Source organism: Pseudoliparis swirei, chromosome 21 (assembly GCF_029220125.1).
Source record: "Pseudoliparis swirei isolate HS2019 ecotype Mariana Trench chromosome 21, NWPU_hadal_v1, whole genome shotgun sequence".
Lineage (NCBI taxonomy): Eukaryota > Metazoa > Chordata > Actinopteri > Perciformes > Liparidae > Pseudoliparis > Pseudoliparis swirei.
In genome coordinates, this window is record NC_079408.1 from 18,460,371 (window position 1) to 18,604,549 (window position 144,179).

Here is a 144,179-nt window from a genome sequence, read left to right on the forward strand (position 1 = left end):
ATAAGGAGAGAGGAGAGGAGCTCAGTGTATCCTAAGCGTCCATAAGGAGAGAGGAGAGGTGCTCAGTGTATCCTAAGCATCCATAAGGAGAGAGGAGAGAGGAGCTCAGTGTATCCTAAACGTCCATAAGGAGAGAGGAGAGAGGTGCTCAGTGTATCCTAAACATCCATAAGGAGAGAGGAGAGGAGCTCAGTGTATCCTAAACGTCCATAAGGAGAGAGAGGAGAGAGGAGCTCAGTGTATCCTAACGTCCATAAGGAAAGAGGAGAGGAGAGAGGTGCTCAATGTATCCTAAATGTCCATAACGAGAGAGGAGAGGAGAGAGGTGCTCAGTGTATCCTAAACATCCATAAGGAGAGAGGAGAGAGGAGCTCAGTGTATCCTAGACGTCCATAAGGAGAGAGGAGAGGAGAGAGGTGCTCAGTGTATCCTAAGCGTCCATAAGGAGAGAGGAGAGGAGAGAGGTGCTCAGTGTATCCTAAACGTCCATAAGGAGAGAGAGGAGAGAGAGAGAGCTCAGTGTATCCTAAGCGTCCATAAGGAGAGAGAGAGGTGCTCAGTGTATCCTAAGCGTCCATAAGGAGAGAGGAGAGAGGTGCTCAGTGTATCCTAAGCGTCCATAAGGAGAGAGGAGAGAGGTGCTCAGTGTATCCTAAGCGTCCATAAGGAGAGAGGAGAGGAGAGAGAAGCTCAGTGTATCCTAAACGTCCATAAGGAGAGAGGAGAGGAGAGAGGTGCTCAGTGTAGCCTAAGCGTCCTTAAGGAGAGAGGAGAGAGGAGCTCAGTGTATCCTAAACGTCCTTAAGGAGAGAGGAGAGAGGTGCTCAGTGTATCCTAAGCGTCCTTAAGGAGAGAGGAGAGAGGTGCTCAGTGTATCCTAAACGTCCATAAGGAGAGAGGAGAGAGGAGCTCTGTGTATCCTCAGCGTCCATAAGGAGAGAGGAGAGGAGAGAGGAGCTCAGTGTATCCTAAGCGTCCATAAGGAGAGAGGAGAGGAGAGAGGGCTCAGTGTATCCTAAGCGTCCATAAGGAGAGAGGAGAGAGGAGCTCAGTGTATCCTAAGCGTCCATAAGAAGAGAGGAGAGAGGGCTCAGTGTATCCTAAACATCCATAAGGAAAGAGGAGAGAGGAGCTCAGTGTATCCTAAGCGTCCATAAGGAGAGAGAGGAGAGAGAGAGGGCTCAGTGTATCCTAAGCGTCCATAAGGAGAGAGGAGAGAGAGGAGCTCAGTGTATCCTAAGTGTCCATAAGGAGAGAGAGAGAGGAGCTCAGTGTATCCTAAACGTCCATAAGGAGAGAGGAGAGAGGTGCTCAGTGTATCCTAAACGTCCATAAGGAGAGAGGAGAGAGGTGCTCAGTGTATCCTAAACGTCCATAAGGAGAGAGGAGCTCAGTGTATCCTAAACGTCCATAAGGAGAGAGGAGAGGAGCTCAGTGTATCCTAAGCGTCCTTAAGGAGAGAGGAGCTCAGTGTATCCTAAGCGTCCTTAAGGAGAGAGGAGCTCAGTGTATCCTAAGCGTCCTTAAAGAGAGAGGAGCTCAGTGTATCCTCACATCCTTAAGGAGAGAGGAGCTCAGTGTATCCTAAGCATCCTTAAGGAGAGAGGAGCTAAGGGTATCCTAAGCGTCCTTAAGGAGAGAGGAGCTCAGTGTATCCTAAGCGTCCTTAAAGAGATTCAAGATTCAAGATTCAAGATGTTTTATTTGTCACATACACACACAGGGTGTGCAGTGAAATGAAAGTGGCAATGCTCAGCAGGAATGTGCAAGGGCAACAAGTACACACTATTTACAATAAAAAACAACACAATATTTACAGTAAGTGTGTGTGTGTGTGTGTGTGTGTGTGTGTGCCTAAGAGGGGCAGTTGTGTGGGTCTATGTGGGGGTCCTGGTGAGGTCGGAGTTCACAGTCCTGATGGCCTGAGGAAAGAAACTCCGTCTCAGTCTCTCTGTTCTTGCAGCGTGACTACGGAGGCGCCTGCCTGACCGCAGCAGCTGAAACAGTCTGTTGTTGGGGTGGTGAGGATCCTTCATGATCCTGCCGGCTCTGGTTCTGCACCTCCTGGTGTACAAGTCCTGCAGGGTGGGAGTGTAGTTCAATAGTGCGTTCAGCCGAACGCACTACTCTCTGCAGAGCCTTCCTGTCCTGAGCGGAGCAGTTGCCAAACCAGGCTGTGATGCTTCCTGTCAGGACGCTCTCTACAGCTCCAGAGTAGAAGGACTGAAGGATCCTCTGGGAAACTTTAAATTTCCTCAGCTGCCTGAGACCCCGTAGGCGCTGCCTTGCCTTTCTCACCAGAGTGTCTGTGTTCGTTGACCATGTCAGATCCTCGGTGATGTGGACTCCCAGGTATTTATACCCGCTCACCCTCTCCACAGTAGTCCCGTTAATCCCCAGTGGTGAGTACGTCCTCTGTTGTTGTACCCTCCTAAAGTCCACAATCAGCTCCTTAGTTTTGGTGACATTCATGATGAGGCTGTTGTCCTGGCACCAGAGTGACAGATCAGCAACTTCCTCCAGGTAGGCCTTCTCGTCGTTGTCGGAGATCAGGCCCACCACCACTGTGTCATCCGCAAACTTGATGATGGTGTTGGAGCTGAACCTGGCCACACAGTCATGTGTGTACAGGGAGTACAGTAGGGGCCTGAGGACGCAACCCTGGGCCGATCCTGTGTTCAGGGTGAGGGATTTGGAGTGTGTCTGCCCACCCTGACCACCTGTGGCCTGGCGGTCAGGAAGTCCAGGATCCAAGCACACAGGGGTGTTCAGTCCCAGCTCAATCAGCTTGCCGGCCAGTCTGGAGGGACTATGGTGTTGAAAGCTGAACTATAATCAATGAACAGCAGTCTCACATAGCCCCCCTCTGGCTGTCCAGATGAGAGAGTGTGGTGTGCAGTACCTGGGAGACAGCATCATCCGTGGATCTGTTTGGGCGATAAGCAAACTGCAGCGGGTCCATGGAGGAAGGAGGAAGGCGCAGATGTAGTCCTTTATCAGCCTTTCAAAGCATTTCATGACCACCGAGGTGAGGGCCACGGTCGGTAGTCATTCATACATGCTGGAGAAGCATTCTTGGGCACAGGGACAATAGTGGATCTCTTGAAGCAGGCGGGGACCACGGACTCAGCCAGCGAGAGGTTGAATATTGTGGTGAACACTGGAGCTAGCTGGTTAGCACAGGTCTTCAGTACTCGCCCAGATATGCCATCTGGACCTGCAGCTTTCCTGGTGTTCACCCTCAACAGAGCCCTCCTCACACTGTGCTCGGTCACAGAGAGTGTGTGTTCATCCCCAGCGGTAGAACTCACCTCGGCTACGCTAACGGTGTTGTTGTTAGCCGGCGAGCTAGCGCTGTTGTTGCTAGCCTCAAACCGTGCATAAAATGAGTTCAGGTCGTCCGCTAGGGATGCGTCGGCACTCACCATAGCGCGGGTCTGCTCTGGTAGTCTGTGATAGTCCGTAGCCCCTGCCATAGGCGCCTGGTGTCGCGCTGCTCCATCTGTGATTCCACTCTGTCTCGGTACCTCCTCTTGGCCTTCTTCACCGCCCTCCTCAGTCCATAGACCGCTGCCTTGTACTCGTCCATGTTGCGGATACAAGACCGGAGTTATAGGCAGCAGTACGGGCGTTCACAGCTTCACGGATGGATCCATCAACCCACGGCTTTTGGTTAGGAAAGACCCTAACTTTTACCGTGGGGACGATGGTGTCCGCTAGCGTTGCTATGAGGCTCATTGCTACTTTCCAAACTCGCTGGCGTCACTGGAACTGGATTGGATCATGTCCCAGTCGACGACACGCAGAGCGTCCTGTAGCTCAGCCTCTGATTGGTCAGACCACCGCTTCGTTCCTCGTCACTACCGCTTCCCGCGATCTTTGCCGGTACTCGGAAGTAAGAAAATGGCGGCATGGTCTGATTTTCGAGCGGAGGAGAGAGACAGCCTTGTAGCCTCTCTTGAATGGCGTATAGCAGTGGTCCAACGTTCTTTCCTCTGGTAGCACACGTAATGTGCTGGTGAAAGTTCGGCATGACTTTTTTTAGGTTTGCCCTATTAAAGTCCCCAGCCACCACCACAGCCGCGTCGGGATACTTGTTCTGATGCCGACATAACACATCATGTAGGTCCGATAGTGCTACGTCGGTGTCCGCTTGTGGTGGTATGTAGCGGGCTGGGGTGATGACCGAGCTGAACTCCCGGGAAGGTAGAATGGACGGCATGAGATCGTCAGATGTTCCAGGTTCGGCGAGCAGGAACGAGAAAGAGTCTTAATGTCCTTGGGGTCGCACCACTTGTTGTTAGTCATGAAGCAGACCCTCCACCCTTAGATTTACCAGACTCTTCCGTTCTGTCTGCACGGAAAACAGAGAAGGACTCGGTTGGGCATATGACTCGATCCGCACCAGCGGGTCAGCCATGTTTCCGTCAGACAAAAGATGTTACAGTCCCTCATGTCCCGTTGGAATCTGATCCTTGCCCTAACATCATCCATCTTATTTTCCAGAGACTGGACGTTAGCAAGAAGGATGCTGGGCAGAGGTGGACGGTGGGCTTGAACTCTCAGTCTGTTCCGAATTCGCTCCGTTTCCCTCGATGTTTCGTCGTCTCCCGTAGTAGCGGCTCCACTGTTGTTGTTGTGGTTCGCTCGACGATCTCTGCCGCCACGCTGGATCGATGGAAAAAGTGGACAAAACCCTTGTTTTGCGCAAAGTTTATGTCCAAAAGTGTGCTGCGGTCGTATGTTGTTAGTGCCGATGTGTTTGTGGCAAAGAAAACATTAAAAATAAACACAAAAACTAAAAGAGCGCACAATCTCCGCGGAGACTACTCGACGGCCTGCGACTGGACAGCCATCTCATCAAAGAGAGAGAGGAGCTCAGTGTATCCTAAGCGTCCTTAAGGAGAGAGGAGCTCAGTGTATCCTAAGCGTCCTTGAGAGAGGAGCTCAGTGTATCCTAAGCGTCCATAAAGAGAGGAGCTCAGTGTATCCTAAGCGTCCATAAAGAGAGGAGCTCAGTGTATCCTAAGCGTCCTTAAGGAGAGAGGAGCTCAGTGTATCCTAAGCGTCCTTAAGGAGAGAGGAGCTCAGTGTATCCTAAGCGTCCTTAAAGAGAGAGGAACTCAGTGTATCCTCACGTCCTTAAGGAGAGAGGAGCTCAGTGTATCCTAAGCGTCCTTAAGGAGAGAGGAGCTCAGTGTATCCTAAGCGTCCTTAAGGAGAGAGGAGCTCAGTGTATCCTAAGCGTCCTTAAAGAGAGAGGAGCTCAGTGTATCCTAAGCGTCCTTAAGGAGAGAGGAGCTCAGTGTATCCTAAGCATCCTTAAGGAGAGAGGAGCTCAGTGTAGCCTAAGCGTCCTTAAGGAGAGAGGAGCTCAGTGTAGCCTAAGCGTCCTTAAGGAGAGAGGAGCTCAGTGTATCCTAAGCGTCCTTAAGGAGAGAGGAGCTCAGTGTATCCTAAGCATCCTTAAGGAGAGAGGAGCTCAGTGTATCCTAAGCGTCCTTAAGGAGAGAGGAGCTCAGTGTATCCTAAGCGTCCTTCAAGAGAGAGGAACTCAGTGTATCCTAAGCATCCTTAAGGAGAGAGGAGCTCAGTGTATCCTAAGTGTCCATAAGGAGAGAGGAGAGAGGAGCTCAGTGTATCCTAAGCGTCCTTAAAGAGAGAGGAGCTCAGTGTATCCTAAGCGTCCTTAAGGAGAGAGGAGCTCAGTGTATCCTAAGCGTCCTTAAGGAGAGAGGAGCTCAGTGTATCCTAAGCATCCTTAAGGAGAGAGGAGCTCAGTGTATCCTAAGCGTCCTTAAAGAGAGAGGAGCTCAGTGTATCCTAAGCGTCCTTAAGGAGAGAGGAGCTCAGTGTATCCTAAGTGTCCATAAGGAGAGAGGAGAGAGGAGCTCAGTGTATCCTAAGCGTCCTTAAAGAGAGAGGAGCTCAGTGTATCCTAAGCGTCCTTAAGGAGAGAGGAGCTCAGTGTATCCTAAGTGTCCATAAGGAGAGAGGAGCTCAGTGTATCCTAAGCGTCCTTAAAGAGAGAGGAGCTCAGTGTATCCTAAGCATCCTTAAGGAGAGAGGAGCTCAGTGTATCCTAAGCGTCCTTAAGGAGAGAGGAGCTCAGTGTATCCTAAGCGTCCTTAAGGAGAGGAGCTCAGTGTATCCTAAGCGTCCTTAAGGAGAGAGGAGCTCAGTGTATCCTAAGCATCCTTAAGGAGAGAGGAGCTCAGTGTATCCTAAGCGTCCTTAAGGAGAGAGGAGCTCAGTGTATCCTCGCGTCCCCCTCAGCCTCTCAGCCTATAGCAGCGTCTCCAGGTCTGGACCAGGTGACCCTGATTACCTGCGTCAGGATTAGTTTGTATTTGTTGTTTGTATCGAGCGTTCATCACAAACTTCTCACGGCTACGTTTCCCTCCCGGCAGGAAGCCACTCGGTGGCCAACAAGAGAACTACACTTTGTTCAGAGGGCCGTAATGTGTGAGCGCTCCAAAAGTAACAGCTGCTAATCTGCAGTACAACCATGAAGCCTCCAGAGACGTCCATGATGGATGAGGAGGAACAGGGAGTCCCAAGTCTTCATGAGCTTGTCACTCCTGCAGCCTGAATGATCGGCCATCAGGCCTTTGAAGCTGCATTAACGCTGCTTGGAGGAACATGTGTGTGTGTGTTTAGATAAGAGGGGTAAGAGATAACGTGATTTATATCTCCACTACATTGATCTAGAACCATGCTGTTGTTATTATTGCTATGTCTTGTGTTTTAATCACATGTCAGAAAGCTGCTGAATAGATGGACGCCTTGAAGCCATCGAATGTGTCTTCCACCAGAGGAGGGGCACGCATGATGAAAACAATGTTAAATCCATCAATACACACAATATTAGAGATTAAATCAGGTGCAATCATTATCAAAGAGATGATATATGTATCTTATGATGACAACTCCAAACCTGATGTATGTATTCCTCTGGGCCATGGAGCTCTTGCCATACACTTTTAAATACGATGTATACTATACACGACACACCAATGGGCCATAGTGACCACACCAACCCATCCTCTCAGCGGTCTGTATCTTATCTGACCAGTCTGCACCAAACAAAACTACATTTAGGTTTGGAAAAGATTGGGCTTGTAGTTCCAATAAGTATGTTTGATCAGCAATTTACGTAATAAATATATATAATGTATACTTTTGGCTTCCTTGGTGAACATCCTGTTTGTTTAAATGATAGTGTATTATATCAAACACTTACGAGAGCACCAGATGTGGATTAAACTGCTGCTGGACATCGTCTGCATGCATGATCGTCCTGTTGGAGTCATATTTTAAGAAATTACAGAACCTTTTTCAAAATAAAACAATACTTAAACTTGGAGCCATTTTTAAAGAACCACTGGTTCCTACTGCTGGATCTATAAAAATGGCTATATATATATACGTATATATATATATATACGTATATATATATATACGTATATATATATATATACGTATATATACACACATATATATATATATATTTATATATACGTGTATATATATACGTATATACACGTATATATATATATACATATGTAAACATGCAAATGAGAGAGAGCCCCCCCCCCCTACTCTCTGTACATTTCATCTCATCCCATGCGCCATGCTGCAGCCTCCCAGCTGATGGAGGAGTTGGAGGAGGAGCACTGCATGGAGGAGCAGCGCATGGAGGAGCAGCGCATGGAGGAGCAGCGCATGGAGGAGCAGCGCATGGAGGAGCAGCGCATGGAGGAGCAGCGCATGGAGGAGCACCGGCTGGGTTCACTCTGAGGGGTTTACACAGGAATATTTTCTTTTTTATTAATTTATTTTGAAGTTTTAGCTCGGGCTGCACGATTATGGCCAACATGGCAGCAGCCGTTGTCATAAGTGCAGACGCGCTCTTCTGGCTGTTGTTGCTCATGGGCTCTGAGGCAGTGTGCTGCCCTCACATGATGACTCAGCATGATGCTTGAATCATTCAGTTATGATGTTTCTCACTTTCTTCTAATTAATAGTGTTCTAAAATGTCTGACTACTAAGAGGAGCTGTGGGATTCAAGTGGATGCCATCGCCTCTCAACAGAAGGAGGAGGGGCCTCAGCTCCCTACAGAATGAATGCAGAAGTAGGAGGGGCCTCAGCTCCCCACAGAATGAATGCATGTAGAAGTAGGAGGAGCCTCAGCTCCCTACAGAATGAATGCATGTAGAAGTAGGAGGGGCCTCAGCTCCCCACAGAATGAATGCATGTAGAAGTAGGAGGAGCCTCAGCTCCCTACAGAATGAATGCATGTAGAAGTAGGAGGGGCCTCAGCTCCCTACAGAATGAATGCATGTAGAAGTAGGAGGGGCCTCAGCTCCCAACAGAATGAATTAATGCAGAAGTAGGAGGGGCCTCAGCTCCCTACAGAATGAATGCATGTAGAAGTAGGAGGGGCCTCAGCTCTCTACAGAATGAATGCATGTAGAAGTAGGAGGGGCCTCAGCTCCCTACAGAATGAATGCATGTAGAAGTAGGAGGGGCCTCAGCTCCCAACAGAATGAATTAATGCAGAAGTAGGAGGGGCCTCAGCTCCCTACAGAATGAATGCATGTAGAAGTAGGAGGGGCCTCAGCTCCCTACAGAATGAATGCATGTAGAAGTAGGAGGGGCCTCAGCTCCCTACAGAATGAATGCATGTAGAAGTAGGAGGGGCCTCAGCTCCCCACAGAATGAATGCATGTAGAAGTAGGAGGGGCCTCAGCTCCCTACAGAATGAATGCATGTAGAAGTAGGAGGGGCCTCAGCTCCCTACAAAATGAATGCATGTAGAAGTAGGAGGGGCCTCAGCTCCCACCAGAATGAATGAATGCAGAAGTAGGAGGGGCCTCAGCTCCCTACAGAATGAATGCAGAAGTAGGAGGGGCCTCAGCTCCCTACAGAATGAATGCATGTAGAAGGAGGAGGGGCCTCAGCTCCCTACAGAATGAATGCATGTAGAAGTAGGAGGGGCCTCAGCTCCCTACAGAATGAATGCAGAAGTAGGAGGGGCCTCAGCTCCCTACAGAATGAATGCATGTAGAAGGAGGAGGGGCCTCAGCTCCCAACAGAATGAATGCAGAAGTAGGAGGGGCAGAAGGAGGCTCCCGCTGTGAGTTGGATTGATGACTAACATATAGCGTGATGTGATGAGATGTGAGAGCCGTTTAGTAGACAGAGGAAAAAAAGCTAAATATGGAATATTGTGACTAAACATCCAAATCAGACGTCGATCTCCGGTTCTGCCGAGTGTCTTAAAAGCTGCACTCTCTGACCTTTGATTGAATAGAAGTCTAAGAGGTCCTAAGGGATTGCTTCACGGACGGCTGGCTGCTGCTTCCAGAGCGACGTCTCTTCCAAAGCGCTGAACTCGAGGCTTCAACGCCGCAGTAACCAATGGGTGACCTCCTCTATGTTCTCAAATCCTAATAAGATCAGCAAACATTATTGTCAGAAACAGTGTTACCGAAATGCACAGAAAGCATCTGTACAGATGTTAAGAGTTCCTTGTGTGAGTGAAGCAACAGGACCACATGGCGCTAAGCCCCTCCCCCTGTCCCCGAGGACAACCCTCCAGTACTGTGCTTCTCTGTGGACGGCTCCAGTCTCCAACGGGGATTCCCCTGAAGGCAGACCATGTGTTTGGCTTTCTCTCTTAAATTTCCCTCAGAAGTCCCACAATGCAGCGGGCTGACATCCTAAACCCTTCTACGCACATTGCTCTGATTTGATTGGACGAGGTGCACTTCATCCCTCCGTGCTGCGTCTTAACCAACACGTTTTAGTTTAATCACATTGCCACCAACCGACCTCGTGCCACAGCCGATGGGTCTGCTGATTGGTTTACATATAACATGGATGTCATTGGCTCTCATCATCTCAGCTTCCACTGGAGCTCCTTCGATGTGTCATCGTGCACCAGACGGGAGAATTATCACCTTCCTCACCAACTCACTCCTCGTGTTCACACGGCACCAGTGGGTATACACACACACATATATATTACATGATCTACAAATGAGGATATATTTTCAATTTGGGTAACACTATTATCAAGCAATTTTGAACGTGTAAAAAAGTTTGAAATAAATCTGAATAAATATTCATATCTTTTAAATAAATATGTTCCCCCTCACAGATGTGATGATGTTTGCCTTCAAACGGCACCGTGTGTTTACAGACGTAAATGTCTGTGACATTCTCATTTGTTAATGTGCATCAGGATCACGAATGAATGCTGCGTTCGGTTACTTTAAGAAAACTGGGACATCTGGGCTTTGGGTATGAAATTTGTTTTTTAACACTTTCATCTACCAAAAACACGGTAGCTCAAAAGTGGTCAGTCACAAAAAGCGTCTAATCGAGAACACCTAATGTATGAAACTCTAAAGGAAGAATCCTCGTTTCTCCGTTCCATCCCCAGATACTGAGAGTCTGAGAAGAGAAGTGTTTCTTCTGTTCTGATTCAACCGTCTCAGAGGATCTTTGTCTCCTTCAGTCGTCACTCCATTACACAATGTAGTGTGAATACAGTGTAAATACTTCCTCCTTTGGATGTAAATGTAGGTTTGAATGAGCACCTTTGGGTGCTCCTTCTTCTTCTGGGAAAAGGAAGAGCAGGTAGAGCGTTTGGTCCTGTAGGTGTCACGGTGCTATTGGAGTGGACCCAGAAGCTCGACTCAGACAGGAGTAACAAAGATTACTGTCTTTGGTTGGAAACAGGCTGGGTCAAAACCGGGAGATGAGTCCAAGAGGCAATTGAGTCCAAAAAGGGGCGGGGCAGAGAATCAGAGGTCAGGGCAGGCAGGCAGGGTCAGAACACGCAGGTCAGGAATATACTCTCATAACGCTGGAGAACTTGGCACGAAAACACAAGACAATCTGTCAGAGGACAAGTGAGGGAATCTAAGTAGACAGGGACTAACGAGGGAATGGGCAACAGGTGAGACGGGAATGAGGACCAGGTGAAGGTAATGAGGGACTAACGAGGGAATGGGCAACAGGTGAGACGGGAATGAGGACCAGGTGAAGGTAATGAGGGACTAACGAGGGAATGGGCAACAGGTGAGACGGGCATGAGGACCAGGTGGAGGTAATGTGGGACTAACGAGGTGATCAGAGGCAGGTGAGGGGAGTTGGACTGACGAGATGGGAAGCAGGATCTGGAACGACATGATAGTTAGAGACAGGATGAGAACAACTAATACAAAAAGGAAGGTGAGGAGCTAAACTGTTACAGAAGGACGGGTCTATTTTCAATTTTTAACAAGTTCCATCATCACATTTCTGAGAAATGTTGAGGCATTAATGAACTGAAATGTTGTTAATCAGAATGTTTATACATCTACATTTTAAGTGTGCATTTGTAAAACAGTGTTACATGTGTTGGAACTTGCATTTGTTAGGACCCAACATTATTCACACATTTGTAAATCTTAATATCCAATCAATCGTATAATTAACATTTGTGACCATTCAGAGAAGAACTGATGCCACGTACTGCTTTTAAATATATAATTAAAGAAATAGTTCCCAAAAATGTCAATGTTGCTTAAATGAACTGTGTTATGTCCATATCTATTAACTTTTAGTTTCTTTTAACTTTTAAATCTCAATGGAACTCACCTGAGTAAATAAAGGTTTAAATAAAAAATTTAGAAAAGTCTGCGATGTGAAAAGCTAAGATTACTTTGTTCAATAATTCCATGACAATGTGACCTGGATGAATAGACAGATATTAAAGTTAGAATTGGTTTGGTGAGTCAGGTTGTCTTTACATTTCAAAGGAATATTTAAAGTATGACGTTTATAAAGAGAAGCACCCATTCAATGGATTGATAACCCTGAAAGTGATTGACAGCTCTTTTAAGTAGGGAGCTTAGAGATACTCAAAAATGTCTTTGGTTTTTTGTAATATTTCGAGTAACCGCGTTAACTAATATTGACATTGACGTAACTCGCCACCTCCTCAGTATCAGTGAAATGTCGGCCGCGGCCCTGGAGCCCAGAGTCATGCTTGAAGATGTAAGAGCACAGCAGAATGACGCTGGATGGAGACTAGAGAGCTTGTAGTACCATATTGCCCCACTAGAGAGCTTGTAGTACCATATTACCCCACTAGAGAGCTTGTAGTACCATGTTACCCCACTAGAGAACTTCTAGTGCCATGTTACACCACTAGAGAGCTTGTAGTACCATGTTACCCCACTAGAGAGCTTGTAGTACCATATTACCCCACTAGAGAGCTTGTAGTACCATGTTACCCCACTAGAGAGCTTCTAGTACCATGTTACCCCACTAGAGAGCTTGTAGTACCATGTTACCCCACTAGAGAGCTTGTAGTACCATGTTACCCCACTAGAGAGCTTGTAGTACCATGTTACCCCACTAGAGAGCTTGTAGTACCATGTTGCCCACTAGAGAGCTTGTGGTACCATGTTACCCCACTAGAGAGCTTGTAGTACCATGTTGCCCCACTAGAGAGCTTGTGGTACCATGTTGCCCCACTAGAGAGCTTGTGGTACCATGTTGCCCACTAGAGGCTTGTGGTACCATGTTACCCCACTAGAGGCTTGTGGTACCATGTTGCCCCACTAGAGAGCTTGTGGTACCATGTTGCCCCACTAGAGAGCTTGTAGTACCATGTTGCCCCACTAGAGAGCTTGTAGTACCATGTTGCTCCACTAGAGAGCTTGTAGTACCATGTTGCCCCACTAGAGGCTTGTGGTACCATGTTGCCCCACTAGAGAGCTTGTAGTACCATGTTGCCCACTAGAGGCTTGTGGTACCATGTTGCCCCACTAGAGAGCTTGTGGTACCATGTTGCCCCACTAGAGAGCTTGTGGTACCATGTTACCCCACTAGAGAGCTTGTAGTACCATGTTACCCCACTAGAGGCTTGTGGTACCATGTTGCCCCACTAGAGGCTTGTAGTACCATGTTGCCCACTAGAGAGCTTGTAGTACCATGTTACCCCACTAGAGGCTTGTGGTACCATGTTGCCCACTAGAGAGCTTGTAGTACCATGTTGCCCCACTAGAGGCTTGTAGTACCATGTTGCCCCACTAGAGAGCTTGTAGTACCATGTTGCCCCACTAGAGGCTTGTAGTACCATGTTGCCCACTAGAGAGCTTGTAGTACCATGTTGCCCCACTAGAGAGCTTGTGGTACCATGTTGCCCCACTAGAGAGCTTGTGGTACCATGTTGCCCCACTAGAGGCTTGTGGTACCATGTTGCCCCACTAGAGAGCTTGTAGTACCATGTTACCCCACTAGAGGCTTGTAGTACCATGTTACCCCACTAGAGGCTTGTAGTACCATGTTACCCCACTAGAGAGCTTGTGGTACCATGTTACCCACTAGAGGCTTGTGGTACCATGTTACCCCACTAGAGGCTTGTGGTACCATGTTGCCCCACTAGAGGCTTGTAGTACCATGTTACCCCACTAGAGGCTTGTAGTACCATGTTGCCCACTAGAGGCTTGTGGTACCATGTTGCCCCACTAGAGGCTTGTAGTACCATGTTGCCCCACTAGAGGCTTGTAGTACCATGTTACCCCACTAGAGGCTTGTAGTACCATGTTGCCCCACTAGAGAGCTTGTGGTACCATGTTGCCCCACTAGAGAGCTTGTAGTACCATGTTGCCCCACTAGAGAGCTTGTGGTACCATGTTGCCCACTAGAGAGCTTGTAGTACCATGTTGCCCCACTAGAGAGCTTGTAGTACCATGTTACCCCACTAGAGAGCTTGTGGTACCATGTTGCCCCACTAGAGGCTTGTGGTACCATGTTGCCCCACTAGAGAGCTTGTGGTACCATGTTGCCCCACTAGAGAGCTTGTAGTACCATGTTACCCCACTAGAGAGCTTGTAGTACCATGTTGCCCCACTAGAGGCTTGTGGTACCATGTTGCCCCACTAGAGAGCTTGTAGTACCATGTTACCCCACTAGAGGCTTGTGGTACCATGTTACCCCACTAGAGAGCTTGTAGTACCATGTTGCCCACTAGAGAGCTTGTAGTACCATGTTACCCCACTAGAGAGCTTGTGGTACCATGTTGCCCCACTAGAGAGCTTGTGGTACCATGTTACCCCACTAGAGAGCTTGTGGTACCATGTTGCCCCACTAGAGGCTTGTAGTACCATGTTGCCCCACTAGAGGCTTGTGGTACCATGTTGCCCACTAGAGGCTTGTAGTACCATGTTGCCCACTAGAGAGCTTGTAGTACCATGTTACCCCACTAGAGAGCTTGTGGTACCATGTTACCCCACTAGAGAGCTTGTGGTACCATGTTATCCCACTAGAGGCTTGTAGTACCATGTTGCCCACTAGAGAGCTTGTGGTACCATGTTACCCCACTAGAGAGCTTGTAGTACCATGTTACCCCACTAGAGGCTTGTGGTACCATGTTGCCCACTAGAGGCTTGTGGTACCATGTTACCCCACTAGAGAGCTTGTGGTACCATGTTACCCCACTAGAGGCTTGTGGTACCATGTTACCCCACTAGAGAGCTTGTAGTACCATGTTACCCCACTAGAGAGCTTGTAGTACCATGTTACCCCACTAGAGGCTTGTGGTACCATGTTACCCCACTAGAGAGCTTGTGGTACCATGTTACCCCACTAGAGAGCTTGTAGTACCATGTTACCCCACTAGAGAGCTTGTGGTACCATGTTGCCCACTAGAGGCTTGTAGTACCATGTTGCCCCACTAGAGGCTTGTGGTACCATGTTGCCCACTAGAGGCTTGTGGTACCATGTTACCCCACTAGAGGCTTGTGGTACCATGTTGCCCCACTAGAGAGCTTGTGGTACCATGTTACCCACTAGAGGCTTGTAGTACCATGTTGCCCACTAGAGGCTTGTAGTACCATGTTGCCCACTAGAGAGCTTGTGGTACCATGTTGCCCCACTAGAGAGCTTGTAGTACCATGTTGCCCCACTAGAGGCTTGTAGTACCATGTTGCCCCACTAGAGGCTTGTAGTACCATGTTGCCCCACTAGAGGCTTGTGGTACCATGTTACCCCACTAGAGGCTTGTAGTACCATGTTACCCCACTAGAGGCTTGTAGTACCATGTTGCCCCACTAGAGGCTTGTGGTACCATGTTGCCCACTAGAGGCTTGTAGTACCATGTTGCCCCACTAGAGGCTTGTGGTACCATGTTGCCCACTAGAGGCTTGTGGTACCATGTTGCCCACTAGAGAGCTTGTGGTACCATGTTGCCCACTAGAGAGCTTGTGGTACCATGTTACCCCACTAGAGAGCTTGTGGTACCATGTTGCCCACTAGAGGCTTGTGGTACCATGTTGCCCCACTAGAGCTTGTAGTACCATGTTGCCCACTAGAGGCTTGTGGTACCATGTTGCCCACTAGAGGCTTGTGGTACCATGTTACCCCACTAGAGAGCTTGTAGTACCATGTTGCCCCACTAGAGAGCTTGTAGTACCATGTTACCCCACTAGAGAGCTTGTGGTACCATGTTACCCCACTAGAGAGCTTGTAGTACCATGTTGCCCACTAGAGGCTTGTGGTACCATGTGCCCACTGAGAGCTTGTGGTACCATGTTGCCCACTAGAGGCTTCTGGTACCATGTTATCCCACTAGAGGCTTGTGGTACCACGTTACCCCACTAGAGAGCTTGTAGTACCATGTTACCCCATTAGAGCTTGTAGTACCATGTTACCCCACTAGAGAGCTTGTGGTACCATGTTGCCCCACTAGAGAGCTTGTGGTACCATGTTACCCCACTAGAGAGCTTGTAGTACCATGTTGCCCACTAGAGAGCTTGTGGTACCATGTTACCCCACTAGAGAGCTTGTAGTACCATGTTGCCCCACTAGAGGCTTGTGGTACCATGTTATCCCACTAGAGGCTTGTAGTACCATGTTACCCCACTAGAGCTTGGTACCATGTTGCCCCACTAGAGAGCTTGTAGTACCATATTACCCCACTAGAGAGCTTGTAGTACCATGTTACCCCACTAGAGAGCTTGTAGTACCATGTTATCCCACTAGAGAGCTTGTAGTACCATGTTACCCCACTAGAGAGCTTGTAGTACCATGTTATCCCACTAGAGAGCTTGTAGTACCATGTTACCCCACTAGAGAGCTTGTAGTACCATGTTATCCCACTAGAGCGCTGCCTCACTAAATGCGGGGCTACTTGTGGTCCCTAAAGTCTAAAGTAGGAGGAGCCAGAGCCTTCAGGTATCAAGCTCCTCTTATTTTATGAACCAGCTCCACCTTCAGTCCTGGAGACTCCACCCCCTCATGGAGACTGAAGACTTTCCTCCTGATGGTCTGATAGTGAGACCTGAACCAGGTTCACCTGGTCCAGACCTGGAGATGCTGCTAGAGGCTGAGAGGCTGAGGGGGACGCTAGGATACACTGAGCTCCTCTCTCCTCTCTCCTTATGGACGTTAGGATACACTGAGCTCCTCTCTGCTCTCTCCTTATGGATGCTAGGATACACTGAGCTCCTCTCTCCTCTCTCCTTATGGACGTTTAGGATACACTGAGCTCCTCTCTCCTCTCTCCTTATGGACGTTTAGGATACACTGAGCTCCTCTCTCCTTATGGATGTTTAGGATACACTGAGCACCTCTCTCCTCTCTCCTTATGGACGTTTAGGATACACTGAGCTCCTCTTTCCTCTCCTCTCTCCTTGTGGACGTTTAGGATACACTGAGCACCTCTCTCCTCTCCTCTCTCCTTATGGACGTTTAGGATACACTGAGCACCTCTCTCCTCTCCTCTCTCCTTAAGGACGTTTAGGATACACTGAGCTCCTCTCTCCTCTCTCCTTATGGATGTTTAGGATACACTGAGCACCTCTCTCCTCTCCTCTCTCCTTATGGACGTTTAGGATACACTGAGCTCCTCTCTCCTCTCCTCTCTCCTTATGGACGTTTAGGATACACTGAGCTCCTCTTTCCTCTCCTCTCTCCTTGTGGACGTTTAGGATACACTGAGCTCCTCTCTCCTCTCTCCTTATGGACGTTTAGGATACACTGAGCACCTCTCTCCTCTCCTCTCTCCTTATGGACGCTTAGGATACACTGAGCTCCTCTCTCCTTATGGATGTTTAGGATACACTGAGCTCCTCTCCTCTCTCCTTATGGACGCTTAGGATACACTGAGCTCCTCTCTCCTCTCTCCTTATGGACGTTTAGGATACACTGAGCACCTCTCCTCTCCTCTCTCCTTATGGACGCTTAGGATACACTGAGCTCCTCTCTCCTTATGGATGTTTAGGATACACTGAGCTCCTCTCCTCTCTCCTTATGGACGTTTAGGATACACTGAGCTCCTCTCTCCTCTCCTCTCTCCTTATGGACGCTTAGGATACACTGAGCTCCTCTCTCCTCTCTCCTTATGGACGCTTAGGATATGTGGCAGCTGTGTCTGATTTAGCCTCGGCTGCTGGTGATTGGCAATCAGTCAGCAGCCGAGGCCACCCTTATAAAAGCTCCCACTTGAGAGTGGAGGGGGAGAGGTGAGCAGAGGCACGTGTTTTGCGGTCTGCTCGGTGTCGTGTGTGTGCAAATAAATATGTCCTTGAACGAAACCTCTTGCTGCCTGGTGGATCCTTGGTGCTGGTGGGGGAAACCCACGGGTAGTGGCAGTAGACCTGCTACAGGATACACTGAGCTCCTCTCTCCTCTCTCCTTATGGACACTTAGGATACACTGAGCTCCTCTCTCCTCTCTCCTTATGGACACTAAGGATACACTGAGCTCCTCTCTCCTTATGGACGTTTAGGATACACTGAGCTCCTCTCTCCTTATGGACGCTTAGGATACACTGAGCTCCTCTCTCCTCTCTCCTTATGGACGTTTAGGATACACTGAGCTCCTCTCTCCTCTCTCCTTATGGACGTTTAGGATACACTGAGCTCCTCTCTCTCCTTATGGACGTTTAGGATACACTGAGCTCCTCTCTCCTTATGGACGTTTAGGATACACTGAGCTCCTCTCTCCTCTCCTCTCTCCTTAGGGACGTTTAGGATACACTGAGCTCCTCTCTCCTCTCCTCTCTCCTTATGGACGTTTAGGATACACTGAGCGCCTCTCTCCTCTCCTGTCTCCTTATGGACGTTTAGGATACACTGAGCTCCTCTCTCCTCTCTCCTTATGGACGTTTAGGATACACTGAGCTCCTCTCTCCTTATGGACGTTTAGGATACACTGAGCTCCTCTCTCCTCTCCTCCCTCCTTATGGACGTCTAGGATACACTGAGCCCCTCTCTCCTCTCTCTCCTCTTCCCTGTCTCCTCTTCTCTCTCTCCTTATAGATGAATTGACATCTCTCCATCACACATTACTAACTTCCTCTCTGCGGCTCCACGTCTCAGAGGTCCATTGGGCCGTGTCTGATGCCTCCAGCCATGTGTGGTACTGGGCTGTATAAAATAAACTCAATTGGATGTTGACAGCGCCACATGTAGTCGGTCAACATCAGGCGGTCAGCTGGCTGAGTCTCCATCTGACCGCCTGCTGCTCTGCCTGCAGAGCTTGTGGAAGACGAGTTGCCTCTCAGGTGGAACGGCTGTGCGACCACGCCTCGCTGGGTCGAGAGGGATCACGTGATCACAAGAGGAGCAGCTCTGCTGAGTATGATCCCTCACTAGCGGCTTCATTTAGGGCGGTCAGTCCAATTATTCCCACTTTACATTTCTATTCAATCTCTCAGTTCTCAGATCCATCAGGTGGCCAGCGTGGAGAATGCTTGCTACGCGCTCGAGGTTTTACAAATTCATGAGCAGTATTCTCTGAGAATAGTCATTTTGTCATTTTATGAGCAACAACTCAGAAGATTCAGGCTGAAGGTTGATCCACACGTTTCCTTTGCGTGTTATCTGATGAGCGTAACGCTGACGTGAGTTTGCACTCATAAAAGACCGACCATGTCAGTCATATGGCCGTGAGCAGCTCAAACCCCAAACATGTGCTTTACTAGCCTTGTGCGTTAGCCCCGCCCCTCATAGTCGTCATCTTTCACCACGAGAGATTATAACCACAGGTTATAATATTATAGCGTAATAACGTTATACGGTAATACCAGTATACCATAATACCGTTATTCTGTACACTGTAATACTTTAATATCATAATACTGTAACATTTTAATAATTAAAAACACACTTTCAGGTCCTGAAAGACACATACATGTTTTATATTATGTTCAACACTAATATAGTTATTATTAGTTTAATTCTAGTAGATTTTCTGGACATAGTTCTCTCAGACCATTAGCCCCTCCCCCCTGGCTCCGTATTTTAGTAAAATATTAGTTTAACCTCCAACAACCTTCATAAAGCTGGAACATTAGTGCTTGGACAGAATGAGCGTGTCCCTGTGAGCCGTGTCTCTGACTCTCTGAGCGTGGCCCCGTCCAGAGGAGCAACAGCTGCAGCTATATATATATATATATATATATATATAAGAAACACCACATTGCATAACGCAATACAGTTCAACATGACCACTAACTACATCCAATACACACTGCTGCTGTGTCAGACTATATTAATGATAGGTATCGTGTTATCTAACCTACGTCCTCGTATGCGATCAATAACTCAGGAGGGTCGTCGTTATTTCACCTGCCGATGAGCCCATTGTAGCAGCGTTTTGACAGCAGTGTACATGATGTCACTGATTGAATAAATATCGGCCATAAAAATGGAGAAACAAGCTAAACTCTGTGACTCGTTGAAGAACAGCGGCTCGCTGCACTGACCTTCACCGCGATGCCGCCGGAGTGTAACTGCAGAGGCGCCAACGTCCTCCTCCTCCCTTCCCGATTGCCGTGGCGATGAGCGTGGACCGGGTACCGCTGCTCGTCTCCCCCTTCCCATCAGCAGCCGTCGTCAGTCAGCATCCTCTCTCCTCCTCCGCCGCTCCACGCTCAGCTCCCCGTGTCAGACACCTGTTTGGGGCGCACGCTGCATGTTCTCTCTCTCTCCCGCTCTCTCTCTCTCTATCCTCTCTCTCTCTATCCCTCTCTCCCTCTCTCTCTCCACTGTTTCAAGTCTCATCTCCACCTCTAGCCTGGTTGCATTTCTCTGAGGCAGACGCAACACCCTGAAAAATGCATCTTACAGTGAGAGAGAAGAAGAGGAAGATGAAAGTTTGATGCAGAAAAGAGGTCGGAGGGGAAAGAAAGAGAAATGGGGCATGAATAAGAATTCCGAGTGAGGATTTCCAATGCGCCGGGACACTTGAATTGCTTATTAATAAGGTTGAGAAAATCCCAAAAGCAGTGTAGTGAGCACGAAGACGCATGAATGGATACCAAAGGAAACCAAAAGACAAGAGATGAGAACGTAACTCTAGTTCTGTTACTTTGATACATGCAGGAGGTAAAAAAAAAAAAAGAATTCCACGTGTTGCATGTTTTCAGCATACTTTGCACCGTTAGCGCCGTTAGCGCTGTTAGCAGCCAGCCATCCGCCGCCATGTTGAGAGCCGGCGAACATTTTGCTGACACGCTTCTGCGATTTGGCGAAAGCATGAGGGAGCGTTGAAGTTATTGAGCTGCATGTGAAGGTCATCTCGAGGGTAAGGAGGAAGATCGTGAGACGTTGTGGAAAGATCCAGAAAAAGCTGGTCGTGGACCTTTTTATGTCTTTTTTCCAACACAAATCCATTTTTTATTTAAATGACAACCTCTTCCCAGTTAAGATCCTGGCATGGTGTTCACTTCAGTTTATTTTATATAGCCCATTATCACAAATTACGAATTTGCTTCAGAGAGCTTTAAAATCTGTACACATCCCTGACCTTTGACCTCACATCGGATCAGGAACAACTCCCAGAAATAGAAAACCCTTAATTGTAGAACATCGTGCGTGTTTCTATACGAGCGTTATGCTGATCTGACGTCAGCCTTCTGTCACATCATGCAATCATTCCTCTTTCGACACAAGCCTGTTAACTGCCTGATGGATCGTGGAGGTCTCCATCATGGAATATGCCTACTATGAACTATTCATACACTCTGTCACATTCATTGAATGTATTTAAACTCTAATATGTCCTTCTGGTCACATGACATCTATTGCATCTGTCCATCCTGGAGAGGGATCCTCCTCTGTTGCTCTCCTGAAGGTTTCTTCCCTTTTTTTCCCCCTGAAGGGTTATTTGGGAGTTTTTCCTGGTCCGATGTGAGGTTTTGGGGCAGGGATGTCTATGTGTACAGATTGTAAAGCACTCCCAGACTAATTTGTAATTTGTGAAATTTGGCTATACAAATAAACTGAATTGAATTGAATTGAATAACCTTTTGTGAAAGTCCACGGCCTCGCAGATGGAACGCTAACTGAATCCTCCGGGCAGTGGGAGGTGTGAATGTTATGAATGTGAAGCCAGGGTGCACACGGCTCACCTCTGAGCGCTACAGGCCTCCAGTGACTCGTCTCCTACAGGTGCCATCTGTGTGTGTGTGTGTGTGTGTGTGTGTGGGTGAGGCAGTTCTTTTGACCTTTCCTGAATCCCTGCATCTGGTGGTTGTGCTCAGTGCGTCTCAAAGACTCTCTGAGCAGGAGATGTCACGGCGCTGAAGTTGCAGCAGAGAGAAGAATGTTCATGAGCAGGGATGGTGAGAGAGCATAGACTTCTATACAACCAGAGGAGTCACCCCCTGGTGGTCAGGAGAGAGAATGCAGCTTTAACACATGAAGCATAGACTTCTATACAACCAGAGGAGTCTCCCCCTGGTGGTCAGGAGAGAGAATGCAGCTTTAACACATGAAGTATAGACTTCTATACAACCAGAGGAGTCACCCCCTGGTGGTCAGGAGAGGGAATGCACCTTTAACACATGAAGCATAGACTTCTATACAACAAGAGGAGTCACCCCCTGGTGGTCAGGAGAGAGAATGCAGCTTTAACACATGAAGCATAGACTTCTATACAACCAGAGGAGTCACCCCCTGTGGTCAGGAGGGTGAATGCAGCTTTAACACATGAAGCATAGACTTCTATACAACCAGAGGAGTCACCCCCTGGTGGTCATGGTCAGGAGAGAGAATGCAGCTTTAACACATGAAGCATAGATTTCTATACAACCAGAGGAGTCGCCCCCTGGTGGTCAGGAGAGAGAATGCAGCTTTAACACATGAAGCATAGACTTCTATACAACAAGAGGAGTCGCCCCCTGGTGGTCAGGAGAGAGAATGCAGCTTTAACACATGAATATTAGACTTCTATACAACCAGAGGAGTCACCCCCTGTGGTCAGGAGGGTGAATGCAGCTTTAACACATGAAGCATAGACTTCTATACAACCAGAGGAGTCACCCCCTGGTGGTCAGGAGAGAGAATGCAGCTTTAACACATGAAGCATAGATTTCTATACAACCAGAGGAGTCACCCCTGGTGGTCAGGAGAGAGAATGCAGCTTTAACACATGAAGTATAGACTTCTATACAACCAGAGGAGTCACCCCCTGGTGGTCAGGAGGGTAGATGCAGCTTTAACACATGAAGCATAGACTTCTATACAACCAGAGGAGTCGCCCCCTGGTGGTCAGGAGAGAGAATGCAGCTTTAACACATGAAGCATAGACTTCTATACAACCAGAGGAGTCACCCCCTGTGGTCAGGAGGGTGAATGCAGCTTTAACACATGAAGCATAGACTTCTATACAACCAGAGGAGTCACCCCCTGTGGTCAGGAGGGTGAATGCAGCTTTAACACATGAAGCATAGACTTCTATACAACCAGAGGAGTCACCCCCTGTGGTCAGGAGGGTGAATGCAGCTTTAACACATGAAGCATATATTTCTATACAACCAGAGGAGTCGCCCCCTGGTGGTCAGGGGGGTGAATGCAGCTTTAATACATGAAGCATAGACTTCTCTACAACCAGGAGTCTCCCCTGGTGGTCAGGAGAGAGAATGCAGCTTTAACACATGAAGCATAGACTTCTATACACCAGAGGAGTCGCCCCCTGTGGTCAGGAGGGTGAATGCAGCTTTAACACATGAAGCATAGACTTCTATACAACCAGAGGAGTCGCCCCTGGTGGTCAGGAGAGAGAATGCCGCTTTAACACATGAAGCATAGACTTCTATACAACCAGAGGAGTCGCCCCTGGTGGTCAGGAGAGAGAATGCAGCTTTAACACATGAAGCATAGACTTCTATACAACCAGAGGAGTCGCCCCCTGGTGGAAGGAGAGAGAATGCTGGTTTTAAGACACTTTCACATTTACTTTTTTAGACCTGGAAGTTGCCACCTTTACTTATAGGAATAAGATTAATTAATTAAAATAACGGACTTTAGAGTTGAGTTTCGAGTTAGTTAGCCTAGCTCAGCATAAAAGTTGCATGACTCTTAAAGGTGTAAGTACAAACAGTGAATGAGGACCGCCTGGTGGCTGACGTGTTGCATCATTCGCACCAAATGTGTTGCTCTCAAGATGATGGGATGCAAAATGATTACAGCCACAAGCCGCTGTCGTTTTCCATAGAAAGTGTTGAGAGAAGCGTGTTTACAAATTGCTGTTCTGGCTCTGCATTTACGATGTAATGGTAACAAACATATGGAACGCCCCCCGGCTCATCATGGAACCTCACCTCTGAATAATGCATGTGTCGAGATGCGGCCTCTGTGTGCGAAGTAGACAAGAGACGATCACACACCTGCTAATTATCACAAACCTCTTTTGTTTTCTCATCATCGTTTTTGTTAGCGTTTATTATTTCTGAATGGATTGCAGCAGGATGGGGATCCTGAGCTGCACCAGATCCTCTGACACCAGCTCCTGGCTGTCCCAGATGTTGATGCTGCTCCAGCTGCTGGCACACGCTCTGAGTAACAACTACACGCTTTATTCTCCCAAACACCAGAGGAAGTGCAAACTAAATAAACTGTGAAGAATCAAAAGAAGACAATGAGTGTAACTTAGAGATATGAGTAGACTGGAGGATTGTCATCGTCTGTCAACTCATGTCTCATATTCATGGTCTACAAGCCCTGTAAATAGACATTAAGTCACATATTAAAAGCATTTTGTATATTAGGATACACTGAGCACCTGTATCCTCTTCTTTCTCTCCTTATGGATGAATTTAATCTGGAAGAATCCCACTTAGTTTGGCGAGATAGTCTTAAAACTTATAAGAAGGCCCTCCGTAATGCCAGAGCAGCCTATTACTCATCAGTAATAGAGAAAAATAAGAACAACCCCAGGTTTCTCTTCAGCACTGTAGCCAGGCTGACAGAGAGTCACAGCTCTGTGGAGCCGAGCATTCCTATAGACCTCAGTGGTAATGACTTTATGAACTTCTTCAATGAAAAGATTTTAACTATTAGGGACAAGATTAATAATCTCTTGCCCATAACCAGTGCCAATCTGTCCTCAAGTGGAATGGCCTTGGAAACCGCTGTATGCCCTGGTGTATATTTGGATGGCTTTTCTCCCATCAACCGTGACCAATTATCGTCAACGGTTTCTACTTCTAACACGTCTACCTGTCTCTTGGACCCCATCCCGACGAGGCTGCTTAAAGACGTTTTGCCTTTAATTGGCGGCTCTCTATTAGATATTATCAATGTGTCTCTGCTAACAGGCCACGTACCACACTCCTTCAAAGTGGCTGTTATTAAACCTCTCCTGAAGAAGCCCACTCTGGATCCAGAGGTGTTGGCTAACTACAGACCGATCTCTAACCTCCCCTTCCTCTCCAAGATCCTTGAGAAAGTGGTCGCAAATCAGTTGTGCGACTTTCTACATCATAATAGTTTATTTGAGAAGTTTCAGTCAGGATTTAGAAAACACCACAGCACCGAGTCAGCACTGGTGAAAATTACAAATGACCTCTTAATGGCAGCAGATAAAGGACTCCTCTCTGTCCTGGTCTTGTTAGACCTTAGTGCTGATAGAGGACTCCTCTCTGTCCTGGTCTTGTTAGACCTTAGTCCTGATAGAGGACTCCTCTCTGTCCTGGTCTTGTTAGACCTTAGTGCTGCATTCGACACCATTGACCATGACATCCTGTTACAGAGACTGGAGCAGTCGATTGGCATTTCAGGCACGGCACTAAGTTGGTTTAAATCCTATTTATCAGATCGATCTCAGTTTGTATTTGTAAACGATGACGCCTCAATAACCACCAACGTTAATCACGGAGTTCCACAAGGTTCTGTGCTTGGACCAATTTTATTTACCTTATACATGCTTCCTTTGGGCAATATTATCAGGAAACACTCATTGTTATGCAGATGATACTCAACTATATCTATCGATAAAACCAGAGGAGACCAACCAACTCGGTAAAATTCAAGCATGTCTTAAAGACATAAAAACATGGATGACCTGCAACTTCTTGATGTTAAACTCAGACAAAACCGAAGTAATTTTAATCGGCCCTGAGCACCTCAGAGATCAATTATCTGGTGATGTGGATTCTGTAGACGGCATTGCCCTGGCATCCAACACCACTGTAAAGAATCTTGGCGTTATCTTTGATCGGGACTTGTCCTTTAACTCCCACGTAAAGCAAATCTCAAGGACTGCATTCTTTCATCTACGTAATATTTCAAAAATCAGGCACATCTTATCTCAAAAATATGCAGAAAAATTGGTTCACGCGTTCGTTACTTCGAGACTGGATTACTGCAACTCCTTATGATCAGGCTGCTCTAATAAATCTCTTAGGTCCCTCCAGTTGATCCAGAATGCTGCAGCTCGTATTCTCACTAAAACTAAGAAAAGAGATCACATCACTCCTGCACTAGCTGCTCTGCACTGGCTCCCCGTAAAATCAAGAATCACTTTTATTTATTCTCTTAATTCTTCTCTTAACCTACAAAGCCTTGATTGGTGATGCACCATCATATCTTAAGAAGCTTGTAGTACCATATTGCCCCACTAGAGAGCTACGCTCACTAAATGTGGGGCTAATTGTGGTTCCTAGAGTCTAAAGTAGGAGGAGCCAGAGCCTTCAGGTATCAAGCTCCTGTTTTATGAACCAGCTCCACCTTCAGTCCGGGAGGCAGACACAGTCACCTCATGGAGACTGAAGACTTTCCTCTATTCTCTTGATAGTCTTACAGTTAGGGCTGAATCAGGTTCACCTGGTCCAGCCCCTTGAGATGCTGCTATAGGCTTATAGCTGCCGGGGGACGTTTAGGATGCACTGAGCACCTCTCTCCTCTCTCTCCTCTCCTCGCTCTCCTTATGGATGAATCTACATATCTCCATTGCACATTACGAACTCTGCTTCCTCCCCGGAGTCATTTTGACTTCACGTCTCATGGGGTCCATTGGCCCTGCTGATGCGCCGCCCACTCCTCCTCTCTACCTCTATCTGCCTGATGGATCATGGAGGTCTGGATCGTGGAATATGCCTACTACGAACTATTCATACACTCTGTCATATTCATTGATTGTGTTGTTGTTTAATGATTCCTTCTGGTCACATGACATCTATTGTTCACCTGGTCACATGACATCTACTGTTCATCTGGTCACATCTATTGTTCATCTGGTCACATGACATCTGTTGATCATCTGGTCACATGACGTCTATTGTTCATCTGGTCACAAGACATCTATTGTTCACCTGGTCACATGACATCTATTGTTCATCTGGTCACATGACATATATTGTTCATCTGGTCACATGACATCTATTGTTCATCTGGTCACATGACATCTACTGTTCATCTGGTCACATGACATCTACTGTTCATCTGGTCACATGACATCTATTGTTCATCTGGTCACATGACATCTATTGTTCATCTAGTCACATGACATCTATTGATCATCTGGTCACATGACATCTATTGTTCATCTGGTCACATGACATCTACTGTTCATCTAGTCACATGACATCTATTGTTCATCTAGTCATATGACATCTATTGTTCATCTGGTCACATGACATCTATTGTTCATCTGGTCACATGACATCTATTGTTCATCTAGTCATATGACATCTATTGTTTATCTGGTCACATGACATCTATTGTTCATCTGGTCACATGACATCTATTGTTCATCTGGTCACATGACATCTATTGTTCATCTAGTCATATGACATCTATTGTTTATCTGGTCACATGACATCTATTGTTCATCTGGTCACATGACATCTATTTCACCTGTCCATCCTGGAGGGATCCTCCTCTGTTGCTCTTTCTTTCTTCTTCTTCTTTCTTTCTTTCCTTTTTACCCTGTGAACGGTTGTTTGGGAGTTGTTCCTAGTCCGATGTGAGGTCAAAGGTCAAAGAGCAGGGATGTCTATGTGTACAGATTGTAAAGTCCTCTGAGGGGAATTTGTAATTTGTGAGAATGGGCTTTACAAAATAAAGCGAATTGAATTGAATCATCGTCATCACAATCATCATCATCATCTACTTTACATTTGGCCGATTTTCTCGTCACATAATCTAAAACTCTAAAAGTAATTCTGTGTCTTTTCTCCCTGCGGGCCTTTAAAGCTGTTTTCACATGAAGCCTCTATGATCCAGAGAAGTGTTCATATCACCACCGGCGGAGGGATGGACTGTGTCTGATGTCCTCATATCCACACACAGAGCCGGTCCGCAGAGGGCCAGCGCCACCTACTGGCCCAATGCATGAAGTGTCTCTGCATGTCGTCGACACCACACCGACCCAATGAAAGCACAGATATCATAGTCAATGCTCACCATCTTTCATTTGTGTTCAGCCGTCACTCAACCAGGAGCCACTCATCGTCCTGTCACCAATCAGGCTCGTGTATACAAGTGTAAAACCAAAACAACAAGCAACACATCTAAAGTACCACATCGGTGCATCTGTGCTATACATGTTATAAATATGCAATAAAAACATGAAAGAGGAAAACAAGTAAATTGCATTAAACATGTGCAAGACAGAGATGGGTTACACATGCTGCATGAAGGAACCTTAAAGATCAGCATCAGTTATAGCAGCACCCAGGGACCCCAACACAAGTTGATGAAGGTCATTTCACGATCTCACCATCGTGTTCCTATTCTCTGACGTTGTCCTCCAGACTCTGCTGTGGACCAGACAGACGATCTTCAGCTGTGACCTGGATGAATCGTGGTGGGATGGGACATGTTTCTCTACCTCGAGTGCGGCGCTGTGCAGAGGTAACCGCGTGAGCAGCGCCTCCATTGAGCGTCACTCTCGGACACGGCCAGATGATGTCACCCAAATAAAACCAACTGAATACACGATTACTGCCTAAAGAAAATGAAAATAGTTTTTCCCAGTGCGCTCAGCATAACACTGTGCCATTATATATATATATATACAAATATATTTATATATGTATGTATATTTATATATATATTAAAATGTAATTATTTAATTATATATATATATATATTGCTGACTTTGCTAATCTGCACACTGTGTTAACTGAAGTTTAATAATTGTATACTTGTATAATTGTATCCATACTTGTGATTCATGTCCATACTTGTCTCACACACATCCATGTTGATGCATGTTGACAAGTTACGACAAACGTCAAGTCCGCCTTCATCCCATCACAAAGCAACAGGCGCTTCTCCTCCAGCATTCATCGCTCAATCTGTGAAAAATAATGTGCATTCTGGTCTATATCCCACGAGATGAATGATTCTGTAACCATGAAGCAGACGGAGAGGCCCACGGGGAGAGGGTCCGACCGAGACCGGCCTGCCTCCCCGTTGGTCACGAACGGCCTGAAAGAGCTTTTTGAAGTTTCCCGTTTGATAAACATAAGCCAGATGTTCACGATGTGTGGCGACACCTAACGGAGTGGATTCCTGTGAGGACGGCACTTTATTTTGAAAAGACTGCATGAGCCTAATAAGCAGAACTTTAAACTTTTGTGGGAAGAAGTGAGTGACATGTTTATGTTACACTGCGACTACCTGGTTATGTAATAAAGTCATGCAGACTTGATGTTCTCCATGATACATCACAGCGTATGAATACTTGTAAATGCTGTCACATCGAGCAGCATGGTGGTTTGCTCCGTGCTCAGCTAGGGCGGTTATGTCATGCAATCATTTCTTATTCCCCCGTTGTATTGTATTTGTATTATTTTGTTTGTTTATTTTTCGGGGACAATGCACACCAATCGAGAGTAAAATTGTAAACAACGGTTTATCTATTCATTGCTCTACAATGATGTCATGTTTTTAATGGTGAATACATAGGTGTGGAGTTCCTATCAGCCAAATGTACTGCACATTCAAAGGTAAACTACCTATTAGCAGAATGACCAGTTATTCAGGTATATATATTTTTATTTGTTTATGATTTCAGATGCCTTAGCATTTAATGTTGTACATAGTTAGTCTTTATACACTTAGTAAAGTGTTCATTATTCAAAATGGAAATGCTCACAAGGATTGTCCTGAAGTGTTACTGCCGCTACCCGTGGGTTTCCCCCAAAAGCTCCAAGGATCATCCAGGCACACAGAGGTTTCGTGGACGACATATTTATTGGTATCACACACTTCAGCAGACCGCAACACTGCGCCTCTGCTCACTCTCCTCTACCTCCAGCTCTGCTGCCCTTTCATATGAGCAGCATCGGCTGCTGACTGATTGCCAATCAGTCAGAGCAGCTGACCGATTGTCAACCAGCCAGCAGCTGAGGCCAGATTGGGGACAGCTGCCACAGTTACATTCCACCACAGACTCATTGATGACGTTAAGACAACTGTTTATTGGAGCAGAGGATCAATGCTGAGTGTTTAAATGTCACAGTTTGGATTCGTTGTCTTCAAGGGTTCAAAGTCATCGTATAACGAGCTGGAGGTCAGGTCCCTCGGGGCTCCACTGAATCCCATGAATATCAAATGTTATTCTCCTTCAGGGTTAATTACATCATGTTGAATGGTCACACAGGCAAATGTATAAAATAAACTATATATTTTATGTAACGTACGTTACACTGGTTTAAAAAAAAAAAAACAATACGAAAGCAGAGCCGTGAGAAAAGTCAGTGAGACCCAAGGAGATCTACTCTGTTGCAGTTCTAGTTGGTCCACCATGGGGCGCTGGTGTCCCACCGCAGTGCGAGGCGGCGGCGGCGTGTCCCGGAGCCTCGGCAGGTTACGTGTCCCGGAGCCTCGGTAAGTTACCGTGTCCCGGAGCCTCGGCAGGTTACGTGTCCCGGAGCCTCGGTAAGTTACCGTGTCCCGGAGCCTCGGCAGGTTACGTGTCCCGGAGCCTCGGTAAGTTACCGTGTCCCGGAGCCTCGGCAGGTTACGTGTCCCGGAGCCTCGGCAGGTTATGTGTCCCGGAGCCTCGGCAGGTTACGTGTCCCGGAGCCTCGGCAGGTTATGTATCCCGGAGCCTCGGCAGGTTACGTGTCCCGGAGCCTCGGCAGGTTAGGCGTAAATGAATGAACAAATGAAACCCGTTGACGTGGTCAGCAGCTCCATCGTTTCTTAGGTCTCTCCCAAAGATGAGTGTAATGTTGAAATGTCTCTTTAAATCTCAAAGTTCACTCATCTCCCATTGGGTCAGTCGGTAAATGTTATTTGAGATATTAAAAAGTAGTTCTGTCAGCATGTGTCCATCGTTATAAGAAACACACCTAACAGGGATGATTAGTGACAGACTTATTCCAAAGTTTACAATATGAAGAAGTTGATAACTTTCCACTCATAAGTCCTCAAAGTCTTCTTGAAAAAAATGGAAAATGGGACATCTCCTCCATGACGACTGATCAAAACTCTGCTAGCACCGATCCGCTGCTCACTGAGCATGTGCAACTCTCACCAGAGACGGGGAAAGAAGCCAAATGGCGCTCGTTAGCGCTCGTTAGCTACTAATAGTACGAGCTAATATCGGAGTGATGCTGGGACACGTGCAGCGTTTCTGATTCTGGTATCGGATCAACTCCAACAAGGAGTCCTTGACCTCGAGTCAACATTGTTTCTGCGGTCAAGAATGAACTCGAGCTCCACGAAGCAGCTTTCCTTAATGCCGGTGTGAAATGCCATGAAGGTGAGGGAAGCATCTCGGGATAGCAGCCCGGGCCCCTCCCTACAAGTGTCAACCGAGAGCCCCGTGGTGAAGACCACGCCTCGGACTCCACCATGTCCTGTCGTCGACCTCCGTTTCTGTGAAGCGGCTGGTTACTGCAGCGGCGTGCAGCGGTGGCTCTTGTACGTCCCCAGGTGGCGGAAGCTCCGCCCACACTGCTGGCAGCAGTAGGGCGTGGCGCCGCTGTGGATCCTCTGGTGGGTGTACAGGTTGCCCAGCTCTTTGAAGCGCCGGCCGCACTGCGGGCAGGCGTACGGGCTCTCGCCGGTGTGCACCCGCTGGTGTCTCTTGAGTCCCGACAGCACCGAGAAGCCCTTCCCGCACTGGGGGCAGGGGAAGGGGCTCTGGGCGCCGCTGTGCACCAGCCGGTGGCTCTTTAAGCGGGCCGCGTGGCGGAACCGCTCGCCGCACTCCGGACACATGAAGGGCTTCTCCCCGGTGTGGATGCGCCGGTGCTGCCGCAGGTTGCCCAGATAGTTGAAGTGGCGGCCGCAGTCGGCGCACTCGTACCCGCCCTCGATTTTAATCTCCTTCTTCACCGTGGCGCCTACTTGCCCGAGGCCGGCCCCGACTCCGTCGTCCTCGTTCTGATCCCCGCCGCCGCCCCTCCTGGACCTGTCGTCCGTGGCGGGCGTGGCCGATTGCAGGACCTGGAGGACCTGGGTGCCGGCGGAGTCCGAGTGTATCAGCTTGACGTGCTCCTCCAGGAACAGGGAGTCGGGGCAGAAGGTTCCGCACAGAGAGCAGATGTAGGTGTGGCCGGGGAACTGCTGGCCTGAAACCAGCAAACAGCAGCACGTCAGCGGCTGAACTACTCATCACACCAGTCTCCTCCGCCCACCGGGCGTTACTCTCAGAGGAGGAGGATTCTGGTTTCTTACATCCAGTCAAAATGACACAAAATTCGGCTTTAATAGAAATGTATTTAATAATAATTCAAACATCAGAAACAGGCATAATTAAATTAATACATGGATAAAGCATGGTCCCAAATAATAAATACATTTCCACATTAAATAAAAGCTGGTGAATTTGAAAGTTTATAATATGATAGAAGGTTTTGTCTGAGTGCATCTGGCATCCATGTTTAGTGCTCACATGTGATTATTACTTCAATACAATAGAAATGTGTCTGTAACATCGAGACCCCAAAGTTGGCAATCTGATTAACTTCTTCTTTAATCATAGTAGTTGCTGATTTTATGAATAAGATTCTATGTTATTTTGGCAAAGTGGTTAACTATAGAACTAAAAGGGTTTGAAAATGTCAATTAATAACTATCATTTGAGTTGGTTTCCATAGTTACGGTATGTAGTGACTGTATCCAGCGTCCTCCTGAATGTCTCCTCGACCTTTTAAATCCACGGGACACAATGTCTTCAACAGAGAGCGTCTCTCACATCGAGAACAGTTTATGTTCAGTTCAGCTAAAAGTGGAAAGTGACTTCATTCATAAAAAAAGCTTTTAAAGCAGCTCAAAGATTTGCTTCAATCACTACGCCCCCCCATAAAAGAAGTACTGAGGCTGAACTACTGACGGCCGGTGTGACACCACCGGACCCGGGTTCTTACCAACCTGCCACAGGCCGGTCCGCGCTGCCCTCCAGAGGACTGCCCCCCTCCCCCGGAGAGCTCCGGGGCTCCATGCTGAACTCAGAGGGCTGGATGTGTGGCGGCGGGGCCGGCTCCAGCCCACCGGCCTCCCTCCTCGGCGACACACCTCCCTCATCATCATCTTCGTCCTCCTCGCCTGTCGGAGTGTCCTCACACTGGGGCTCCTTCATAACTAGGGGGGGGGGGGGGGGGGGACCACATCAAAATTGTACCGCATGAATTTACTGGATACTCTTTACTTATTGGCCTTTAATGGAGGCCACATACACTGGCAAAACACACACACACATATAATAGACAAAAAATATGAAATACCAACTCATAAGTATCAATATTCTGATTGAAATAATTTGTGTAAGATCAATTAAGTAAGCGTTAATCGGTTAATCAAGAAATATCATGCATGAACATGACAACCACCGTCATGATGTGACCAATTCATCCCGTTGAAGCACAAATACTATAAGAAATCCATATTGTGTCCCTAGAGACGCTGCTAGAGGCTGAGAGGCTGAGGGGGACGCCAGGATACACTGAGCACCTCTCTCCTTATGGACACTTAGGATACATTGAGCTCCTCTCTCCTCTCTCCTTATGGACGCTAGGATACACTGAGCTCCTCTCTCCTCTCTCCTTATGGACGCTTAGGATACACTGAGCTCCTCTCTCCTCTCTCCTTATGGACACTTAGGATACACTGAGCTCCTCTCTCCTCTCTCCTTATGGACACTTAGGATACACTGAGCTCCTCTCTCCTCTCTCCTTATGGACGTTTAGGATACACTGAGCTCCTCTCCTCTCTCCTTATGGACGCTTAGGATACACTGAGCTCCTCTCTCCTCTCTCCTTATGGACGTTTAGGATACACTGAGCTCCTCTCCTCTCTCCTTATGGACGTTTAGGATACACTGAGCTCCTCTCTCCTCTCTCCTTATGGACGTTTAGGATACACTGAGCTCTCTCCTCTCCTCTCTCCTTATGGACGCTTAGGATACACTGAGCTCCTCTCTCCTCTCTCCTTATGGACGCTTAGGATACACTGAGCTCCTCTCTCCTCTCTCCTTATGGACGCTTAGGATACACTGAGCTCCTCTCTCCTCCTCTCTCCTTATGGACGCTTAGGATACACTGAGCTCCTCTCCTCTCTCCTTATGGACGCTAGGATACACTGAGCTCCTCTCTCCTCTCTCCTTATGGACGTTTAGGATACACTGAGCACCTCTCTCCTCTCTCCTTATGGACACTTAGGATACACTGAGCTCCTCTCCTCTCTCCTTATGGACACTTAGGATACACTGAGCTCCTCTCTCCTCTCTCCTTATGGACGCTTAGGATACACTGAGCTCCTCTCTCCTCTCCTTATGGACATTTAGGATACACTGAGCTCCTCTCTCCTCTCCTTATGGACATTTAGGATACACTGAGCTCCTCTCTCCTCTCCTCTCTCCTTATGGACGTTTAGGATACACTGAGCTCCTCTCTCCTCTCCTCTCCTTATGGACGTTTAGGATACACTGAGCTCCTCTCTCCTCTCTCCTTATGGACATTTAGGATACACTGAGCACCTCTCTCCTCTCCTCTCTCCTTATGGACGTTTAGGATACACTGAGCACCTCTCTCCTCTCCTCTCTCCTTATGGACGTTTAGGATACACTGAGCACCTCTCCTCTCCTCTCTCCTTATGGACGTTTAGGATACACTGAGCACCTCTCTCCTCTCTCCTTATGGACATTTAGGATACACTGAGCTCCTCTCTCCTCTCCTCTCTCCTTATGGATGTTTAGGATACACTGAGCTCTCCTCTCCTCTCTCCTTATGGACGTTTAGGATACACTGAGCTCCTCTCTCCTTTCTCCTTATGGACGTTTAGGATACACTGAGCTCCTCTCTCCTCTCCTTATGGATGTTTAGGATACACTGAGCGCTCCTCTCCTCTCTCCTTATGGACGTTTAGGGTACACTGAAGACCTCTCTCCTCTCCTCTCTCCTTATGGACGTTTAGGATACACTGAGCTCCTCTCTCCTCTCTCCTTATGGACGTTTAGGATACACTGAGCTCCTCTCTCCTCTCTCCTTATGGACGCTTAGGATACACTGAGCTCCTCTCTCCTTATGGACACTTAGGATACACTGAGCTCCTCTCCTCTCTCCTTATGGACACTTAGGATACACTGAGCTCCTCTCTCCTCTCTCCTTATGGACGCTTAGGATACACTGAGCTCCTCTCTCCTCTCCTTATGGACATTTAGGATACACTGAGCTCCTCTCTCCTCTCCTTATGGACATTTAGGATACACTGAGCTCCTCTCTCCTCTCTCCTTATGGACGTTTAGGATACACTGAGCTCCTCTCTCCTCTCTCCTTATGGACGTTTAGGATACACTGAGCTCCTCTCTCCTCTCCTTATGGACATTTAGGATACACTGAGCACCTCTCTCCTCTCCTCTCTCCTTATGGACGTTTAGGATACACTGAGCACCTCTCTCCTCTCCTCTCTCCTTATGGACGTTTAGGATACACTGAGCACCTCTCTCCTCTCTCCTTATGGACGTTTAGGATACACTGAGCACCTCTCTCCTCTCTCCTTATGGACATTTAGGATACACTGAGCTCCTCTCTCCTCTCTCCTTATGGATGTTTAGGATACACTGAGCTCTCCTCTCCTCTCTCCTTATGGACGTTTAGGATACACTGAGCTCCTCTCTCCTTTCTCCTTATGGACGTTTAGGATACACTGAGCTCCTCTCTCCTCTCCTTATGGATGTTTAGGATACACTGAGCTCCTCTCCTCTCTCCTTATGGACGTTTAGGATACACTGAGCTCCACTCTCCTCTCTCCTTATGGACGTTTAGGATACACTGAGCTCCTCTCTCCTCTCTCCTTATGGACGTTTAGGATACACTGAGCACCTCTCTCCTCTCTCCTTATGGACGTTTAGGATACACTGAGCACCTCTCCTCTCCTCTCTCCTTATGAACGTTTAGGATACACTGAGCACCTCTCTCCTCTCCTCTCTCCTTATGGACGTTTAGGATACACTGAGCACCTCTCTCCTCTCTCTTTATGGACGTTTAGGATACACTGAGCGCCTCTCTCCTCTCCTCATGGATGAATTCTCTCCATCACACATTAATAACTCTGCTTCCTCTCTGGAGTCCTTGTGCCTTCACGTCTCATAGGGTCCATTGGACCTGCTGGGTCTGAAGCCTCCTGCCATGTCCTGATCCGATGTGAGGTCAAAGGTCAGGGATGTATGTGTACAGATTGCAAAGCCCTCTGGGGCACATTTGTGATATTGGGCTGTACAAAATAAACTGAATTCAAATACATTTTGCCACATTGATTAAAGGAATTACAATTTTGCATAAACTCTACAGTGAGTCTTTGATTTTTCTTTTTGGAAACTTAGTTTTGAGACTTTTTTGAGACCATATTCCACCAATTCATGAATGAGCCCTTTTACAAGATAATAAGCACATACTTCCTGAGCGATTTTCAAAATAGTCCACAAAGTCAATCAATAAAAACAGTAACTATGACTCTGGTCATAAACTATGTCCATAACTGTCCTCGTAACAGGTGCTTACCCTTCAGATCCGGAGAGTACTCCATCGGGGCGATCCACTCGTAGTCGTACATCCTCTTGCTGCCGGAGGGCAGCATGCTGAACAGGTCGTCCGTGGCCGCGTCAGAGTCCCCGGGCCCGGAGCCGGCCATGCCGCCGTCCGGCCACAAGTGGAGGGAGTGCGGGTCCGGGCGAGCCTCCCTGTCGCCGCTGGCTTGGCTGCTCTGGTCTCCGTCCATGTCGGCGCCCCCCCTCGAGTTCTTGTCCTTCATCAGGTAGTCGCAGATGGCGTCGATGTTCTCCTTCTTCACGCCGGGCATGAGCGCCTTGGCTCGCCTCGGGTCGACGCCACTGTGCTTGGAGCCGAAGTCGTGCTTCTTGTAGGCGGCGTCCTCCGCAGACTGCTCCGCGGTGGTGGTCGCGCCGCCGGGGAAAGGGTCCCTGCCGTCCCGCTGCACCGAGTCCAGTCGGTCCTTTAAGTCCCCGATCTCCTCGCTCTTGTCCCGCAGCTCCATCTTCAGCACTCGGATCCTGATGCTGACCATTTTGCGGATCTCCGACAGCGCTGTCTCCAGCACCGCCGCGATGTTCCTGCCGAGGTGCTCCGTGATGTCGCTGACCGAGCACAGCAGCTCCTCGTCGTGCTCCAGCTCCAGGAAGTCGCCGTCGGCTCGGCTGGCCGACCCGTTGGGCTCCATGAAGGCGCCGTGGAGCTCGGGAGACAGGCCGGTTTCGACGAAACTGTGGTTCCGTCTGCGGCTCATGGGTCGGCTCGGCTCGGCTCGGGCTCTTTTACCCGAAGAGTTCGGCTAGCTAAAAGCTACTCTACGAGCTAATGTTTGGGTGATGCTGAAAGTCGGTTAGTGTGTCAGAGTAACACCGACAGTGGGAGGAACCCGACTTCAAAACAAAAGCGTTTTTATGTCAAACAACTTGGCTGGACGGACTATTGTGAATTACAGCTTTATTCTGAAGGCAGTTAGAGGAAGTAGCGTTGTTGATGCTCATGTACTTGATTTATACACAACAGAGTTGCAGTAATGGCTGGATTCGGCAGAGTTTGACCGGTTCTCATCAGTAGCGCCCTCTAAAGCATACATTTATATTTATATATACACTACCGTTCAAAAGTTTGGGGTCACCCAGACAATTTCGTGTCTTCCATGAAAACTCACTTTTATTCATCAAATTAATTGAACATTTCATAGAACATATAGTCAAGACATTGACAAGGTTAGAAATAATGATTAATATTTGAAGTATTAATTTTGTTCTTCAAACTTCAAGCTCAAAGGAAGGCCAGTTATAGTTTATATCACCAGCATAACTGTTTTCAGCTGTGCTAACATAATTGCACAAGGGTTTTCTAATCAGATATTAGTCTTCTAAGGCGATTAGCAAACACAATGTACCATTAGAGTACTGGAGTGATCGTTGATGGAAATGGGCCTCTATACACCTCTGGAGATATTTAATTAGAAACCAGACGTTTCCACCTAGAATAGTCATTACCACATTAACAATGTATAGTGTGTATTTTTGATTAATATTATCTTAAGTGAAAAAACAGTGCTTTTATTTGAAAAATAAAGACATTTCTAAGTGACCCCAAACTTTTGAACGGTAGTGTATATATATATGAATATATATATATTTATTTATGTATATATAGATGTATATATATATGTATATATAGAGATGTATCTAAGTATATATATATGTATTTATATGTGTATATATTTATGTATTTAAATATATTTTATTTTAATATATTTATTTATTGTTCTCATTGGTAGCGCCCTCTAAAGCATACATTTTTATATATATGAATATATATATATTAGGGCTGTGAAACGATTAAAAATTGTAATCGGGTTAATCACAGGTTTTTGTGGATTAATCATGATTAATCACATATTACCGATATTCTCGGTATATTCGCGTGAGAACATAGAGATTTATGACAAAAGACGGATATATACATTTATACATTCTTCTACACAATGGTGCTGCAACTCAGCAGTTATTTAGCAGTTTTCTTCCATATGGAACATTAATACATCTTCATCCTAAACAGAATGTTTAACCCTCCTGTTACCTTTCGGGTCAATTTGACCCCATTCAATGTTTAATGTCGGTGTTCTTTGGGGTCAATTTGACCCCAGGCTGTTTTTCACTGTGTCAAACATAAAAGAAATATCAACTTTTTTATTTATTTAAAGGGCTATTTAGGTAGTCAACAAACAAACATAAAGTACCTCACACTTAAACTTGGGAAGCAATATTAATTCTAATAATTTTCTGGAGGTTTTAATTGCTGGGGTCAAATTGACCCCGAGGGTAAAATATGTTAGTAAATGTAAAGGTAACAGGAGGGTTAAACAGAACATGTTTCTCTTGTTTGTCAACCATGAACTCCACCATGATACAATCTAAAGGCCTCTAGTCTTCCTCTAGCAGCTGCTGAGGCAAACTGACTGTGTGGGTTTTCTTCATGAACTGGGCCGTGATGAAAGGGACGGCGGGGACACCGCTGCAAAGCTGAAACCTCACCGGCCCGGACAGGTGGACAGATTGACAAGTGACTTTTTTTTGCTCGGTCGATGCGCGCGCACGGAGCTCTGTGGCGCGCGAGACGGAGATCGATAAGTGTTAACACAACGCGAAGAGACAGAAATGACATGCTGCTGTGGAGATACGATCAACAACAGACGTTTAGTTTAATAAAAGAACAAAGACGTGCGATAGAGAACATGTCAGGGGGCGGGCCAATCTTTTTAATGTCATGCGATCTACCAACACTGCACTGGCAGGTCGCGATCGACGTGTTGAGACCCTGATCTACAGGAAGTAAAAGTCGTAACAAGGTTTCCGTAGGTGAACCTGCGGAAGGATCATTACCGATGAACAGACCGTCTGCATGAGAGCGGACAGAGTTCAGATTGAAGTGGTGTATTGGAAGCTCATTTTGCAAGTGACTTTTTTTTCGTCCCGACGACCAACAACAGACGGATTGGAAGCTCATTCTGCGCATGCGTTAAATGCGTTTTAAAAAAAAACTAGTTAAACCTGAAATTGACTTAACTGAGTTAACGCGTTATTTTTCACAGCACTAATATATATATATATAAATGTATTTATAAATTGTATATTTTTATAGATATGTATGTTTATATAATATATATTTATATATATTTAGATTTATTTAAGTATGTATATTTATATTTGTATATGTTTATGCATTTATATATTTATATATATTTAATTTTATTTATTTATATATTTATTTTTCTTATCCTTAGCGCCCTCTAAAGCATAGATTTATATATATAAATATTAATTTATATATAGATATATGTTTATATAGATTTATATATATATGTTTATATATTTAGATTCATTTAATCATAAATATCTATGTATTTATTTATTTAGATTTATTCATATTTATATATTTTTCTTATCGGTAGAGCCCTCTAAAGCAGGCATATATATATGTGTGTGATTATATATCTTTATTTGTACTTATTTATATATAGATATATGTTTGTATATATATATATTTATATATTTCGATTTATTTAAGTATATATTGTTATATATTTATATTTAATTTTACTTATTTATTTATTTTTCTTATCGGTAGCGCCCTCTAAAGCATACATTTATATATGAATATATATATAATTATTTATATATAGATATATGTTTATATATGCATATTTATGTATATATATATAAGTACATATATTCATATATTTTTGTATTTATATTTTTATTTATATATTTTTCTTATCGGTAGCGCCCTCTAAAGCATACATATATATATATCTGAATATATTTATTTATATTAATTTATTTATATATAGATATATGTTCATAGATATATTTATATATATATAGATTCATTTTAATATGTATATATTTAAATGTATTTAGATATATATATTAAAATGTATTTATATATTTTTATTTATATATATATATCCCCCCTCCCCTCAGGCTAAGAGTCTGGGTGTCGTCCTCGACAGCACACTATTATTCCACACTCACATCAATAACACCATCCGGTCTGCCTACTTCCACCTCCGAAATATCAACTGCCTCCGCCCTTCACTCACACCCAACAGCGCCGCAATCCTGTTCCACTGTCTTGTCACCTCCTCTTGGATTATTGCAATTCCCTCCTCTTTGGTCTCCCCCACAAACTCTCAGGTCTGCCTCCTCCATCAACCTGACTGTCCCCCCAGCTCGTCTGTCCACCATGGGGTCAAGAGCCTTTAGCCGCTCTGCCCCTCGCCTCTGGAACTCCCTCAGCCCTGACATCAGAAACATTGACTCAATCTTGGTATTCAAAACCCACCTTTTGAGGTGGGCCTATGCTGACTTGTTCCCCGTCTTGGTTGCTCTGCTGCAGACTGTTCAATTCAATTCAATTCAGTTTATTTGTATAGCCCAATTTCACAAATTACAAATTTGTCTCGGAGTGCTTTACAATCTGTACACATAGACATCCCTGCCCCAAAACCTCACATCGGACCAGGAAAAACTCCCAAATAACCCTTCAGGGGGAAAAAAAGGGAAGAAACCTTCAGGAGAGCAACAGAGGAGGATCCCTCTCCAGGATGGACAGAACAATAGATGTCATGTGTACAGAAGGACAGATTTAGAGTTAAATACATTCAATGAATATGACAGAGTGTATGAATAGTTCATAGTAGGCTGTGACAGGTTCGTGGCCGTCACCGGTAGGTTTTCCCCCCCCTAAGCCCCAAGGAATGCGCAACCAGAGGGAACGTTGGTAACGTGGTTTATTTGAGCGCTCTGACCGCCGACTGTGTCTCTGCTCATGGCTCCCCTCTTCCTCCTGTCCAGCTCCTTTATGGGGACAGCCTCGCAGATACACCAACCCAGATTGTCATCAGCTGGTCTGATGACAATCAGACACCGTTCCCTGAACCACACCCCCGCTCCACCCACTCTGCAGCCGAGCTTAAACACCCCCCGCTGCCACATACCTCCACCGCCCGACTTAGGCCGGGCCAACATCCGGCCTAACCTACTCCCCCTCCCCCCCATGAGAGCGGGAGAGGAAGTCGGCCACGACCATCTGCGTCCCCGGCCTATGGATCACCTTGAAATTGAAAGGCTGTAAAGCCAGATACCACCGAGTGATTCGGGCGTTGGTATCTTTCATGCGGTGGAGCCATTGGAGCGGGCGTGGTCCGACCAGAGGGTGAATGAGCGTCCCAGGAGGTAGTAGCGCAGGGAGTCGACCGCCCACCGGATGGCGAGGCACTCCTTCTCCACCGTGCTGTACCTGCCCTCCCTCTCCGACAGCTTGCGGCTGATGTACAGCACGGTCAAACCCCTCTACCTGCTGGGACAAAACGGCCCCCAGCCCTCTGTTCGACGCATCAGTCTGCAGAGTAAAAGGGAGAGAGAAGTTAGGTGTGTGGAGGAGTGGTTCCCCACAGAGAGCTTGCTTTACCTCCTCAAACGCCAACTGGCACCGCTCCGTCCACTGGACCGGATCTGAGGCCCCTTTCCGGGTCAGGTCAGTCATGGGGCTGGTCAGCTCCGCAAAGTTCGGGATGAACTGCCTGTAATAGCCCGCCAGCCCCAAAAACTGCCTCACCTCTTTTTTCGTCTTGGGCCGCGGGCAGGCTGCGATGGCGGCGGTCTTGTCCACCTGAGGCCGCACCTGCCCGGCGCCCAAGTGGTACCCCAGATACCGTACCTCCCTCCGTCCAACTGCACACTTCCCCGGGTTGGCCGTAAGCCCCGCCTGCCTCAGGGACTCCAGCACCGCCCACCCGCTGCACATGCTCCGCCTAGGTGGTGCTGTATGATCACATCATCCAGGTAGGCGGCAGCATATGCAGCGTGCGGACGCAGCACCCGGTCCATGAGGCGTTGAAAGGTGGCTGGGGCCCCGAACAACCCAAAAGGAAGCGTGGTGAATTGGTATAACCCAAACGGAGTGGAGAAGGCCGTTTTTTCCTTAGACTCTGGCGACAGAGGAATCTGCCAGTAGCCCTTGGTTAAATCCAGTGTCGTAAAGAAACACGCAGTGCCCAGTCGGTCCAGGAGCTTGTCGACCCGGGCATTGGGTAAGCATCGAACCGTGACACATCGTTCACCCTGCGATAGTCCACGCAGAACCGAATAGACCCATCCTTCTTGACCACAAGAACAATGGGACTACACCAGGCACTGTGGGACTCTTCTATTACCCCCATCTCCAGCATTGCAGCCAATTCCCGCTGAACCACCTTTCTCTTGTGTTCAGGTAACCTGTAGGGTCGTAAACGCACCGTCACGCCCGGAGGAGTCTCAATCTGGTGCTCTATGAGGTTTGTGCGTCCTGGAAGGAGAGAGAACACATCAGCAAACTGCTTTTGCAACCGGGCAATGTCTGTTTTCTGGGTCCCGGAGAGACGGTCTTCACAAAGGAGCGAGGCCGGATTGGTGGATTTTGGGACCTCAGGCCCCAGCTCCTCTCTCTCAGATACCGAGGACACCAGAGAAACAGACTCCGCCTCCCTCCATGCTTTTAGGAGGTTGAGGTGGTAAGTCTGTGTAGCTCCGCCCCTATCAGAACGCACCACCTCATAGTCGACATCCCCCACTCGCCGTGTGACCACAAAGGGCCCTTGCCACTTGGCGAGGAGTTTAGAGCTGGAAGAAGGAAGCAATACAAGTACCTTCTCTCCCGGTGTGAATTGTCTCAGCCTGGCACCTCTGTTGTACAGCCGCTGCTGACGCTCCTGGGCCTGGAGCAAATTCTCACGTGACAGCTGACCCAGTGTGTGGAGCTTTGCTCGCAGGTCCAGGACGTGTTGGATCTCGTTTTTACTGGTGCTCGGCCCCTCCCAGTTTTCTTTAATGAGGTCGAGCACCCCCCGTGGAGTCCTGCCGAACAAAAGTTCAAAGGGCGAAAATCCCGTGGAGGCCTGGGGAACCTCCCGTACTGCAAACAACAGAGCGTCAAGCCATTTATCCCAATTACGTTCATCGTCATTAATAAATTTACGGATCATGGACTTCAAAGTCTTATTCAGACGCTCCACCAGACCGTCGGTCTGTGGGTGGTACACACTGGTCCGAATAGACTTGATGCCCAGTAACCCGTAAAGTTCTCTCAGTGTTCTTGACATGAACTGGGTGCCCTGGTCAGTCAGAATCTCTTTGGGCTTCCGACTCGGAGATGACCTGAAACAGCGCCTGCGCGACACTCTTTGCAGAAATGTTGCGCAAGGCACCGCCTCGGTATCGTGTTGCGTAATCCACGAAGACTAACACAAAGCGATATCCGCGTGCACTCCGGTGAAATGGCCCGATGAGGTCCATAGCGATTCGCTCAAATGGAACCTCCATTAATGGCAGAGGGCGCAAAGGTGCCCTCGGAATGGCCGGGGGGGTTTACCAATTGACACTCCGGGCAGGACGCACACCAACGGCGCACATCCGCCCGGATGCCCGGCCAATAGAATCGGGTCATTATCCGGTCCAGAGTTTTATCATACCCCATGTGACCAGCCATCGGGTTATAGTGAGCCGCCTGGAAAACCATTTCCCGGCGGCTCTTCGGCACCAGCAACTGGGTGCTTTCCTGCCCTGTGTGAGTGTCACGGCTCACTCTGTACAGCCTGTCCCTGATCAATGTGAAGTGCGGATATGTCTGCGCTGCGTCAGGGCGCACCAGCTGACCATCAATTCGTATCACTTGGTCAAAGGCTGAGCGTGAGTATCGTCCGAGACTGCTCGAGTGGAAAATCTTCCATGGAGTGAAACTCGGGAGCCGGAGGAGTCGCCATAGGAGGCTCCACCGGTTCCCCCTCCCCGTCTGCAGTGTCGGACAACCTCGCGTCACCGCTGAGCACGGCGCACACACCGCATGACCCTGTCTGCCGTGAACGCACCCCCGCAGCCTTCCCCATTAACTTATCAAAGCCCGGCCAATCGGTTCCCAAGATTAAGGGGTGCGTAAGGCGGGAGCTAACCGCGACCTTCACGTTATGCTTTTTACCCCCATGTCTAATTTCCACTGACACTATGGGATACTCGTGAATGTCCCCATGCACACACCTTATCTTCACCCACAATGCCTCCACCAATGCCCCTGGTCGAACCAGGCTCTGGTGGATCATAGACTGTGTACAGCCGGAATCCACCATTGCCTGATGTATACCCCCCTGGATTCTTACCGGTACACGGTATGTCGCTCCCGGACCTGGGGAGGGCGTTGGAGAGCCGGCAACCCGGATCACCTGGCCCACCTCCATCAGCGGACACTCCCGCCGGATGTGTCCGGGCTGCCTGCACCTCCAACACTCCTGCCCTGGCGTTTGAGGGACTACCTGTGGGTTGGGAAGGGTGCCGTTGTTTACTGGGGCCGGTATGGGTCGCGTCAGGGTCTGCATCGGCTTGGCCGGAGCCAGTGCGCCGTCGCTGTCTGCCTGGCCGCGGGTGCACCGCCAGGTGGTCCTCCGCCAGCGTGGGCGGCCTCCAGTGATGTTGGGCGGTGGCAGCAGACCCACGTCGACGTTTCCGCGGCAACCCTCCAACAAACTGCTCCAGGATCGCCCGTTCTGCCACCGCCTGCGCCTCTTGTGCTCCCGGGCTGCAGCCACCTCGTCATGCGTCCCTCAGCCGTTGCGCGTATGCGAATGGCGGTCATCGGGCCCCATCGTCTCGCGGAACCGCCGCCGGTGATCCTCGAGTCAGCCCCAGCCGATCTATCACCGCCTTCCGCACGTCCGTGTAACTGTGGCGTGATGCTGGGGGAAGGCCCAGGGCCGCAGTCTGCGCCTCCCCGGTGAGCAGGGGCAGGAGGCGCACCGCCCACTCCCGCTGGCCAGCCGCATGCCTCCGCCACCGTCTCGAACGTCTCCAAAATGACTGTGCGTCCTCCGCCGTCATTTTCTTAAGCTCCACCCCCGCCCAGGGGGAAGGGATAGGTGTAGCCGCCGCGGTCTGGGCGGCGAGCAGTTCCAGGGCCCGAGTCTGCTCCTCTGCCTGGACCAGGAGCCTCTCCAGTATCTGCCGGTCTGCCTCCGCCCGGTCCTTCATCGTTGCTGCCATCTGACACAGCATCTGCCCCAGCAACATCACGTGCTGGGTTGGCAGATCTGGGTCTTGTTCGACGCTCTCCATTTGAGGCGAGAAAAAAAATCTATTTTTCCAAAAAAAAAAATTTTTTTAAAGGGGTCCCACGTTTGGCTCCAGTGTGACAGGTTCGTGGCCGTCACCGGTAGGTTTTCCCCCCCCTAAGCCCCAAGGAATGCGCAACCAGAGGGAACGTTGGTAACGTGGTTTATTTGAGCGCTCTGACCGCCGACTGTGTCTCTGCTCATGGCTCCCCTCTTCCTCCTGTCCAGCTCCTTTATGGGGACAGCCTCGCAGATACACCAACCCAGATTGTCATCAGCTGGTCTGATGACAATCAGACACCGTTCCCTGAACCACACCCCCGCTCCACCCACTCTGCAGCCGAGCTTAAACACCCCCCGCTGCCACATAGGCATATTCCACGATGGAGACCTCCACGATCCATCAGGCAGATGGCGGTGGGGAGGAGGAGTGGGCGGAGTCTCAACAGTGGGCGGAGTCTCAACAGGACAGTGGCGTAGTCAGGAGCAGGAATTCCACGACCCAGACCTCGATGATCCATCAGGCAGATATGATCTATGTCGTCTCATAGGGTCCGATGACCCCATGAGACGTGAAGTCTATAGGACTCCCGCGAGAAAGCAGAGATAGTAACGTGTGATTGAGAGATGAACATTCATCCTTAAGGAGAGAAAAAGAGGAGATAGGTACTCAGTGCATCCTAAAACGTCCTCCGGCAGCTATAAGCCTATAGCAGCATATCAAGGGGCTGGACCAGGGCAAACCTGATTCAGCCCTAACTATAAGCTCTGTCAAAGAGGAAGGTCTTAAGTCTACTCTTAAACGAGGTGACTGTGTCTGCCTCCCGGACTGAAATTGGAAGCTGGTTCCATAAAAGAGGAGCTTGATAACTAAAGGCTCTGGCTCCCATTCTACTTTTTAAGACTCTAGGAACTACAAGTAGTCCCGCATTTAGTGAGCGTAGCTCTCTAGTGGGGCAATATGGTACTACAAGTTCTGCTTTCTAACTGTTCTGCTTTTTTAATTGTGTCCATCAATTGAACTGTTTTTAATGTGTTGTACGGCGACCTTGAGTGCCTTGAAAGGCGCCTTATAAAATAAATGTCTTGTTATTATTATTATTATATGTATTTATTTATATAGGTATATGTTTAAATGCTGCTTTCAGTTTCAAAACCCTTCTATGAACCCTGAACTCTCTGGTCGGCACCAAACCGACCCGCTCACCTGTAAACATGCTCAACTGTTGCCAGGGAACCAAACGCTCTCCCGGATCACAGCCGCAGTACTTCTGCAGACTCTTATTAGAAAAGTATTTGTGATAAGTCAAAAAACAAATGTGATCCCAGTGGATCTATAGCAGCTGTATCTTCCTACAGGGGGGCTGGCGGAGAGCGAAAACAGAGCTAAAGAGAAGACACGCTTCACTCGATTCCTCAGGTGGAGACACACCTGACTCCAGAGGAACGCCTCCATGCCCTGTGTGTCTGCGGGAGGCCGCTGGCTCCACGGCTGGACCAACCTGTTGATGCAGCTTCAAGTCAATGATCCATTTGTCAGCTCATTGCAGTAAAGGGGATGTACTCACACTCACGTACATAAAGACTTTACACCGCTGTGGGGAGTAAAAGGCTGTTTATGTTTTTTATGATCATTTAAATGCTGAGCCGTGGTGTATCTTGTGATTGTCTGCCAGCTGCTCTTATAAACGACAGAGGAACTGACCGGAGGAAAGGAAATGCTGAGTCTGTTCCTGGGATGTTTGAGGGGAACACACACACACACACTCTCTCTGGATTAAATGCTCACCCCAACCCACCCACACACACAACAACCAAACAGAGAGGCAACCTTTTAGGATGAAGAAGTAGAACATGCCAGGTTATATTTCGGACATTACTCCAGCTGGTCCTCAGCCCTGTGTCCCCTCAGAGATATTTAGAGTTTGAGCTGTATTTGTTCAGTGAGTGATTATTAACTTGAAAGCTGCACACTTGAATTTGTTGGAGGCATTGTAGGAGCATTTCAGACTTTACAGTAATTTCCCTTCTTGTAAAAATTGTGTTATTGTAATGCCTATGCAGGTGTACAATCTGCATCATGAATATGAATTAAAGAAGAAATCCCACAAACGGATTGAATATTAAAGTGTTCTTGCTCTTTGTGCCTCAGCCATGTGATGCAGGACATTCCCACCACGTGTTGCACTTAAGTTCATAGCCAGCTTCATTTACTGAGTTTAGAAATACTTAAAAAATACATAAAAATATAAAAAGGTCAGTAAAAATAAACACACATTAGGTGAATTTTAAAAAAAGGCAAAAATATCCACTGCCCCAAGAAATGATGTGTGAATTAATAATATATTGCAATTGAATTCAAGAACATTATTCCAGAGAATATATGAAATCAATCTCCTTGAGAAACCTCGGATTTAAACGTGTATTTATTAAGTGACTTTTATTTTTGAAAGGACCCGTTAGGTCACCCTCCGTGTCTCGACACTTGAGCGGAGCTCCGTGGGCCGCCCCGCCCCCCTCGCCCCAGCCCCGCCCCGCCCCGCGCAGTAAGCATGTGACCTGAGCTGCGGACTGGTCGCGGGGCGCGCGGGACACCTCACCGGAGACTGAACATGTCGGGCGGCTCGGACCGAGGCGGCGGGTACCGGAGGAAGGTCTCCACGGAGCGGCCGGCGGCGGAGAAGCCAAGAGGTAATATATATATATATATATATATATATATATATATATATATATATATATATATATATATATATATATATATATATACTTCAATAGGACAGCATTGTCTCAATAGACCACGTTATAAAAGTCGTTATGAAGTATATTAATATAAAATATTGTAATGTTAAATATATATTAAAACAAATGATCTGTGATGCCTTGTTTATGTTGTTGTAAAAAGTGATGTAGATTGATAAATGATCAATATATGGGATATATATGGAAAACTAATGGACCAAATTATTATTTTTATTCTTATTCTTATTATATATTATACATAAATTAAAACATAATAATATCTTAAAGATGCCCTCCAGACATGTTTTAAGACAAATACATACTAGACTTTATACACATATAATGAGGCTAAATTACCCTGTTATATAAATCTCAAAAAGTCATTAAAAAATCCAGAGTTCATGAATATTTTAATATCTGTTTGGGTTTTGTGTCGAGGCTTCACGGTACCACAGCGGCTCACGGGACCCAACCATAGATATCTAGAGAATATCTAAATGACATCATCATTGATGGTGACCCCATGTGGACATGTCCGCTGTGAGGTCGTCATAGTTACCAGCAGAGCGCTCTCCTGTGTTGACAGTGCGCGGCTTCACCAGAGCGTCTTCACGTCAGAGGGGAACCGTGTCCACCAGCGAGGAGCCGCTCCCCTCGGGTAACTCTGGTCCAGAGGACGTCCGTATTAATGTCTGTTATTCCACTTCGCCGGACGGAGGAAATGATGTGAGGAGGCAGACTGGGAACCGCTCTGTCATCATAACCAGGCTGCTCTATGTCATCATAACTGCTCTATGTCATCATAACCGGGATGCTCTATGTCATCATAACTGCTCTATGTCATCATAACCGGGGCGCTCTATGTCATAATAACTGCTCTATGTCATCATAATCGGGCTGCTCTATGTCATCATAACTGCTCTATGTCATCATAATCGGGCTGCTCTATGTCATCATAACTGCTCTATTTCATCATAACCGGGCTGCTCTATGTCATCATAACTGCTCTTTGTCATCATAACCAGGCCGCTCTATGTCATAACTGCTCTATGTCATCATAACTGCTCTATGTCATCATAACCAGGCCGCTCTATGTCATCATAACTGCTCTATGTCATCATAACCAGGTCGCTCTATGTCATCATAACTGCTCTATGTCATCATAACCAGGCCGCTCTATGTCATCATAACTGCTCTATGTCATCATAATGGCTCTATGTCATCATAACCAGGTCGCTCTATGTCATCATAACTGCTCTATGTCATCATAACCAGGCCGCTCTATGACATCATAACTGCTCTTTGTCATCATAACTGCTCTTTGCTCCCTGGTATAACCCTCAGACCCGCAAACTGAAGCAAACGTCACGAAAGCTTGAACGCATATGGCGTTCAACTAATCTCGAAGAATCCCGCTTAGTTTGGCGAGATAGTCTTAAAACATATAAGAAGGCCCTCCGTAATGCCAGAGCAGCCTATTACTCATCAGTAATAGAAAAAAATAAGAACAACCCCAGGTTTCTCTTCAGCATTGTAGCCAGGCTGACAGAGAGTCACAGCTCTGTGGAGCCGAGCATTCCTATAAACCTCAGTGGTAATGACTTTATGAACTTCTTTAATGAAAAGATTTTAACTATTAGGGACAAGATTAATATTCTCTTGCCCATAACCAGTGCCAATCTGTCCTCAAGTGGAATGGCCTTGGAAACCGCTGTATGCCCTGGTGTATATTTTGAGGGCTTTTCTCCCATCAACCGTGACCAATTATTTTCAACGGTTTCTACTTCGAACACGTCTACCTGTCTCTTGGACCCCATCCCGACGAGGCTGCTTAAAGACGTTTTGCCTTTAATTGGCGGCTCTCTATTAGATATTATCAATGTGTCTCTGCTAACAGGCCACGTACCACACTCCTTCAAAGTGGCTGTTATTAAACCTCTCCTGAAGAAGCCCACTCTGGATCCAGAGGTGTTGGCTAACTACAGACCGATCTCTAACCTCCCCTTCCTCTCCAAGATCCTTGAGAAAGTGGTCGCAAATCAGTTGTGCGACTTTCTACATCATAATAGTTTATTTGAGAAGTTTCAGTCAGGATTTAGAAAACACCGCAGCACCGAGTCAGCACTGGTGAAAATTACAAATGACCTCTTAATGGCAGCAGATAAAGGACTCCTCTCTGTCCTGGTCTTGTTAGACCTTAGTCCTGATAGAGGACTCCTCTCTGTACTGGTCTTGTTAGACCTTAGTGCTGATAGAGGACTCCTCTCTGTCCTGGTCTTGTTAGACCTTAGTGCTGATAGAGGACTCCTCTCTGTACTGGTCTTGTTAGACCTTAGTGCTGATAGAGGACTCCTCTCTGTCCTGGTCTTGTTAGACCTTAGTGCTGATAGAGGACTCCTCTCTGTACTGGTCTTGTTAGACCTTAGTGCTGATAGAGGACTCCTCTCTGTCCTGGTCTTGTTAGACCTTAGTCCTGATAGAGGACTCCTCTCTGTCCTGGTCTTGTTAGACCTTAGTGCTGATAGAGGACTCCTCTCTGTCCTGGTCTTGTTAGACCTTAGACCTGATAGAGGACTCATCTCTGTCCTGGTCTTGTTAGACCTTAGTGCTGCATTCGACACCATTGACCATGACATCCTGTTACAGAGACTGGAGCAGTCGATTGGCATTTCAGGCACCGCACTAATTTGGTTTAAATCCTATTTATCAGATCGATCTCAGTTTGTATTTGTAAACGATGACGCCTCGATAACCACCAACGTTAATCACGGAGTTCCACAAGGTTCTGTGCTTGGACCAATTTTATTTACTTTATACATGCTTCCTTTGGGCAATATTATCAGGAAACATTCCATAAACTTTCATTGTTATGCAGATGATACTTAACTATATCTATCGATAAAACCAGAGGAGAGCAACCAACTCGGTAAAATTCAAGCATGTCTTAAAGACATAAAAACATGGATGACCTGCAACTTCTTGATGTTAAACTCAGACAAAACCGAAGTAATTTTAATCGGCCCTGAGCACCTCAGAGATCAATTATCTGGTGATGTGGATTCTGTAGACGGCATTGCCCTGGCATCCAACACCACTGTAAAGAATCTTGGCGTTATCTTTGATCGGGACTTGTCCTTTAACTCCCACGTAAAGCAAATCTCAAGGACTGCATTCTTTCATCTACGTAATATTTCAAAAATCAGGCACATCTTGTCTCAAAAAGATGCAGAAAAATTGGTTCACGCGTTCGTTACTTCAAGACTGGATTACTGCAACTCCTTATTATCAGGCTGCTCTAATAAATCTCTTAGGTCCCTCCAGTTGATCCAGAATGCTGCAGCTCGTGTTCTCACTAAAACTAAGAAAAGAGATCACATCACTCCTGCACTAGCTGCTCTGCACTGGCTCCCAGTAAAATCAAGAATCACTTTTAAAATTCTTCTCTTAACGTACAAAGCCTTGATTGGTGATGCTCCATCATATCTTAAGGAGCTTGTAGTACCATATTGCCCCACTAGAGAGCTACGCTCACTAAATGCGGGACTACTTGTAGTTCCTAGAGTCTTAAAAAGTAGAATGGGAGCCAGAGCCTTTAGTTATCAAGCTCCTCTTTTATGGAACCAGCTTCCACCTTCAGTCCGGGAGGCAGACACAGTCACCTCGTTTAAGAGTAGACTGAAGACCTTCCTCTTTGACAGAGCTTATAGTTAGAATAGAATATATACACTTTTATTAATCCCCAAGGGGAAATTAGTTCTCTGCATTTAACCCATCCTTAGTTATTAAGGAGCAGTGGGCTGCGGTGAAGCGCCCGGGAAGCAACTGGGGGTTCAGTGCCTTGCTCAAGGACACTTCGACTTGCAACTAATGGGGAGAGCGGGGATCGAACCCACAACCCTGCGGTTGCAGGACGGCCCTCTTACCCCACTGAGCTAAAGCCGCCCCCAGGTTCACCTGGTCCAGCCCCTTGATATGCTGCTATAGGCTTATAGCTGCCGGGGGACGTTTAGGATGCACTGAGTACCTATCTCCTCTTTTTTCTCTCCTTAAGGATGAATTTTCATCTCTCAATCACACGTTACTAACTCTGCTTTCTCCCCGGAGTCCTTGTGACTTCACGTCTCATGGGGTCATCGGGCCCTATGAGACGGCATAGATCCTATCTGCCTGATGGATCATCGAGGTCTGGGTCGTGGAATTCCTGCTCATGACTACGCCACTGTCCTGTTGAGACTCCGCCCACTGTTGAGACTCCGCCCACTCCTCCTCCCCACCGCCATCTGCCTGATGGATCGTGGAGGTCTCCATCGTGGAATATGCCTACTATGAACTATTCATACACTCTGTCACATTCATTGAATGTATTTAAACTCTAAATCTGTCCTTCTGGTCACATGACATCTATTGTTCTGTCCATCCTGGAGAGGGATCCTCCTCTGTTGCTCTCCTGAAGGTTTCTTCCCTTTTTTCCCCCTGAAGGGTTGTTTGGGAGTTTTTCCTGGTCCGATGTGAGGTTTTGGGGCAGGGATGTCTATGTGTACAGATTGTAAAGCACTCCGAGACAAATTTGTAATTTGTGAAATTGGGCTATACAAATAAACTGAATTGAATTGAATTGAATAACTGCTCTTTGTCATCATAACCAGGCCGCTCTATGTCATCATAACCAGGCTGCTCTATGTCATCATAACTGCTCTTTGTCATCATAACCGGGCTGCTCTATGTCATCATAACTGCTCTTTGTCATCATAACCAGGCCGCTCTATGTCATCATAACTGCTCTATGTCATCATAACTGCTCTATGTCATCATAACCAGGCGACTCTATGTCATCATAACTGCTCTATGTCATCATAACCAGGCCGTTCTATGTCATCATAACTGCTCTATGTCATCATAACTGCTCTTTGTCATCATAACCGGGCTTCTCTATGTCATCATAACTGCTCTTTGTCATCATAACTGCTCTTTGTCATCATAACCAGGCCGCTCTATGTCATCATAACCGGGCTTCTCTATGTCATCATAACTGCTCTTTGTCATCATAACCGGGCTGCTCTATGTCATCATAACTGCTCTATGTCATCATAACTGCTCTTTGTAATCATAACTGCTCTATGTCATCATAGCTGCTCTGTCATCATAACCAGGCCGCTCTATGTCATCATAACCAGGCTGCTCTATGTCATCATAACTGCTCTTTGTCATCATAACCGGGCTGCTCTATGTCATCATAACTGCTCTTTGTCATCATAACCAGGCCGCTCTATGTCATCATAACTGCTCTATGTCATCATAACTGCTCTATGTCATCATAACCAGGCGACTCTATGTCATCATAACCAGGCCGCTCTATGTCATCATAACTGCTCTATGTCATCATAACTGCTCTTTGTCATCATAACCGGGCTTCTCTATGTCATCATAACTGCTCTTTGTCATCATAACCGGGCTGCTCTATGTCATCATAACTGCTCTATGTCATCATAACTGCTCTTTGTCATCATAACTGCTCTTTGTCATCATAACCAGGCCGCTCTATGTCATCATAACCGGGCTTCTCTATGTCATCATAACTGCTCTATGTCATCATAGCTGCTCTGTCATCATAACCAGGCCGCTCTATGTCATCATAACTGCTCTATGTCATCATAACTGCTCTATGTCATCATAACCTTGCTGCTCTATGTCATCATAACTGCTCTATGTCATCATAACCTTGCCGCTCTATGTCATCATAACCTTGCTGCTCTATGTCATCATAACATTGCCGCTCTATGTGCTGGTTTGGTCTCTGTTTGCTGTGTCAGGGTTCAGAAAGCGTAGCTCGTGTTTCTGATGTCGTGGCTGAATATTTAGCTGATTTTGACCTTGGGAATGACCTTTGACCCTCTGACCCTCTACACGGGATCATGCTTTGGGGCGGGACCTTCCTGTTATTTGGAGGAAAAGAAATCCCTCGTCAAACATTTCTTTTCGTTGCACCGTCCACCTCGAGGAGTCATCACATGACCCTCAGGGGGAAGTCACGAGGCGACGTAAACCTCTGGAGTCACTGATTAATCGGTGAGATGTCTCCGACCCCCAGGTGGAGGTGTCACACACAAACCTCCGTCTCACGATGTGGGGCAACTCAACTCCTCTGGAAGCAATGTCCTCCTTCCTGTCTTTCTGAAGGTCCACTGGATCTGGGGGATGCAGGACCACGAGATCCAGTCAGAGCTCGACAGACACGAGGACATCTCCTCATGATGGTGTTCATGTTTCCACCAGAGCAGCAGGAACCGCTCCTCTGTGATGTCACTGGGTCACATGAGGGCGTCATGTGACCCAGTGACATCACAGAGGAGCGTGTCCTGAGGTCGGGGTGCGTTTCATTCGGTCGCCCACCTCTGACCTTTAGTCCCGTGTCAGCTGCCAGAGGCTGAACACACGGGGCTTCCACCGCCCACCGGTCACATCCTGGTGCTGTTGACCTTTTATGAAGGAATATAGGCTCCGCCCACTGCTGGACCCAGCTGGTCAGCGTCTCCTCACTCTGTCTCCTCACTCAGTCTCCTCACTCAGTCTCCTTACTCTGGTCTCCTTACTCTGGTCTCCTCACTCTGTCTCCTCACTCTGTCTCCTCACTCTGTCTCCTCACTCTGGTCTCCTCACTCTGGTCTCCTCACTCTGGTCTCCTCACTCTGTCTCCTCACTCTGTCTCCTCACTCTGGTCTCCTCACTCTGGTCTCCTCACTCTGTCTCCTCACTCTGTCTCCTCACTCTGTCTCCTCACTCTGTCTCCTTACTCTTTCTCCTCACTCTGTCTCCTCACTCTGTCTCCTCACTCTGTCTCCTCACTCTGTCTCCTCACTCTGTCTCCTCACTCTGTCTCCTCACTCTGTCTCCTCACTCTGTCTCCTCACTCTTCTCCTCACTCTGTCTCCTCACTCTGGTCTCCTCCTCCTTGCTGACGGTGCTCCTCCTCCGTGTCTCCAGCTCTGCCGTTGCTGCTGCATGTGGTCAGAGGTCCGGAGCGACTTCCTGCACACGAGGAGCTGCAGGAAGTCCTGAGGGGGAAACTACGCCTCCTGCAAGCCGACAGCAGCGAGGTCAACGCTCTGTTCACGGTACACACACACACACACACACACATTGTAAGCAGTACTAAAGTCCACTTCCTCCATGAATTCTGAATGATTCCAGTTGTAAAAGTTTTCTGTCTGCATGGTTTGCTGTTCATAGTTCTAGTGTGAAGAAAATAGTTATGCTAAGTTAAAAAAATACATATAAATATATATTTATATAGATATATCTAAATCTATATTTCTTCTTTATTTTGTTTTCTGAACATTGAGATGCTTTTTTTCTTAATGCAAATGATTTAATCGAAGTTAACAACAACTACTAACCTGTAACTTATAAAAGGATATATATGTGTCTATATATAAATATATATATATATATATATATATAAGGATATATCTATAAAAGGATATATATATATAGTTATGTTAAGGTTAAAAAGATACTTATATATATACTACATATAGTAGTTGTTGCCAACTTGATTCATTCAGTCAAAAGTATCTCAATATATAAATATATAAATATATATATATATATATATATTAGTGCTGTGAAAAATAACGCGTTAACTCAGTTAATTCAATTACAGGTTTAACTAGTTTTTTTTTTTAACGCATTTAACGCATGCGCAGAATGAGCTTCCAATCCGTCTGTTGTTGGTCGTCGGGGCGAAAAAAAGTCACTTGCAGAATGAGCTTCCAATCCACCACTTCAATCTGAACTCTGTCCGCTCTCATGCAGACGGTCTGTTCATCGGTAATGATCCTTCCGCAGGTTCACCTCCGGAAACCTTGTGACGACTTTTACTTCCTGTAGATCAGGGTCTCAACACGTCGATCGCGACCTGCCAGTCGATCGCGGCGTAGTGTCGGTAGATCGCATGACATTAAAAAGATTGGCCCGCCCCTGACATGTTCTCTAGAGCACGTCTTTGTTCTTTATTAAACTAAACGTCTGTTGTTGATCGTATCTCCACAGCAGCATGTCATTTCTGTCTCTTCGCGTTGCGTTAACACTTATCGATCTCCGTCTGGCGCGCCACAGAGCTCCGTGCGCGCGCATCGGGACCGAGCAAAAAAAGTCACTTGTCAATCTGTCCACCTGTCCGGGCCGGTGAGGTTTCAGCTTTGCAGCGGTGTCCCCGCCGTCCCTTTCATCACGGCCCAGTTCATGAAGAAAACCCACACAGTCAGTTTGCCTCAGCAGCTGCTAGAGGAAGACTAGAGGCCTTTAGATTGTATCATGGTGGAGTTAATGGTTGACAAACAAGAGAAACATGTTCTGTTTAACCCTCCTGTTACCTTTACATTTACTAACATATTTTACCCTCGGGGTCAATTTGACCCCAGCAATTAAAACCTCCAGAAAATTATTAGAATTAATATTGCTTCCCAAGTTTAAGTGTGAGGTACTTTATGTTTGTTTGTTGACTACCTAAATAGCCCTTTAAATAAATAAAAAAGTTGATATTTCTTATATGTTTGACACTGAAAAACAGCCTGGGGTCAAATTGACCCCAAAGAACACCGACATTAAACATTGAATGGGGTCAAATTGACCCGAAAGGTAACAGGAGCGTTAAACATTCTGTTTAGGATGAAGATGTATTAATGTTCCATATGGAAGAAAACTGCTAAATAACTACTGAGTTGCAGCACCATTGTATAGAAGAATGTATAAATGTATATATCCGTCTTTTGTCATAAATCTCTATGTTCTCACGAAATATACCGAGAATATCGGTAATATGTGATTAATCATGATTAATCCACAAAAACCTGTGATTAACCCGATTAAAATTATTTAAGCGTTTCACAGCCCTAATATATATATGTTTATGAATATATATATATATATATATATATATATATATATATATATATATATTTATCCTTTGTTTTCTTTCATCATGGAAAAATACACAACGTATTATTTTATGGAAGGATAAATATTGTAAAGCTTCATTTCCTTCAACTCTTTCCTTTCCTCTCCAGGAGCTGTCTACTCATCTCATCTCCATCAACAGTGAAGAGAAGCTCATTTTTGTTACATTCAAAACATTTGAGGAAATATGGAAGTTCACCACATATTACACAATCGGTAGGTTTTGAATGCCGTCGTGGTTTGTCGTCACAGTGGGTCTTCAATATGTACAATGAGGCAACACAAGCAGGAGGAGCCACTCACATGTCCCCCTGCAGGGCTCCTGGGTCACTGCATGGAGACGCTGCTGTGGGACCAGAAGTCGTGGCTCAGCTCTCTGGAGGAGGACGTGGCCATCGAGGTTTCCCTTCAGGAGGACACGCTCCAGCTCATCTACAAGGGCATCCTCATGCAGGAAGGTATGGAGGAGCTGATGATGTTCATCATGAATTATGGATGGGATACAGGTGTGCTCACGCCTTGACACGGACCTGAGGACGACCATCTGGGGCTGCCCCATCATATCAGTCAGGACACATGTAATAAGGGCAGTTTGTCTTTTTTTTGTGCATCATTTATTTAAATTTTCTCTCTCCTTATTAGCATTAGGACAGAAAGCAGTAGTTGAAGGTACTTTAGTACATGTAAATGTACCTCTGCCCATGATTATCTCAAAATAATCTAGTAAATAACTGAAAAATAATAAATAATAGCTCTTTAGAATTTGTGATCCATTCTTTTCAGGTCAGCTGAACATGACTCCTCTGGTCCCTCGTAGACAGGCCATGCTCCCCAGCGTGGTTCGTGGGACCTGCTTTGACCTTAGAAAGAGTAAATGTTTCATTGATGACCCCCTATTCATTTACTATATATTTGCTACTTATATCTGTCTTTTCTTTATTTACATTTTTTTTATTTAATAAAATGTTGTTGTCATTTACTATTTATTATTGTCGCTTTCTTTTTTGTTCAGTGAAACAAAACAAACAAAACGTTTTTAAGTACAAATAAAAAAAGCAACAAAATAAAGTCAAAAGTCAAAAGATTATAATACTAATTCATAAACATTTCCCACACTGTCTTGTGTGTCCCCAGGTTCACTGTTTGCCAGTTGTAGCACCAACCAGATGTTTGACAGCTCCACCTCTGGAGGTGACCTGTACCTGGAGCAGGGAGATGTAGCCCAGTTCGAGCCTCCCTTCCTGGGCTCAGGGTGGACCGTCCTCTGCCTGGCCGACGGAGCCCGAGGCACTGCACCCAAACCGGGTCTGGAGCCGGTGGTCCCCTTTCACCAGTAAGACCCCCCACTCCACAGGACTGGTCTCTGAGACCCCGACAGTAGAAGGCATGAGGCGCTCACATCATCCATCCGTCCACAGGTGGTTTCTCAAATCCTGTGCAGAGAGCATTTTAGTCGGTGATGGGAAACCCTCGAGTGACTTCCCTCTGCAGTTCGGTGAGAGCAGGATTATAAATTATACTATTGAGCATAGTTTCACCCACAAAGAAAGTCTTTGTCTGAATTATTACTTTACATACGTTCCCTTATTCCATCTATTCCCATCTATTGTCCTCCTGTGTGCAGCCAGAGGAAGCTGTGTGGCCACGCTGGAGTACGACGCCGAGGGCCCAGATGAGCTGAGCGTGGCCCCCGGCGATCGCATCATCATCGTGGGACTTCTGGTGTCTTGCTTTGATTGGTTCACAGGGAGGAAGGAGGCCACAGGAGACGTGGGTCTGGTCAAGACAAGCCTGGTGAAACCGTACACTGACATTTATGAGTGAGTGTGCGGCCAATGCAATAGTTTGACAGTATGTGCAGACACTGGGTCTTATTCTACTCGCGTCACCCTTCCAGCTCAGCGGAGGTCTTTCTGGATGGAGAGGATGGGTCGTTCTTCAGTCTGCAGGAGGACAACGTCATAGAGGAAACAAATGCCTTATTGAAGAAGAAGTCCCACAATGATATTGGTCATAACTACAAACTTGGTGAGCCAGAAAGGACTCATAGGTCATAGGTCACTGTAGCACGACTCCCGCCACTACCCGTGAGTTTCCCCCCCCAGCACCAAGGATCAGCCCGGAACCACGAGGTTTGGTTGAAAGACATGATTTATTTGTCAGCCAACAACGCACAAGCAGACCGCACAACCTGCGCCTCTGCTCACTCTCCTGTCCCTCCAGCTCTGCTGCCCTTTTATACAAGCAGCATCGGCTGCTGACTAATTGCCAATCAGTCAGAGCAGCTGACTGATTGGCAACCAGCCAGCAGCCGAGGCCAGATTGGGGACAGCTGCCACAGTCACATTGATGTCTACAGATGTGTGTCATGTGTCCAATAAATCCAACAGCTTATCCAAACTAAATGACTAAATATGTTTTTCTTCTTTTTACATATTCTATCTAGCATGTTCACCATTTTAGTTTAGCACGTTTTATTTATCAATTGCTGATGTTTTTGGGCGTTTTCTCATTCACTTTCTTGCACAATTTCAGATATGATCAGTTACCAAGATGCTGAGGAGGAAGCATCAGGTAAGTATTGACACCCGCGGTACATGACTCCCTTAGCTGTGTTTTATACTCATATGTCATATTTGTGACTCTTTTACAGTCGGCTGTTCAAGCGAAGTTAAACCTCAGCAGACTGACCTGAAGACAAACATTAAGAAGTTTCTCGATCAAGGACGAGACTCATTGCCAGCGTCCGTGGTGACCGTGAACGGGCCTCCAGTGGACTCGGCCACAGAAATCAAAGTCCCGAGTCCTCCCTGTTTCACCGTCCGCCCCGTTGTCGAAGGAGACAACAACACGGACATCTTTGTTCCCCTTCTCTCATTCTTGGATGGACGAGACTACAAAGTGGAGTTTACCGCCCTTTATGGACGGAGTTCTGACCTCCTGGCCTCCTCGACCTTCACCGGTCACTCGGACGAGGCTGAGCTGATCGCCTTCCTGGGCGTTGCCCGGGAAACGGCCAGGAAGAAGCGGCTCCTTTGGTCGCACACTCGCTTGTGCTTCCTGCTGGGTAAGCTCTGTGCCGGGAGGTCAAAGTTCAGCCAGGCCCGGGTGTACTTTGAGGAAGCCCTCGGCGTGCCACGGGAAGGCTTCGCCGACCTCCGGCTGTTGGCCAGCATCTACTCCAACCTGGTCACCATATACCTTTTGCAGAAGAATACAGAAAGCTTCTTTGCTGTGACGGAGCGCCTTGCTGCCTTGCTCTTTGGCATCGGCGACTGTCTGGAATGCTTGGAGGACAACATCGCTCTTAAATACATCCTCAAGAAAGCGGTTCTGTCTCACAACTGGATGGCAGAGGCCCGGGCTTGTTATCTCTTGGCGAAGCACCACTGGGCTCGTGCTCAAGGGGTGCGAGTGGTTCCTTATCTTGAGAGGCTGCTTGTTCTCTGCGCCGAAGCCCAAAGGACATGGGGCAACTCTCCCAGTCACGAATACCTCGCCCTGGGAAGGCTCTACAGCGAACACCGACTGCCCCGCCTCAGCGTCAGTTCAGCCAGGAGAGCTTCTCAGCAGCCCTCTGCCACGCTGACGGACTGCCTGAGCGCCATGCTTCTACTTTTGGACAATGTCAACAGGCCGAATGGGATCGCAGAACAGGAAGCCGGCATCCCACCTCAGGGGGCTCCGTATTTACACCGAGCCCTCTCTTCTAACGCCGTCCAAGGAGGAGGAGGCGATCGGCACCACGTTCTGAGCCACCAGCTTACAGTTTGTCTGAGCCAACTCTTTTGCAAGCACAGAATGGTTGGACACGCCATCGGCCACATGCATACTCTCATCGCCAGGACTCCGCCCTCGGAGAGACCCCCCATCTCAGGCCCAGAGAGGAACGGTACCCTCATCTGGCTCGCCTGGCTGCACATTGACAACAAGCAGCCGGAGGTTGCTTTGGATATCCTGGACGTCGTCCTCGCTTCCATGCCAGAACACTGCACTACCCCGCAGGAAGGTGGGTGGCTTTCTGGGGCTGAATGGTTTTATGTGCGTGTGTGTGTGTGCCAGTTTTATTTACAATAGGTGTCATGTGACCAGATGAACAATAGATGTCATGTGACCAGATGAACAATAGATGTCATGTGACTAGATGAACAATAGATGTCATGTGACCAGATGAACAATAGATGTCATGTGACTAGATGAACAATAGATGTCATGTGACCAGATGAACCATAGATGTCATGTGACCAGATGATCAATAGATGTCATGTGACTAGATGAACAATAGATGTCATGTGACCAGGTGAACAATAGATGTCATGTGACCAGGTGAACAATAGATGTCATGTGACGAGATGAACAATAGATGTCATGTGACCAGATGAACAATAGATGTCATGTGACCAGATGAACAATAGATGTCATGTGACCAGATGAACAATAGATGTCATGTGACCAGATGAACAATAGATGTCATGTGACCAGATGAACAATAGATGTGTGATGGAGAGCTGTAAATCAACAATGTAGAGTGTGTTTATGATTAATTTAATGTTATCTTCTTTGAAAAAAACAGTGCATTGAAAAATAAGGACATTTTTAAGTGACCCCAAACTTTTGAACGGTAGTGTATATAATAATATTTCCAGGAACTAACGTCAGATACTCGACACGTGCAATTGGTTTTTGGACTTCTGTTACAGTTGCCATTTTATAGTTATTCATTGAGAACGTTACTGTATTTGACATACTAAAATACATGTTTTCTTACGGATGGATGGATGGAAGTTAAACATTAAGGTTGTGAGCTAAGTGCTAGTTATAAATGTTAATTCAATAACTTCCTGATTCAAGGTTCAACGTACTATGATGTATACCTCTGGGATTATTTTCATAGGCTGCAGTAGGAATTCTAACAGAAGAAATTGGTCAACTTTTTTAAAGATGTAAACATATGATTTATTGAAATACAACAGTTTGCGTCAGTCGGGAGACAAAAAGTGATTTAAAAGAGAGCTATTTCATAACAGTTGAAGTCAATATGTTTGATATAACACAAAGGGGTGGCCCTCAACATGCGCGGCGTGGCGCTGCGATGCATGGGTGACCTCCGGAGGGCGGCAGAGAGCTACCAGGCTGCGGGGGACATCTGCCAAGAGTATGAGGACCTGCCGAACTGGGCCGTGGCTCAGGCTAACCTGGGTGAGGAAGTCTGTGCAAGGGAGACACCTTGTGTTCATGCACGGGTCCATGTCAAGTCGTTGGTCTATTTACTCAGAATGAAAACCTCAAAAACACGCGAGGTGTTTATTTTACTACTTTGTCTATTTGCGTCTGTACATGACTCATGAATTCACCAAAAGTTACAAATAGATGATGCCTCATTTGCATATTTAAAGTTAACATTCCAGAAAAATGTAAATTCAAAAAATATCGTCTTAATCAACGGGGTGGTTGGGTTCTTTTGTTACCCGATCCACCTGTTTCTCAGGTCAGACTCCGGCTTTGTGCATGGATCATTCAGAGATGGATTTATTATTCCGCTCACACACGACTCTCTGTGATGACACTGCTTCTTCCTCGTGAAGGGCTGTTATGTCTGAAGGGCGGAGCTAAAGGACTGGCGCAGAGACACCTGACCGAGGCGGTGCAGCTCTTCTCTGAGCTGGACGAAGGTCACGAGGCGAACTTCATCGCGGTGCTGCTGGAGCTGGGTCAGCACTACGTCAAGCAGCACCAGCTGGACTTTGGGAAAGGCTGTTACGAATGGGCTCTGCTGCTGGCCATCAACACCAACCTGTTAGACGGTAAGTATGTAAGTCACACACTGGGGGTCACGCCGCTATTAGAGTGGACCCAAAAGCACGACTCAGACAGGAGTAACAAAGATGACTGTCTTTGGTTGGAAACAGGCTGGGTCAAAACCGGGAGATCAGTCGAAGAAGCAAACAAGTCCAAAAAGGGGCGGGGCAGAGAATCAGAGGTCAGGGCAGGCAGGCAGGGTCAGAACAGGCAGGTCAGGAATATACTCTCATAACGCTGGAGAACTTGGCACGAAAACACAAGACAATCTGGCAGAGGACAAGTGGAAGTGAGGGAGCTAAATAGTGAGGGACTAATGAGGGGAGGGGCTGCAGGTGAGAAGGGCGTGAGGACCAGGTGAAGGGAATGAGGGACTAATGAGGGGAGGGGCTGCAGGTGAGAGGACCAGGTGAAGGGAATGAGGGACTAACGAGGGAGGGGCTGCAGGTGAGAAGGGCGTGAGGACCAGGTGAAGGGAATGAGGGACTAACGAGGGAGGGGCTGCAGGTGAGAAGGGCGTGAGGACCAGGTGAAGGGAATGAGGGACTAACGAGGGGAGGGGCTGCAGGTGAGAAGGGCGTGAGGACCAAGTGAAGGTAATGAGGGACTAATGAGGGGAGGGGCTGCAGGTGAGAAGGGCGTGAGGACCAGGTGAAGGGAATGAGGGACTAATGAGGGGAGGGGCTGCAGGTGAGAAGGGCGTGAGGACCAGGTGAAGGGAATGAGGGACTAACGAGGGGAGGGGCTGGAGGTGAGAGGGCATGAGGACCAGGTGAAGGGAATGAGGGACTAATGAGGGGAGGGGCTGCAGGTGAGAAGGGCGTGAGGACCAGGTGAAGGGAATGAGGGACTAACGAGGGGAGGGGCTGCAGGTGAGAAGGGCGTGAGGACCAGGTGAAGGGAATGAGGGACTAACGAGGGGAGGGGCTGCAGGTGAGAAGGGCGTGAGGACCAGGTGAAGTGAATGAGGGACTAACGAGGGGAGGGGCTGCAGGTGAGAAGGGCGTCAGGACCAGGTGAAGGGAATGAGGGACTAATGAGGGGAGGGGCTGCAGGTCAGAAGGGCGTGAGGACCAGGTGAAGGGAATGAGGGACTAACGAGGGGAGGGGCTGCAGGTGAGAAGGGCGTGAGGACCAGGTGAAGGGAATGAGGGACTAACGAGGGGAGGGGCTGCAGGTGAGAAGGGCGTGAGGACCAGGTGAAGGGAACGAGGGACTAATGAGGGGAGGGGCTGCAGGTGAGAAGGGCGTGAGGACCAGGTGAAGGGAATGAGGGACTAACAAGGGGAGGGGCTGCAGGTGAGAAGGGCGTGAGGACCAGGTGAAGGGAATGAGGGACTAACAAGGGGAGGGGCTGCAGGTGAGAAGGGCGTGAGGACCAGGTGAAGGGAATGAGGGACTAACGAGGGGAGGGGCTGCAGGTGAGAAGGGCGTGAGGACCAGGTGAAGGGAATGAGGGACTAATGAGGGGAGGGGCTGCAGGTCAGAAGGGCGTGAGGACCAGGTGAAGGGAATGAGGGACTAACGAGGGGAGGGGCTGCAGGTGAGAAGGGCGTGAGGACCAGGTGAAGGGAATGAGGGACTAACGAGGGAGGGGCTGCAGGTGAGAAGGGCATGAGGACCAGGTGAAGGGAATGAGGGACTAACGAGGGATGGGCTGCAGGTGAGAAGTGCGTGAGGGCCAGGTGAAGGGAACGAGGGACTAATGAGGGGAGGGGCTGCAGGTGAGAAGGGCGTGAGGACCAGGTGAAGGGAATGAGGGACTAACAAGGGGAGGGGCTGCAGGTGAGAAGGGCGTGAGGACCAGGTGAAGGGAATGAGGGACTAACAAGGGGAGGGGCTGCAGGTGAGAAGGGCGTGAGGACCAGGTGAAGGGAATCAGGGACTAACGAGGGGAGGGGCTGCAGGCGAGAAGGGCGTGAGGACCAGGTGAAGGGAATGAGGGACTAACGAGGGGAGGGGCTGCAGGTGAGAAGGGCGTGAGGACCAGGTGAAGGGAATGAGGGACTAACGGGAGGGGCTGCAGGTGAGAAGGGCGTGAGGACCAGGTGAAGGGAATGAGGGACTAACGAGGGGAGGGGCTGCAGGTGAGAAGGGCGTGAGGACCAGGTGAAGGGAATGAGGGACTAACAAGGGGAGGGGCTGCAGGTGAGAAGGGCGTGAGGACCAGGTGAAGGGAATGAGGGACTAACGGGAGGGGCTGCAGGTGAGAAGGGCGTGAGGACCAGGTGAAGGGAATGAGGGACTAACGGGAGGGGCTGCAGGTGAGAAGGGCGTGAGGACCAGGTGAAGGGAATGAGGGACTAATGAGGGGAGGGGCTGCAGGTGAGAAGGGCGTGAGGACCAGGTGAAGGGAATGAGGGACTAATGAGGGGAGGGGCTGCAGGTGAGAAGGGCGTGAGGACCAGGTGAAGGGAATGAGGGACTAATGAGAGGAGGGGCTGCAGGTGAGAAGGGCGTGAGGACCAGGTGAAGGGAATGAGGGACTAACGAGGGAGGGGCTGCAGGTGAGAAGGGCGTGAGGACCAGGTGAAGGGAATGAGGGACTAACCAGGGAGGGGCTGCAGGTGAGAAGGGCGTGAGGACCAGGTGAAGGGAATGAGGGACTAACGAGGGAGGGGCTGCAGGTGAGAAGGGCGTGAGGACCAGGTGAAGGGAATGAGGGACTAACGAGGGAGGGGCTGCAGGTGAGAAGGGCGTGTGGACCAGGTGAAGGGAATGAGGGACTAATGAGGGAGGGGCTGCAGGTGAGAAGGGCGTGAGGACCAGGTGAAGGGAATGAGGGACTAATGAGGGAGGGGCTGCAGGTGAGAAGGGCGTGAGGACCAGGTGAAGGGAATGAGGGACTAATGAGGGAGGGGCTGCAGGTGAGAAGGCGTGAGGACCAGGTGAAGGGAATGAGGGACTAACGAGGAGGGGCTGCAGGTGAGAAGGGCGTGAGGACCAGGTGAAGGGAATGAGGGACTAACGAGGGAGGGGCTGCAGGTGAGAAGGGTGAGGACCAGGTGAAGGGAATGAGGGACTAACGAGGGAGGGGCTGCAGGTGAGAAGGGCGTGAGGACCAGGTGAAGGGAAGGGACTAATGAGGGAGGGGCTGCAGGTGAGAAGGGCGTGAGGACCAGGTGAAGGGAATGAGGGACTAACGAGGGAGGGGCTGCAGGTGAGAAGGGCGTGAGGACCAGGTGAAGGGAATGAGGGACTAACGGGAGGGGCTGCAGGTGAGAAGGGCGTGAGGACCAGGTGAAGGGAATGAGGGACTAATGAGGGAGGGGCTGCAGGTGAGAAGGGCGTGAGGACCAGGTGAAGGGAATGAGGGACTAACGAGGGAGGGGCTGCAGGTGAGAAGGGCGTGAGGACCAGGTGAAGGAATGAGGGACTAACGAGGGAGGGGCTGCAGGTGAGAAGGGCGTGAGGACCAGGTGAAGGGAATGAGGGACTAACGAGGGAGGGGCTGCAGGTGAGAAGGGCGTGAGGACCAGGTGAAGGGAATGAGGGACTAATGAGGGAGGGGCTGCAGGTGAGAAGGGCGTGAGGACCAGGTGAAGGGAATGAGGGACTAACGAGGGAGGGGCTGCAGGTGAGAAGGGCGTGAGGACCAGGTGAAGGGAATGAGGGACTAATGAGGGAGGGGCGGCAGGTGAGAAGGGCGTGAGGACCAGGTGAAGGGAATGAGGGACTAATGAGGGAGGGGCTGCAGGTGAGAAGGGCGTGAGGACCAGGTGAAGGGAATGAGGGACTAACGAGGGAGGGGCTGCAGGTGAGAAGGGCGTGAGGACCAGGTGAAGGGAATGAGGGACTAACGAGGGAGGGCTGCAGGTGAGAAGGGCGTGAGGACCAGGTGAAGGGAATGAGGGACTAATGAGGGAGGGGCTGCAGGTGAGAAGGGCGTGAGGACCAGGTGAAGCGAATGTGGGACTAATGAGGGAGGGGCTGCAGGTGAGAAGGGCGTGAGGACCAGGTGAAGGGAATGAGGGACTAACGAGGGAGGGGCTGCAGGTGAGAAGGGCGTGAGGACCAAGTGAAGGGAATGAGGGACTAATGAGGGAGGGGCTGCAGGTGAGAAGGGCGTGAGGACCAGGTGAAGGGAATGAGGGACTAACGGGAGGGGCTGCAGGTGAGAAGGGCGTGAGGACCAGGTGAAGGGAATGAGGGACTAACGAGGGAGGGCTGCAGGTGAGAAGGGCGTGAGGACCAGGTGAAGGGAATGAGGGACTAACGAGGGAGGGGCTGCAGGTGAGAAGGGCGTGAGGACCAGGTGAAGGGAATGAGGGACTAATGAGGGAGGGGCTGCAGGTGAGAAGGGTGAGGACCAGGTGAAGGGAATGAGGGACTAACGAGGGAGGGGCTGCAGGTGAGAAGGGCGTGAGGACCAGGTGAAGGGAATGAGGGACTAACGGGAGGGGCTGCAGGTGAGAAGGGCGTGAGGACCAGGTGAAGGGAATGATGGACTAACGAGGGGAGGGGCTGCAGGTGAGAAGGGCGTGAGGACCAGGTGAAGGGAATGAGGGACTAACGGGAGGGGCTGCAGGTGAGAAGGGCGTGAGGACCAGGTGAAGGGAATGAGGGACTAATGAGAGGAGGGGCTGCAGGTGAGAAGGGCGTGAGGACCAGGTGAAGGGAATGAGGGACTAATGAGGGAGGCTGCAGGTGAGAAGGGCGTGAGGACCAGGTGAAGGAATGAGGGACTAACGAGGGAGGGCTGCAGGTGAGAAGGGCGTGAGGACCAGGTGAAGGGAATGAGGGACTAACGAGGGAGGGGCTGCAGGTGAGAAGGGCGTGAGGACCAGGTGAAGGAATGAGGGACTAACGAGGGAGGGGCTGCAGGTGAGAAGGGCGTGAGGACCAGGTGAAGGAATGAGGGACTAACGAGGGAGGGGCTGCAGGTGAGAAGGGCGTGAGGACCAGGTGAAGGGAATGAGGGACTAACGAGGGAGGGGAGGGGCTGCAGGTGAGAAGGGCGTGAGGACCAGGTGAAGGGAATGAGGGACTAACGGGAGGGGCTGCAGGTGAGAAGGGCGTGAGGACCAGGTGAAGGGAATGAGGGACTAACGGGAGGGGCTGCAGGTGAGAAGGGCGTGAGGACCAGGTGAAGGGAATGAGGGACTAACGGGAGGGGCTGCAGGTGAGAAGGGCGTGAGGACCAGGTGAAGGGAATGAGGGACTAACGGGAGGGGCTGCAGGTGAGAAGGGCGTGAGGACCAGGTGAAGGGAATGAGGGACTAACGGGAGGGGCTGCAGGTGAGAAGGGCGTGAGGACCAGGTGAAGGGAATGAGGGACTAACGGGAGGGGCTGCAGGTGAGAAGGGCGTGAGGACCAGGTGAAGGGAATGATGGACTAACGAGGGAGGGGCTGCAGGTGAGAAGGGCGTGAGGACCAGGTGAAGGGAATGAGGGACTAACGAGGGAGGGGCTGCAGGTGAGAAGGGCGTGAGGACCAGGTGAAGGGAATGAGGGACTAATGAGGGAGGGGCTGCAGGTGAGAAGGGCGTGAGGACCAGGTGAAGGAATGAGGGACTAACGAGGGAGGGCTGCAGGTGAGAAGGGCGTGAGGACCAGGTGAAGGGAATGAGGGACTAATGAGGGAGGGGCTGCAGGTGAGAAGGCGTGAGGACCAGGTGAAGGAATGAGGGACTAACGAGGGAGGGCTGCAGGTGAGAAGGGCGTGAGGACCAGGTGAAGGGAATGAGGGACTAATGAGGGAGGGCTGCAGGTGAGAAGGGCGTGAGGACCAGGTGAAGGGAATGAGGGACTAACGAGGGAGGGGCTGCAGGTGAGAAGGGCGTGAGGACCAGGTGAAGGGAATGAGGGACTAACGAGGGAGGGCTGCAGGTGAGAAGGGCGTGAGGACCAGGTGAAGGGAATGAGGGACTAACGAGGGAGGGGCTGCAGGTGAGAAGGGCGTGAGGACCAGGTGAAGGGAATGAGGGACTAACGAGGGAGGGGCTGCAGGTGAGAAGGGCGTGAGGACCAGGTGAAGGGAATGAGGGACTAATGAGGGAGGGGCTCCAGGTGAGAAGGGCGTGAGGACCAGGTGAAGGGAATGAGGGACTAACGAGGGAGGGGCTGCAGGTGAGAAGGGCGTGAGGACCAGGTGAAGGAATGAGGGACTAACGAGGGAGGGCTGCAGGTGAGAAGGGCGTGAGGACCAGGTGAAGGAATGAGGGACTAATGAGGGAGGGCTGCAGGTGAGAAGGGCGTGAGGACCAGGTGAAGGGAATGAGGGACTAACGAGGGAGGGGCTGCAGGTGAGAAGGGCGTGAGGACCAGGTGAAGGGAATGAGGGACTAATGAGGGAGGGGCTGCAGGTGAGAAGGGCGTGAGGACCAGGTGAAGGGAATGAGGGACTAACGAGGGGAGGGGCTGCAGGTGAGAAGGGCGTGAGGACCAGGTGAAGGGAATGAGGGACTAATGAGGGGAGGGGCTGCAGGTCAGAAGGGCGTGAGGACCAGGTGAAGGGAATGAGGGACTAACGAGGGGAGGGGCTGCAGGTGAGAAGGGCGTGAGGACCAGGTGAAGGGAATGAGGGACTAATGAGGGGAGGGGCTGCAGGTGAGAAGGGCGTGAGGACCAGGTGAAGGGAATGAGGGACTAACGAGGGGAGGGGCTGCAGGTGAGAAGGGCGTGAGGACCAGGTGAAGGGAATGAGGGACTAATGAGTGGAGGGGCTGCAGGTGAGAAGGGCGTGAGGACCAGGTGAAGGGAATGAGGGACTAATGAGGGAGGGGCTGCAGGTGAGAAGGGCGTGAGGACCGGGTGAAGGGAATGAGGGACTAACGAGGGGAGGGGCTGCAGGTGAGAAGGGCGTGAGGACCAGGTGAAGGGAACGAGGGACTAACGAGGGGAGGGGCTGCAGGTGAGAAGGGCGTGAGGACCAGGTGAAGGGAATGAGGGACTAATGAGGGGAGGGGCTGCAGGTGAGAAGGGCGTGAGGACCAGGTGAAGGGAACAAGGGACTAATGAGGGGAGGGGCTGCAGGTGAGAATGGCGTGAGGACCAGGTGAAGGGAATGAGGGACTAACAAGGGGAGGGGCTGCAGGTGAGAAGGGCGTGAGGACCAGGTGAAGGGAACGAGGGACTAACGAGGGGAGGGGCTGCAGGTGAGAAGGGCGTGAGGACCAGGTGAAGGGAACGAGGGACTAACGAGGGGAGGGGCTGCAGGTGAGAAGGGCGTGAGGACCAGGTGAAGGGAACGAGGGACTAATGAGGGGAGGGGCTGCAGGTGAGAAGGGCGTGAGGACCAGGTGAAGGGAATGAGGGACTAATGAGGGAGGGCTGCAGGTGAGAAGGGCGTGAGGACCAGGTGAAGGGAACGAGGGACTAATGAGGGGAGGGGCTGCAGGTGAGAAGGGCGTGAGGACCAGGTGAAGGGAATGAGGGACTAACAAGGGGAGGGGCTGCAGGCGAGAAGGGCGTGAGGACCAGGTGAAGGGAATGAGGGACTAACGAGGGGAGGGGCTGCAGGCGAGAAGGGCGTGAGGACCAGGTGAAGGGAATGAGGGACTAACGAGGGGAGGGGCTGCAGGTGAGAAGGGCGTGAGGACCAGGTGAAGGGAATGAGGGACTAACGAGGGGAGGGGCTGCAGGTGAGAAGGGCGTGAGGACCAGGTGAAGGGAACGAGGGACTAACGAGGTGATCAGAGGCAGGTGAGGGGAGTTGGACTGACGAGATGGTGTGACAGGATGAAAACAACTATGACAAAAAGGAAGGCGTGGAGCTAAACTGTTACACTGGGGGTCTTTGTTATTACTTGAGCTCCCATCAATGAACTGGACTTCACTTTATTGCCAGGCCAGCTCACTGCAACCAGACACCTGTGCCAGCTGTATGGGTGTGAGAGTCCAGACCAGGCCCAGTGTATCATCTACAGCCAGCACCGGGTGCAGCTGCTGACACACGCCGGAGACAGAGGCCGGGAGGGAGCGGCGCTGGAAGCCATCAGCCAGCTCTACCTCTCTCTGGGCACAGAAAGGTGACACAAAGAGAAAGAAGTGCTGCGGCTCCTACAGGACTAAGCCAAGTCTCTGACTGTCTACAGGGCGTACAGGGCGGCTCTGCTACACCAAGACCAGTCTGGGCATTTTCATCGACCTGGGCTGCAGGGAGAAGGAGGCATACGGCTGGCTGCAAGCGGGAAAGATCTACCAGCTCGTGGACCAGATTGAACTCGTGGACCTTTACGTTCAGGTCTGAGAGCAGCTCTGTGGACATCGTGTCCACACTCGACTGACCAAGCAGTTTCATGTCGGAGCTCAGAAAAGTCAAGCTGTGTTTATGTCCTTGTCAGGTCGCTCAGGACGTCGCTCTGAGTACCGGAGACACCGGGTTCCTCCTGAAGCTTCTGGAAGCTGCAGGGGACATTTTCTTCAACAGCAGCCAGGAGCGGGAGAAGGCCATCACCTTCTACAGGGTATCGACTGGATAGATCCTATTTAAACATGTTACTCTACCGCTACCTCACCACTAAGCATCACTTCTACTGCCGTCATCATCAATAGGGCATCTTTTATATGAATCCCAGTGAGTTCTGATGTAGCTTTACACTATTTATCCATACGTTACAGTCGGGAGGGACTCATCCGGTTGCAAAAAAGACAACATTCTGCTTTCATGTCACTTCTGGTTGCCAAATATCCAGATAGCGAAGGCCGAAACCCAAGTTGGCCACGGATAACTCGAGACTACGACCACTTCTTCTCTCCAGTCTATGGCCTTTGTGTGCTATAACAGTATTACTATTAATCTTAGGTTTGAAAATAAGAAGCCTAATAGTGTGTATCTCTGTGCAGGACCGTGCTCTGCCCATCGCAGTGAAGAGCAGCAGCGTGCGTTCCAGGCTGAGGTTGTGCAACAAGTTGACTCAACTGATGCTCAATCTGAAGCTGTATGAGGAAGCTGTGGAGTTTGCTCAGACTGCACTGGACATCAGTATCACACTGGGTACGGGACACCTTCAACACACAGTTTAGAATGTTCTCTGTTCGTTCAGAAGATTTATGGTTGTATTTACTCTTAATTTAACACGAGACATGGTCCAATTACTGTTTTCCATCAGTACTACATTGCTTATATGTAGAAAGTCCTATTTTGTGTGCTTCACAAGCCATCATTTAGTAGATTTTAATGGATATGGAGTATAGTTCATGCTAAATAAAGTCCACAAAATATACACAATTGTAAGGTTTTCAGATATAAACAACATACTGATGATTTAGCTAATTTCCAACAATGTAATGTCAAGTTTATCCTGATGGGGGGACAAAAAGAAAATCTAAAGGGTTACGTCCTTTTGGAGCCTAACTCAACAGATTGACTGGCAATCCATACATTCTTGTGCAAGAGGAAAGTTCCTGGCTGATTCATCCTCTGGGGACCATGCTTTGCTAATTTCATGCCCATCAGATAACATTTAGTTTCTTGTCCATCCATCCATCCATTTTCATCCGCTTATTCCGGGGTCGGGTCCCGGGGTCAGCTGACCCAGCAGGCTGACCCAGACTTCCTCTCACCCGCAACACTCTCCAGCTCATTGTGGGGGATCCCGAGGCGTTCCCAGGCCAGCCGGGAGATGTAATCCCTCCAGGTGTCCTGGGTCTTCCCGGGGTCTCCTCCCATTGGACGAGCCTGGAAAACCTCTAAAGGGAGGCGTCCAGGAGGAATCCATCAGAGGCCCGAACCACCTCAGCTGACTCCTTTCAATCCGAAGGAGTAGCAGCTCGGCTACAAGCTCCCTCCTGATGTCCGAGCTCCTAACTCCATCTCTAAGGCTGAGCCCTACGGAGGAAACTCATTTTGGCCGCTTGTATTCGCGACCTCGTTCTTTCGGTCACGACCTAAAGTTCGTGACCATCGGTGAGGGACGTAGACCGACCAGTAACTTGAGAGCTTTGCCTTTCGGCTCAGCTCCTCTTCACCAGACGGTCTCACTGCTGCAGCCGCATCGATCTGCCTGTCCATCTCCCTCCATCTTCCCCTCACTCAGGAACAAGACCCCGAGATACTTGAACTCCTTCGCTTGGGGCAGGCACTCTGTCCCCGCCTTTTTTTCTTGTGAAGTAAAAATGTTGCTTTTGGTGCGTTGTTTGGCCATTTCAACAATTAGTGGGCCTGTGAACCATAAATATCAGTATGAAATGCCATGGTAATCCGGCCAGTAGTTGTTGCTCTGAACCAGCGGCAGACATGCGAATTGATGACTGAAGAGTTTGAAGTTCTGTGTTCTAATATCATGACTGTGTCTACCTTTGTGTGTGGTTGTTAACACAGGTGAGTGTCTGAATGAGCGAGTGGCTTACCATCGTCTGGCCTCTCTGTACCACTGTCTGGACCAGTATGAACTGGCTGAACACTATTACCTGAAGACCCTGGCCCTCTGTCCAAGCCCTCTGCTGTTTGATGAGGAAACTCTGTACTATGTCCGGGTGTACCAGACGCTGGGGGACATCATGTTCTATGACCTGAAGGTAAGCGATTAAATGAGTAATATGTCAATACATACAACTTCAGAAATGGGACACACAGACTCTGAGGTTCAAAGGTCATGCCCTCAATGTTGTGTGAACAAATAATCTTAGAATATCAGTTGAAAATAGTTGCTCTTGAGCTTCTTAACATTTTATTTTGAATCTTTGCAAATCTGTGACATCTGTCCTTGTTGTTACTTGAGTCCGAGCTCTATTGAATGTTGTAGTTTGTTTCCACCTGAGGAACCATGGTCTTTATCTAGTTCCTCAGCCATGGTTCCTGGTCCCCAAAATGTACGTGTTGTGGAGTTCAGTGCTGCACTCCAAGCTCACAGCTTCCTTCACACAGTGAGAATGAATGCATCAGGGGACTTCTAGTCCGTAGTTCCTGAGATGAGCAGCTGTAATTCTGTAGTAACAGGGACTATTGTCATGTTAGCTTAAAAGCTAGTTTTCAAGACACCCTCTGCTCACCTGGGGTTGTCCAGTTATAACTGCAGAAAACAGGTGGTTGTATGTTTTTGCTGAATTTCCTTTATTTGGAATCTTACATTAAAGTTCCTGATTGTGTGCTGCATGGCCAACAGCCACCAAAATGCCCTCAAATGTGCCACCACATTCTGTTTGTACAGCACAAAGCAGCTGCATCATAACTCTCTAAGATTGTAAAGCACTCTGAGACAAATTTGTAATTTGCGAAAATGGGCTACACAAATAAACTGAATTGAATTGAATGAAAGCTCATGTCCAGTACTGTATGTGTTGGCTATTATCGCCTTTGGACTTGAAACACTATATTACCATGACTACAGCACTATTAGCATAAGACACACTTAGTTACCAGCTAGCTTGCTTGGTGAGCTAGGAACATCCGTAATGCATGTTCGTCTTTTGGCCAGCAAACAACAGGCCTGTTTGTAACGTACCAGCCAACGTCTTAAAGTATGAGCCAGGCTAATAAGCCAGGTATGGGGAGCACAGGCACTTACCTGCTAAGTCGTGATTACATATACAGGGCTCTCAAGTCTCACGCATTGAGCGTGAGACTCACGCATTGAGCGTGAGACTCACGCATTTCGGTCTCAACTCACGCACTCCCGCCACACATCGTATTTCTCACGCTGAAAAAAACTCTCGGCTATTAAATGCTTGAATGCAGGGGTGCTCAATACGCCGATCGACAGGTCGATCGCGAATGCTGCAGAGCGCCGACGCCAGTCTGCGCGCATCGGGACGGAGCAAAAAAATAGTCACTAGCACCCCGTCAACAACTCTTCTCGGCTCGATTGGGTGCACAGCATAGGTGAGCATCGGGTGCTGATGGAAATCTCACGCTTGCCTGTCTTCAAAACTTGAGAGCCCTGCATATACATTTAAATAATACTAGCATTTCACTCACCCCAAAACTACAGCACAGACTTCTTTGGATTACAGTTGTCATTAGCAAGAGAGACCACATGTAATATCGTACCAAGCTGTATTCTCTATAAACTACAATGACCAATAATGTGACAGCATGACACATTTTGACGGTGAAGTTCATGTTGCTGTTTTCTCGACAGGACCCATCCGACGCTGCAGGCTACTACCACCTGGCTCTGGCTGCTGCCATGGATCTGGGCAACAAGAGGTCCCAGCTGCAGCTGTGCACCCGCCTCGCCACCATCTATCACAACTTCCTCGTGGACCGCGAGCTCTCGCTCTTCTTTTACCAGAAGGCTCGGACCTTAGCTGCAGAGCTGAACGCGAGGAGGATAAATATGGCACCGGATCCGCAGTACGGCAGCACCCCGCAGTACAAGACCACCGGGCAATAGACACTTTGGGAAGTCGAGGAAAACAATGAATCGATCAGATGGCTGGATGGATGTTCATGTTTCATGAGAATTATTATGCCTGACGACTACAGAACAGATCCAACTGTTCCCAGAAACCCCATTTTTAGGACTTTATTTGGAAGAGATAATCATGGGAAACTGTCTTTGTACTTTACTCAGGCCTCTGATAATTTACAGGGAAAAGATACATATACGAAACCAGAAAACAGTGAAAGCTTCCACAAATATTGTTATTGTTTGATAGATGTGTCATTTATGATTTCTTGTTTTTCAGTTTATTTTTTTTAATTATTTTAAACCAGAAAAAAGACATGCTGATTATGGTCGCTCATAAACACAAGTACATCCTCTGCATATAATGAAATTGTATGTGTTGGGGTACTTGGTTACTAATCCTAGAGGCTCTATGACCAAAGTAACAGACAGGGAACCCTGGTCTGTACTTCTGTTGGAAACACGATATGACAACCATTAGGCAACAGAAATGTGGATAAGAAATCAATGGAATTCTTGCGTTGTTAGTCCTCCCACACCATACAGTCAAACTCTTCATGACTTCTGGTAATGTCCCTTTTGTAGTGTTGAGTTCAATGACTAGTGTACAAAAGAAGTCTTCAGGCAGTTTTTTGAAGCCGTAAAAACATTGAATATGCAACCTGTGACAATCAGATTAATTCATCAGGGTTTTAAAATGCAAATGAGACGGACAAATCATGTATGATCGGTATGATGTAAGAAAAAGAGTGACTGATTGATATGGCCTATGTGTCAGAAAGTGTATAAGAGCTGATGAACACTGTTTTTCTCCAAAGGGCCGTCACACGTTGTAAGGTTATTCCGAGCTGCAGTGATAAAATAAGTCTATAAGTCTTTCTACATTGCTGCCTTTAAAAAACAAGAAGGTTTGACTCCTGCTGTGTCTGTTAGTTTGTTTCTGTCTCAGCATCTGCTGTGAACCACCTGAACAAACACGTCTGCTCCAGGTTGGAGACACGTTTTTAAAAAGGAGCACATGAGCAGATGTGGTTCTACCCTCTGGAAGCAGGATGGAAATATCCTTATAGGTTCATGTGACTAATGACAGACGGTTACTTAATGACCATAACTGCAATCTACACTCAATTAGTCTGGAAGAATGTTGCTCAAAGGCCACGATCCGGTCAAGGAGTCTTGCTCATGGCCACGAGGCGATGAGGGTCACGCCTCACAATGAAGTACCAAGTAGACCGGCGTGCGTTGGGCTGCTGGAGATGGTACGCTTCTCACCACAAAGATTCTAAATATTTAACAAGTTCTATCACAGCAAAGGAAACCACAGTCTGCACCCTAAGTCTTCCACCGCCGGAGGAAGCAAGCAACCGAAGATCGTCCAAAGGTTCGTGCCTCAAGAGCACCTTCCATAAGTCACAGCACACAGGCCACTGCCAGAGCTGTCCAGAGCTCACTGCCAGACCTTTTAATGGTGGCGACACGCACACATGTTTCCCAATGGGACGATTTGAGATTGCTCACAACCAATTGTTTGGACTTCCTCCAGATTCATACAAAAGTAGAAGGAGCACCTTTTCACACAGAAAACAAAATCCTAGATACACTTGATCCAAATCCAAGGATGTTGCTCTAGATGGGTTTTCAATTACAGAAGGGAAAACCAGCCAAGTTATTGCAGCTGTAATTATGAATGATTTTGAATCCCGATTGGGTATGCATTTGGATTTTAAGACTTAGGAAAGTTATCCGGTCACCACACTTTTTTCCTTTTGTTTCAGAAAGAGTAGAAGTGCTACCAGGAGACTTGAGTGTATTTGATTGGCCCTTGAAATTTGTTTTCCTTTGAAATTGTTCTGATGGCTTTAAAAAAAACTGGTACGATCACTGGATCAAACATGACGACGGCAGAAGTTTGGGTTTAAGCCTGGAGCGCTTACTTAATGAGTCATAATGTGTCAAATAGTGGGATGAACACGACCAAGTGCTCCATGACCTCCATACACTTGAGTGTGTCTGCTGAACAAGGAGCCTTGTGTTCCCTCAGGTGACAGACTGCTTCAAATAAACACGGCCACGGCTGGGGGAGCAACACATGTCTGGCCAAACAAACACGGACGCTCGTCTTTCTGGAGATACGAGCCTCCCACCCTGGGACCCCTCGGCCTGTCAGAGGGAAGCCAGAATTAAAAACAGCCTCACATCTGTAGAGAGCGTGTCGGTGGGAGGGGTCGGACACTCGCCCGCTGGCCGTGTGAGAAGCCTGAAGTCACAGAGAGAAACGACATTTTTGCTTGGTGAGGTCATTTTGGACCAAGGGAGATGTCTCTTTATTATAGCCTGAGTCTTGTTTTGGTAGTTTTGACCGTCGCTCTTGGCTGCTATGATAACATCGGCTTCATTTACCTTCATTTAGGCAATAACTGTGAGGCAGAGTGCACTTGGCACTTCTAACAACATTGTTTTAACATATCCAAACCATCTTAAGGGAGACTTTGGAACTTTGGAAAATAGAAATATTAGCAATAAAACAATCCCTGGCCTAATTTGATACAGCCCTTCTCTGCCCGGTCCATTTCCACAACACGTCATTCCATCAGTACAACAGTCATGTCATCCGCTCTCTGAGAACTCTTTCTCCTTTGAAAGACAGAGGTTGAAAAGTTGAGAAACAATCTCTTCTGTGGAGAGTTCGACGAGAAGATCGACAAATAAATAGCAACGCCAACAAAATACACTTAGCGGTGGCAAAAACACAGGTTGGCTTACTTACATATTAATAAGTGATGATAAGCTAGGCTAGCTTTTGACCCCTGACTTCAGTCGTTATGCTAAGCTAGGCTAATGAGAGCTCAGCACCTTCCTACTTCCAAAGATGGCCGCTTGGTGAGCGGCTCTATGCATTAAACTATGACGCTGTGTGTGATCATGGTCATGAGTATAAGAGGGAGTCATATTTATGATCCTGGCAACAGCAGACCGAGTTTTCCATCCGTGCGGCCAGGATTGTGCCATCAGGTGGGCTAGTAAATGGAAACAGAGCGAACTGGTTTTCCCCCTGAAGGGTTGTTTGGGAGTTGTTCCTGGTCCGATGTGAGGTTTTGGGGCAGGGATGTCTATGTGTACAGATTGTAAAGCACTCCGAGACAAATTTGTAATTTGTGAAAATGGGCTCTACAAATAAACTGAATTGAATTGAATGTAAGAGTGATGAGGTCTGCAAGGGGATGAGGTGGTTGGATGGAACAAAAAACACACGACTTTCACCCAGGAGACCGCTGGCTGTGTCTTGTATGACGCTTCACACATTTTAAGCCTGAAAACATAACGTTACGTAACATGACGTTACGTAACGCTACGTAACGTCACGTTGCAGACAGTTCTGTAACATCACGTTACATTACATTACATAATGTTACGTTATGTAACGTCGCGTTGCATAAAGTTCTGTTTCATTACATCACATTACGGCTACGTTACGTAACTAACCCTAACCTGTAACTAACCCTCTAACTAAGCTGTTTCTTGTGAACATGGAAGTTTATTTTGAAAAGTTATTTTGTATGTAACAAGCGTAAATCGACATGTGGAAAACTGATGCTAGAGGCGTATGTAGAGCGTCATCATCTAACTCTCAACAAGAAAGAAAATGTATTTCCCAAATGTCAAGATATTCCTCCAAACAAAAATGCATTCATTGACGATTTATCTGCCAATAACTGTTGTGGTTTTCAGCGTGATGCTAGCATTGATGTAAGCCAACAGCTTCAGCATGGAGGTCTCAAGGTAAACGTTTCCTAAATGAACCATTTCATTGAATTCTGTTGTTAAATAACATTTATTTATTTTGTCAATGTTTCTCTATCTAGTAGAGTCACCTTTTTAAAATGTGTGCTGGCTTATTTGAATATAGGCTTTGATATGAGAATCTGTGTGGAACACATTGGACCTTGACCAGAACACGTGTTTCCTGGATGTTGAGAACTGGATACTGGACTCAAAGATGGCGTCCGTTGCAATCCCATACGTCCTCTCTCCTGGTTGTTGTGTTTCTCACCGAGGTTCCTTCATAATGCACACATTGCAATATGAAGGTCTCGGGCACATTGCTCGTTGGGCCCCCGGGGGCTTCTCGGTCTCAGGACAGTGGTGAGCCGCAGAGTGGCAGCAGCACTGACCGCCACGCCCCCTCAAACTACACATGAAATGAATAAAGGGAAACACACTTCGGTCATGACTGTCACGAAGGGTACGGAAGATCTGGCACCGGACAAGGAGCAGACGCTCACGGGGACAGGAAGTGCAGGGAAACAAAGGACACCCGAGACAGGACTTCAAAATAAAACAGGAAGCACACGGGATGAAACAACGAGAAGAGTTTGTCTGGGAGAACCAGGTGAGAGAGACACATGTACGTCTAGCCTCCGCTGAACTGTAAAGCACCAGCACCTTAAAAAGTAGTCGGTTTGGTTTAGTGTGTGTGTGTGTGTGTGCGCCTGCACGGTCTGGTGGTCTTAAATTGCCCTTACAAGGGGACAGCATGAAGCTCGTCCTGCACCACAGAATGACTTCATGTTTTGGAAAGAAAGGAAGAAAAAAAAGAAAAGCGTGGAACACATGAAGCTGACTTCTGTCTCCAGGACTCAAGACTCCGTGTCGCCGCCTCGTTGGGTGAGAGCCGGCCTGTAAAGCCTGCTGCCTGTGGAGCTCATTACATTCCAACATGTAGGGAACGTTTAAAGTTACGAGGAGCTTTCACATTGTGGTGATTTGGACTGCTTTGAGCATCAGAGCCTTTAGAACACCTCTCAGCATGGCTCAGTCCTGGTCCTGGTCCTGGTCCTGGCCCTGGTCCTGGCCCTGGTTCTGGTCCTGGCCCTGGTTCTGGTACTGGTCCTGGCCCTGGTCCTGGTCCTGGCCCTGGTCCTGGCCCTGGTCCTGGTCCTGGCCCTGGCCCTGGTCCTGGTCCTGGTTCCCTTCCCGCCAGCAGCGTGGGGTCGGCTCTCAGCGGGGACCGGAGGAGTTTGGTGAACCTGAAGGATTTCATCTCATTTGGCTCAGAAATCCGAGCCGATGATCAGCCGATGACTTTATATGAATAACAACCTTCTCTCTGCTCATGACGTCACACACAGGCGTCAGTCGTACACGCAGTCACATATTTACTGTGACTTTTAATACAACACAATCAATGCAATACAGATGTGTATTATGTCAAATAATAATGACAACGTTGCTGTTGCCACTTCAACGTGATTCATAGAAAGGAGTTGATGCGTTGAGGGAACTCCGTATTTCTAGGTCTTGAACAGCCTCCATCAGCTTCACCGCCTCGTTCTGAGGTCACGCGCGGTAACAGGGGCGTTGCCCACATCTGCTTCGCCACGCCCCCAGTGGAGATCTCCTCCCACATCTCCTCCCTGTCTCCAGCTCTCACACTGCCAACTGCGTGGATGTGCATGGGACAGAGGGAACACCCCAGTCTCACTCCACTGGATGCTCTCCACCCGCAGCTGGATCACCGCGGGACGCGTAATTACGCACGGCTGCAAAAATAACAATAACAAGCTCACCGTCCACGTTTCAATACCAGGGTCACTTGAATCTGACGCATCTGATGCAAACCTTGGGGGACATTTGTCTTTCTGTGGGCCGTGTGTGTGGATCTGCGAGCTCTCCAGGAAGTGATGAACCAGCTATGATCTGCGCGTGAACCTGGTTTCGGCTTCCGTCGTTTTTACCCGCTGACCATCTCCCGTTAAGTATGTACTTCCTCCTGGTCGCAGCCGTGTTCCTGTGCCTCGAGGCGGCCGCCGGCGCAGAGTGCCCGACGCGGTGCGACGTGAGCACCTGCCCGAGCCCCGGCTGCCCCAGCGGCTACGTGCCGGACCGCTGCAACTGCTGCCTGGTGTGCGCCCCGGCGGAGGGCGAGCCGTGCGGCCGCAAGGACGACCTGCGGTGCGGCGACGCGCTGGAGTGCAAACACCCGGCGGGCAAGCGGCTCTCCAAGGGCATCTGTCGGTGCCGGTTCCGCCAGGCCGTGTGCGGCAGCGACGGGAAGACGTACGGCAACGTGTGCCAGCTGAAGGCGAGCAGCAGGAAGGGAACCACGCAGGTCCAGAAGGGCCCGTGCGAGAACGGCACAGGTACGACTGACGCATGGCTTCAGTTGGTGATCCGGACTCTATCTGTCTGTCTGTGTCTCTCTATCTGTCTCTCTGTCTGTCTGTCTATCTGTCTCTCAATCTCTCTCTCTCTCTCTCTCTCTCTCTCTCTCTCTCTCTCTCTCTCTCTCTCTCTCTCTCTCTGTCTGTGTCTCTCTGTCTATCTGTCTGTCTCTCTGTGTCTGTCTGTCTCTGTCTGTCTGTCTGTCTGTCTATCTGTCTGTCTCTCTCCGTCTGTCTCTCTGTCTGTCTCTCTGTCTCTCTCTCTGTCTGTCTGTCTGTCTCTCTCCGTCTGTCTCTCTGTCTGTCTCTCTCTCTCTCTCTGTCTCTCTGTCTGTCTGTCTCTCTCTGTCTGTCTCTCTATCTGTCTATCTCTCTGCACTCAAAAAAACGATTCAAGCCCTTCTTCGAGGTGACACATTTAAATATTGTTTGATACATTTAAATAAATCAATTACAAAAATAGATATTTATATTTAAAGGGTGTAACACAAAATGTATGAATACTTTCATTCATTAGATTTATTTAGGTTAGATGGTGTGCATATCAACTCAAAATAAATGTGTTTCATTGAGGACTACCCTTTGCGCATGCGCCTTCTGAAAATGAGTTGTTTGCATGAGGTGAAGACACTTTCATGGCTATACGGTGGTGTAGTGGCTAGCACTGTCGCCTCAAAGCCAGAGGGCCGTGGGTTCATTTCCCAGTCGGGGCGTTCCTTCTGTGTGGAGTTTGCATATTTTTTTAGTTCGTTAGTTAGTTTATATTTTGAGTTGGACAAACACAAATTAATTTAATTTAATGAATATCGTTATTTTATTTTAGATGTATTTGATACAAATGAGTTGGACTAACTTAATTACATTGTATTGCACTGATGTGCTAAATTTGAGTTGGAGTTGTATATAATTATTGGATGGAAAACCTGCCAACAATTTAATTGAGTTCATCCAATGAGTCATTTCTTGGAGTGTGTCTGTCTGTCTCTCTGTCTGTCTGTCTGTCTGTCTGTCTCTCTGACTTTCTGTCTGTCTGTCTGTGTCTGTCTGTGTCTCTCTCTCTGTCTATCTCTCTCTCTGTCTTTCTGTCTGTCTGTCTGTCTCTCTGTCTGTCTGTCTCTCTCTCTGCACTCAAAGAAATGACTCATTGGATGAACTCAATTAAATTGTTGGCAGGTTTAATGAAATGTAATTAAGTTAGTCCAACTCATTTGTATCAAACACATCTAAAATAAAATGTCTGTCTGTCTCTCTGTCTGTCTGTCTGTCTGTCTGTCTGTCTCTCTGTCTGTCTGTCTGTCTCTCTGTCTGTCTGTCTGTCTCTCTGTCTGTCTATCTGTCTCTCTATCTGTCTCTGTCTGTCTCTCTGTCTCTGTCTGTCTGTCTGTCTGTCTCTCTGTCTCTCTCTCTGTCTGTCTGTCTCTCTCTCTCTGTCAGTCTCTCTCTTTTTTTTACCTGGGTTACAGTTTTTCTCTATTGCTTTGGCTCAATTCTTGAAACAGAAATGACATTCTCAAAGATCTTAGTGCATTTGGTAAAATAGCATATATAGTTCAGCACAACTACATAGATCCCCTTCAAAAGGTCATATCTCACCCAAAACAGTTAACTCAAGCTTCAAACCCAAATCATTTTCTCATAAAAAATAGTCAGTGCCCCCAAAATGAAAACTGCCTTATCGATTGCTGTGGCTCATCTCTCTCTCGAAAAAAAGGACATTCTCAAAGCTTTAAATACATTTGCCAAAATAACGTAGATGGTTTAGCAAAACACTATGGCACACCTGCAAAAGGTCATATCTCTCCCAAAACAGACAACTCATCAGTCAAAACTCATTCATTTTCTCATAGAAATCGTCAGTGCCCCCAAAATGAAAAGTCCCTTCGTCATTGTTTAAACACTGCAGGTCAAAATGTTGAGATGTTTTGTCAGTATGGCAGTGGACCATAGAAATATCCCTCATGTGCACAATTCAATCTTGGCTTAGTCCTTTGACACTGAATGGTTACTGTAGGAGATGTTTTCTTTCCAGAATACTATGTGTATCAAACAGAAAAAAGATTCATTCTTAGAGAAGAGCCAACAAGGTTTCACATCACATACTGTATTGCACTTATACTGCCATGGAAATTGTTACAGTAATTGCAAAATAGAAACAGAAAATGTGTACAGCAAAAAATAGTGTCAAACAAAAAGCACATCAAAAATAAAATTAAGTATAGCCTACAGTACTGTAACAAAACATACAGTAGGAAAGAAAAGCAAAGCTGGAGCTCAAAGCTGGAGTTCATCCTCCCTCTCCTGCTCGTCCTCGCGCTCACGTCTGTCTGGCCACAGATTTTCATCAACATCGCATCTGATGTTCTCCCTTGCGATGCAACGCGGGAAGAATCGCCGTGCATGCCGCAACCATCCCCTGCACTGGTCTGCTGTGACATCGGCACAAGCAGCATCCATTGCCTGGAGAAGGGACCTCTGGTTTAGAGCCCGATGCTCATACACCCTCCACCGCCATGCAGAAAAAAACTCCTCAATAGGATTGAGGAATGGGGAGTAAGGTGAGAGGAGCACCATCAGCATCCTTGGATGGGCAGTGAACCATGCCCTGATGAGCGGGCCACGGTGAAAGCTCACATTGTCCCACACAATCACATATGTAGGCAAGTGAGGCCCTACCAAACCCCCCTCATGTAGAGGGATAAGATCAGCATGCAGGTGGTCCAAGAACACCAGGAGCTTCTGGGTGTTGTATGGGCCAATACTTGGAATATGGGAGACTACACCATTTTCTGAAATGGCAGCACACATAGTGATGTTGCCCCCACGCTGTCCTGGGACATCCACCGTTGCCCGGTGGCCGACGACATTCCGGCCACGCCGTCTTCCTTTGGCCAGGTTGAACCCAGCTTCATCGACAAAAATGAGGGTGTGAGGGTTCTCATTCGCCTCCAGCTCCATTATTCTCTACAATACAGTCAACACAATATTACTGTAAATTGGTTATGCAGTAGAATCGGACAACAAATTACATGGAAATGTTCTGTGTTCTCTGCTAGTTCAATAAACTGGGCTCTATACTCCACTGCTAACAGGTCATAATGATATACAACGCATAACACTGTACAATATACTCGGCGTAGTGCACACCACTGCTTTACCTGTACATACTGACAGCGCAGCTCCTTAGTTCTCTCAGAGTTCCTTTCAAATGGAACTCTGCATAGTTGCTTCATGCTCATCAGATTTTTACTCAGGACCCTGTCAATTTGTCGAGATGCTGACAGCGTTTATGTTCTGGAAGATGCCAGCATTGTCCTCTAGGATTGTGGTCCGGATTGCTCGCAGTGTGATGGAATTGTTGGCCACGACAATATTGCAAATTTCCTGTTCCTGTTGTTTGTTGAAAATTGCTCTTCTGCCACCCGTCCCAGGTTGTCTTCCAATCCTAGACATTAGAATGCACAAATGGACACTATTACCAATTTTATTTTGTTGTTTTACTTTTACTTTAGTTCAATACATTTGAATACTACAGTTAGTAACTCTACCACCAATAATTCCATAGTTGACTGAGCACATACCTGTTTTCCCTGCGGAATGTTTGGATGATCGAGGACACTGTAGAGCGTGGCACATTAGGCTGAACTCGACGACCTGCCTCTGCCATTGTGAGGCCATGGTTGACCACATGGTCCACAAGTGTAGCCCGAATTGCATCTGCCACTGCCTGTTGTCTTTGTCCTCCTCGGCCTCTTCCCCCTACTCCACCACCACGCACCCTTGCTCCTCTTCCTCTTCTTCTTCTTCCTCCTCTTCCTCGAACAGGCAGTTGCACTTGTTCGTTTACCTGGCCAGGTGCTTCCATGTTCATACAGTAAACTGTACTGAACTTTGTCAAGCCCTAGATATTTGATGGAAGCATTTATACTCCTGGAGAGCACCTGTCAGCTAACTAAAATTACTGTGTGATTGGTGATCGGATGTGAGAAACTCCCCCTTAATTAGTAAAGTTCTAGTTGCACCTGAAAATGAAGCCGATGATCCAAGAGATCCATATTACAGAATATACCATGATGTTTTTCATGGTATTATGTGCCTGAACGATGTTGACAGTGGAGTGAACTATTGTGCAGGTGATGATGTACACAAGGAAATTATGCCAAGATGTTTTGCAGAGAACAACCACTTGACTGAGAAGCAACAGTCAGTTTAGACCAGCCAGATGTATTCAATTGGTAATTGGGCTAACTGAAGGCAATTGTACCTAACCATTTGCACAGATGTGCTAAATCATTTGAAATGTGTGCAAGCTGTAGGCAATTGTACTTGTCATTTGCAAGGAGTTTCTAAAACAATTGCAATTTGATTGAAAGAATGAGAAATTCAAATCTGTTGTGAACAAGTGCCCAGTGGTTTGGAGGTTTGCACGAGTTGTTTTGAGAATGTCATTTCTGTTTCAAGAATTGAGCCAAAGCAATGGAGAAAAACTGTAATATTTGAATCACATTTCAAATGACTGAGATGTCACCTGAGTTTGAAATCACATTCCTGATGCTGCAGGTGGTTGGGGGGGGGGGGGGGGGGATTTCTGGAACCTTTTAAGGAAAACACATGATGGTCCGATGCTGATGAATGAAACAGATTGTTGCCGACTGTTCATCCCCACAAGCCGCTGTTCAGTAGGTTACAATCCTCTGAAACACACACACACACACACACACACACACACACACACACACACACACACCAATGGGAGATAACAACTGAGGAAACAGGAAGTCCCTGCAGCCCAGACTCTATTTACATTTCCCTTTGATCACAAACCCTTTATTTTCTCTATGTTTTAAAGCATTTGTGGTTGGCACACACACAGACACACACACACACACACACACACAGTCACTGGAGCGTTGCTTTCGGGCGTGGTCAACATATATACGGGTGACTGAGCTGCAAGTCCCAACCCCCACACTGCTCGTGGTCAATCATTCGGCTTCTTATTTATTATTTCTTCCCTGAGAAAGTTTCTTCCTCTAAATCAGAATCGGCTCCAATATGAAGAGTGTTATTGAACATTAATAATGCAACCAAAGGAACGTGTTGCTCCGCTGGGCTCAGGCCGTCCTCATGGAGCTCTGGAGCTTCATCCGTTAATCCGGGTTTCACCTTTACGCCGATTGAATTAAATTTCACGTCCGTGTAATAAGAAATATGATAAAGTAAAGAGCGGTGATGTGAACCTACTGCATTCTGGATTCTGTCATTGGAGGTTCTGGTTTCAGTCTGAAATCCAAACCACGGCTTCCTCAAAGGCCGACTCGGCTCCGGGGCGGCGGGAGGCGGCTGGTGTCTGCGGAGCTTATTTATGACCCTGGCCACGGCAGACGGGTTTTCCATACGTGCGGCCAGGAGGGAGCCATCAGGTGGGTTTGTAAATGGAAACCGAGGGAACTGGTTTTGTGAAGTCCGGACCTAGATGTTCTCATGGACCCAGTGAAGAAGTATGGAGGCCCTGAAGTGTCAACACCGAGTGGATTTAGCCACGAACACGTTATTCATGTGGGTCCGACTCCGGTCCCTGAGCAGCTCCTCAAGAACCACGTACGATCCAACAATTCACCTGAAGATGTCGCCCGGCATCGTCCCAGTACAGCGCCGGCGCCCCCGCTGTGTCCCAGGGAGACATCGGCAGTGTGGTTCTGCTCGTTCGGGTCGACACCACTGACCTTCCTAGCGTCAGTGTTGGAGCGGTCAGCGGTTCAGGATGAGTGTCTTTTCAAAATGAGCTTCAGAGTTCACGGGAACTGCTCCTCACATGGACCCGGGGTCTTTAGAGAACCAGAGCGCTGCTCACCCAGCATGAGGGGGACCCGCTTTGGTCTGGGTTTGATCCCGAGGTCAAACCGGTTGACCGATGTCCTGCAGGTGGTTCGCCGTGTGCCTTTCACTCCGAAGCCTTCAGTTCCCCGGAGGAACCCAAACATCTGACAGTTGAGTGCTGACACAACTAAGATATTATTCTGTTCTAATCTTTCTACTGTAATTATCAAAAGAGTTGAATAATCTCTTCTCTCGAGACGGCGATGTGCCATCTGCAGACCCTTTAGGGCCATGACTTTGAGAAAGTTACCCGTGATCAGAAATGTCCTTTTCAAAGGTTTTATTTGATTTGACTTTTCCTATATTAAGGTTCTGACTGTTTATTAAAATACATAATTCTTCTTGCCAGTATAGGTCCTTCAAAGGCTGCCAGTCCTCGTGACAAGTTCAACTTCATAGCCGACGTGGTGGAGAAGATCGCCCCGGCTGTGGTCCACATCGAGCTCTTCCTCAGGTACCGGCTGATGAAACACACGTTATGTAACTTTGCCTTTGGTTCATCGGATGCTTATCCTAAGGCAGATGTCATGACTGCTCGTCCAATCGGAGCCGACTCTTCTCTCTGTGATGCTTCACACAGGCATCCTCTCTTCGGCCGGAACATCCCTCTGTCCAGTGGCTCTGGGTTTGTGATGTCGGATAACGGACTGATTGTTACCAACGCCCACGTGGTGTCCAGCACCACGCCGGTGTCCGGCCAGCAGCACCTCAAGGTAGTGACACGCTCCCTCTGAACGAGTCGTTACCAAGGCAACGCAAGTCGTATTGAAATGGGTTCACCAATCGTATCGTTGGGTGAAAAGGAGACTGAGGATGAATACAACAGGAAGCACAGAGCTGGAGGCAGGATGCGGTTGACCAATAGCAGGTGGACAGATACAAAGTAAAAAGATACACCTGTCAGTACTCCGGCTCTCCGACAAGCAGGTTGTGTCTCGTCTGTAAGTCACACCTCCACATGTCTGCCATGTCCAGCGCCTCCACACACCTCCATGTGGATCCTCTCTTCTCACTCTGAGAGAGATAACAGTTCTGAGATGTATTGTGTGGGTTTACAGGATTACAGCCTCAATACTTGTCAATGTTTGGCACTCGAATGTATAAATATATCAAAGTTAATTATTGCCACCAAATAGTCAAATTCAAGATATTGAGAATAGCCTTCAGACGTGATGTGTGGTTGAACCACAGCGGGCTCAACACCAGTGAACAGGAAGTCCTCTGTGTGTCCTCTGAGACACACAGAGGACTTCCTGTCCGTGAATCTAGTCCTGCTCCAAGACGTTGAGACGTTCAGCTGCTGCGTTCTCCGTTGCAGGTCCAGATGCACAACGGGGACGTGTATGAAGCCAGCATCAAAGACATCGACAAGAAGTCAGACATCGCTACCATCAAAGTCAATTCCCAGGTGAGTGCTCTGCTTTATGGGAAGTTCTCCACAAGCAACGCATAGGAGCAGAATGTCATTGTGTCACCTGACAACGAAGAACAGACGTCCTGGTGGAGGGAAAGAGGACAAACGTCCCACAGCAGAGATGAAGAATGTCCAACACGGGAGCTTTAGTATAGATGCATATATATAAAGATGCATTTATATAAAGATGGATATATATATATATATATAGTATAGATGCATATATATAAAGATGCATATATATATAAAGATTCATTTATATAAAGATGCATATATATATATAGTATAGATGCATTTATATAAAGATGCATATATATATATATATAGTAAAGATGCATATATATATATAGTATAGATGCATATATATAAAGATGCATTTATATAAAGATGCATATATATATATATATAGTATAGATGCATATATATAAAGATGCATTTATATAAAGATGGATATATATAGTATAGATGCATATATATAAAGATGCATTTATATAAAGATGCATATATATATTCGGGCTGTCAATCGATTAAAAAAAATTTACCTAATTAATCTCACATTTTGAAATTCATTAATCGCGATTAAAAGTTTTTTCTTTTTCTTTTTAAAGACAACTTCACACAGAGCTGTGTTTTCAAAGAGGCTCCTCGGTTCCTCTGTGTATCAGAGGGGGAGACAGGAGGAAGGAGGAGCAGGAGGAAACCCGACTGATTCATCCACGAGTTAAACTGATTTCTGCTCCTTATTTTCGCGGAGAAATAATTGTTTTAAAAACGGAAATAGTGTTAAACCGTACTGCCGCGGTTTGACACTCAGAGGAGTGTAAAAACTTCAACGAACACCGGAAGTAAACAAAGTTGCGTTAATTGCGTTAAAATATTTTAGTGCGTTAACGCGGCCAAATTAATCGCATAGATTAACGCGTTAACGCTGACAGCCCTAATATAAAGATACATTTATATAAAGATGCATATATATATATAAAGATATATATATATATATAAAGACGCATTTATATAAAGATGCATATATATATATAAAGATGCATATAAAGATATATATATATAAAGATGCATATATAGTATAGATGAATATATATATAAAGATGCATATATAGTATAGATGAATATATATATAACTAGAATGGGCACTCGGTAGAGCGCATACCTTCGCATATCACAAGATTGGGCATTGAATTATGAACATTTTGGCATTAGTTGCATGCCAATTGGACAAAAATGTATCGTGCTATGGTAAAAAAAGAGTTTGACCTTTCCATGACCTTGACCTTTGACCCGATTGATCCCAAAATCTAATCAAATGGTCCCCGGATAATAACCAATCATCCCACCAAATTTCATGCGATTCGGTTCAATACTTTTTGAGTTCTGCGAAAGATTTTGACCTGTTGATGACCTTTGACCCGATCAATCCCAAAATCTAATCAACTGGTCCCCGGATAATAAACAATCATCCCACCAAATTTCATGTGTTTCGGTTCAATACTTTTTGAGTTCTGCGAAAGATTTTGACCTGTTCATGACCTTTGACCCGATCGATCCCAAAATCTAATCAACTGGTCCCCGGATAATAAACAATCATCCCACCAAATTTCATGTGATTCGGTTCAATACTTTTTGAGTTTTGCGAATAACACGCATACAAATAAATAAATAAATACACGGCGATCAAAACATAACCTTCCGGCATTTTCAATGCGAAGGTAAAGATCAATATATCCATATGTCCAGAAGACAAACCTAACCTCTGGTAATGACTCTGTGAGCAGAATGATCAACATTCCCAATAATTCAATTCAATTCAATTCAGTTTATTTGTATAGCCCAATTTCACAAATTACAAATTTGTCTCGGAGTGCTTTACAATCTGTACACATAGACATCCCTGCCCCAAAACCTCACATCGGACCAGGAAAAACTCCCAAATAACCCTTCAGGGGAAAAAGGGAAGAAACCTGGAGGAGAGCAACAGAGGAGGATCCCTCTCCTAGGATGGACAGATGCAATAGATGTAATGTGTACAGAAGGACAGATTTAGAGTTAAAATACATTCAATGAATATGACAGAGTGTATGAATAGTTCATAGTAGGCATATTCCACGATGGAGACCTCCACGATCCATCAGGCAGATGGCGGTGGGGAGGAGGGGTGGGCGGAGTCTCAACAGGACAGTGGCGTAGTCATGAGCAGGGATTCCACGACCCAGGCGGTCCATCAGGCAGATAGGATCTATGCCGTCTCATAGGGTCCGATGACCCCATGAGACGTAAAGTCAAAGGACTTCCGGGAGAAAGCAGAGTTAGTAACGTGTGATTGAGAGATGAAAATTCATCCTTAAGGAGAGAAAAAGAGGAGATAGGTACTGAGTGCATCCTAAACGTTCCCCGGCAGCTATAAGCCTATAGCAGCATATCAAGGGGCTGGACCAGGGCAAACCTGATTCAGCCCTAACTATAAGCTCTGTCAAAGAGGAAGGTCTTAAGTCTACTCTTAAACGAGGTGACTGTGTCTGCCTCCCGGACTGAAATTGGAAGCTGGTTCCATAAAGAGGAGCTTGATAACTAAAGGCTCTGGCTCCCATTCTACTTTTAAGACTCTAGGAACTACAAGTAGTCCGCATTTAGTGAGCGTAGCTCTCTAGTGGGGCAATATGGTGCGACAAGCTCCTTAAGATATGATGGAGCATCACCAATCAAGGCTTTGTAGGTTAAGAGAAGAATTTTAAAAGTGATTCTTGATTTTACTGGGAGCCAGTGCAGAGCAGCTAGTGCAGGAGTGATGTGATCTCTTTTCTTAGTTTTAGTGAGAACACGAGCTGCAGCATTCTGGATCAACTGGAGGGACCTAAGAGATTTATTAGAGCAGCCTGCTAATAAGGAGTTGCAGTAATCCAGTCTCGAAGTAACGAACGCGTGAACCAATTTTTCTGCATCTTTTTGAGACAAGATGTGCCTGATTTTTGAAATATTATGTAGATGAAAGAATGCAGTCCTTGAGATTTGCTTTACGTGGGAGTTAAAGGACAAGTCCCGATCAAAGATAACGCCAAGATTCTTTACAGTGGTGTTGGATGCCAGGGCAATGCCGTCTACAGAATCCACATCACCAGATAATTGATCTCTGAGGTGCTCAGGGCCGATTAAAATTACTTCGGTTTTGTCTGAGTTTAACATCAAGAAGTTGCAGGTCATCCATGTTTTTATGTCTTTAAGACATGCTTGAATTTTACAGAGTTGGTTGCTCTCCTCTGGTTTTATCGATAAATATAGTTGAGTATCATCTGCATAACAATGAAAGTTTATGGAGTGTTTCCTGATAATATTGCCCAAAGGAAGCATGTATAAGGTAAATAAAATTGGTCCAAGCACAGAACCTGTCTGTTGTGGCCTGGGGGAGGACGACATACCAGAACACGCACACACGAACTTTCAATAATACTGATTGCATTCACTACCCCCCTCCCCCCATCCCACGCCTTCGCCTGCTTTTTACCCCCAGTGGGACCGGACGGGGCTGTGGCTGGCGCTGCTGTGTTGGCGCCGGACCGGCTGGCTGCTTGTCGGTGCTGGTTACCTTCTGCCCCCAATGGATGGGCTTAGATCACCCAGTTGTTGGATTACCTCCCCCCTTCCTACTCGTTGCAAGTCATGTCTAAAATGTATGTGCTTATGTGCTAAGGTGTTTTTTTCCTGCTCCCACACTGTACCCCTCTCGGGGCATAGTCGGGGCGTTGGTGTTTTTTCTCGCCTTCTTCCCTCATGTTATGCTGTAATCTTTCATCCACCCTTTCTTGTAATTTCGATGCTTTTGTACCTGTACTCTGGCAAACGACAAATAAATATATCAATCAATCAATCAATCAATCAATCAATCAATCAATCAATCAACTCCGTGATTAACGTTGGTGGTTATCGAGGCGTCATCGTTTACAAATACAAACTGAGATCGATCTGATAAATAGGATTTAAACCAAATTAGTGCCGTGCCTGAAATGCCAATCGACTGCTCCAGTCTCTGTAACAGGATGTCATGGTCAATGGTGTCGAATGCAGCACTAAGGTCTAACAAGACCAGGACAGAGAGGAGTCCTTTATCTGCTGCCATTAAGAGGTCATTTGTAATTTTCACCAGTGCCGTCTCGGTGCTGTGGTGTTTTCTAAATCCTGATTGAAATTTCTCAAATAAACTATTATGATGTAGAAAGTCGCACAACTGATTTGCGACCACTTTCTCAAGGATCTTGGAGAGGAAGGGAGGTTAGAGATCGGTCTGTAGTTAGCCAATACCTCTGGATCCAGAGTGGGCTTCTTCAGGAGAGGTTTAATAACAGCCACTTTGAAGGAGTGTGGTACGTGGCCTGTTAGCAGAGACACATTGATAATATCTAATAGACGGCCGCCAATTAAAGGCTAAACGTCTTTAAGCAGCCTCGTCGGGATGGGGTCCAAGAGACAGGTAGACGTGTTGAGTAGAAACCGTTGAAAATAATTGGTCACGGTTGATGGGAGAAAATCCTCAAATATACACCAGGGCATACAGCGGTTTCCAAGGCCATTCCACTTGAGGACAGATTGGCACTGGTTATGGGCAAGAGATTATTAATCTTGTCCCTAATAGTTAAAATCTTTTCATTAAAGAAGTTCATAAAGTCATTACCACTGAGGTTTATAGGAATGCTCGGCTCCACAGAGCTGTGACTCTCTGTCAGCCTGGCTACAGTGCTGAAGAGAAACCTGGGGTTGTCTTTATTTTTTTCTATTATTGATGAGTAATAGGCTGCTCTGGCATTACGGAGGGCCTTCTTATATGTTTTAAGACTATCTCGCCAAACTAAGCGGGATTCTTCGAGATTAATTGAGCCATATGCGTTCAAGCTTCGTGACGTTGCTTCAGTTTGCGGGTCTGAGGGTTATACCAGGGAGCAAACCTCCTCTTCCTCACTGTCATCTTCTTCAGAGGGGCTATGGAGTCCAGTGTCATTCTCAGAGAGCCTATGGCACTGTCAACAAGATGATCAATCTGGGACGGACTAAAGTTAGACCAGGAGTCCTCTGTTATATTGAGGCGTGGTATCGAATCAAATACAGAAGGAATCGCTTCTTTAAATTTAGCTACAGCACTATCAGTTAGACATCTAGTGTAGAAACTTTTGACTAACGGAGTACACTCCGGTAGTATAAATTCAAAAGTTATGAGGTTGTGGTCTGACAGAAGAGGATTCTGTGGGAAGGCGTTCAAATGCTCAATGTCAACGCCATAAGTAAGAACAAGATCAAGCGTGTGGCCAAAGCTGTGAGTGGGTTTCTGTACTCTCTGACAGAAGCCAATCGAGTCCAACAAGGAGATGAATGCAGCACTAAGGCAATCATTATCAACATCCACATGGATATTAAAATCTCCAACAATAATAACTTTATCGGTTTTAAGAACCAAACTTGATATAAATTCTGAGAATTCAGATATAAACTCTGAATATGGACCTGGTGGCGGTACAGAATCACAAATCGAATTGGCTGTAGTGTTTTCCAGGTTGGATGTGAAAGACTAAGAACAAGGCTTTCAAATGAGGTGTAGTGTAATTTTGGTTGAGGATTAATTAATAGGCTCGATTCAAAGATGGCTGCTACTCCACCTCCTCGACCGGTGCCTCGAGGAATGTGAGTATTAATATGACTTGGAGGAGTCGATTCATTCAGGCAGACATATTCTTCATGGCTCAGCCAGGTTTCAGTTAGGCAACATAAATCAATGTGATTATCTGATATTAAATCATTCAGTAACACAGCTTTAGATGACAGAGATCGAATATTTAGGAGACCACATTTAATAGACCTATTTTGTTGCACTGCTGAAATAATGGTGTTAACTTGTATAAGGTTATTGTGTACGACTCCTCTTCTGCTTACTTTTGATTTATTTAATTGAAGTGGCCGTGGGACAGACACAGTCTCTACTCTAAAGTCAAGGGTGGGTAACTGCTCGATGGCGCGGCAGTGTCCAGTCGCCGTCGCGGCAGCTCCGCGGAGATTGTGCGCTCTTTTAGTTTTTGTGTTTATTTTTAATATTTTCTTTGCCACAAACACATCGGCACTAACAACATACGACCGCAGCACACTTTTGGACATAAACTTTTGCGCAAAACAAGGGTTTTTGTCCACTTTTTCCATCGATCCAGCGTGGCCGGCAGAGATCGTGCGGCGAACCACAACAACAGCAGTGGAGCCGCTACTACGGGAGGCAGCGAAAACATCGAGGAAGCGGGCGGAATTCGGAACAGACTGAGAGTTCAAGCCCACCGTCCACCTCTGCCCAGCATCCTTCTTGCTAACGTCCAGTCTCTGGAAAATAAGATGGATGATTTTAGGGCAAGGATCAGATTCCAACGGGACATGCGGGATTGTAACATCTTTTGTCTGCGGAAACTTGGCTGACCCGCTGGTGCGGATCGAGTCATATGTCCAACCGAGTCCTTCTCTGTTTTCCGTGCAGACAGAACGGAAGAGTCTGGTAAATCTAAGGGTGGAGGGTCTGCTTCATGACGAACAACATGTGGTGCGACCCCAAGAACATTAAGACTCTTTCTCGTTCCTGCTCGCGAACCTGGAACATCTGACGATCTCATGCCGTCCATTCTACCTTCCCGGGAGTTCAGCTCGGTCATCACCACAGCCGTCTACATTCCACCACAAGCGGACACCGGCGTAGCACTATCGGACCTACACGATGTGTTATGTCGGCATCAGAACAAGTATCCCGGCGGCTGTGGTGGTGGCTGGGACTTTAACAAGGCAAACCTAAAAAAGTCATGCGAACTTTCACCAGCACATTACGTGTGCTACCAGAGGAAAGAACGTTGGACCACTGCTATACGCCATTCAAGAGAGGCTATAAGGCTGTCTCTCTCCCTCCGTTAGGAAATCAGACCATGCCGCCATTTTTCTGCTTCCGGAGTATAAACAAAGGATCGCGGGAAGCGGTAGTGACGAGGAACGTAATGCGGTGGTCTGACCAATCAGAGGCTGAGCTACAGGGCGCTCTGAGTATTGTCGACTGGGACATGATCCAATCCAGTTCCAGTGGCGTCAGCGAGTTCGGAGTAGCAATGAGCCTCATAGCAACGCTTAACGGACACCATCGTCCCCACGGTAAAGTTAGGGTCTTTCCTAAGCAAAAGCCGTGGGTTGCTAGATCCATCCGTGAAGCTGTGAGCGCCCGTACTGCTGCCTACAACTCCGGTCTTGTATCCGGCAACATGGCAGTACAAGGCAGCGGTCTATGGACTGAGGAGGCGGTGAAGGACACCAAGAGGAGGTACCGAGACAGAGTGGAATCACAGATGGAGCAGCGCGACACCAGGCGCCTATGGCAGGCGCTACGGACTATCACAGACTACCAGAGCAGACCCGCGCTATGGTGAGTGCAGCGCATCCCTAGCGGACGACCTGAACTCATTTTATGCACGGTTTGAGGCTAGCAACAACAGCGCTAGCTCGGCTAACAACAACACCGTTAAGCGTAGCCGGTGAGTTCTACGCTGGGGATGAACACACACTCTCTGTGACCGAGCACAGTGTGAGGAGGGCTCTGTTGAGGTGAACACCAGGAAAGCTGCAGGTCAGATGGCATATCTGGGCGAGTACTGAAGACCTGTGCTAACCAGCTAGCTCCAGTGTTCACCACAATATTCAACCTCTCCTGGCTGAGTCCGTGGTCCCGCCTGCTTCAAGAGATCCACTATTGTCCCTGTGCCCAAGAATGCTTCTCCAGCATGTATGAATGACTACCGACCGGTGGCCCTCACCTCGGTGGTCATGAAATGCTTTGAGAGGCTGATAAAGGACTACATCTGCGCCTTCCTCCCTTCCTCCATGGACCCGCTGCAGTTTGCTTATCGCCCAAACAGATCCACGGATGATGCTGTCTCCCAGGTACTGCACACCACACTCTCTCATCTGGACAGCCAGAGGGGGCTATGTGAGACTACTGTTCATTGATTATAGTTCAGCTTTCAACACCATAGTCCCTCAGACTGGCGGCAAGCTGATTGAGCTGGGACTGAACACCCCCTGTGTGCTTGGATCCTGGACTTCCTGACCGCCAGGCCACAGGTGGTCAGGGTGGGCAGACACACCTCCAAATCCCTCACCCTGAACACAGGATCCCCCCAGGGTTGCGTCCTCAGCCCCCTACTGTACTCCCTGTACACACATGACTGTGTGGCCAGGTTCAGCTCAACACCATCATCAAGTTTGCGGATGACACAGTGGTGGTGGGCCTGATCTCCGACAACGCGAGAAGGCCTACCTGGAGGAAGTTGCTGATCTGTCACTCTGGTGCCAGGACAACAGCCTCATCATGAATGTCACCAAAACTAAGGAGCTGATTGTGGACTTTAGGAAGGTACAACAACAGAGGGCGTACTCTCCACTGGGGATTAGCAGGACTACTGTGGAGAGGGTAGGCGGGTATAAATACCTGGGAGTCCACATCACCGAGGATCTGACATGGTCAACAAACACAGACACTCTGGTGAGAAAGGCAAGGCAGCGCCTCTACCACCTCAGGCAGCTGAGGAAATTTAAAGTTTCCCAGAGGATCCTTCAGTCCTTCTACTCTGGAGCTGTGAGGCGTCCTGACAGGAAGCATCACAGCCTGGTTTGGCAACTGCTCCGCTCAGGACAGGAAGGCTCTGCAGAGAGTAGTGCGTTCGGCTGAGCGCACTATTGGAACTACACTCCCACCCTGCAGGACTTGTACACCAGGAGGTGCAGAACCAGAGCCGGCAGGATCATGAAGGATCCTCACCACCCCAACAACAGACTGTTTCAGCTGCTGCGGTCAGGCAGGCGCCTCCGTAGTCACGCTGCAAGAACAGAGAGACTGAGACGGAGTTTCTTTCCTCAGGCCATCAGGATTGTGAACTCCGACCTCACCAGGACCCCCACATAGACCCACACAACTGCCCCTCTTAGGCACACACACACACACACACACACTTACTGTAAATATTGTGTTGTTTTTTATTTGTAAATAGTGTGTACTTGTTGCCCTTGCACATTCCTGCTGAGCATTGCCACTTTCATTTCACTGCACACCCTGTGTGTGTATGTGACAAATAAAACATCTTGAATCTTGAATCTTGAATCTCTTGAATGGAAGAGCAGAGAAGGGTGTTAAACTACAACTCTGCTCCCGGTTCCTGATCTGAACCCTGGGTTGTCATAGATTAAGTCTGGTGATCAACTTGGTCATATTCGCAGAAATGAGACGCGCTCCGTCCAACGTGGGAATATGTCTCTCCTCATCAGATCAGGCTTTCCCAGAAAGTCTTCCAGTTGTCTCGTAGCCCACATTATTCGCTGGGCACCACCTCGACAGCCAGCGGTTGAAGGCGACATTCGGCTATACATTCGTCTGTCTGCAAATTTGGGAGAGGCCAGAGAAAATTACGGTGTCCGACAACGTCTTGGCATAAGCACACCGATTCCACATTAATTTTAGTGAGTTCCGGGCTCTCGGCGTCATTACCACCGGCGTGTATTACAATCTGACTGTATCTCCGCTTATCCTTAGCCAGCAGCTTCAAACAAGACTCCGTCGCCCGCTCTGGCCCCGGGAGGCTGCGACTCTGGTCCGTGGCTTCGCTATTTTCACGTTCCTGACTATAGAGCTCCCGATAACCAGGGTGTGTTCCTCAGCGGGTGTGTCGCTGAGCAGGGAAAACTGGTTCGAAACGTGAAGTGGTTGGTGCACAGCGGGCTTCTGTGTAGATCAAGGGCTTAGTTTGTTTCCACACAAAGGAAGCTGGATGTATTTCTGTAGTCTATTGATCTGAACTGTAAACAGGAAGGGGCCCACAACGGTTCTTTGTGGAACACCTTGTGTTACTGGTAATAACATTGTTTTGCAGAAATGTAATTCTGAAAACATCTACAAGCAATTCATTCAAACGGAAGTGGGAGTGTCTGAGATGGATGGTCTCAAAAGCTGTTGGTGAGTCGTGGAGCAGCTCGTATGCAGAGGCTCACCGCTGGATCTGTGCAGACGGTTATTTACCAGGATTACTTCGCCAAGCAGGGAGTTGAGATATCGGCTGATAATGACTGAGATCTCCAAGATTTATCCTTCTGACTGTTTTACAGCCAAACAGTACACCCCACTATGTTCCATACAACATGTACTGGAGAAAGAGGATTCTTTGTCATATTTGATTAGCACTGCCTGGACTGACAGTTGTAAACCGAGTTCACACGCTTTGGATCAAAAGGAGCAATACGAGCATCAAAAGAGGATGTTTTGTTCACTAAATATCATGAAGCATGTATGTAATGATACTATTACTAATCACTTTCTGATCATAATCAGACGCTGTGTTTTAAATGATTGCTGCAGCAGGCTAAACGTGTGTGTAGAGTGTGTGTAGAGTGTGTATACAGTGTGTGTACAGTGTGTATACAGTGTGTGTGTACAGTGTGTAGAGTGTGTGTACAGTGTGTGTACAGTGTGTGTACAGTGTGTGTACAGTGTCCAGGTTCCTGGTGCTGTTAGGACTGTTAATGACCCAGAACCCAAAGCCCCCCTGAAGGGACACCAAATGCTTCCATCTGGAGCTCCTCCACGTCCCCCAGTTGTCATTATTTGGCTGCTGGTACGATCAACAGTTGATAACCATGCATGCACATATTCCATTTGATTTGATTTTACAATCATATTTTTGAAGATTGTATCCTGCGTATAGTTTTGCTGTAAAAAATAATTATAGAATGTTTTGGGTTGAATATAGAAAAAGTAAATCCCCATTCCATCCCCATTGAGTTTTCTTTATGGAGACCTAATCTTTCCAAAGAGCATGGCGGTAATAATAATGTAGGAACACGCATCATTAATAATAATGTAGGAACAGACGTCATTAATAATAATGTAGGAACACACGTCATTAATAATAATGTAGGAACACACGTCATTAATAATAATGTAGGAACAGACGTCATTAATAATAATGTAGGAACAGACGTCATTAATAATAATGTAGGAACATTAATAATAATGTAGGAACACAGGCCATTAATAATAATATAGGAACACATCATTAATAATAATGTAGGAACGCATCATTAATAATAATGTAGGAACACCGTCATTAATAATAATGTAGGAACACGTCATTAATAATAATGTAGGAACAGCATCATTAATAATAATGTAGGAACAGCATCATTAATAATAATGTAGGAACACATCATTAATAATAATGTAGGAACATCATTAATAATAATGTAGGAACACGCATCATTAATAATAATGTAGGAACAGACGTCATTAATAATAATGTAGGAACACACGTCATTAATAATAATGTAGGAACACGCATCATTAATAATAATGTAGGAACGCGCATCATTAATAATAATGTAGGAACGCGCATCATTAATAATAATGTAGGAACACGCGTCATTAATAATAATGTAGGAACAGACGTCATTAACAATAATGTAGGAACACGCGTCATTAATAATAATGTAGGAACAGACGTCATTAATAATAATGTAGGAACACGCGTCATTAATAATAATGTAGGAACACGCATCATTAATAATAATGTAGGAACAGACGTCATTAATAATAATGTAGGAACACGCATCATTAATAATAATGTAGGAACACGCATCATTAATAATAATGTAGGACCACGCATTAATAATAATTTAGGAACACGTCATTAATAATAATGTAGGAACAGACGTCATTAATAATAATGTAGGAACACGCATCATTAATAATAATGTAGGAACACGCATCATTAATAATAATGTAGGAACAGACGTCATTAATAATAATGTAGGAACACGCATCATTAATAATAATGTAGGAACACGCATCATTAATAATAATGTAGGAACAGACGTCATTAATAGTAATGTAGGAACAGACGTCATTAATAATAATGTAGGAACACGCGTCATTAATAATAATGTAGGAACACGCATCATTAATAATAATGTAGGAACAGACATCATTAATAATAATGTAGGAACACACGTCATTAATAATAATGTAGGAACACACGTCATTAATAATAATGTAGGAACAGACGTCATTAATAATAATGTAGGAACAGACGTCATTAATAATAATGTAGGAACACGCGTCATTAATAATAATGTAGGAACACGCGTCATTAATAATAATGTAGGAACAGACGTCATTAATAATAATGTAGGAACACACATCATTAATAATAATGTAGGAACACGCATCATTAATAATAATGTAGGACCACGCATCATTAATAATAATTTAGGAACACGCATCATTAATAATAATGTAGGAACAGACGTCATTAATAATAATGTAGGAACACACGTCATTAATAATAATGTAGGAACACGCGTCATTAATAATAATGTAGGAACACGCATCATTAATAATAATGTAGGAACACACATCATTAATAATAATGTAGGAACGCGCATCATTAATAATAATGTAGGAACACGCGTCATTAATAATAATGTAGGAACAGACGTCATTAATAATAATGTAGGAACACGCATCATTAATAATAATGTAGGAACACGCATCATTAATAATAATGTAGGAACAGACATCATTAATAATAATGTAGGAACAGACATCATTAATAATAATGTAGGAACACACGTCATTAATAATAATGTAGGAACACACATCATTAATAATAATGTAGGAACACACGTCATTAATAATAATGTAGGAACAGACGTCATTAATAATAATGTAGGAACACGCGTCATTAATAATAATGTAGGAACAGATGTCATTAATAATAATGTAGGAACACACATCATTAATAATAATGTAGGAACACACGTCATTAATAATAATGTAGGAACACACATTAATAATAATGTAGGAACACACGTCATTAATAATAATGTAGGAACAGACGTCATTAATAATAATGTAGGAACAGACTTCATTAATAATAATGTAGGAACACACGTCATTAATAATAATGTAGGAACACACGTCATTAATAATAATGTAGGAACACACATCATTAATAATAATGTAGGAACACACATCATTAATAATAATGTAGGAACAGACGTCATTAATAATAATGTAGGAACACACGTCATTAATAATAATGTAGGAACACACGTCATTAATAATAATGTAGGAACAGACGTCATTAATAATAATGTAGGAACAGACGTTCCTCCACTGCTGGATTATGTACAACACAATAAAGCTAAAGATGACCGTTAGTTCATATACCATCACAGGTATTTTTGGTCAAATTAGCAAAATCCTTTTTGAGTTATGGCCATCAGCGTGTTTTGTGAGGTCAGAGTGACCTTGACCTTTAACCACCAAATTCACCAAAATCAACCCAAGTGGACGTTTGGGACAGGTTTTTAGAAATTCCTTCATATCATGTGCAGTCACAGTTACTTTGACCACGACGTTGTGGCATGAAAAGGATTGATGCAGCTTTAAACTAGAACGGGCACTCGGTAGAGCGCATACCTTCGCATATCACAAGATTGGGCATTGAATTATGAACATTTTGGCATTAGTTGCATGCCAATTGGACAAATGTATCGTGCTATGGTAAAAAAAAAAGATTTTGACCGTTCCATGACCTTGACCCGATTGATCCCAAAATCGAATCAAATGGTCCCCGGATAATAAACAATCATCCCACCAAATTCCATGTGATTCAAGAAGATTTGACCTGACCTTGACCTTTGACCCGATCGATCCCAAAATCTAATCAACTGGTCCCCGGATAATAAACAATCATCCCACCAAATTTCATGCGATTCGGTTCAATACTTTTTGAGTTCTGCGAAGGATTTTGACCTGTTCATGACCTTTGACCTTGACCTTTGACGCGATCGATCCCAAAATCTAATCAACTGGTCCCCGGATAATAAACAATCATCCCACCAAATTTCATGCGATTCGGTTCAATACTTTTTGAGTTTTGCGAATAACACGCATACAAATAAATAAATAAATACACGGCGATCAAAACATAACCTTCCGGCATTTTCAATGCGAAGGTAATAACAACAAACTGAAAAGTGTCCACGTTGCACAGCGGCGTCTCTTTTCCTAATCGTTGAGCGAAAGTTCAGATGAAATCTTTCCATGAGAATCACATTTTAAACTAGAACGGGCACTCGGTAGAGCGCATACCTTCGCATATCACAAGATTGGGCATTGAATTATGAACATTTTGGCATTAGTTGCATGCCAATTGGACAAAAATGTATCGTGCTATGGTAAAAAAAAGATGTTGACCTTTCCATGACCTTGACCTTGACCTTTCACCCGATTGATCCCAAAATCTAATCAAATGGTCCCCGGATAATAACCAATCATCCCACCAAATTGCATGCGATTCGGTTCAATACTTTTTGAGTTGCAGTAATCCAGTCTCGAAGTAACGAACGCGTGAACCAATTTTTCTGCATCTTTTTGAGACAAGATGTGCCTGATTTTTGAAATATTACGTAGATGAAAGAATGCAGTCCTTGAGATTTGCTTTACGTGGGAGTTAAAGGACAAGTCCCGATCAAAGATAACGCCAAGATTCTTTACAGTGGTGTTGACTGTGTATGTCTCACAGCCCTCATCATCATCATCATCAGGGGGTGAATCATGGTTTTCCATCGTTAATTTTATGTGTCTTCCTGGTTACCTTGTTGGTTATGTGAGGTTTTATACTTTATACCCTCTTGTGTGACATATTCGCTCACTGGGTTCTTGGAAATGTTAAATTAGCCGTTAAAGCTTTAGTGTCGTCAACGTTGCACTTTTAGTTTCTTCACACGTTGGGTCTTATTAAAGAGTGAATGTGGAGGCGTGTCCAGGCCATTTTTTGGATATGGAAGATTTATGAGCCTCTTGCACACCTGTGACATGCGTTTGATTCAGAGGAATGCAAAAGATGTCTCAACCCGCATCATATTAATGTAGTAATAATAATAATAATAGTAATGATCTTTGCCTCTCAAACAACCTGGCTAGTTTTAAAGTTTAAATCCCAAATTAAAGGGAAATTCGGTTTATCGGACCTCAGTACAGAAACAGCCTGAATCTGAAATCCGATCTTCTCTCAGTGTTGGACGACTTTTAGGATTTATGGTAATACAGAAAGATGTTGGCTAACTGAACTGAGGACAAACATTACAGAACCGTCCTGAGTCAGTGTAACATAGTTTATGAACTGATCCCCGTTAGCTGACGCCTTAAGTGGCCGCTAATCTTCTCTAGGTCCACAGAAAGAACAAAACATGACGTGAAACGAACAGTAAGAAAATAGGACAAACAGAATAATACAAAATAAATAAAGTGCAGTGGAGGACTCGGATGTATGCTGCGCAGTACATCGTTCATACAAAGAAAGATCAGATGGCTACAAAAGGGATGGAACATGTCAAGTAGCTAACGTCAAGTGGTTGATGCCCCGAGGTGTAAACATTATTACCCGTATGAGATACACTACCGTTCAAAAGTTTGGGGTCATCCAGACAATTTCGTGTCTTCCATGAAAACTCACTTTTATTTATCAAATGAATTGAAAATTGAATATAAAATATAGTCAAGACATTGACAAGGTTAGAAATAATGATTAATATTTGAAGTATTAATTTTGTTCTTCAAGCTCAAAGGAAGGCCAGTGGTATAGCTTATATCACCAGCATAACTGTTTTCAGCTGTGCTAACATAATTGCACAAGGGTTTTCTAATCAGACATTAGTCTTCTAAGGCGATTAGCAAACACAATGTACCATTAGAACACTGGAGTGATCGTTGATGGAAATGGGCCTCTATACACCTCTGGAGATATTTCATTAGAAACCAGACATTTCCACCTAGAATAGTCATTTACCACATTAACAATGTAGAGAGGGTATTTCTGATTAATGTTATCTTTATTGAAAAAACAGTGCTTTTCTTTGAAAAATAAAGACATTTGTCAGTGACCCCAAACTTTTGAACAGTAGTGTATATGATGAGGGAGTAAATTACAAGCATTAATTGTCCAAAAATAACTGTACGCTTGAAGAGTTTGTTCTTGGGGTTGGAGGTGTTAACCTAGACCCTGGAGAGTCCTGGATTCAAAGATGGCGGCTACACTGTTGTTAGGCCTGTATGGCCATGAAGAGAGCAACAGAAACACCCACCGTGTGATGATGCTTTGAGTTCCCAGACCGTGTATGAGTGGCATGCTGTATGACTCGTAGGGTTAGAATAGGCTAACCCTCGCCCTTCTATGGCTTGTCCAAAGCTAACAGAACATCGTGATCAAAGATACAGACCGGCGATACATTTAGGTTAAGATAGGAGGTCTAAGCTCGGGTAGGAGACAGATGAGGAATGCAACACATTTAAAATAAATAATGTACGCAACTTAACTTACATCACGTCAGTCAGTTTACGTACGTAACGCTTTGTAACACACTCGGTTACTGAAACCCAAACCAGGTTTGTTCTTTGGGTGCCTTTAACCTTTCACGTGAACCACAAGTTAAAAACTGCAACCGTTATACTTAAGCAGAACATGATGAGGCCGTGGCTTGAATTAGAGATTTGGAACGAAGGTCAGTTGGGACTTGTTTTAACTTCTTACCTCCATCTGCCTGATGGATCGTGGAGGTCTGGATCGTGGTCCATGACTACGACCAACTATTCATACACTCTTATTCATTGAATGTGTTGTTACTGTGTAATGATTCATTCTGGTCACATGACATCTATTGTTCATCTGGTCACATGACATCTATTGTTCATCTGGTCACATGACATCTATTGTTCATCTGGTCACATGACATCTATTGTTCATCTGGTCACATGACATCTATTGTTCATCTGGTCACATGACATCTATTGTTCATCTGGTCACATGACATCTATTGTTCACCTGGTCACATGACATCTATTGTTCATCTGGTCACATGACATCTATTGTTCATCTGGTCACATGACATCTGTTGTTCACCTGGTCACATGACATCTATTGTTCATCTGGTCACATGACATCTAGTGTTCATCTAGTCACATGACATCTATTGTTCATCTGGTCACATGACATCTATTGTTCATCTGGTCACATGACATCTATTGTTCATCTGGTCACATGACATCTATTGTTCATCTGGTCACATGACATCTATTGTTCATCTGGTCACATGACATCTATTGTTCATCTGGTCACATGACATCTATTGTTCATCTGGTCACATGACATCTATTGTTCATCTGGTCACATGACATCTATTGTTCATCTGGTCACATGACATCTATTGTTCATCTAGTCACATGACATCTATTGTTCATCTAGTCACATGACATCTATTGTTCATCTGGTCACATGACATCTATTGTTCATCTGGTCACATGACATCTATTGTTCATCTGGTCACATGACATCTATTGTTCATCTGGTCACATGACATCTATTGTTCATCTGGTCACATGACATCTATTGTTCATCTGGTCACATGACATCTATTGTTCATCTGGTCACATGACATCTATTGTTCATCTGGTCACATGACATCTATTGTTCATCTGGTCACATGACATCTATTGTTCATCTGGTCACATGACATCTATTGTTCATCTGGTCACATGACATCTATTGTTCACCTGGTCACATGACATCTATTGTTCATCTAGTCACATGACATCTATTGTTCACCTGGTCACATGACATCTATTGATCATCTGGTCACATGACATCTATTGTTCATCTAGTCACATGACATCTATTGTTCATCTGGTCACATGACATCTATTGTTCACCTGGTCACATGACATCTATTGTTCATCTGGTCACATGACATCTATTGTTCATCTGGTCACATGACATCTATTGTTCATCTGGTCACATGACATCTATTGTTCATCTGGTCACATGACATCTATTGTTCATCTGGTCACATGACATCTATTGTTCATCTGGTCACATGACATCTATTGTTCATCTGGTCACATGACATCTATTGTTCATCTGGTCACATGACATCTATTGTTCATCTGGTCACATGACATCTATTGTTCATCTGGTCACATGACATCTATTGTTCATCTGGTCACATGACATCTATTGTTCATCTGGTCACATGACATCTATTGTTCATCTGGTCACATGACATCTATTGTTCATCTGGTCACATGACATCTATTGTTCATCTGGTCACATGACATCTATTGTTCATCTGGTCACATGACATCTATTGTTCACCTGGTCACATGACATCTATTGTTCATCTGGTCACATGACATCTATTGTTCATCTGGTCACATGACATCTATTGTTCATCTGGTCACATGACATCTATTGTTCATCTGGTCACATGACATCTATTGTTCATCTGGTCACATGACATCTATTGTTCACCTGGTCACATGACATCTATTGTTCATCTGGTCACATGACATCTAGTGTTCACCTGGTCACATGACATCTAGTGTTCACCTGGTCACATGACATCTATTGTTCATCTGGTCACATGACATCTATTGTTCATCTGGTCACATGACATCTATTGTTCATCTGGTCACATGACATCTATTGTTCATCTGGTCACATGACATCTATTGTTCATCTGGTCACATGACATCTATTGTTCATCTGGTCACATGACATCTAGTGTTCATCTGGTCACATGACATCTATTGTTCATCTGGTCACATGACATCTATTGTTCATCTGGTCACATGACATCTATTGTTCATCTGGTCACATGACATCTATTGTTCACCTGGTCACATGACATCTATTGTTCATCTGGTCACATGACATCTATTGTTCATCTGGTCACATGACATCTATTGTTCATCTGGTCACATGACATCTATTGTTCATCTGGTCACATGACATCTATTGTTCATCTGGTCACATGACATCTATTGTTCATCTGGTCACATGACATCTATTGTTCATCTGGTCACATGACATCTATTGTTCATCTGGTCACATGACATCTATTGTTCATCTGGTCACATGACATCTATTGTTCATCTGGTCACATGACATCTATTGTTCATCTGGTCACATGACATCTATTGTTCATCTGGTCACATGACATCTAGTGTTCATCTGGTCACATGACATCTATTGTTCATCTGGTCACATGACATCTATTGTTCATCTGGTCACATGACATCTATTGTTCATCTGGTCACATGACATCTATTGTTCATCTGGTCACATGACATCTATTGTTCATCTGGTCACATGACATCTATTGTTCATCTGGTCACATGACATCTAGTGTTCACCTGGTCACATGACATCTATTGTTCACCTGGTCACATGACATCTATTGTTCATCTGGTCACATGACATCTATTGTTCATCTGGTCACATGACATCTATTGTTCATCTGGTCACATGACATCTATTGTTCATCTGGTCACATGACATCTATTGTTCATCTGGTCACATGACATCTATTGTTCATCTGGTCACATGACATCTATTGTTCATCTGGTCACATGACATCTAGTGTTCATCTGGTCACATGACATCTAGTGTTCATCTGGTCACATGACATCTATTGTTCATCTGGTCACATGACATCTATTGTTCATCTGGTCACATGACATCTATTGTTCATCTGGTCACATGACATCTAGTGTTCATCTGGTCACATGACATCTATTGTTCATCTGGTCACATGACATCTAGTGTTCATCTGGTCACATGACATCTAGTGTTCACCTGGTCACATGACATCTATTGTTCATCTGGTCACATGACATCTATTGTTCATCTGGTCACATGACATCTATTGTTCATCTGGTCACATGACATCTATTGTTCACCTGGTCACATGACATCTATTGTTCATCTGGTCACATGACATCTAGTGTTCATCTGGTCACATGACATCTATTGTTCATCTGGTCACATGACATCTATTGTTCATCTGGTCACATGACATCTATTGTTCATCTGGTCACATGACATCTATTGTTCATCTGGTCACATGACATCTATTGTTCATCTGGTCACATGACATCTATTGTTCATCTGGTCACATGACATCTATTGTTCATCTGGTCACATGACATCTATTGTTCATCTGGTCACATGACATCTATTGTTCATCTGGTCACATGACATCTATTGTTCATCTGGTCACATGACATCTATTGTTCATCTGGTCACATGACATCTATTGTTCATCTGGTCACATGACATCTATTGTTCATCTGGTCACATGACATCTATTGTTCATCTGGTCACATGACATCTATTGTTCATCTGGTCACATGACATCTATTGTTCATCTGGTCACATGACATCTATTGTTCATCTGGTCACATGACATCTATTGTTCATCTGGTCACATGACATCTATTGTTCATCTGGTCACATGACATCTATTGTTCATCTGGTCACATGACATCTATTGTTCATCTGGTCACATGACATCTATTGTTCATCTGGTCACATGACATCTAGTGTTCATCTGGTCACATGACATCTATTGTTCATCTGGTCACATGACATCTATTGTTCATCTGGTCACATGACATCTATTGTTCATCTGGTCACATGACATCTATTGTTCACCTGGTCACATGACATCTATTGTTCATCTGGTCACATGACATCTATTGTTCACCTGGTCACATGACATCTATTGTTCATCTGGTCACATGACATCTATTGTTCATCTGGTCACATGACATCTATTGTTCATCTGGTCACATGACATCTATTGTTCATCTGGTCACATGACATCTAGTGTTCATCTGGTCACATGACATCTATTGTTCATCTGGTCACATGACATCTATTGTTCATCTGGTCACATGACATCTATTGTTCATCTGGTCACATGACATCTATTGTTCATCTGGTCACATGACATCTATTGTTCATCTGGTCACATGACATCTATTGTTCATCTGGTCACATGACATCTATTGTTCATCTGGTCACATGACATCTATTGTTCATCTGGTCACATGACATCTATTGTTCATCTGGTCACATGACATCTATTGTTCATCTGGTCACATGACATCTATTGTTCATCTGGTCACATGACATCTATTGTTCATCTGGTCACATGACATCTAGTGTTCATCTGGTCACATGACATCTATTGTTCATCTGGTCACATGACATCTATTGTTCATCTGGTCACATGACATCTATTGTTCATCTGGTCACATGACATCTATTGTTCATCTGGTCACATGACATCTATTGTTCATCTGGTCACATGACATCTATTGTTCATCTGGTCACATGACATCTATTGTTCATCTGGTCACATGACATCTATTGTTCATCTGGTCACATGACATCTATTGTTCATCTGGTCACATGACATCTATTGTTCATCTGGTCACATGACATCTATTGTTCATCTGGTCACATGACATCTATTGTTCATCTGGTCACATGACATCTATTGTTCATCTGGTCACATGACATCTATTGTTCATCTGGTCACATGACATCTATTGTTCATCTGGTCACATGACATCTATTGTTCATCTGGTCACATGACATCTATTGTTCATCTGGTCACATGACATCTATTGTTCATCTGGTCACATGACATCTATTGTTCATCTGGTCACATGACATCTATTGTTCATCTGGTCACATGACATCTAGTGTTCATCTGGTCACATGACATCTATTGTTCATCTGGTCACATGACATCTATTGTTCATCTGGTCACATGACATCTATTGTTCATCTGGTCACATGACATCTATTGTTCATCTGGTCACATGACATCTATTGTTCATCTGGTCACATGACATCTATTGTTCATCTGGTCACATGACATCTATTGTTCACCTGGTCACATGACATCTATTGTTCATCTGGTCACATGACATCTATTGTTCACCTGGTCACATGACATCTATTGTTCATCTGGTCACATGACATCTAGTGTTCATCTGGTCACATGACATCTATTGTTCATCTGGTCACATGACATCTATTGTTCACCTGGTCACATGACATCTATTGTTCATCTGGTCACATGACATCTATTGTTCATCTGGTCACATGACATCTATTGTTCATCTGGTCACATGACATCTATTGTTCATCTGGTCACATGACATCTATTGTTCATCTGGTCACATGACATCTATTGTTCATCTGGTCACATGACATCTATTGTTCATCTGGTCACATGACATCTATTGTTCATCTGGTCACATGACATCTATTGTTCATCTGGTCACATGACATCTATTGTTCACCTGGTCACATGACATCTATTGTTCATCTGGTCACATGACATCTATTGTTCATCTGGTCACATGACATCTATTGTTCATCTGGTCACATGACATCTATTGTTCATCTGGTCACATGACATCTATTGTTCATCTGGTCACATGACATCTATTGTTCATCTGGTCACATGACATCTATTGTTCATCTGGTCACATGACATCTATTGTTCATCTGGTCACATGACATCTATTGTTCATCTGGTCACATGACATCTAGTGTTCATCTGGTCACATGACATCTATTGTTCACCTGGTCACATGACATCTATTGTTCACCTGGTCACATGACATCTATTGTTCATCTGGTCACATGACATCTATTGTTCATCTGGTCACATGACATCTATTGTTCATCTAATCACATGTCATCTATTGTTCATCTGGTCACATGACATCTATTGTTCATCTGGTCACATGACATCTATTGTTCATCTGGTCACATGACATCTATTGTTCACCTGGTCACATGACATCTATTGTTCATCTGGTCACATGACATCTATTGTTCATCTGGTCACATGACATCTATTGTTCATCTGGTCACATGACATCTATTGTTCATCTGGTCACATGACATCTATTGTTCATCTGGTCACATGACATCTATTGTTCATCTGGTCACATGACATCTATTGTTCATCTGGTCACATGACATCTAGTGTCCATCTGGTCACATGACATCTATTGTTCATCTGGTCACATGACATCTATTGTTCATCTGGTCACATGACATCTATTGTTCATCTGGTCACATGACATCTAGTGTTCATCTGGTCACATGACATCTATTGTTCATCTGGTCACATGACATCTATTGTTCATCTGGTCACATGACATCTATTGTTCATCTGGTCACATGACATCTATTGTTCATCTGGTCACATGACATCTATTGTTCATCTGGTCACATGACATCTATTGTTCATCTGGTCACATGACATCTATTGTTCATCTGGTCACATGACATCTATTGTTCATCTGGTCACATGACATCTATTGTTCATCTGGTCACATGGCATCTATTGTTCATCTGGTCACATGACATCTATTGATCATCTGGTCACATGACATCTATTGATCATCTGGTCACATGACATCTATTGTTCATCTGGTCACATGACATCTATTGTTCATCTGGTCACATGACATCTATTGTTCATCTGGTCACATGACATCTATTGTTCATCTGGTCACATGACATCTATTGTTCATCTGGTCACATGACATCTATTGATCATCTGGTCACATGACATCTATTGTTCATCTGGTCACATGACATCTATTGTTCATCTGGTCACATGACATCTATTGTTCATCTGGTCACATGACATCTATTGATCCTCCTCTGTTCTCTCATGAAGGTTTCTTCCCTTTTTTCCCCTGAAAGGTTTTTTTTCTTTCTTTGGAGTTGTTCCTGATCCGATGTGAGGTCAAAGGTCAAAGGTCAGGGATGTCTCTGTGTACAGATTGTAAAGCCTCTGAGGGGAGGTTGTGATGTGTGATAATGGGCTTTACAAAATAAACTGAAGTGAATGAATATCCTACATCCTGTCACAGCATGATCGTCCCCTTTGCTCCTCTTCCCAGATGAAACTGCCGATCTTGTTCCTGGGCCACAGTGCAGACCTGAGGCCCGGGGAGTTCGTGGTTGCCATCGGCAGCCCCTTCGCCCTCCAGAACACCGTCACCACAGGCATCGTCAGCACCGCCCAGAGAGACGGCAAGGAGCTGGGCCTCCGGGACTCCGACATGGACTACGTCCAGACGGATGCCATCATCAACGTGAGAATACGGAGAGACGGGGAACGTGCTTTAGGGTCAGAATGATTGTAAGTCGTGAGATGGTTTGTACACTAATGTGTGTGTGTGTGTGTGTGTGTGTTTTCCTCCACAGTACGGGAATTCCGGAGGACCTCTTGTCAACTTGGTACGCTTTGGGTTTCCTACCTCAAAGTTGTTCGGCTTTAAAATAAGACTTGATGTGGCCGGTTGTTAAACTTTCAACATAAATTGCACAATCACTGCATTTGCTGTGATTAGTGGTTGAAACAGCAGCTAGACGTTGACTCTGTCCGACTGTGTCTCTTTGAGGACGGGGAGGTGATCGGCATCAACACCCTGAAGGTCGCAGCAGGAATATCTTTTGCCATTCCCTCCGACAGGATCACGCGCTTCCTCAACGATTCCCTGGACAAGCACAGCAAAGGTCTGCAGTGACATCAGCGGGACAGAACCTCGAGTGTCGAGTGTGAATATACAGAAACTAACCGGAGTCTCTTTCAGATGTGAGGTCCATAAAGAAGCGTTTCATTGGCATCAGGATGCTGACCATCACACCAACGTAAGTCTGAACTACTAATCTACTCAACATGTCGGACAATGAGTCTTTGCTGGTCAGATTAAAAGTTATTGTTAGTGACACATTCCACTGTCTCTCTCTGAAGCCGTCTGTTTTTAGGAGTCATCTCACATGGCCTGTAAAATGGATTTTTAGTATTTTAGATTATTCAATTCAACTCAGTTTATTATGTAAAAAATCGTATTCATTGGTTTATGTTTTAGACAGGACAACTATGGGTAGTTTTAAGGTGACATTTGGGTTACTCCTATGATGACATCTTTTATGTTGTGAATTTGAAAATGTCAAATTTTGTCAAATTCAGATTTTGTGACATTTTGTGTTATAGGTCTTATATTTTATGACAGTCTATCTTCATAAGGACACTCAAGATAATGAGGCTCTCTTACGCAAAGGTTAAATATAAATACAGTGTGTATACGTATGTACACACCTTGTGATTCCTGCATTGAAACAGTTAAATATTGTTTAGATCAGTGGTTCTCAACCCGAGCTCCCCCTGACCACTGCAAAGCATTGTGGGTTAAAAAAAAGATGAAAAACACAGCATTGTGCCATCCGTGTCAGATTTAATATAGAATATATACAATTCAGTTGATGAACTTACACCTACATGTGATTGAATATTTATTAAATAACTGTTTTCTAATGGATGCTCATTTTAAATATTAATCTATAAATCTTACGTAACCCTCATTTGAGGACCACTGGTTTCGATGATGTATTTATGTCCTGGTTCCAGGTTAATTGAAGAACTCAAACAACAGAACCCAGACTTCCCCGATGTTACCAGTGGGATTTATGTTCATGAAGTTGTTCCTCACTCACCTGCACAGAAGTAGGTGTTTATTATTCACTCCTCAAACAACAGCAGTACACAGTTTGTACTACAATGAATACTTTACCTCTAACACGCTCTCTCTTGGTTCCTCTCTTTGTCTCCAGAGGCGGCATCAAAGATGGCGACATCATTGTGAAACTGAATGGGAAACCGCTCATGGCCACGGCCGACCTGCAGGGGGCGCTGCTGAAGGAGACGGCCCTGCTGCTGGAGGTCAGGAGGGGCAACGACGACCTGCTCTTTAACATCGAACCCGACGTCATCATGCAGTAGAGACCGGACGCTCGGACCGACATGTTTGTGACAGAACGCGGTGGAAGTTCTGCCCCAGAGCAGAGGAACTTCTGGTGCTATGGCAACGAGCTGTTAACTTCAGGATGTACAACGGTGCCTTCCATCTGCTCAGACCCGGCCACGCTTTGGAACAGGTGCACACATGTACACCCTAGACTCACATGAACCCATATAATGTATGTTATGTTTTACTTTGATTTCAGTCTTGTTTTTAACCTGGAGACACATTTGCTGTACAAGTACCTCAGGAAGCTGATGTTGATATGAGGCACTAATGGCTGTTTGGCAGCATTTTCATGATTCTCATCACAGAAAGATACAAATAAATCTTGATGAATGTACAGTTGAATTGAAAATGTCCCATAAAAAGATGTTTTTAAATAATGGTGACTTTGCTCTATAGCATTTTTTCTGTCTTGGGGAACCGGGTCATTACATCACATGTCATTTAGCTGACGCTTTTATCCAAAGCGACTTACAATCCTGTTACATTCATACACCGTAGACACAGCTACACGGAGCAACTCAGGGTTAAGTGTCTTGCTCAAGGACACATCGACTAGGGCGGGGATTCAACCTCCAACCCCCTGATTGAAAGACAAGCCTACTACCCACTGAACCATAGTCGCCCGATAAGCCTCCATAAATAAACATCAGTCCACAAAACTCTAATGACTCCTGTAGTATACATCAGAGGGTAAAGAGCTGGTCCACTGCACCACAACAGGCCAATCCAAACCCAAGGGAGGTAGCTTTCTTCTCAATGTGCCAGACCAGAGGAACAGCTTGATTTACTAACATTAAATTGTTGGATGAACATCTGTCTAGCACCCCAAGGACTTAAGGTCATCCTCCACACCATGAATCACTAATGTCTCTTTATTTACTGAATCAACTTACAAGACCGTAGTCAAGACTGACAAGATGTGAACTCAGGTCTCGTCTGTCTCGACTAAGGTCTCGACTGTCTCGACTGAGGTCTCGTCTGTCTCGACTAAGGTCTCGACTAAGGTCTCGTCTGTCTCGACTAAGGTCTCGTCTGTCTCGACTGAGGTCTCGACTAAGGTCTCGTCTGTCTCGACTAAGGTCTCGACTGAGGTCTCGTCTGTCTCGACTGAGGTCTCGCCTGTCTCGACTGAGGTCTCGCCAGTCTCGACTGAGGTCTCGTCTGTCTCGACTAAGGTCTCGACTAAGGTCTCGTCTGTCTCGACTGAGGTCTCGTCTGTCTCGACTAAGGTCTCGTCTGTCTCGACTGAGGTCTCGACTAAGGTCTCGCCAGTCTCGACTAAGGTCTCGTCTGTCTCGACTAAGGTCTCGACTAAGGTCTCGTCTGTCTCGACTAAGGTCTCGACTGAGGTCTCGTCTGTCTCGACTGAGGTCTCGCCTGTCTCGACTAAGGTCTCGCCAGTCTCGACTGAGGTCTCGTCTGTCTCGACTGAGGTCTCGACTAAGGTCTCGTCTGTCTCGACTAAGGTCTCGTCTGTCTCGACTGAGGTCTCGACTAAGGTCTCGCCAGTCTCGACTAAGGTCTCGTCTGTCTCGACTGAGGTCTCGTCTGTCTCGACTGAGGTCTCGTCTGTCTCGACTGAGGTCTCGCCAGTCTCGACTGAGGTCTCGTCTGTCTCGACTGAGGTCTCGTCTGTCTCGACTGAGGTCTCGCCAGTCTCGACTGAGGTCTCGTCTGTCTCGACTGAGGTCTCGTCTGTCTCGACTGAGGTCTCGTCTGTCTCGACTGTCTCGACTGAGGTCTCGTCTGTCTCGACTGTCTCGACTGAGGTCTCGTCTGTCTCGACTGAGGTCTCGTCTGTCTCGACTGAGGTCTCGCTAGTCTCGACTGAGGTCCCGCCTGTCTCGACTGAGGTCTCGTCAGTCTCGACTGAGGTCTCGTCTGTCTCGACTGAGGTCTCGTCTGTCTCGACTGAGGTCTCGTCTGTCGACTGAGGTCTCGTCTGTCTCGACTGAGGTCTCGCCTGTCTCGACTGAGGTCTCGCCTGTCTCGACTGAGGTCTCGCCTGTCTCGACTGAGGTCTCGCCTGTCTCGACTGAGGTCTCGCCTGTCTCGACTGAGGTCTCGCCTGTCTCGACTGAGGTCTCGTCTGTCTGTCTCGACTGAGGTCTCGCCTGTCTCGACTAAAGTCTCGACTGAGGTCTCGTCTGTCTCGACTGTCTCGACTGAGGTCTCGTCTGTCTCGACTGAGGTCTCGTCTGTCTCGACTAAGGTCTCGTCTGTCTCGACTGAGGTCTCGCCTGTCTCGACTAAGGTCTCGACTGAGGTCTCGTCTGTCTCGACTGAGGTCTCGCCTGTCTCGACTGAGGTCTCGTCTGTCTCGACTGAGGTCTCGACTAAGGTCTCGCCAGTCTCGACTAAGGTCTCGCCTGTCTCGACTAAGGTCCCGACTAAGGTCTGTCTCGACTAAAGTCTCGACTGAGGTCTCGTCTGTCTCGACTGAGGTCTCGCCTGTCTCGACTAAGGTCTCGACTGAGGTCTCGTCTGTCTCGACTGAGGTCTCGTCTGTCTCGACTAAGGTCTCGCCAGTCTTGACTAAGGTCTCGACTGAGGTCTCGCCAGTCTCGACTGAGGTCTCGTCTGTCTCGACTGAGGTCTCGTCTGTCTCGACTGAGGTCTCGTCTGTCTCGACTGAGGTCTCGCCAGTCTCGACTGAGGTCTCGTCTGTCTCGACTGAGGTCTCGTCTGTCTCGACTGAGGTCTCGTCTGTCTCGACTGTCTCGACTGAGGTCTCGTCTGTCTCGACTGAGGTCTCGTCTGTCTCGACTGAGGTCTCGTCTGTCTCGACTGAGGTCTCGTCTGTCTCGACTGAGGTCTCGTCTGTCTCGACTGAGGTCTCGTCTGTCTCGACTGAGGTCTCGTCTGTCTCGACTGAGGTCTCGCCAGTCTCGACTGAGGTCTCGCCAGTCTCGACTGAGGTCTCGTCTGTCTCGACTGAGGTCTCGCCTGTCTCGACTGAGGTCTCGTCTGTCTCGACTACGGTCTCGCCATGTCTCGACTGAGGTCTCGTCTGTCTCGACTGAGGTCTCGTCTGTCTCGACTGAGGTCTCGTCTGTCTCGACTGAGGTCTCGTCTGTCTCGACTACGGTCTCGTCTGTCTCGACTGAGGTCTCGTCTGTCTCGACTGAGGTCTCGTCTGTCTCGACTGAGGTCTCGTCTGTCTCGACTGAGGTCTCGTCTGTCTCGACTGAGGTCTCGCCAGTCTCGACTGAGGTCTCGTCTGTCTCGACTGAGGTCTCGTCTGTCTCGACTGAGGTCTCGCCAGTCTCGACTGAGGTCTCGCCAGTCTCGACTGAGGTCTCGTCTGTCTCGACTGAGGTCTCGCCAGTCTCGACTGAGGTCTCGTCTGTCTCGACTGAGGTCTCGTCTGTCTCGACTGAGGTCTCGTCTGTCTCGACTGAGGTCTCGTCTGTCTCGACTGAGGTCTCGCCAGTCTCGACTGAGGTCTCGTCTGTCTCGTCTGTCTCGACTGAGGTCTCGTCTGTCTCGACTGAGGTCTCGTCTGTCTCGACTGAGGTCTCGCCTGTCTCGACTAAGGTCTCGACTGAGGTCTCGCCTGTCTCGACTGAGGTCTCGCCAGTCTCGACTGAGGTCTCGTCTGTCTCGACTAAGGTCTCGCCTGTCTCGACTGAGGTCTCGCCTGTCTCGACTGAGGTCTCGCCTGTCTCGACTGAGGTCTCGTCTGTCCCGACTGAGGTCTCGCCAGTCTCGACTGAGGTCTCGCCAGTCTCGACTGAGGTCTCGTCTGTCTCGACTGAGGTCTCGTCTGTCTCGACTGAGGTCTCGCCAGTCTCGACTGAGGTCTCGTCTGTCTCGACTGAGGTCTCGTCTGTCTCGACTGAGGTCTCGCCAGTCTCGACTGAGGTCTCGTCTGTCTCGACTGAGGTCTCGCCAGTCTCGACTGAGGTCTCGTCTGTCTCGACTGAGGTCTCGTCTGTCTCGACTGAGGTCTCGTCTGTCTCGACTGAGGTCTCGTCTGTCTCGACTGAGGTCTCGCCAGTCTCGACTGAGGTCTCGTCTGTCTCGACTGAGGTCTCGCCAGTCTCGACTGAGGTCTCGCCAGTCTCGACTGAGGTCTCGTCTGTCTCGACTGAGGTCTCGTCTGTCTCGACTGAGGTCTCGTCTGTCTCGACTGAGGTCTCGTCTGTCTCGACTGAGGTCTCGTCTGTCCCGACTGAGGTCTCGCCAGTCTCGACTGAGGTCTCGCCAGTTTCGACTGAGGTCTCGTCTGTCTCGACTGAGGTCTCGTCTGTCTCGACTGAGGTCTCGTCTGTCTCGACTGAGGTCTCGCCAGTCTCGACTGAGGTCTCGTCTGTCTCGACTGAGGTCTCGCCAGTCTCGACTGAGGTCTCGTCTGTCTCGACTGAGGTCTCGCCAGTCTCGACTGAGGTCTCGCCAGTCTCGACTGAGGTCTCGTCTGTCTCGACTGAGGTCTCGCCAGTCTCGACTGAGGTCTCGCCAGTTTCGACTGAGGTCTCGCCAGTCTCGACTGAGGTCTCGTCTGTCTCGACTGAGGTCTCGTCTGTCTCGACTGAGGTCTCGTCTGTCTCGACTGAGGTCTCGTCTGTCTCGACTGAGGTCTCGTCTGTCTCGACTGAGGTCTCGTCTGTCTCGACTGAGGTCTCGCCTGTCTCGACTGAGGTCTCCGTCTCGATACGGTCTCGTCTGTCTCGACTGAGGTCTCGTCTGTCTCGACTGAGGTCTCGTCTGTCTCGACTAAAGTCTCGTCTGTCTCGACTGAGGTCTCGCCAGTCTCGACTGAGGTCTCGTCTGTCTCGACTAAAGTCTCGTCTGTCTCGACTAAGGTCTCGCCAGTCTCGACTAAGGTCTCGCCTGTCTCGACTGAGGTCTCGCCTGTCTCGACTGAGGTCTCGCCTGTCTCGACTGAGGTCTCGCCTGTCTCGACTGAGGTCTCGCCTGTCTCGACTGAGGTCTCGCCTGTCTCGACTGAGGTCTCGCCTGTCTCGACTGAGGTCTCGCCTGTCTCGACTGAGGTCTCGCCTGTCTCGACTGAGGTCTCGCCAGTCTCGACTGAGGTCTCGTCTGTCTCGACTAAGGTCTCGCCTGTCTCGACTGAGGTCTCGCCTGTCTCGACTGAGGTCTCGTCTGTCTCGACTGAGGTCTCGCCTGTCTCGACTGAGGTCTCGCCTGTCTCGACTGAGGTCTCGCCTGTCTCGACTGAGGTCTCGCCTGTCTCGACTGAGGTCTCGTCTGTCTCGACTGTGGTCTCGCCTGTCTCGACTGAGGTCTCGCCTGTCTCGACTGAGGTCTCGCCTGTCTCGACTGAGGTCTCGCCTGTCTCGACTGAGGTCTCTGTCTCGACTGGTCTCGTCTGTCTCGACTGAGGTCTCGTCTGTCTCGACTAAAGTCTCGTCTGTCTCGACTAAGGTCTCGCCAGTCTCGACTGAGGTCTCGTCTGTCTCGACTAAAGTCTCGTCTGTCTCGACTGAGGTCTCGCCTGTCTCGACTGAGGTCTCGCCTGTCTCGACTGAGGTCTCGACGGTCTCGTCTGTCTCGACTGAGGTCTCGTCTGTCTCGACTGAGGTCTCGCCTGTCTCGACTGAGGTCTCGCCAGTCTCGACTGAGGTCTCGTCTGTCTCGACTACGGTCATCGTCTGTCTCGACTGAGGTCTCGACTGTCTCGACTGAGGTCTGGTCTGTCTCGACTGAGGTCTCGCCTGTCTCGACTGAGGTCTCGCCTGTCTCGACTGAGGTCTCGCCTGTCTCGACTGAGGTCTCGTCTGTCTCGACTGAGGTCTCGCCTGTCTCGACTGAGGTCTCGCCTGTCTCGACTGAGGTCTCGCCTGTCTCGACTGAGGTCTCGCCTGTCTCGACTGAGGTCTGCCTGTCTCGACTGTCTCGACTGAGGTCTCGCCTGTCTCGACTGGAGGTCTCGCCTGTCTCGACTGAGGTCTCGTCTGTCTCGACTGTGGTCTCGTCTGTCTCGACTGAGGTCTCGTCTGTCTCGACTGAGTTCTCGTCTGTCTCGACTGAGGTCTCGTCTGTCTCGACTACGGTCTCGTCTGTCTCGACTGAGGTCTCGCCAGTCTCGACTGAGGTCTCGCCTGTCTCGACTGAGGTCTCGCCTGTCTCGACTGAGGTCTCGCCTGTCTCGACTGAGGTCTCGCCTGTCTCGACTGAGGTCTCGCCTGTCTCGACTGAGGTCCGCCTGTCTCGACTGTCTGTCTCGACTGAGGTCTCGTCTGTCTCGACTGAGGTCTCGTCTGTCTCGACTGAGTTCTCGTCTGTCTCGACTGAGGTCTCGTCTGTCTCGACTACGGTCTCGTCTGTCTCGACTGAGGTCTCGCCAGTCTCGACTAAGGTCTCGTCTGTCTCGACTGGTCTGAGCAAGGTTTGGGGAAATGGGATTTTATTCCAGGATGAATCCGTTGAGACCCATTTTCATCTGGAGAGGAGCTAGAGGTCAACCTTCAGGCATGTTGGGTCTGATGTAATGCATGGGGTGGGTCGCGGCCTGGCCACATGTTGGGATGCTATATGAAACACTTGATACTTTTGTATGTATCAGGGATATGAAAGCTGATTTGTCCACTGACTCTCGAACGCAACACATAAGATACTTTACCTGAGGTGGAGGCGCTCTGAGTGCACATGGAGCACGATGTGGGGGGTTTCCTCATCAGCTCTTTAGCGGCCATACTAGACACAGACATGACATTTTACTTTTATCTAATTGTTATAATACACTATTTATCTATAATAAACATCAGGTAAACAAGAGGTTGAATTACTTATGGACCAATTGTAAAATATTAATATAAATTTGAATGAATTTGCCCAATATTATTTTTTCCGGCACCACAATGAACTCAACGTGTATGTTTGAGATATTAAACATTGTGATCCATGGTTGGTGTGATTTAGTTCCTTCCATAAACAAATGTGAACCACATTTCAGTTTAAATGATGTTGGAAAGAAAAACAGAAAGTGTGATTAGCTTTGTATACGTAGTCTCACTACTGCTGCTGCTTCAGAACTGTTTGTGCTTTGAGTAAATAGACTCAAACCAAAAGTTTACACGAAAGTTGCCAACAAGGCATCAATTCTCAAAAGTTAATTTTTTCCACCAAATAAAGTGTTCACTCTGTGTTATTACATCTGTAATCTGCAGAATTCAAATGTCCTGATCATTTTCCCTACACCGACTGTGTGAAGCTCTCCTCGTGGCCAGCCAGAAACATTCCTGAGTGGAAACACGTCTCCCGTGATGGAATGGAAAGAAACTGGAAGGAAACACTTTTTGGGGTTCAGTGATAAAGTCACTGGAGACATACGGAGATCATTTTAGGACGTAATGAATCTTTCCCTCACTGATCTTGACAGCTCAACGTAATCCTGGACCAGCTAGTGTAAAGACAACAGGAGGTGGACATCCAATCCTCGTCTTTTCTTTTTTGTATATTCACTTTGATTCCTGTCTCACTTTTGGTTGTATTATTTAAAATGGGAAAAAGTTACAGTATTTAAAAAAAATCCAAATTACAAATGAATTATGCATTTTCCGATAACGATACCTGAACCCTAAACTACTGAAAGTCATTTCAAAAAGGGTGATTACTGAATGTAGATCGCTAAAGAGGTTTCTAAAACCCCAGAGAAAAAACAAGGGCACATCCTCAGTGTCTTTAAAGATAGTTAAGCCTCTGGTCTTACTCAAACATGACATCATTCAACCATGCTACGGCCGTACTGCAAGAACAGCATGGACGTCACACAAAGCAGCAACGAGCTGAGGCCATGAAGGCCACCAACACTACAAAAAAACAAAAGTCACTGGACTCAAAGACTACAGACCCGTCGCCCTGACCTCTGTGGTTATGAAGGCATTTGAGCGTCTGGTGCTGGTTCACCTCAAAGCCATCACTGACCCTCTCCTGGACCCCCTGCAGTTTGCCTCCAGAGCCAACAGGTGTGTAGGTGACACAGTCAACATGGCCCTACACTTCATCCTCCAGCACCTGGACTCCTCAGGAACCGACGCCAGGATCCTGTTTGTTGACTTCAGCTCTGCCTTCAACACCATCATTCCGGCTCTGCTGCAGGACAAGCTCTCCCAGCTGAGCGTGCCCGACTCCACCTGCAGGTGGATCACCGACTTTCTGTCTGACAGGAGGCAACGTCTCTGACTCCAGGACTAGAAGCACCGGTTCCCCTCAGGGCTGCGTTCTTTCCCCTCTACTCTTCTCTCTGTAGACCAACAGCTGCACCTCCAGTCACCAGTCCCTCAAGCTCCTGAAGTTCACGGACGACACCACCCTCATTGGGCTCATCTCTGGGGGGACGAGTCCGCCTACAGGTGGGAGACGGATCATCTGGTGACCTGCTGTGGGCAGAACAACCTGGAGCTAAATGCTCTGAAGACAGTGGAGATGGTTGTAGACTTCAGAAGGAACCCAGCCCCACCCCCCCCCCCCCCCCCCATCACCCGGAGGGACTCCCCAGTCGACACTGCAGAGTCCTTCCGCTTCCTGGGCACCATCACCTCCATCACCTCCATCATCTCCCAGGACCTCAAGTGGGAGCTGAACATCAGCTCCCTCACCAAAAGAGCTCAACAGAGGATGTTCTTTCTGCGGCAGCTGAAGAAGTTCAACCTGCCAAAGACAATGATGGTGCACTTCTCCACCTGCATCATGGAGTCCATCCTCTCCTCCTGCATCCCCACCTGGTACGCTGCTGCTGCCACTGCCAGTGACAAAGGCCGACTGCAGCGTGTCATCCGCTCTGCCCACAAGGTGATTGGCTGCAATCTGCCATCTCTACAGGACCTGTTGGCCTCTAGGACCCTGAGGCGGGCGGGTCACATTGTGGCCGATCCCTCCCACCCGGATCACATTGTGGCCGACCCCTCCCACCCGGGTCACATTGTGGCCGACCCCTCCCACCCGGGTCACAGTGTGGCCGACTCCTCCCACCCGGGTCACAGTGTGGCCGACCCCTCCCACCCGGGTCACATCCTCTTTGAGGTCCTTCCCTCCGGCAGGAGGCTGCGGTCCATCAGGACCAAAACCTCACGCCACAAAACCAGCTTCTTCCCGGCTGCCGTTGGCCTCATGAACAAGGCCCGGACCCCCACCTGACGGGGTCACCTCCCCTCCCCCACACCTCAAGCCTGTGTTATGCACACACTACTTTGCACACTGAACATTGCACATGCACTTTTGCACTCCTGCCCTGCTTTTTGTATTGTAGTACTTATTGTGTTTGTATGTTTTATGTTCATTTTATGTTCACTGAATGCACCTATACACCAGAACAAATTCCAGGTAGGTGTAAACCTACTTGGCAATAAATAAAATTCTGATTCTGAATTCTGATTCTGATTATGGGTTGTGCTTGTATCGCTCTTTTCTCGTCTTCCGACCCCTTCAACACGACATGCCATTCATCCATGTTCACACTGTCGGCAGGAGCTGCCATGCCCTGCTCCACCTGCCATCAGGACTATCCAACATCCAGACTTAAACACTGATGGCACAGCACTTGGGAGCAGTCTTGGGGTTAAGTTCTCCAACTCGCTCTCCCTCCGAGTTACAGTTGCCCCCAACAAACAAATAAGTCACAATGACCTTAACTTTGGCAGAGGTCACATAACTCTAGGGTTCAAAGGAGCCTGTGGTCACAGGAATGCTGTTCCTGTTTAAAATATTGACAGAATCATCACACGTAGCTGAGGAGTGGCGAGCATGAACTGTGACCTCCAGTGCATCTCAGACCTTGGCATGTAGAAGAGGGTGACGGCCTCTCGTTGGTTAGGAGCTGCCCCAAGAGAAGGAGTTCAACTTGCAGTGTTTCCTTCTTTCACCAGAGTGTTGTGGTGAAGAAGGATCCGAGTCGAGAACAAGTTGATCGACCATCTCCCTCAAACATCAGCTATGGGAGAGGGACCAAAGCAAGAAGTTCATGAGTACAAGTGACTGAAATAGGTTTGCTTCATGTCTCTGATAGGAACCAGTTCAGGTGGTGCTTGATCAGGATGCCTCAGAGGTGTGGAGGTATTCCATGCTTCCAACGTCCAGATGGCATGGGAACATCTTTGGATACCTCAGAAATAGCTGGAGGACTTGGTGGGGACCAATAGAATGGGGAACTACGAGGGGCTCACTCTGAAAGGATCTGATCTGCTGCTCCTCTGTTCCTCTGCATTTTAGAGACGGTACACCAGCACGCCTCATTGACTCCTCCCTGTGGACACATTCTGGGTATATGCAACTAGGATACCAGAACATGCTGAACAGATTATCTCCCAGCTGGCTCCCCCCCTCATGACACCAGCGAAGGAGCTGGAGGAATTGGCTAGAGGAGTGGAACATTTGGGCTACCTCACAAGTCTAAAAGGATATTTCTGCTGTCTCCCTAGCAGTGGAGAGCATCCGTGTTTCCATGAGCAAACGTCCTCTAATTAGAGACCACATTATTCATCTGGGTCTAAAAACACCGTTTCAAACATTGGCGATGACCTCAACACGGGGAAAGCAGACGCGGTTGCGCTGTCGCGCTCTGTGGTGGGTTCAAACGGCATCATGTGGGGACGCCATGGCTATAAATGTCACACGCCAGAGAAATGAATGAGCCCATGAGACCATGATCACAGGCTTTCACATCGGCGGCCAGTTGCTCTTGGCTCAGATTCTCGGAGCCCAGAGATAGTTTTTAAAGCAACTGGCTACCAACACGTAAGTAAAGTTTACCGGTAATCAGAGCCGCAGAACCACCCGGTCCTCGTCAGACTCCGTCACACCTAAATGTAGAAGAGGAGTCGATGCCTTGGACTTTGTCCTACAATCTTTCACGTTGGGTAATCCCCCAGGTTCTGGTCATCTCACGCCTCGACTACTGCAACTCCCTCCTGGCTGGTCGACCCGCTAAGGCCATCCGACCTCTGCAGCTCATCCAGAATGCAGCAGCTGGTCTTCAGCCTCCCGAAATTCATCCACACCACTCCGCTCCTCCACCCACACCACTCCACTCCTCCACCCACACCACTCCTCCACCACTCCTCCACCCACACCACTCCACTCCTCCACCCACACCACTCCACTCCACCCACACTACTCCACCCACACTACTCCACCCACACCACTCCACTACTCCACCCACACCACTCCACTCCTTCACCACTCCTCCACCCACACCACTCCGCTCCTCCACCCACACCACTCCACTCCTCCACCCACACCACTCCACTCCTCCGCCCACACTCCTCCACCCACACCACTCCACCCACACCACTCCTCCACCCACACCACTCCACTCCTTCACCACTCCTCCACCCACACCACTCCGCTCCTCCACCACCCACACCACTCCACTCCTCCACCCACACTACTCCGCTCCTCCACCACTCCTCCACCCACACCACTCCGCTCCTCCACCACTCCTCCACCCACACCACTCCACTCCTCCACCATTCCTCCACCACTCCTCCACCCACACCACTCCACTCCTCCACCCACACCACTCCTCCACCACTCCTCCACCCACACCACTCCACTCCTCCACCCACACCACTCCACTCCTCCACCCACACCACTCCACCCACACCACTCCTCCACCCACACCACTCCGCTCCTCCACCACTCCTCCACCCACACCACTCCGCTCCTCCACCACTCCTCCAACCACACCACTCCGCTCCTCCACCACTCCTCCACCCACACCACTCCGCTCCTCCACCACTCCTCCACCCACACCACTCCACTCCTCCACCCACACCACTCCTCCGCTCTCCATGGTTACCGGTGGCTGCTCGCATCCGCTTCAAAACACTGGTCCTGGCGTACCGTGCTCTAGACGGATCGGGCCCCGTCTACATCCGGGATATGGTCACACCGTACACCCCGACACGTTCGCTCCGCTCGGCAACAGCCAATCGTCTTGTGCCTCCTGCACCTCGAGCTAACCGCTCTACATCCAGACTGTCTGCTGTCCTGCTCCTCAGTGGTGGAACCAGCTCCCCACTGACATCAGGACAGCAGGAAGTCTCTACAGCTTCACCGGAGACTGAAAACACACCTTTTCCGACTATATCTGGACGAGTAGTTTGTCCCCAATGTGCTGAAAGAAAATAAAAATAAAGCAGAACCTTGTTTGCGGAGGTAAAGTGCTCCAGACCGGACAAGCTGCACGCTTGATGTTATTTGCCCTAAAGGTTTTAAGTGCAGACCACTTGTGTTCCATAATATACTCAAGAAGGTACCTTTATCAATATTTTCCCCTCTTCCCTTCGTCTTCATCTATTCTCCTTCCTCACCATTTCCATGCAAGATCTTAATTTTTTCCAGCGGTCACAAGCTAACGTGTTTGGGTTTGTGGGGCAGACCTCTGATCCGATAAATGAGGGTTCTGGGTCTCTAAATACGGTCTCGACAAATGAGTCCAGATCAGTGAGTTAGCGTTAGTGATTTCTGGGGAGCCATTTTAATTCCCTCATATTTTTTTCCCTTTTTGGTTTCATGGCGTGTCGCGATTTAACCAATCCACGACTACGTGTGCAGGAGAGACCAGCCGTACTGCAGGAGGATTTCAGTTGAACTTCAATCAGGTTTATTCAACAGAGTATCACACAAGCTGAATACGTGTACACGGGTCTGTAGGAAGGGCCTCCGCTCGCCCCATTCCTGACAGACTGAAATTCCAAGAGATAAGTTATGTGTTGCACACTTGGACATATGACATCCAGGCGTGTCTGGTTTTTGAACGGTTTATATCAACTCACTGAAAGCACAGAAACAGAACACACTCAGCAACATCACTGCAGACTGCAGGCTGTGGATCTATCTGGCTAACTACCTTATACATATACATACAAACAACACATTGGCTTACACTATCACTCTAACTACTCCATTCACCCTGGCGACATTCTGCACATTCACACAACTCTCATTCTCACAGGTTACAGGTGGTTACTACTGTTTCTCACTCGCTCGCATTGACTCTGACGCACTATATCCCCTTCGACACATCATCACATCACATTCACGCAACTCCAACATACATTCACATATTATATATTACATATTCGGATGACTGACGATGATGATCCATGTCGCTCCCTTTATATAGTTCATCACGTTTACTGACCTGAAAGCACAGAAACAGAACACACTCAGCACCATCACTGCAGACTGCAGGCTGTGGATCTATCTGGCTAACTACTAGCGGAGGGTTTTCCCTCGCTTTCATCCAGAAGGACCCATGAGCTGACCTGAGTGCCTGTACCATTGTTAACCCTTCACACACATGCATACACACACCAGGAGAATAATGACACAATTAACAATCAATAAAAATAACAAATACAATAAAATAAATATCAATGTCCAGTGTTACTGAGGGCCCCACATATGCATATAAAGTCTTTAAGAGCATTTGTGATTGGTGCACATAATAAGTAGGAGGCGGCCCGTAGTTTAGACTTAGGAGCCTCATTGGAGCACAGGGTGTAGTCCAGCCCTCTAGGCCCCACCCAGGTGTTCCTTCTCCAGCCATCAGTAGTGTGTGCTTGTTGTTTCTCATTTCAGTGAATATGGGGTTAATTGATTCTGCTTGAAGAGTTCATGTGCGGGACAAAGACATGATTCACTTGTTGCTTTCTGAAGATTCTTCTACCGGGCTCGGGAGTCTTTTAAGATAGTCTTATCTCTTTCGGGATGGGACGAGCTAGATAGAAGGTCGCTCCTAAGACATTTACAAAGGGCCAGTGTAGGTGTGTGTGTGGGTGGCAGAGAGACTATGGCTGTGTCTACTACCGCGCACTTAACGAAGTACACTGCAATGCAGTGCACTGCAATTCAGTGCACTGCATTGCAGTGTACTGCGTCGCTGATGAAGTGCTGTCTCAAATGGAACACTTAACCGTTAACCACTTGGCGGAAGTGACGGACGCAAATCTGTTCACGGCACCCGCGAAATTAAGCCGGGAGTGACGTATGCAAATCTGCTTGCGATCCCGTAACCCTTAAAGTGACAAAATGAAGCACTTCTTGCCCTCTTGTTGTCCCTTGTTTACCCCTTTCTCCACCCCATGTGGAAACTGCGATACCTCCACAATCGCGGCAGGAGCCTCCGCCTTCTGGCTGAAGTCGAGATGGTAAATGTACATTTAATTGTGATTTTGCCTTACCTTCACAGCATAGCTTCATGTAGTAGTTGCAATTAAATTCTCCTCGCTAGGTATGCTAAATTATCTTTGTCAGAAGTAGCATTCTTCTTTGCAATCCACATACACACCATATGGAAATAAAACATGACAAATCTGTACATGTTTGTCCCTAGATTCCAATTAGTTTTAAGAATTATCCACTGAAATGATAGTCATCATCTGCTTGAATTCACACAGTAATAGGCCTACTTTGACTGACTGTACTTTTATACACATCTCTGTTGTAGTGAAGTTCACCCTGATACAGGAATCAATTAGCAATTGAACACACAGGCATATTAATTATTGTTACAAACATGCATCAATTCTAATATAAATCAGAAAACGCAATAAAAGACAACAAAACCTCAATGACAACATTTTATTGATAAAATGACTTACATATTAATATAATCTTCCCTTCCCCTCCCCTCCCCACACTCTACAGCAGCCACCCAGTCCCAGGCGGCGCTGCCGTATCCATGTTGCAATGCCACTGCTGGCGTTGTATTGTGATGGCCACAGTGACATGAGGGTGGACTTCAGGCTCACCAGAGTCATTCAACGCCCTCATGGCTGTGCTGGGCACTGACTGACCACGGTTGGGGCCCCGAGATCTCCCGTCTAGTATTTATTTTTTGGCTTGCCAGCGCCACCTCCTATCGGGTGGTGGCCAGGGCCTTCGACAGGCCCCGGCTCAGTGCATGATGCCAGGGTCCTGAATAACAGCCCCATCTTCTATGAGCAGTCATCCTCCACCAGGATACTGTATCCTTGGGGATGGTGGCTCCCCCTGCCTGTCCCAACCCATCTGCCTCATGACCCCTTCAGGCAGCCTGTCCACCTCCAAGCTACAACTGCTGCCTGTCAAAGGCCAGGTGTGTTGTGGAGAGGTCCTTCGGGATACTGAAGACGCGATGGCGGTCCATCTTCTTAAAGGCCCTGGAGGTGGATGTGAGGTGCCAGAGGTCATTGGAGCCAGATGTCGGGAGGGCAGCAGAGGACCAGCACCAGCACCTCCAGGAAACGTCTCTGGGGCAGGAAACAGAAATAGGATAGCCATTCAGTGCTCTGTCCCAGACCACGATTACATTTAAATTAATACATACACGACATTAAAAAAACACACACAACGATGATTGAAAGCTACAATTATTTCAAGAAGGACAAGCTTAGATAGCTATCATAACGGTATTAATTATCGGGCGGCGTGTGCAAACGCTCGCGGTGTCATGTTAACCCGTTATTAAACTGAGCATATCCATTGTTAATCCATTATTAAAATTGCTATTTCGATTGTTTAACAGAACAGCCGTTGTTTAACACTGACAGCTATCTGTCGTCGGACTTGCCGCTGGAGCCGACCTGCCCCGGCTCGTCAAGCAGAAAGTGTCCGATAAAAGTGCACCTTCGTCGGACTGGCCGGGTGGTGGATTACCCAGCTAGCTTATCATAACTGCCATGCAGATCCAATGGCATCTAATGCTACCTAGGTATGCTCACTAATGTGAGAATGGCATGTTAGTAGTACATTGTAATACCAGTACAATGTGTAACTACCGCTGATACTTACATTTACGGTCTGTAGCTTCGCGGTCTACCGCTTGTGCTGTCCGCCATTGTTTTTGAAATAAAATGAAAAGCTGGCGAAAGGGCTCCTCCTCTTCCGCTACGTCTCCAAGATGGCGGCCGCTTAGTGCGAGTAGTGTCCATCGTTTTACACTACATTTTTGGCCCGTTTGCAGTGCACCATCCGGGTACTTTCAGTGCACTGCATTTTGCTGGTATTGTCAGTGTGGCGCACTTCGAGCACTTCGAGCACTGAAAGTCAGTGCTCGAAGTGCTCGAAGTGCGCGGTAGTAGACACAGCCTATGTGTGTGTGAGGGGTCAGAGAGGGCCAGTGTGTGTGTGTGTGTGAGGGGTCAGAGGGTCACATTTCAGTGTTCCACTATGATTCTAAAGTGTTTATATACGACCTATTTTCTATTAATCTATTTCTAGTCGTAAGAACAAAAAATAAATAGTCTTGAAAAAGAATCTGTGTAGAACAGATCAATGTTTTTATACATGGTGGAAACGGTAATCATCTTCTCAACATGACACGTTCTGCAGTGTTCGTTGCTTTTTTAAATGTTATTATTTAAATAGTCATTCAGGTTTCACTGGAACAAAAAAAACATCAGACGTGTTATTAACTATATTTATTTGGCATAGTGTTAAATATAAACATTAATAATGCATCTACCCAATTTACAGAATAATTATTACATATTTCATTACATGTGGAAACACATTTTTAAATGATATTTTTCCAAGGAATGGCATTATTGACGAGGTAAGGACAAATGTGGCAACGTATGTATTCCCCTGTATAATCCCACAATCAGAGTTTAATAAAGCAGATGAAAGTCTTTCTGTGGAACACAAATCAATTCGACGAAGTGTGGCATCAACTGAAAACCTAAAAGTTGTCCATTGGGTTATCAGTTATCATTTGACTAAATGTGTCAAATGATTTGCAGTCTTCTTGGTTAGTCATCGTTGGGAAGACGAGGGTTGGTTTACATTATGAAGAACTGGATTATTTTCTCTTTAAAACTGATATTAAAAGTTTCAAATATATCCTTTAATTACTAAAATTTGTATACAACATGATTTAAAGTCAAATCCTGAATTCATCTAGTGAAAAATGAACCCCAACCAAGAATAATCATCACGAAGTATATAAATTACATTTTTAACGTGCAGTTATTTAAGGCCACACACGCACATTCACCCCCCAGACTCCCCGGGACACGTAATCCAGGGTTGTGGTCCAAGTGGACTCTAGAGTTTGGGCCGCAGGGATCCGACCACCGGCTTGTCTGAGCTGAACTCTTTCCACCAGGACGGCCGCTCCAGAACCTTGTCGCCCTGCATGACCGTCGCCCACAGGTTCTTGTAGAGCTACGAGCGAGACACAAAGGAGAGGAGCGTTCATTTACACGACCTTCAGAAGTTAGGAGTCACGTAGACATGTCCTTATTGTTCAAAGCACTGTTTCTTCAATGAAGATACATTAAATGAATCATAAACTCTCTACATGTTAATGTGTAGATGACTATTCTCTGGTGTTAATGAAGTCTCTACAGAGGTGTGTAGAGGCCCATCTCCAGTGTTCTAGTGGTACATTGTATTCTCGCCTTAGAAGACTAACGGAGGGGGAGAAAACCCTTTAAACCCTTTTGATGTGAGCACAGCTGAAAACAGTTATGCTGGTGAAGCTATAAAACTGGCCTTCCTTTGAGCAACAAGAAGAACAACATTAATATTTACAATATATACAATCATTATTTATAACCTAGTCCATATCTTGACTAGATTTGATATTCATTTGATAAATAAACATTTGATGACATGGAAAACACCAGATTGTCTGGGTGACCTCAAAACTTTCAACGGTGGTGTATCTCTCATGAAGATTAAAACATCCCCAAAAAAGAAACAAAGACTGGGACTGGGACCATGTTCCTAATCCACCTTTCTCCCAGGACTGGAGAACACAAAGACAAGGGGATTGTGGGTGTTCTGATACGATCGAGTTCCCTCCCTGTAGAATCATAACTTCCTGTCTGATGATCAAAGCCCACAAGAGAAGGCCGAGCCGTCGAGGATTCTGTAAACAAGCTACCGGCTCGTTGTCAACGTCACTTCTCTTCCCGCAGTCAGAGCATCAAGCCAAACAGCTGCATGAATTACGGCCCGGAGCCTCTCCATGTTATTTGTACTCGACCGCAGCTGAACAGGAAGTTTGTTTGTATGGTTATATTTCAATTCATCCGGAGATCCAGAGCGGGGTTGTTGTTCGAGGCTTAGAGGAAGACACAGGTTACACAAACAGAGGACAAACTTCTCCTGAGCCGCAGCGGGGATAGAGTTACAACATCGAACTCCTGAATGACTCCACTTCTATGGGATTAGATAAACAAGTCATCATTCCAACTCTATCTATTTGAGATTTCTGTGAAAACATTTCGTACAATCAACTTTTGGTATTTCTCACCAAAAACTACATTTGACCACAATTAAATTGATCATGATAAAGGTCTGTTTTATTTAATTGATCATGATAAAGGTTTAATTTACTCAAATCATGATAAAAGGTTTAATTTATTTAATTTATAATGTTAAAAGGTTTAATTTATTTATCATGATAAAGGTTTAATTTATTTATCAGGTTTAATTTACTTAATTTATAATGATAAAGGTTTAATTTATTTAATTCATCATAACGGTTTAATTTATTTTATTTCTAATGTTAAAAGGTTTAATTTATAATGATAATGGTTTAATTTATTAAATGATAAAGGTTTAATTAATTTAATTTATAATGTTAAAAGGTTTAATTTATTTATCATGATAAAGGTTTAATTTATTTAATTTATCAGGTTTAATTTCTTTAATTCATCATGATAAAAGGTTTAATTTACAATGATAAAGGTTTAATTTATAATGATAAAGGTTTAATTTATTTAATTTATAATGATAAAGGTTTAATTTATTTATAATGTTAAAAGGTTTAATTTATTTTATTTATTATGTTAAAAGGTTTAATTCATCATGATAAAGGTTTAATTTATTTAATACATCATGATAAAAGGTTTAATTTACTTAATTTCTCTTGATAATGGTTTAATTTATTAAATGATAAAGGTTTAATTTACTTGCACCCCAATTCTGGTTCTGACTGAATGGAGCTTGAACGCATCATGGGGTAACTTGCTGCTAACAGCCAATGTCGTCCTTACACATAATTAGAGCCCCCCCCCCCCCCCCTCAATGGAAACTTCCTCATTTCAAAAGTGAAACTTAAATCTTATGTAGTCGTAGTTCTGCTCATTAGCCCCGCCCCTTCCTCTTGTTATTGCTTCATGTCTTTATCCATGAAGACCCTCAGAGGCCAAGAAGACAGACAGGAAGTCAGAGGAATTAAGCTATAAACTCTCAAACTGGAATCCAAGTCCTCTGTTCAAATAACCGTGACCCCGAGGTGGAGCAGCAGAGACAGGAGGGAAAGCAACAGGAAGTGCAGCCGAGGTCCCGTCAACAACCGTCAGACGAGCAAACGCTGTGTTGTCCTGGAAGAGACGAGAGCCTGAACCTCACTTAGTGTCCCAGAGGGGTCCACGGGGGGGGGGGACTTATTATGGGAACTTCTCTACTTATTGTATTTATTATTATTTGTGCGTGTGTGTGTGTTCACCTGTCCATCTGCGTTGCCGATGGGCGAGTTGAGAATGAAATCCGGAGGTGCAAAAACATCCACCAACGCTACGGCGTCGTCCTTCAACTGTCACACACACACACTCAGAGTTAGGAGGGAGGAGCAGAACCTACCACGACAGGTAGGAAGTAGAGAAGGACACACACACTGCAGTGGTTGTGTACCTGGGAGCAGAGAGCGAGAATGGCCATCTGGACCAACTCGTTGGGCTTCCTCCCACTCAGGTACCCACCTGTAGGGAGGAGACACCATGAGGACACGTGTAGAGGACACGTGTGTAGAGGACACGTGTGTAGAGGACATGTGCAGAGGACATGTGCGGAGGACATGTGTGGAGGACATGTGCAGAGGACATGTGCAGAGGACATGTGCGCAGAGGACATGTGCGTAGAGGACATGTGTAGAGGACATGTGCGCAGAGGACATATGCGTAGAGGACATGTGTAGAGGACATGTATAGAGGACATGTGTAGAGGACATGTGTAGAGGACATGTGTAGAGGACATGTGTAGAGGACATGTGTGTAGAGGACATGTGTAGAGGACATGTGTAGAGGACATGTGTAGAGGACATGTGTGTAGAGGACATGTGTAGAGGACATGTGTAGAGGACATGTATAGAGGACATGTGTAGAGGACATGTGTAGAGGACATGTATAGAGGACATGTGTAGAGGACATGTATAGAGGACATGTATAGAGGACATGTGTAGAGGACATGTATAGAGGACATGTATAGAGGACATGTGTGTAGAGGACATGTGTGTAGAGGACATGTGTAGAGGACATGTGTAGAGGACATGTGTGTAGAGGACATGTGTAGAGGACATGTATAGAGGACATGTGTAGAGGACATGTGTAGAGGACATGTGTAGAGGACATGTGTAGAGGACATGTGTGTAGAGGACATGTGTGTAGAGGACATGTGTAGAGGACATGTATAGAGGACATGTGCAGAGGACATGTGCAGAGGACATGTGTGTAGAGGACATGTGTGTAGAGGACATGTATAGAGGACATGTATAGAGGACATGTGTAGAGGACATGTGTAGACAACATGTGTGTAGAGGACATGTGTAGACGACATATGTGTAGAGGACATTTGTAGAGGACATGTGTAGACGACATGTGTGTAGAGGACATGTGTAGAGGACATGTATAGAGGACATGTTTAGAGGACATGTGTAGAGGACATGTATAGAGGACATGTATAGAGGACATGTATAGAGGACATGTATAGAGGACATGCGTAGAGGACATGCGTAGAGGACATGTATAGAGGACATGTATAGAGGACATGTATAGAGGACATGTATAGAGGACATGTATAGAGGACATGTATAGAGGACATGTATAGAGGACATGTATAGAGGACATGTGTGTAGAGGACATGTATAGAGGACATGTGTAGATGACATGTGTGTAGATGACATGTGTAGAGGACATGTATAGAGGACATGTGTAGAGGACATGTGTAGAGGACATGTGTGTAGAGGACATGTGTAGAGGACATGTGTAGAGGACATGTGTAGAGGACATGTGTAGAGGACATGTGTAGAGGACATGTATAGAGGACATGTGCAGAGGACATGTGCAGAGGACATGTGCAGAGGACATGTGTAGAGGACATGTGTAGAGGACATGTGTAGAGGACATGTATAGAGGACATGTGTAGAGGACATGTGTAGAGGACATGTGTAGAGGACATGTATAGAGGACATGTATAGAGGACATGTGTGTAGAGGACATGTGTAGAGGACATGTATAGAGGACATGTGTAGAGGACATGTGTAGAGGACATGTGTAGAGGACATGTGTAGAGGACATGTGTAGAGGACATGTGTAGAGGACATGTATAGAGGACATGTGTAGAGGACATGTGTAGAGGACATGTGTAGAGGACATGTATAGAGGACATGTATAGAGGACATGTGTAGAGGACATGTATAGAGGACATGTGTAGAGGACATGTATAGAGGACATGTATAGAGGACATGTGTAGAGGACATGTGTAGAGGACATGTGTAGAGGACATGTGTAGAGGACATGTGTAGAGGACAGACCCTGGTACAGTGTGGCCATGTGGCTGCTGAGGCTCCACAGCCCGTACAGCGCACACAGCTGGCTCAGCACTGGTCTGAGACCAGCCGGTGTGTCCTCAGCAGAGACCTGGGCAGCAAACCTCTGGAGGCAGTTGAGCTCGATGTAGGCGATGGCCAGGGAGCGGCAGTAGTAAACCTGCACACAAAGACACACACACACAGTATAGTTGGAGCTACTGCCAGAGCAGAAGCAGAACAACACACTATTTGTTTTGTTATTTCTGAATGTTCATATTCCATGAGTCCAGGATGTCTGTGGCTGCAGCCGAGGAGGAGGAGGAGGAGGAGTGGACGAAGCCTGCAGACATTACATTTGGATCGAGGCCATTTGGGGTTTTTTGCAACCAGTGAACGGAAGTGACCATATTTACGAGGAGGGATGTAGAGGCGCTGTTTCTGGCTCTGGTAGAGACCTGCCAATCAAGTTGCCCCCTAAAGCGTCCCCTGCTTTATGGTCTGTAGACTCTAGATGACCATCATGCTGTATAGAAGACTAGAAACTAGAGACTGAGACAAAAACTCATGTTTACAATGTTTACTGAGGGAATACATCAAGAGAAGTAGAGTCACTATATAGACTTCTATACAACCAGAGGAGTCACTATATAGACTTCTATACAACCAGAGGAGTTACCTTTTAAAGGAATGAGTGGATATATTACACATGGCTGGTATTTACGCTGTGAAGGACTTAACATGACAGACCTGTCTTATATTATTTGACAGCAACAGTATTTTTTTAAATTGCACAGCACATGGGAAATACATAACGTACAGAACTTATTTAGAATATGTAGTCACACTGTACATGAACTTGGAAAAAGCTGCACAGTTAAAACAAGCTGAACGCTTAACTCTCTGGAACCATTACATTTATACAGCCAACATTAAACATGCGTGTGTATCATATTAATGCTAACCATAACAAATAAATGCAGTGACACACACACATTTCCGAGAACCACGAGGCCCGCCCGTCTGACCCGGTGACCTCCAGCTGCATCTCATTAACGTGTGACACAATAACACAAACCAGATGACGGCAGAACATCCGTTATGCTGTTCATGATCAGCTGCAACATTATGTCCACCTCAGAGCTACTTTATTTCAAATAGGGGACAGAGGGAACGAATGAATACAGACGGGGTGAAAAAACTAAAACAAATGTTATTCAAAAGGCTGTTTATATATATATATATACACACACACACACACACTACCGTTCAAAGGTCTGGGCTCACCAGACTATCTGGTGTTTAACATGAAAACTCACTTTTATTTATCAAATTTATATAAAATAGTCAAAACCTTGACAAGGTTATAAATAATTATGTTTATAATAAATATTAATGTTGTTCTTGTGGCTCAAAGGAAGGCCAGTTTTATAGCTTCACCAGCATAACTGTTTTCAGCTGCGCTCACATCAAAAGGGTATAATGGGTTTTCTACCCCTCCGTTCGTCTTCTAAGGCCAGAACACAATGTACCACGAGAACACTGGAGATGGGTCTCTACACACCTCTGTAGAGACTTCATTAACACCAGAGAATAGTCATCTACACATTAACATGTGGAGAGTTTATGATTCATTTAATGTATCTTCATTGGAAAAACAGTGCTTGGAAACATAAGGACATTTCTACGTGACTCCAAACTTTTGAACGGTAGTGTGTGTGTGTATATATCTCTCTAACATTTCCCCTTGACCTCACAAACCACTCAAAGGAAGGCTCCTTCCTACCTGGCTGCTGTTGCGGGCCTCAAAGTCGTCCTTCCCCTGCGCCCTCTGCTCTTCAAGCCTCCTCCGGCTCTCTTCCAGCAGGAAACACACCAGCCACTTATAAGCTGCCAGCGGCACTGAAGTGACCAAGAGACAGAACATTCAACAAGTTACTCTGGGAAACCACCGTGGACATGATGAATGTGACAGGTGAAGGGCGTTGGTCAAACCAGTGGTTCTCAAGCTTTTTCTGCCGCGCCCCAAGACAATGTCACTAAAACGACTAAATGGTCCACGCTGAATTTGCATTGAAATAACATCGTTTTGTGACTCCTCCATTTGGGCTTTTTCAAATAATATAATTATTTTGTAATCACTTTCAAGATGGCTCCGTCAGACCAAAAATCGAATACAAGTTTCCAATCACTTTATTATAATACAGTTCTATCTAGAAAACAGCATATAGTGGCTGCAATTAACATGTTTGGCACTGAATATATAAGAAAATAACAATAAAATATGATCTGTGAAAAACTAAACAAAAAAAGTTCAAATATAAATATTTGGTAAGAAAGAGTTTCAATGAGTTTTGAATATCTTTTCAAAACAACAATAACGTAACGGAGTTTCAGGCTTGATACTCAATTCATGCTCAATGTTGAGCTCTTGTTTTGAAGGGCCACAGCAGGAAAGCCGATCTCACGGAGGTAGGATGTGGCAAGTAACGTCGTAACGTAAACATTTACAATAAACTACCGGCACTTCACTCTTTATTTATTAATGACTTATGTCTGTGTACTGTGTAACATGTTCTCAATAAAGGTCTTGAAATTATTTTATTTTTTAAAATCTTCTGCAATTCCCCTCGCGCCCCACCTGTAATTCCTTGGTGCCCCACTAGGGGGGCGCGCCCCACAGTTTGAAGGGAACGACTCCCTTCTGACTTCCTGCAGTACCTGCAGAGTCCATGCACTGCTCCGTGGTTGTTGCTGTGAACTTGGTTTCCAGGATCTGGTGGAAGTGGTCCAGGAAGTCCACCGTGTGGAATGGAGACTCGATCCGCACGCCGTCTGAAACCAGGAGCGCAGACTCAAAGAGACCAATCGCAACAGCGGGGGAGGAGCCCCAAGAGAATCACCAAACTCACACCATAAGACCAGCTGTTGGGTGGAGGCGGGGCTACAGCGGAGTTAATCAGATGTATTTACTCAAAGGAGTCGAAGAGACATTATAGATGAAGCAGAGAACATACTCTAAATACAGCTCACGCCAGAGGAGGACATGGACATCTTTGTTCGGGGGCAATGTTTGCCCCACTGACTGAACTTCAGGGGGAACTAAAAATACATTGTGGCCACTTTTTAAAAATGTGTGTAATTCATTTAAAAGCTGGTTCATGCCCTGTGCACTGACCTCTGTGCTTGTTGTGCAGCCTCCTTCACAATAAAAGCTGGTTTATGCCCTGTGCACTGACCTCTGTGCTTGTTGTGCAGCCTCCTTCACAATAAAAGCTGGTTTAACCCCTGTGCACTGACCTCTGTGCTTGTTGTGCAGCCTCCTTCACAATAAAAGCTGGTTTATGCCCTGTGCACTGACCTCTGTGCTTGTTGTGCAGCCTCCTTCACAATAAAAGCTGGTTTAACCCCTGTGCACTGACCTCTGTGCTTGTTGTGCAGCCTCCTTCACAATAAAAGCTGGTTTAACCCCTGTGCACCAACCTGTGCTTGTTGTGCAGTCTCCTTCACAATAAAAGCTGGTTTAACCCCTGTGCACTGACCTGTGCTTGGCGTGCAGCCTCCTTCACAATAAAAGCTGGTTTAACCCCTGTGCACTGACCTGTGCTTGGCGTGCAGCCTCCTTCACAATAAAAGCTGGTTTAACCCCTGTGCACTGACCTCTGTGCTTGTTGTGCAGCCTCCTTCACAATAAAAGCTGGTTTAACCCCTGTGCACTGACCTCTGTGCTTGTTGTGCAGCCTCCTTCACAATAAAAGCTGGTTTAACCCCTGTGCACCGACCTGTGCTTGTTGTGCAGTCTCTTTCACAATAAAAGCTGGTTTAACCCCTGTGCTTGTTATGCAGCCTCCTTCACAATAAAAGCTGGTTTAAATACTGTGCACTGACCTCTGTGCTTGGCGTGCAGCCTCCTTCACAATAAAAGCTGGTTTAACCCCTGTGCACTGACCTCTGTGCTTGGCGTGCAGCCTCCTTCACAATAAAAGCTGGTTTAACCCCTGTGCTTGTTGTGCAGCCTCCTTCACAATAAAAGCTGGTTTAAATACTGTGCACTGACCTCTGTGCTTGGCGTGCAGCCTCCTTCACAATAAAAGCTGGTTTAACCCCTGTGCACTGACCTCTGTGCTTGTTGTGCAGCCTCCTTCACAATAAAAGCTGGTTTAACCCCTGTGCACTGACCTCTGTGCTTGTTGTGCAGCCTCCTTCACAATAAAAGCTGGTTTAACCCCTGTGCACTGACTTCTGTGCTTGGCGTGCAGCCTCCTTCACAATAAAAGCTGGTTTAACCCCTGTGCACTGACCTCTGTGCTTGTTGTGCAGCCTCCTTCACAATAAAAGCTGGTTTAACCCCTGTGCACTGACCTCTGTGCTTGGCGTGCAGCCTCCTTCACAATAAAAGCTGGTTTAACCCCTGTGCACTGACCTCTGTGCTTGGCGTGCAGCCTCCTTCACAATAAAAGCTGGTTTAACCCCTGTGCACTGACCTCTGTGCTTGGCGTGCAGCCTCCTTCACAATAAAAGCTGGTTTAACCCCTGTGCACTGACCTCTGTGCTTGTTGTGCAGCCAGCTCAGCAGGTAGTTGCTGGTCTGCTGCAGCAACACGTTGTTGTCTCCTTCGTACGTGCAGTTTGGATCGTTGTCATTACGCAGATCGCCCAACCGGTTCACTGGAAGAGAGAGGAAAGGTAGTCAGGTCTCTGAGTGTGCGTGTGTGTGTGTGTGTGTGTGTGTATGTGTGTGTGTATGTGTGTGTGACTGACTGGCCAGGTATCCGTGTCCACCGCACGCCTCCCTGCACTCCTGGATCCCCCTCTGAGCGGTCCACGAGCACAGAGGCTTACTGGAGCAGCCCATGGCGTGGATCTCCCTGCCCATGTCCGCCTGAACACACACACACAGAGACACACACACACACACACAGACCAGTTCATACAGAGCATACCTCCGGACATGCACATGCATGTTGCACCCCGCCCTGACTCACTTGTCTCTCACTCTTCTCCTTCATCATCTGTCCGAGCTGAAACTCGATGAAGTTCATGAAGAGAGATTTGGAGAAATGGTCCAGAGCGTAAGCTGCTGCGAGGTACGGGATCAGACGCCATTGCTGGAGAGAGAAGGACATCAGTCACATGGCGTCAGCCCAGGTACGTTCTAGTTTGATGGACCGTGTCCTCACCTGTAACTGGTACTCCAACACTGGGATCTCCTCCGTGTTTTGGGGTCCGAACTGCCTCCTGGTGGCGGAGAAGCGTATGGCGACGATCAGAGCCAGCTTCAGGTTGACCTGCGCCATCCTGGTGATGGACAACCGCCCCCCCGACAGGGCCCCGAGAGACTCCCCGAAACGCTTGTTGGGATCCTGAAGGAGAGGAAAGATGGAGACATGAGGAACAACTGAAGAGAAAAAGGAACATTTATGGATTTATAATATCCCTCGATTTGAAATCACAAGATTTTGGAAAGCTGATAAGATATTTCTAACAACATATTATAACAACTTCTCAGCGTGGCGTTTGAGAACCCGTTTGTGTCAGATTCAGACCGGGCTAAAGCGATGACGAAATATCTGTTGGCCGCAGCCCAACAACATGGCCTCCAGTACCATCCGTAGAGCTCTGATCACCAGAGAAGTGGATCCAGGATTACCCCCCAATAACCCCTAACACCTCCGCTGAGAGTCTGGTACCGACAGCCGCTAGAGGCCCGATGTCGATATCCACCACAGATAACAGGAACCACATAAATGATGCCGTGATAGAATGTCATCAGTTTGGCATCCCGATGGGGAATCCCAGTGAGCCAGAGGAAGCGCCTCCTTGGTTTCAGTTTTCTGTCAGAGAGCAACGTCACCAACGACCAGCACTGCAGGTCAAGAGCGTCCATCACGTCTGGGTGTGTTCTGTAATCATCTTCAAATGGTCACAATGTCTCAGGAAAGTGTTTTTAAAATAACTTTTAGAAAGTTATTTGCCTAATAATCAAAATCTGACATAACTGCATAATTTCTCACCTGAGAAAGCCTGAAAGTTTTACCAAAGCCCCGACCTAAGGACCTGAACCTGCTCCTCGAGGTCTTATGGTGTGTTCACACCGGACGCGGCGAAATTTCGAAGCGCGTCAAGATTACATGCAAAGTCAATGCACAGCTGCGTAGAAGCTGCGTATTTCCCAGCGAGCAGCGCGTCAGACGCATTTGAAGCAGCAGAACAGAGAGTTTGCCGCGGGGCGAACAGAGCCAACAGACGCAGCTCGGCGACGCGCGAGTTGAAATTTCCCAACTCCGGCAGCAAAAACGCGTGAGTCATAGTTGCGTCAGCCAATCAGCATTGAGCAGCTCCGCTCGTCATCGTCCTGCCGGTTTAGAAAGTGGAGGAAAAGATTATTGTCGCCGTCTGTGGGCACCCCGAACTTTATGACACAACTCTTTTTACTTACCGAAACCGGAGCTATAAAGATGAAGTGTGGAAGAAGGTCGGAGAAACCGTGGGACTACCTGGTAAGTTTTGAATGTATGTATTTGCTTTTATTCTAGATATTTGTTGTACTTTACTATCAACCAACCGCCGGCATATGTGTGTCATGGCAGAGAAGATCTGCCTCCGGAGGTGGAAAAGTCTCAGAGACACGTATCAAAGAGAGAAGAAGAGAGAGAGAGAAGCGCAGTGGGAGTGCAGCTCAGTCCACTAACAAGTGGAAGTACTCTGCGGTTGCGACGCGTCTGGTGTGAACACACTTTTTTCCGACGCGCGTCGAGACTGCTGCGTCAGACGCGTGGAGAATTTTTTCGACGCGTCCGGTGTGAACGCACCATGAGGGACATTATTTTAGGGATAACTACGGAGGCGGAGCCAAGCCACTGAACCAAGTGAGCCTGTTATGGACCACATTTCAATTTCGGAATCAATAGGTCTTTTACAAATCTAGCACATTTTTAGTCCAGTGGAATGTGAGCTCGTGGGTTAGGGACGGGTCCAGGACCCAGATGCATTGTGGTTGCTCCACATTTTCTCTACTGCAGCCAAAACACGGTCACCTCGCCATCTTGGTTTCTTGAAACCAGTGAATAGAAGGACAACATTTAAGGCTTTAAAACAGTGTTCCACCAACCAGCGGGAGACATGACAAGGACTACGTTGTATCAGATCAATATTAATCTGACGACAGGCACCATTATACTTTAATAAAGTCTGCAAGTAAAATATAAGTTTGTTAACCCAAATGCATCTCAAATATGAACACATTATAGAGACTATATCACAGGTGACAAACACACGGCCCGCCGAGTCAGTTTATGTGGCCCTTGGCGGCTTGAAAGACATATGATCACCTTTTCTTTAAAAAAAATGTAAAAAAATCCTGTGCTTTTATTTTGAAGGTTTCAAATTAAATAGATTTACATTATAATATGAGAGACATTTAATTATGTACAATATTTCTAGACTCAAAGAACAATAATCAAATGCAAAAAGAGTTAGTTAACAATATGTTCGGGAGTAGTTTCTACATTTATATATTTCTGTTACAGCCGGCTCTTTGAGGGACGCCATGACGCTGATGTGGCCCACAGGCGGACGCCCCTGGACTAAATTGTATCTCTACGATATATTTCCAATATGGTAGAGCAACACTGGCTGCCGTTTCTGTCTTGCATCTTTAATTAAACCCTGAACAGCATGGGCAACACTCATGTGGGAACTGTATTCATATCAAGATGTTAAACTATGTATTATGTGCAACGCAAGCTCCTGGTTGTGTGACAGTCACATGACTGACAGGAGGAGACATCAAAGGGTTCAATCATCTTTAATGTTTGAGCAGGCTGCGTGTTCAGAGAAGTTATGAAGTTCATCTGAGCACTTCTTCTCCACGCTGGTTACGTTTCACTTATGAAATATGAATCCCTCAGTCCTCAGTGCAAAGCAAGCCGGGGTCTTTCAAGAGAAACTCACACAAACTACCTTTTCAAAAGTCTTTGAATGCCACGTCCGACTGACCTTGAATGGAGTCACGTAGCGGCCATCGGGGGTGACGTCTCCAGTCTTGTTCAGCAGATTCTCCCGAGGGATCCTCACGTTGTGAAACACGGCGAAGCTGAAGGGAGAAGATGGGGAAGCTTCGGTTACCCCGACGACCGTGTGAGGAACACGAGAGCAGGAAATGGACTCGGGAGTGGTCCGTATGAATGATGACTCGGCATCTGTGTGGCGTCGGGGTGGGAGGCCCCCAGAACAGAACTGGTAACCAGCTGGGAGGAGCCTG

At 46.9% G+C, this 144,179-nt stretch overlaps 6 protein-coding genes and 1 long non-coding RNA gene across 10 annotated transcripts in view; 2 read left to right on the forward strand and 5 right to left on the reverse strand.

The window, feature by feature from the left end:
• Positions 1–29,474: 29,474 nt before the first annotated feature.
• Positions 29,475–37,080, reverse strand: znf16l (zinc finger protein 16 like). Its single transcript, XM_056442589.1, has 3 exons — positions 36,252–37,080; positions 32,626–32,835; positions 29,475–31,823 (listed from the first exon to the last, which is right to left on the reverse strand). The coding sequence occupies exons 1-3, from the start codon at positions 36,991–36,993 to the stop codon at positions 31,141–31,143; spliced, it is 1,635 nt and encodes a 544-aa protein (XP_056298564.1). The 5' UTR covers positions 36,994–37,080; the 3' UTR covers positions 29,475–31,140.
• A 5,092-nt stretch (positions 37,081–42,172) lies between these two features.
• On the reverse strand, positions 42,173–43,409 carry LOC130211877 (uncharacterized). Its single transcript, XM_056442910.1, has 2 exons — positions 43,195–43,409; positions 42,173–43,144 (listed from the first exon to the last, which is right to left on the reverse strand). The coding sequence occupies exons 1-2, from the start codon at positions 43,251–43,253 to the stop codon at positions 42,274–42,276; spliced, it is 930 nt and encodes a 309-aa protein (XP_056298885.1). The 5' UTR covers positions 43,254–43,409; the 3' UTR covers positions 42,173–42,273.
• Positions 43,410–47,996: 4,587 nt separating this feature from the next.
• Positions 47,997–76,092, forward strand: LOC130211849 (SH3 domain and tetratricopeptide repeat-containing protein 1). The gene is given in 20 exon segments (XM_056442872.1): positions 47,997–48,075; positions 48,713–48,784; positions 55,108–55,238; positions 57,192–57,297; positions 57,399–57,539; positions 58,216–58,414; positions 58,500–58,576; positions 58,706–58,901; positions 58,979–59,109; positions 59,617–59,655; positions 59,735–61,090; positions 62,140–62,280; positions 62,667–62,885; positions 70,670–70,850; positions 70,917–70,934; positions 70,936–71,065; positions 71,166–71,288; positions 71,668–71,818; positions 73,145–73,341; positions 74,904–76,092. Coding segments are annotated over 20 exon segments (3,942 nt in total). The 3' UTR covers positions 75,159–76,092.
• A 4,537-nt stretch (positions 76,093–80,629) lies between these two features.
• htra3b (HtrA serine peptidase 3b) lies at positions 80,630–114,812 on the forward strand. The gene is made up of 10 exons (XM_056442843.1): positions 80,630–81,313; positions 87,566–87,665; positions 87,792–87,924; positions 88,530–88,619; positions 112,516–112,710; positions 112,823–112,855; positions 113,020–113,134; positions 113,212–113,269; positions 114,030–114,125; positions 114,233–114,812. Exons 1-10 carry the CDS (start codon positions 80,932–80,934, stop codon positions 114,399–114,401), a joined length of 1,371 nt encoding a protein of 456 aa, XP_056298818.1. The 5' UTR covers positions 80,630–80,931; the 3' UTR covers positions 114,402–114,812.
• Positions 114,813–128,965: 14,153 nt separating this feature from the next.
• LOC130211839 (uncharacterized) lies at positions 128,966–130,358 on the reverse strand. Its single transcript, XR_008835178.1, has 2 exons — positions 130,171–130,358; positions 128,966–129,629 (listed from the first exon to the last, which is right to left on the reverse strand). It is a non-coding gene; the product is annotated as an uncharacterized LOC130211839 (long non-coding RNA).
• A 426-nt stretch (positions 130,359–130,784) lies between these two features.
• acox3 (acyl-CoA oxidase 3, pristanoyl) overlaps positions 130,785–144,179 on the reverse strand; it is a 22,316-nt gene continuing 8,921 nt past the window's right edge. For 3 of the 4 annotated variants that reach the window (XM_056442655.1, XM_056442656.1, XM_056442658.1), the window contains 11 exons: positions 143,915–144,011; positions 141,097–141,279; positions 140,902–141,024; positions 140,678–140,798; positions 140,462–140,584; positions 138,638–138,751; positions 137,703–137,818; positions 135,923–136,097; positions 134,026–134,093; positions 133,841–133,927; positions 130,785–131,544 (listed from right to left, as the gene is read on the reverse strand). In XM_056442655.1, the coding sequence (XP_056298630.1) occupies positions 131,425–131,544; positions 133,841–133,927; positions 134,026–134,093; positions 135,923–136,097; positions 137,703–137,818; positions 138,638–138,751; positions 140,462–140,584; positions 140,678–140,798; positions 140,902–141,024; positions 141,097–141,279; positions 143,915–144,011 (1,327 nt within the window). In that variant the 3' untranslated portion in view covers positions 130,785–131,424. Of the gene's footprint in view, positions 131,545–133,840; positions 133,928–133,974; positions 134,094–135,922; positions 136,098–137,702; positions 137,819–138,637; positions 138,752–140,461; positions 140,585–140,677; positions 140,799–140,901; positions 141,025–141,096; positions 141,280–143,914; positions 144,012–144,179 lie in introns of all 4 variants that reach the window. The other variant, XM_056442657.1, reaches the window with a different exon arrangement.
• LOC130211706 (uncharacterized) overlaps positions 144,039–144,179 on the reverse strand; it is a 2,231-nt gene continuing 2,090 nt past the window's right edge. Inside the window, exon 2 of the mRNA XM_056442659.1 lies at positions 144,039–144,179. This exon is cut by the window's right edge and continues 154 nt beyond it. Coding sequence (XP_056298634.1) covers positions 144,040–144,179 — 140 coding nt within the window. The 3' untranslated portion in view covers position 144,039.

What these genes read in the sequence shown, in the direction of transcription:
- znf16l (XM_056442589.1), bottom strand. Translation starts at nt 36,993, where the DNA reads ATGAGCCGCAGACGGAACCACAGTTTCGTCGAAACCGGCCTGTCTCCC. An exon ending in GTACTCTCCGGATCTGAAGG is followed by an intron (nt 32,836 to 36,251) that starts GTAAGCACCTGT and finishes CCCCCCCCCTAG; the next exon opens with TTATGAAGGAGCCCCAGTGT. An exon ending in CGCGGACCGGCCTGTGGCAG is followed by an intron (nt 31,824 to 32,625) that starts GTTGGTAAGAAC and finishes TGCTGGTTTCAG; the next exon opens with GCCAGCAGTTCCCCGGCCAC.
- LOC130211877 (XM_056442910.1), bottom strand. Translation starts at nt 43,253, where the DNA reads ATGACGATGAACGTAATTGGGATAAATGGCTTGACGCTCTGTTGTTTG. An exon ending in TGTTGTTTGCAGTACGGGAG is followed by an intron (nt 43,145 to 43,194) that starts GTTCCCCAGGCC and finishes TTTGTTCGGCAG; the next exon opens with GACTCCACGGGGGGTGCTCG.
- htra3b (XM_056442843.1), top strand. Translation starts at nt 80,932, where the DNA reads ATGTACTTCCTCCTGGTCGCAGCCGTGTTCCTGTGCCTCGAGGCGGCC. An exon ending in AGACGGATGCCATCATCAAC is followed by an intron (nt 112,711 to 112,822) that starts GTGAGAATACGG and finishes TTTCCTCCACAG; the next exon opens with TACGGGAATTCCGGAGGACC. An exon ending in CCTCACTCACCTGCACAGAA is followed by an intron (nt 114,126 to 114,232) that starts GTAGGTGTTTAT and finishes CTTTGTCTCCAG; the next exon opens with AGGCGGCATCAAAGATGGCG.